At 36.4% G+C, this 103,673-nt stretch overlaps 9 protein-coding genes and 1 long non-coding RNA gene across 10 annotated transcripts; 6 read left to right on the forward strand and 4 right to left on the reverse strand.

Annotated features, from left to right (window-relative positions):
* Positions 1-4,830: 4,830 nt before the first annotated feature.
* Positions 4,831-8,759, reverse strand: LOC134798073 (protein artichoke-like). The gene is made up of 2 exons (XM_063770405.1): positions 8,486-8,759; positions 4,831-7,876 (listed from the first exon to the last, which is right to left on the reverse strand). The coding sequence occupies exons 1-2, from the start codon at positions 8,505-8,507 to the stop codon at positions 5,184-5,186; spliced, it is 2,715 nt and encodes a 904-aa protein (XP_063626475.1). The 5' UTR covers positions 8,508-8,759; the 3' UTR covers positions 4,831-5,183.
* Positions 8,760-10,246: 1,487 nt separating this feature from the next.
* Positions 10,247-13,204, reverse strand: LOC134797992 (toll-like receptor 3). The gene is made up of 2 exons (XM_063770327.1): positions 13,189-13,204; positions 10,247-13,057 (listed from the first exon to the last, which is right to left on the reverse strand). The coding sequence occupies exons 1-2, from the start codon at positions 13,202-13,204 to the stop codon at positions 10,347-10,349; spliced, it is 2,727 nt and encodes a 908-aa protein (XP_063626397.1). The 3' UTR covers positions 10,247-10,346.
* LOC134798127 (meckelin-like) lies at positions 12,961-75,512 on the reverse strand. Its single transcript, XM_063770469.1, has 13 exons — positions 75,405-75,512; positions 74,684-74,818; positions 73,806-73,931; positions 73,412-73,499; positions 72,789-72,901; positions 71,965-72,188; positions 65,949-66,026; positions 65,195-65,229; positions 62,388-62,455; positions 60,401-60,546; positions 57,170-57,281; positions 53,785-53,905; positions 12,961-13,057 (listed from the first exon to the last, which is right to left on the reverse strand). The coding sequence occupies exons 1-12, from the start codon at positions 75,435-75,437 to the stop codon at positions 53,831-53,833; spliced, it is 1,233 nt and encodes a 410-aa protein (XP_063626539.1). The 5' UTR covers positions 75,438-75,512; the 3' UTR covers positions 12,961-13,057; positions 53,785-53,830.
* On the forward strand, positions 21,908-24,285 carry LOC134797994 (toll-like receptor 3). Its single transcript, XM_063770329.1, has one exon. It carries the CDS (start codon positions 21,908-21,910, stop codon positions 24,206-24,208), a length of 2,301 nt encoding a protein of 766 aa, XP_063626399.1. The 3' UTR covers positions 24,209-24,285.
* On the forward strand, positions 29,057-32,124 carry LOC134797978 (protein artichoke-like). Its single transcript, XM_063770313.1, has one exon. The coding sequence runs from the start codon at positions 29,140-29,142 to the stop codon at positions 32,119-32,121; it is 2,982 nt and encodes a 993-aa protein (XP_063626383.1). The 5' UTR covers positions 29,057-29,139; the 3' UTR covers positions 32,122-32,124.
* LOC134797852 (uncharacterized) lies at positions 33,158-38,145 on the forward strand. Its single transcript, XR_010145117.1, has 3 exons — positions 33,158-33,282; positions 34,059-34,101; positions 37,927-38,145. It is a non-coding gene; the product is annotated as an uncharacterized LOC134797852 (long non-coding RNA).
* Positions 38,201-41,440, forward strand: LOC134797979 (protein artichoke-like). The gene has a single exon (XM_063770314.1). It carries the CDS (start codon positions 38,286-38,288, stop codon positions 41,274-41,276), a length of 2,991 nt encoding a protein of 996 aa, XP_063626384.1. The 5' UTR covers positions 38,201-38,285; the 3' UTR covers positions 41,277-41,440.
* Positions 44,263-47,959, forward strand: LOC134797980 (protein artichoke-like). Its single transcript, XM_063770315.1, has one exon. It carries the CDS (start codon positions 44,589-44,591, stop codon positions 47,424-47,426), a length of 2,838 nt encoding a protein of 945 aa, XP_063626385.1. The 5' UTR covers positions 44,263-44,588; the 3' UTR covers positions 47,427-47,959.
* A 306-nt stretch (positions 75,513-75,818) lies between the features above and the next one.
* On the reverse strand, positions 75,819-98,953 carry LOC134797996 (uncharacterized). The gene is made up of 10 exons (XM_063770331.1): positions 98,611-98,953; positions 98,252-98,422; positions 96,998-97,119; positions 96,092-96,208; positions 90,601-90,718; positions 85,227-85,294; positions 84,324-84,448; positions 83,713-83,845; positions 82,281-82,393; positions 75,819-75,972 (listed from the first exon to the last, which is right to left on the reverse strand). Exons 1-10 carry the CDS (start codon positions 98,774-98,776, stop codon positions 75,819-75,821), a joined length of 1,287 nt encoding a protein of 428 aa, XP_063626401.1. The 5' UTR covers positions 98,777-98,953.
* A 642-nt stretch (positions 98,954-99,595) lies between these two features.
* On the forward strand, positions 99,596-101,665 carry LOC134797997 (uncharacterized). The gene has a single exon (XM_063770332.1). It carries the CDS (start codon positions 99,800-99,802, stop codon positions 101,663-101,665), a length of 1,866 nt encoding a protein of 621 aa, XP_063626402.1. The 5' UTR covers positions 99,596-99,799.
* Positions 101,666-103,673: the final 2,008 nt, after the last annotated feature.

Here is a 103,673-nt window from a genome sequence, read left to right on the forward strand (position 1 = left end):
TGTTGCGCAGCAGTACGCGAATCACGGCGTCGTGAACGCTGCTCGCATTGTTAGGGCTTGAGAAAGGAGACCTAGGTCTCCTTAATTAATTAGTAATTTGTTTAATGTTAGTATGACTCACGACATTTTAAATTAGACCATAAGTTCTTTATATAGGTTAAGGACGCTTTTTTGAAGACATCGATTACCGAAGGCCCTCACTCTTCATATATCGCACTTTTGAAGACCAGACTTACTAGACCATGCTGCGAGACAGGCTTGAAAAACAATTTGACTATGGCTATTATTACTTGAGAATACGGTACATAATTGAATGATTTCCAATGACAGTTACGCATGGTTAGGCAGAGCTATAAACAACAAGCAAGCTTTCAAAACACTGACCTACGATAATAATGAAGACGGTTTGTATTTGCATTTAAAGCATACCATAGCATAGCAATAGAATTACCAGTACAACGCGATAATAACACAAGATCTTTATATATATTGAATATATTAAGAACGGGTCACTCACGTATTTTAAGTCGAAAAACGCTCGACATGTTCACTCCGTACCGAGTGTCATCAGGAGGTTGTGTTGACAGCGACTATGTGTTGAATATGTCTGTGTCTTACGGAAGTTTTGTTATTAAAGATCATTATACTCGTATCTGGTGACCAGAGGGCTGGCAGCTACTTCGGCCAGAGACTAAATCTGGCCATCCAACGAGGTAACGCTGCCAGTCTTCGGGCAAACACATGATAATTGATAACGACTTGGGGAGCATTTTTTATTTATAAGCTGAGCTGATACTGAGCTTATAAGATTATTTTAAGTTTTATAATACATGAAGTTTCGATTTATTGTTTAGTTTATTTAATTTCACTGTAAAGCCTGATCAGCAATATATGATCACGCGCCATGTTGCGGAATTTCACTGGAACTATTTTTTTCATACTAAACTGAACTGTCACCCTATACAATGAGAATAACAGCGCCCTCTTGACAATGATCATATATTACTGGTTAGGCTTTATATTTCATTCATTGTCCTTTTAGTTATGTCTCAAAGAAGACTAACACATCATTGTTTTTTATCTGTAAACAAATGCGAAAGATCAATTCTTGTTTTGTTGATGACATGTAGATATGCTCTATTGTTTACTATAAAAGTTTGAACACAATACTCACTGCAATACTCCTAGTACAAACAGCAACACTTAACTGTCCATCGGTGGACCTTATGCCTTTTGCAATAAGGTTTACGAACTGTCAGTTAACAGTGTGGGTGATGGTATAGTTTGAATAATCTCAGGTGAATTTTTCGAGTTCGGGTGCTAATCCGCTAAACAAAAGCCTTTGTTTCTTTTAAGAGCGGTCTACAGCCACGTGCCAAAGCAACCATGTCGTTTAAAAAGCAACTATCGTGATAGTATTAAGGTTCAAATTCATATGACAGCTTGTTCAGAGAACAATTAGGGTGGTCTTGTTTTTAGAGGTAGCAAAAACGTGTTATCTCCGAATGAGCTGATTCAAGAATTTGAACCATATAATTAGAATGGTAAATTTGCTTTTTAAATGGGTTTGTTCCCGTTACTTACGTCGGGCTATTAGCAGTAAGCATTGTAACCACTGCATAAAGGAAACAATATCTTTTGTTTAACAGATTAGGGTTCGAGCCCGAAAAATTCACCTGAGATTATTCAAACTATACTCACTAATTAATGTACCTATTTAAATATCGTTTTATATTATATCGAAGACTGATTCAGATATACAGGGTGGCAGTAAATAAGTGCCTTCCCGTTGCCAGGGAGGTTTTGGGATTATACTATCAACTTTTACTATGGGACCAAACCCGAAATCGCGAAAATAAAATTTGGCATTTCATACATTTTGGCTGGTCCATTTTCTATGGGAGCGTAAATTTTTTTTTCGCGATTTCAGGGTTGGTCCCATAGTAAAAGTTGCTCAGTATAATCCCGAAAACCTCCCTGGCAACGGGAATGCACTAATTTTTTGGCCACCGTGTATATGTTTTCAATTTTAAAACTAACAACAATTCTTATAAGGTGCAGTAGGGTCAGAAAACGGAGTTTTTGGGAAGACGTACGACGCGCTTTTTTTATATCACAATACGGCTGCCAAAAAATTAATTAGCAATCTTGATGCCTTTCTCTAGGGCAGCGGTTGGCAACCAGCGGCCCGCGGGCCGCATGCGGCCCGCGAACCTCTCACTTGCGGCCCGCGAGCCTCCCTGGCTATTTTGTATGTAATATTGACAAATGACAATCTGCCGTATTCGAACTTCAAGATATTCACAAGAGACGACACGTACTAGATCTAGAAGAGAAGAGACACGTAGAAGATTTCTATTAGATGTGAATTGGATCTCTAATAGCTAGTTTGTTAGTGCACGACACCTTGCACTTTGTGACTATGCGCTGAAACTTGGCACAGTTGATTCTTGGCTGGTCATGAGCAGATACAGACCGGGAGACCTCGAGAGCCACGTCTCATTAGGGGGGGAAGTTCGACGCCGCCGCGCTTCACTTGGAGCAACATTTCTCTAAAACTGTACCTATTAGGGCATGTGATATATCATTTTCGGATAAATTAAGGATGAGGAATTTATTTTTGGAACTAAAACAATTCACTTTCTAACAAAAAAAAAAAACATAAAGTAGAAAAGACAAAAAAACGTATCTTGGACTTTTTCATAATTACCAATTTTTTTTTAAAGTGTAGTAGGAATCTGAAAACAAAAAACATAGTTGTAAAGCTACACTTATTACGTTTAAGAAAATATATAGTTTATTATACAAAACTGTTGTTACATGGGAGATAAAAAATAATATTAAGCGTGGGTCAGAGTGATCTCAATACATAATATTATTAATGTGGGAAAGTTACTTATAATTTGTTCTACAATCGTTTATTTTTTTAGTTTTTCGTAAATAACTCGTAAACGGTAGCCCACAGCAAAAAATAATCTGTTACGTAAATAATCTGTTTCAGATTTCTTATAAAATAAGTGCTACTTTTTTCGTCAAGATCAATATTTAAAAAAAATATTGAAGGGAGAAAATAAATACTAAGGTCCCCTTTTTTAGTCATTCGTAAATAACTCGTAAACGATGGCCAATAGCACCAAATATTTTAATACATGAAAAATTAGCATAAAATTTCCTACAAAAAAGGTTATTCAAACTTTTTCGCTAGGATCAATATTTAAAAAGGGGACCTTAGAATTTATTTTCTCTCTTTAATATTGTTTTTAATATTGATCCTAGCGAAAAAGTTTGAATGACCTTTTTTATAGGAAATTTTATGTAAATTATTCATGTACTAAAAAATTTTTTGCTATTGGCCATCGTTTACGAGTTATTTACGAATGACTAAAAAAGGGGACCCAAGTATTTATTTTCTCCCTTCAATATTTTTTTAAATATTGATGGTAGCGAAAAAAAGTAGCACTTATTTTATAAAAAATCTGAAACAGATTATTTACGTAAAAGATATTTTTTTGCTGTGGGCTACCGTTTACGAGTTATTTACGAAAAACAAGAAAAATAAACGATTGTAGAACAAATTATAAGTAACTTTCCTACATTCATAATATTTTGTATTGAGATCACTCTGACCCACGCTTAATATTATTTTTTTATTTCCCATTTATCAACAGTTTTGTATAATAAAATATATATTTTCTTAAACTCAATAAGTGTAGCTTTACGACTGTATTTTTTGTTTTCAGATTCCTGTTACACTTTAAAAAAAAATGCTAATTATGAAAAAATCAAAAATACGTTTTTTAGTCTTTTCTACTTTATGCTTTTTTTTTGTTAGAAAGTGCATTATTTTTGTTCCAAAACTAGATTCCTCATCCTTAATTTATCCGAAAATGATATATCACATGCCCTAATAGGTATAGTTTTAGAGAAATGTTGCTCCAAGAGAAGCGCGGCGGCGTCGAATTTCCCCCCCTCCCCGCCATTAAATGAGACGTGGCTCTCGATGTCTACCGGTCTGTATCTGCTCAAGACCAGCTAACAATCAACTGTGCCAAGTTTCAGCACATAGTCTCAAAGTGCAAGGTCCCCATACAACGGTGTGCAGTAACAAACCAGCTATAAGTCATATCCTGTGGAAATCGTTCAACAGTATCTCCAGAATCGCGCAAATGTCAAATTTGACAGGTTAGATCTTAAACATATCGTTATCGTATCTTGGTGATGTCTAATATAGATGTCTAGTTCAAAATCCGAATCGGGCCCAATGTCTGATAAAGTCATAAATATTAACAAAGTGCGGCCCGCGTCCACTTCGTTAACTGCTATGCGGCCCTTGGCTGCTAAAAGGTTGCCGACCGCTGCTCTAGGGACTTCAACGATTCGAATCCTGAGGTTTTGAATTTCGCTCGATAGAAAAAAATCACGAACATAGCTACAGCTAAAAAATGCAGTTAAAAATTATAGTAAAATTTTGCTCAAAAACAAGAATAATGTGCAGTATTATGCTTTTGGGACAATCACATAAAAAAAAAATCTAAAACATGATATACGTGGTCCCGAGCACGCACATCCATCTCGCTCACTCTTACGCTCAGTAAGAGTGAAAGAAGAACACGAACCTACTGGGCCTAAACATAATCATTTTTGTAATGGAACTTGTTTGATATTATATTTTAACCAAAACCACCGCTACCATTGCGACTTCACAAAATCTATACTATCTGCAGGTATGTGTATTATGTCCGCATTTTGTATTTCTGTTTTCGGAAATACGAGTAATTATGAGTACCTAGTTCTGAAATATTATCTACATTTGCTTGCATGTCGGGCAATATGTACAACTAAAAACAAAGAAAAAATATATAGAATAATGTTTAATTGGTATTATATACAATTACTTATAATAATTAAAATTAATTAAAATCTAATTAACAACCTAAAAGCAATCTTTGGTGTTCATTTCGCTTTCAGCGATATCATGAACCTTAATTATAAACAGCGGAACGAAATAGCCTAAGATTTAGAGTCTAAAGTGCCATTAAAAACACTACGCGACGCAACCCCCTAACATCTAGCCGCACATACGTCAAACCTTGCCAAGCAAAATGAAATTTTATTTTGTCAACACAAAGTTCAAATTAAAATGGAACAGGAGACCTTTTTATAGGTCTCTGGGCGGCTAGAGGCTAAAATAATAAGGAACTTTGGTTTTCAGTGCTCCCGAACTGTACTGTGCTCCGCATGCTAGAGTCTGTCAAAATCATCAGACCTTTCCGTCTATACATGTAACTGGCGGCACCAACTACCAGGACTAAAGCCGTTAACACTGAACACCACATAAATAACACGTTGGCAGAACTTGAACTACTTGTGTACAACGGGGGCTCAAAACTACTCGCCGTAGTGACCACTGTTCCATTATTTTGTCCACACAAAATACCGTGCACATTATCTTCTTCAAACACTTTGTCTATAGACGTAACCTCCACCCGCCTACCTCCAATGCCTGAATTATAATTTCTAACTATCTCTTTACACATAATCGGGTTACCACCTAAACTTAGAGCATTCAGCTTTGTAACAGTCATGACCAATCGTTCGAATTCCAGTTGAGTGATGAAGTTGTAGTCAATGATCAATCGTTTTAGCTCCGTACACTCATGGAAGATATCCACATCTAAGACATGTATCAAGTTTCGAGATAGGTCTATCACTTCGGCTCTCCCGAGCCCCTTGAAGCTACCGTAGCGCAAGTTTTCGATCCAATTTGAAGACATATTTAGGAGTTTTAAAATTTTAAGACTTTGGAATGTGCCTGGTGTCAAAGATGTTATATTATTAAAGCTTAAATCAATGGATTGCAAACGGTCTAAGTTTCGGAAAAAAGAGCTGTTGATGAAGCTAATACTGTTGTTACTCAAATCGGCGTTTATTAAATCTGGAAAGTAGCTTAAATTCAAATTAACCAGCGAGTTTGAGGAAAGGCATAAAGTCATCAATTTAGTAAGAGAGTTCGTCTGTGGATTGTTAAATTGTTTTACTTTGTTATTTGAAATACGCAAAACACGCAAGTCTTTTAATGTTTGGAAAAGTGGAACGGAAAGGTCAGATATATCATTATCAGAGATGTCGAGAAATAGTATTTTTGATATGTTCAAAAATAAATTTGAAATGGATTTCAGACGGTTGTGGTTTAAATACAAAGCTTTAAGATTTAATAAAACGCTATTATTCATTTGTAACCTTATCAGTTTGTTATATGATAAATCTAAACTATACAAATTTTCCATATTCATGAAATTGTTTGATCCAATAAACTCGATTGCATTATATGACAGGTTCACCCTGGCAAGTAAAGGAGAGTCAATAAATGCTCCATCCTCAACTTTTCTAAAATTTAAACAGCTAAAGTCCAAAAATCGGAGATACTTTGAAGGACTTATCACCATGCTCTTGAGAGATCCCGTCAAAAGATTGCCCGTTACATTTAGATACTGCAAATTCAGAAGAGGCAAAGACAATTGATCTATGGTGACAATTAAATTCATTGACAAGTCCAGTTTCTTCAAATTTGTGTGATTACGAAAGGTACCCTTACTTATGGAGGTGAGATTGTTATTATTCACGTAGAGTTCAGTAAGGCTTAATAAAGTATCGTTTAAAAATTGTAGAGATGATAACTTATTGTATGAAACATCTAAAACTATTAGGGGCAGTGAAGGTGAGAAACTGGATTTCTCGATTGTATGTATAACATTTCTACTCAAGTTCAAATGAACGAGATTATTTGCTGTGGAAAATGCGTTTTCTCTTATGGCTGTTATACTCTGATTGGACAGATCGAGTCTTGTTACTTTTGATATACCATTGAAGGTTTGACCAGATATCTCCCCTTTCAAGTTATTTTTGTCCAAATTTAGTGTTGTTAAAACGTTATGTTTAAATGCATCGTCCTGTATTTGTTCAATACTGTTATTAGACAAATATAAACATTGTAGATGATTGTTATTAATAAACATCACATTTTCTATAGGCGATTTAATTTTGTTGTTGCTCAGGTCTATCGATATGAGTCTGAACGCTTGAATGAAGCAATTCGATTCAACCTCTTCAATATCGTTATGACTCATGTTTAAAAACGTAAGAGAATCTAATCGGTTTAGTTCGAATCCTATCAATTTGAACAAATGATTAAATGCCAAATCTAGCGTCTTGAGATTCTTCAAGTGAATTAATGTTACATTAATAGCTGTTAACTGATTATTCCGCAAGTTCAATGTAGTTAAGTCTTTTAAGGAGGTAAAACAATTATCGGCTAATGATGTTAGTCTATTGTTTTGCAAATACAAACTATTGAGGTTAGTTAACTTACTTACAGTTTCACCGCTAATCTCCGTTAGTAAGTTATTTGAAAGATCCAGCGTCGTTAATTTATTTGCACTTATTTCCGAAATCGCTAACGAAGATGGATTTAAATGTTCTATAGCATTTTGAGATAAGTTCAAAGAATCAAGTATGAACAAGTTCTTGAATGCGTCATTTTTGATGTTCTTAATGTTGTTGCTGGAGAGGTCCATGTCGATACACTTGGTATAGTACTTGAAAGCGAAGGCTTCGATGTTGGGCCAGTTGTTATCGATGGCCTGGATGCGCCTGACCCTGGAGTCGAAGTTGGTGGACCCGAAGAAGCCGGTGGTGAGGGTGTCAGTGACGGAGTCCTTGATGATAAAGTTGACGTAGGGGTCGTAGTCGCAGGAAGGGTTGTTGGCGCTGCCGGCGTGGCCCTCGCAGACCACTGTGTAGGTGCATTCGTTACGGTCTTTTATTGTACATATTGTGCTCGAAGCGCTCCATACTGAGAATAAGAAGACGACTATATCTGAAAAGAATAAGAGAGATATGTTTGTAGCTATAGGTATACCTGATATGTTAATCGTATACGTACCTATACGCGCATTGTCAAGTTTCATAAAGGTTATTGTGGGACTAGGTTACTTTGTTTAAGATTGTCCCACAATAATTAAATCTTTTGTGCGTTCAATATTATTATGTTCTTAGTTTACAGTAGTAGAATTTATCTTAATTTTAAAATTCACCGAAAATTGAGAATAAAATATGCAATGGATTTATTCTCATATAACCGGTGTCGACGAAGAAAATAAAATTCATGTAAAAATCCGGTATCATATCAGATTTAACGTCTGGGGGTTCTATGACCTACCAGTACAAATTACCTCCAATGAAATTTAAACCTTAATTAAATGGATCAGAGTTGCTTTTGTTTTGTTTTGTTTCGTTCGATTCAACAACTAAACAAATTCAACTCTATCTATACGCGTATATCATTGTTGATTCAAATGTAATTATCAATTTTCCTATAGGGCCGTTAGAGGTTCAAAATGCCAACGATGTTTAGAAGCTCAAAAAGTAAAAAAAATGAGTTTTCAGGTTTATTCTTAAAAAAAAAAAAAAAATTCTAGGTACTTACACAAATACCCAGCCGAATCCATCCTGCCAAATCCGAACGCACACTGAAATGTTACTGAAACCACATCTTCATTTATTTGTTTACGCACAATGATCACCCCGGCGGTAACTCCGACACTGACTGTGCTTTACGATAACAATTCACAAGTTTCGTGATGTCAGTGATGTCAACGAACAACGAGACATTCATTTGTTATTGTTAGACACAATGAATACCCAGATGGTGCGATTCTTTGAATAATAACATATGTTATCAGTTGGTCTCCTAAACAATATTATAGATTAGGATTGTGGAAGTAAATATAAAAAAACACAAAAGCGATAGAATTTCTGTAAATTTGTTGTTATTGCTGTTGTTGAAAATGAATATTAAATGAAATTAATAACGCTATTACAGTAAATTCTAACCTAACTTCTACCAGCCAATAAACTGCGAAACTTGTTGCAAAGAAACTGGCGGCCTAGCCAAGGTGACGATCGCTTGAGCTTCGCCATCGATTTGCTTTGTGTCTCTCTATCACTCTTCTATATTAATTAGTGTGATAGTGACAGTTGCATTTCATTTGCATTTGATTTTAATTATTGCATTTTCGGTGAAGGAAAACATCGTGAGAAAACCGGACTAATCCAAATAAGGCCTAGTTTCCCCTCTGGCTTGGAAGGTCAGATGGCAGTCGCGTTCGTAAAAGCTAGTGCATACGCCAATTCTCGGGATTAGTTGCCAAGCGGACCCCAGGCTCCCATGAGCCATGGCAAAAATGCCGGGACAACGCAAGGAAGATTATGAGTGACAGTATGCATATTAGCATGTTGTCTACGGGGCCTGTCCCGCAAACCGAAGGTTATTTAAAATACGGTAGTAAGGTTGACAATAAGACATGACATTTATACCTGTGACTCCTGTTAGGCTTAAAATCGATAGGAAAAAAACAGTGGAAAGGTAGCCTGAAAAAATACGAGGGAAGCCACCGCCCACACTTGAATTTACTAGATTACCGCCCACACTTGGTTTTGAACTGGTTTTGATACGACCTCGACGATCGTCTTGGTGATTGGCGCGCTTCTCACGCACGACTTCCACTTTATTTCGCATGCACCAGTCAGCGTGGGCGATCTTCAAGGTCGTATTAAAACCATAACAAATTGTTAAATCTTATTCGGACTCTGGGTCATCTATCTATTCTGCTTCCGCTGTTCTGAGAACGTTTGAAACGATTAAAACTAAACAAAGTACCTACCCCTAAGTGTTTTCATTCGATAACGTGACGTACGCGTTTGTGTTAAGTGTCATTTTTATGGGATTTTGAGTTTCCAAAACGTGCCGCTTGGCGCGCTGTTCAAAATGCCATAAAAAATAGACATAACGCAAACGCGAGCGCTCGTCACGCTATCGAATGAAAATACAATAGGGCCCCGTTTCTCAAAAGCTTGTAACTTGTAATACAAGCGGATGTCACTTTTTGACAGCTTATGTTAGAAGTTACGGTATCGATTGGTATCGTCAGCAGCATTACTATATTTGGTCACGTAGTTACCGCGCTTGTTTTACATTCATTTGACGTTAAGCGAAAAAGTAAAAGGAATAAATATGTTACAAATATTTATATTTAATATTAAATAAGATAATGCAAAACATGTGTTGTTCAAAATCTTGAGATCCAAATTCACAAACAGGGCTATGTAGCGGGCATTAACATTATACATATAATAATAATATCAATATTTTTAATGAATTACAGGTTCTTTGGCGAGTGTTCAAACATAGCTTGGATAGATTTTTCTGGTAATCTTGACAAATAAGCTTAAATCAATACAAATAACTTAAAATAAAATAATTTAATTCGTATCCAAGTTACACGATCTTATTCTAATAATAAATCACTTTGGTATTCAAATTCTGTGGAACAACTTCGCCTGCTGCCGGTGCCAGGTTGTCTTATTTCTAACGCTTCTTGGTTTCTTTTATAAAAATAACTGGCTACACCTACAATGAGAATCAAAATCGTCAACACCGTACACCAGGCCAGTAAAACGTGTGATATAGCGTTGGTACCATTAGGTTCTATTAATGTAGCAGTACTAGCACTAGTAGCCGCTGTACTTGTAGTTACGGTCCCGCTACCGCACCAAATCCCGTGGACATTATCCTCCTCATAGACTTTATGTACGGAAGTAACGTCCACACGCCTAGCCCCAATGCCTGAATTGTAATTCTTGACAATTTCTTTACACAACATTGGGTTCCCTCCTAAACTGAGGACGTTAAGCTTCGTAGCAGTTGTGACCAAACTCTCAAAGTCCAGCTGAGTGATATAGTTATAGTCAATGATCAATTGTTTCAACTCTGTGCATTCGTGGAATATGTGCACGTCTAGAACCTGGATAGCGTTTCGAGATACATCAATAACTTCTACTCTTCCGAGACCCTTGAAACTGCCGTACCGCAAGTTGCTAATGGAGTTCGACGATAAGTTGAGAAGCTTTAAAATTTTAAGGCTTTGGAATGTACCAGGGGTCAATGTGGTGATGTTATTGAAGCTTAAGTCGATGGACTGCAAATAGTCCAGGTTTTGAAAGAAGGAACTGTTGATAGAATTGATGCTATTGTGACTCAAATCGACGTTAATCAAATCTGGGTAGTAACTTAAGTTTATATTAGATAAAGAATTTGAAGAAAGGCTTAAAGTCATTAATTTTGTAAGAGAGTTCGTTCGTGGGTTATTGAACTGTGTTAATTTATTATTTGAAGCGTGGAAAACACGTAAATTCAGTAACGTCTGAAATATTGGCTCAGAAATATCAGTTATGTTATTAACAGAAATGTCAAGGTAAATTATGTTTGATATGTCAGAAAAGGAATTTGAAATGCCTTGTAAATGATTGTTGTTTAAATATAAAGATTTAAGATTTGGTAGTTTGCTATTATTCAGTTGCAGTATTCTCAGGTTGTTCCATGATAAGTCTAAACTGTACAAATTGTCCATATTCATAAAGTTTTCTGATCCCATAAACCCGATTGAATTATGGGAAAGGTTTACTCTAGCAAGTAGAGGTGAATCGACAAAAGCCCTGTCTTCAACACTGGTATAGTTGAAACTACTAAAGTCCAAAAATTTCAGAAATGTTGAAGGACTTATAACGTTACCCTTGAGAGATCCTTGCAAAAGGTTACCAGTTACATTCAGATACTGCAAATTAAGAAGAGGCAACGAAAAGTTTTCAATGGTCAGAATGAAATTAATTGACAAGTCCAGTTTCTTCAAATTCGTCTGGTTAACAAATGTACCCTGTTTTATGGCGCTGAGTTTGTTGTTATTTATATAAAGCTCAGTGAGGGCTTCTAAAGCTTTCTGTAAAAAATCTAGATTCGATAGATTGTTGTAGGAGACGTCTAAAACGCTTAAGTTCAACCCGCTTGCAAAACTGTTAACTTCGATTGTGTTTATAGCGTTTCTACTCAAGTTCAAGGAGATCAGACTATCTGTTGCGGAAAATGCGTTGTTTCTTATAGCTGTTATACTCTGATTATACAAATCAAGTCTCGTGACTTTTGATATCCCTTCAAACGTTTGTCTAGTTACATCGCCTTTTAAATCATTTTTCTCTAAATTAAGTGTAATTAAAGCGTTATTTCTAAATACATCATCTTGTATATGTTCAATACTGTTATTATACATATTTAAGTAATGTAGTCGATTATTGTTGCTGAACATTTTGCCATCTATAGTAGATTTGATTTTATTATTTCTTAAATCTATGGACTGAAGGCTAGTTGTCTGACTAAAACTATTAGATTCAATTTCTTCTATAGCGTTGTTACTCAAGTTTAAGAATAACAGAGATCCTAATCGATTTAGTTCAAACCCTGATAATTTAATCAAATTATTATGAGCCAAATCTAATGCCAATAGCGATTTTAAATTTATAAGGGTGGCATTAATAGCGGTCAGTTGATTATTTCGTAAATTAAGAATGGTTAGGCTTTTTAAAGCGAGAAAACAATCATCTGCCAAAGAATTGACCTTGTTGTTTTGTAAATACAAACTCTTTAAGTTCGTCATCCCACTCAGCAGTTCACTTGAAATTTTCGTTAGTAAGTTATTTGAGAGATCAAGGATCGTTATTTTATTTACACCTGAATCAGCAATTTTAAGTGAATCTGGATTTAAATTGTCAATTCCATTTTTAGATAAGTTCAGTGAATTTAGAACAGGCAAGGTTTTAAACGCGTTGTTCTTTATATTTTTGATGTTGTTATTGGCCAGGTTTAGGTCAACGCATTTGGTGTAGTATTTGAAGGCGAAGGATTCGATGTTGGCCCATTTGTTGTTGATGGCGTGGATGCTCCTGACTTTGGCGTCGAAGTTGGTGGCCCCGAAGAAGGCGGTGGTGAGAGTCTCGACGGAAGAGTCCTTGATGATGAAGTTGACGTGGGCATTGGAGTTGCAGGGGCTGCTTGCGGAACCCGGACGGCCCTCGCAGATCACCGAATAGGTGCAGTCTATGCGATCTTTGATTGCGCATGAGCTTGATGCGCCCCATATACAAGATACGAAGACGACTGCGGCAATATCTGCAAAGATAAAGTTACTTTTATTAATGGAAAATCTCTTACTGATAAAATTAAAAACCTCCCTGGCAAAGGGAATGCACTTATTTTTTGGCCATCCTGTATAATTTGAGAACGACCTCCCCCACGGATACCTTTGCGGGAGGGCATTATGCCCATCTGTAACTACTTATTTGTCTTTATTTTGAATCCGAATAGTTTTAATACCTACCTATTTAGCAAGATTTGGCAATATTTACGATTGGATAGGTAAAGAACGGGATGTAGGTACTAGTACCTACTACCGTTAGCATACAACTCACTAGTAGGTGGATTGAGGTTTATTACTCGCAGTTAATTTAGTTACTACTACCGAAGAGCTACTAAGACGATTCTTAAATTAGATAGACGTACAATAAATATTGAAATACACAGCAAAAAACTATGGAATTTAGAACGCTAGTTTAAATATTTTATCACATTGCTAAATTAAAAATAGCAACGGAAATATTAATTAATTATCTGATTAAATATTTCGACTAAAGTCCTATATGAGGAGTGTCTTTTCAAAAGAGCTTATTTCTCTAAGGGCCGATACAGAGGGTCTGCAACCCGACTGCAATTTGTATGGGAACTGCACGCTGACTGCACGCCAACTACAACGTCGGCGTGCAGTTCCCATGCATGTTGCAGTCTGTCTGTACCGGCCTTAATAGTCTCAAGGGTTACAAATATATTATAGGAGACTTTGTGATATTATTAATAATATAAAAAAAAATAGTTTTTTTACCCAATTCAGAATTGCTATTGTGTTACTTACGTAAAATCACTTTGGAATCCATGGCCAATCCAAAACACACTGAATACTGATTTGATTTAAATAAAACACATAATTGATTATTAAAATTATAACAATCCTTAGCGAAGCCAACTGTTGAACTGATCAACACACGATTAAATGCGTATAAATCAAAGTATCCTCCTACTGTGGGAGAATTCCAGATTTTTGGAACTGAGTGGGAGTAATATGTATAAACAGATTACATTATATGACTCATGCTATACATATTAAGCACGAACTTTGATATAATAAAATTATGGCATTTAAGCGATCATAAACTGTATTTCAATGAGTGAAGATTTATCAATGGTCACTATGTGTGTTCCTTTTTCAGTAGGTTAGTTTTTAACACATATTTACATTGAATGTATTTGGCCTTGGGGTTTTCCATGCGTCAGTACTTTAACATATATTTTTTTTGTACTAACCTACTAACGCATAATAATAAAATATAGGTAAGTACTACCGCACCCTGCGCACTGAGTATTGGCCCAAAATGCTCTTGGCCGGTTTTTGTAATAAGCAGTTTTATTTCCAATTTAATCATTATTTTTGGACATAGAAATCCTAAATTAGGTAATTTAACAAACAATTTTGTATCTTAGTTTGATTCATGTTTGTTACAATTTATACCTACTGAAATCTAGTTAAGTACAACGGATGTTGATATCTCTCCCGTAGGGATATTCAGAATGAACTGCATGACTAGCTCAAGTGACATCGCGACCGTGTCGCGGTTGTGATTTAAGGCATATTTCTAATTACTTGATTACTTTTTCATTTCTCATGCTCTGAAAGTGGGTCATTGTTGTTCTATAAAGTATGCAGAAAGTCGTACGTTTCTTCTCTAGGAAATTTTGCTACCCAGTATTTTTTTTCTTATAAGGAATTAAAATTTATTTTTAAATGGATTTGTTGTACAATTTCCAAGTATCGTTATTTATGAAATGGGGAGTCCCATTTCATAAATAACGATACTTTTACTAAATGTTTTACTGTCAAGAAAAACTATAAAAGTGTATACTTAATAGTCATGTTTATTAAATACATAATGTATTAGTTTACTTCCCGCGTATTCGAAATGAAAAGTAGAGTGTTTAACTTGAGTGAAAGGCATCATTTCAGGCTTGGACTATCGGCGCTCTGACTGCGTTCGAGCGCCAAACAACCTCGACTGAAATGAGTGCTTTTCATCCCTTGGTTAAAAATCTACTATTTAAGTGTAGGTATTCGAGCTCGAAATGTTAGAGTTCACTGGTCTCCCCCGAGGTCGGTATGCAGTTCGAATAAAACCCGTGGCATCAAAATAGCTGCTATATATAAGGCTTGTTATTAAAAGTACAGACATTGTCAGAAATATCTACGCACATTCTGCCTTCTTACAACACAATAAGATGCAGAATTGTTAAGATATATTTGGTATCTACAGAGGATTGAACATAGCCGGTGGTATAGCATTTCTTTTAGATAAGGCAGCCAGGCACATCGTATTTCGTATTAACTGCACAGAATATAGATTAAACAAGTGCAGATGTGTAGTACTTATAGTTACTAAAGTCGACATTAAAAGTAGCAGGATGCCTTCCCAAGATTCTAATCGTTCGCTTCGTAGCGAAAGATACGGTAAATCGGTAATCTCTCTCTATCACTCTTCCATATTAGTGCAACAGAGACATTTTCGTTTCGATCGCCGTACCCAGATCAGACTACACTCAAAAAGTCTACATACCATTTTCACACAGCTCATCAAAAAGCGATGTGTCTACGGCCCGATTCGAACTTATAAGATATGTCAGTGGAAAGCCAGGTTTAGATCACTTCAAGCATCTGGGGCAATCGCGAACATCGAAATGGGATAATTATGTAACTATATCTGCATCACTCAAATACAGCAAAAGCGATAGAGATGGACAGTTGGATATTTTATATCTAGATTTTCTCTGAACTTCGATTTTCGCGGTGGCTGTTATCTAACTCATAGTTTGAAATATACTCGGCTTTACCCCTCGGCTACCCTACCGGCGTTGATATTATTATATTTTTCTCAAAAGCACTAATCTAAATTGGACGAGTCTATCAATTTTACTCTTTGACACGGCCACCGTTCGGATTTCGCATCATCAGCAAAATGCCTAGTGTCCAATTAAAGTGCTAATATACATTCATTTAAGTAACAGTTTCGACTTTGACCGCCTGTGAAATGTGTTGCCGAGGTAAGGACTATTGCATTTTAAGTGCCGTAAAGTGCCTACTTTGCTCCTCACTGGATAATTTCGTCCTATTACTGCAAATACCTATTAAGTGCAAAAATCGTGTTTTGAGATAATGACAATTGAATGTTTGGATGTTTTTTTCTATGTAAAAATATGAACAAATTTACACTGTATTTATAAATTCCTAAGCATAATGGTATCTAGTTTACTGCCAAATCATGCAAAAGATTCAGGTTGTGTATAATTGACGATAAAAACAGGATTAAAATGAAATAGTCGCGCACTTAATAGGTTTTGCCTGTAGAAATACACTTTGGTATATATCCCTCAGGAATGCATTTACACCTATATATCTATTAGATTCGGCTTTACTTTACATAAAATGTATCTACCAGCCACAATATAATAGTAAATACCTATAGGTTTTCGTGTTTTTTCGATTTAACTGAAAATCGACCAAAGTATAAGTGGTTTTACCTGTAAAAAATATTGTAATTTCTTATTGTAAGCTCCATAGTTTTACTCAATATTACTGATTGCAGTGTTTCGACTAAAGAAAATAAGTTGTTAGCACGTAGTAATAATTTGTTGGTATTTGAAATGAATAAACTGAAATTTTATCAATGTATCTTGGTTATTTAATCATAAAATAATATGCTACAAAAAAAGTTAACAATCGTCTTCATCACTGCTGGATTCTGATGCTGCAACATCCGGAATTCGGTCAATAACATCATTTTCACAGTTAAGCGAGCGAAATCAACCATGATATTCTTCAGGAATGACGCCTTTATCGCAAAGACTGAGTAAATCCTTTTTCTTTGCTGCACGGATCGCCGAGGGTTTATCGTACATTTTTTCTAAACTCCGACTAAGAAATGCTTCAGGAGTCGGAGGTGGTTCCACAGAGTTGGGATTCGTTGCGTTGGTACCTTGTCCTGTACCAAGAGCCCTGGTATCAAAGTTCCAATAATCTGCAGATGTGTCTTAGTTAAAGTACATATATTTTGAGTCGCATTTGACGTATTTTTTTTTATTTTTACCCGTAGGCCTTTATGCCCATTCACCTAATCGTTCGAGGTCGTAAAACTCGTTGTATTTAAATTATTTAACATGATAGGGACTGTTGCGGCGGCATTCTTACTTGGAAGCCGATTCAATGCACAAGAGTACCCACTGAAAGTGCAAAGAAAAACAAGGACGTATTCTCTATGATGGATCGGAAAAACATTTTTAAGAATACTAGATCGAAAGGAGTGTGTTTTGCATCATGTTAAAGAATTTAAATACAATGAGTTTTACGGCCTCAAACGTTTAGGTGAAGCTATAATATTAAAAAATAAAAGCAAGGACTTCAATGGGAATAAAGGCCTCTGGCTAAAGATAAAAAAAAAATACGTCAAAGGAGACTCAAAAATATGTGTACTTTAACTAAGACACATCTGCAGATTATTGGAACTTTGATACCAGGGCTGCGGCATCATCTCGCAAGACGGGCGACTCCCTAATCTAGCTCTCGGTACAGGACAAGGTACCAACGCAACGAATCCCAACTCTGTGGAACCACCCCCGACTTCTGAAGCATTTCTTAGTCAGGGTTTAGAAAAAAATGTACGATAAACCCTCGGCGATCTCTGCAGCAAAGAAAAAGGATCTACTCTGTTTTTGCGATAAAGGCGTCATTCCTGAAGAATATCATGGTTAATTTCGCTCGCTTAACTGTGACAATAATGTTATTAACCGAGTTCCGGATGTTGCAGCATCAGAATCCAGCAGTGACGAAGACGATTGTTAACTTTTTTGTAGCATATTATTTTATGATTAAATAACCAAGATACATTGATAAAATTTCAGTTTATTCATTTCAAATACCAACAAATTATTACTACGTGCTAACAACTACCTATTTTCTTTAGTGAAAACATTGTAATCAGTAATATTCAGTAAAATTATGGAGCTTACAAGAAGAAACTCCAATATTTTTTACAGGTAAAACCACTTATACTTTAAGTTAGCTACTGCTAGTAGTTAGCGTAGTTAGTTAGCGAAGCTAGTATTAAGCGCACTTAGTAGGGTCTGCCTGTAGAACTACATGTTAACATTGGAATAAAGTTACATGCAAAACCTACTAAGTCACTGTACAGATTTTTGGCAGAAAGATATTGCAGTTTAATGAATACGTAGATCTTCAGACAAAACAATATAAAGATGTTTAGTACTTATATTTAGCTTGGCATAAAATAAATAATTTGCTGAATAATCTTTTACGCAAATACCAAATATGTATACATAGAAGCTACTTTTAGAATAGACAACGGTTATAATTTCATAAAATGATTATGCAAAAACACGTTAAAACCTGGTAACAGTTTTTACTTGGAGGAGAACACATGAATCATTGTGTTACCATACACATTTCAATTTTTGCCAGTACATAATGCTACCAAATCATCAATATGTTGCCTTACGCTCGAGCTATCTTTGGAACGAAAGGTAGTATCAAAAAATGGGTTTTACCAGTTTGTAAAGCTTGAAAAATTAATTGTAAAGGTCTAATAAAACCACTTTCGTCATAAAGGCACTTAATAGGTATTTGCAGTAATAGGACGATTTGTGCTCTAATAGTTTTTATACATCAAAACTAAAGCACAACCTCATTTATATGTTACAATATGATGGCAGTAATTGGTCTACTTTAAATCATAATATTTACGCATACATATTGTGTATCGGTAACAATGCAATAATTTCAAAATTAGAATTTTGTAGTAAATTCTGGAGCAAAGTAGGGTATGGGCCATTTTACAACGGTAGATAATTTTGTATCAAACCTTAGTAGGTAGGTACCATAATCTAAACATTGTTTACCATGCTAAAAATTGCTTGAAAACAATAATTCTCTACCAAACAACTGTCTTAATCTAATTTATTTATACCTTTAATTAAACGAGCAATTCTTGTATAGGTATTTATTTATTTAAGTATATATTTCGGGGATTTCGGAAACTGCTCTAACGATTTCGAGGCCATGTTGGCATGATTGGCAATCTTGAGAAACTATTATTTATAAACTGGGTATTTATGTTTATTATTATAATTAGATACCTCATATTTTGGTAACTACAACACGCATTTTCCCTAAATATGTCCCCCCTGTTCCCTAAAGGTTAGCACGCAAGGTTGTAACATACCTACATTCCCCAAACCCGGCCTCTATTCGAAAATAAATGATAAGTAGAAGATACTTTAATTAAATACTTCGTGTAATTTAATGCAATTATTAAACATTTATTGAACAAATTATGGTTACAAAGTGAGGTCTAAATCGGACACGTCATATACCGGCCCCTTAATGTCCGCCTTCAAGCCGGAACATCGCTAGGAAGATGAAAATGATGGTGTATCTGTTTGAATTTTGGTATCGGTTATTTATTCTCTTTATTTATTTTTCATCTCAAGTTAGGTTATTTATAATATGAATATAAAAGTAAAATATAAAAACACTTACAAAACGATAAAAAATACATATAAACACATTATAAAAAACCTAACCTAGGGTGCCGCCAGCAGCGGGGCAAGGCCCAAGCTAATATCGGTTATTAATTATTATAAATTGAACAATATATTTATTAGGTGCAATTTATAATAAATATAACAATTAATAATAAACATCCTAGATGTCGCTTTTTGTGGGGGCCCATCTTGTGAGGGCGAGTCACCGTCTGCCGGAAATAAAATTGCATACCGTTTTATTAGGCAGGCGTCCGGTTTTTTACCCCATAGCTCAGTACTTAGTCCATCGCTTTCACCCAATAACCTAGTTCATTTTAGATTCCATCAACTCTCAATAGCCCTTACACCCTGGCGGGTGCTGCCTCTGCGTGCGTCCCATGACACGGGTAAGGGCAGCATCCGCTCGGTGTACCCCTTACATTTCATTAAAGTGTCAAAAGGGCCTCTACGTGTTGGCTATGGCTCCGCGCACGCCTCCCAAAGGTCCGAAACAACATTGTTCCGTGATGGGAAAGACAAACAAGATAGATTTGTCTAAAGAGTAGTAGGTTTTAATATAGTTAGCTGCGCTCCCCTAATATAAAGTTAAATAGGTAGGTACGTTTGTACGTTTGTTCCCTGCTTTTTTTTACGTTAGATTGTTAATCGAAGTAATTTTTTTTTCAGGTTAAGTTCAACATTTTTGTCAACATGGATCCTAATAAACTAGGTAAGCAAAGCCTTTTATTATTTGGTACAGTCAGCAGCAAAAGCAGCGGATCCGCCTGTGTGTCAAAAGTATCTACACAACTTTATGCGAAAACAAATAAATATGTTTCTATATATATTTGTTATGTCGCATTGTCGCATTGTCGCATAAATAGTGTTTCTGTTTTTATGTTTATAAAATACATATTATGTATGTTAGTCTGTAAGGTATTTGCAATATGGGCCTTGTTGCCTGACTTAAATTTTAAATAGAATACCTACATAATAAATATAAATAAATTTATATGTAATTAAAGCATTTAGATAGTGACAGAAATTTTTGAACGGGAACTGTTTTAATTAGCCTCATGCATGAAGTTTATATTTGAACGAAATATTTTTTTTCGGATGATTGTTGTTGTTATATGTATCATGTTACAAATGCATTTCCGTTATTAAATTATCAATCAATTAATTAACGCCATTCGTCGAAACGTCACGTGACGTCACTCGTTTCAACAAATTGTTAAGACTAACGAAGAGTGAAAGAGATGGCATTATGACGTGACTGGCCACTAAGTAGCAAACATCAGTTGCGTTTACACCGAGTGACGTCATCAGTTCTGTCGAATTCGCGGCGAAAATTATGAGTTTCTAACGCTCAAAATTTTTCAAGATTTTAAATATTTTGTAATAATATTATGGGAGTGTTTGTAAAAGTATTTTTATTTTTTCCGGTGTTCAAACGATATAAATAATTATTTAAAAATTAAAAAAAAGAGTTGCATGAGGCGAGGCTAATTGGAAATATGTTTCTAATTGGTAAAGTAGGTATTCCAGGGTGGCAGATAATTTAGGCTCGTAGGTTCATCCGCTACCAGAGGGGAGACACTCCGGACTTCGGGCAAACTCGGCTCCGTTCGGCTCAGCAATGCTCCGAGCAATTATTAGGGTTGGCACCACATGACGTCCTTTTGCGTGCACGACCACAGATAATGACTTGAATTTTGACAACCCTAAATAGCCGAAAGGTATAGTGCCATACATTAGAAAGGGATAACATGATTCGTCCCTGAATCGCTTGGTTTTGTATCGAAAGGACACTTTATACAAAATCGAACTTGGGTTTTGTAGAAAGTGTCCTTTCTATACGGTACTATTATTTATTCTGTGCCTCTACTATACCTACAATAATTGATGCCGATTGCACCTGCAGATTTAACTCTCTGAATAGCCCCGTAGCGTCTTATACTTAATTTGAAAGGGAAAGTTGTATTGATTTTTAAATTATCATGAGTAACCTACAAAAAAAAAAATATTTTTTGGGGTACACTCTTGCTAGAGTGATCGTGGTCGTGGCCGTCACGTTAACTTTTTGCCAGTTTCACAATCTTTCCGAACTGCTGCGTTACTGGTACATTCACGGATAGAACCTTGATTCATTCATGTATAGGTAGATATGGTGCTCTCGACTTTGCCTTATACCAGGCGTTCGATAGAGTAGCATTCGCTCCGCATAACATATCCAAAGAAAGTAAGGGTACGAGATTATTCTGAGTTAGTGTGTGATGTAGGTACTTGAGTATTAATACCTACCTAATTAGGAGCCCCGGGACCCCAATGATTAATTTCTTTTGTTTTCTTACAGTTTACACTGCGGCTGTCTTCCTGGCTGCGGTGACCCTGGGAAGCTGCCACTGTCCAGCCACCATCACGCGAGACCTCGGCAACTGCTCCTTCCAGTACACCTGCTACCACGACGTCACCAGGGCCCACGTGCCCAGCGAGTGCCAATTCTCCAACAACTATCCTGTCGACGTCAAAGTCATCCTGCACAACCCAACCTTCAACGAAAACCACACCAATATCGACAAGGCTTTCATACGCTCCATCACCTCCTTCAAAGCATTCGGACGCTGGCCTTACGACAATCTCACCTTAGTAGAACAAATGTACGCTTTAAAGGAGTTACACCTCGTGGGTAACAATATTGAACGCATCACGCGCTACCCTTTTTACTACCTAAAAAATTTGGAGAAAGTAGATTTGTCACACAACCAATTGTCACATATCAACACTTTATTTCAAATTGAATTGCAACCGAGCAAACTTCTAACACTATCACTGGCTCATAATAATATTGCAGGCATACCTGGAGATGCTTTCGATAAAGTGACTTCAATAGAAGAATTGGATCTTTCTTATAATTCTATTCGAGATTTAGATAGTAATAGTTTCGGTAGTCTTTTCCGACTAAAACAACTAAAACTTGCATTCAATCAAATCGATAGTATTCCTGACGGCACTTTTGACAACGTCACTTCCCTGGAAGAATTAGACCTCTCAAATAATTATATCAGTAAATTAAACAATAACACCTTCAGTAGTATGCCTAGACTTACAGTCTTAAAGCTGACCAATAATAAAATTATTGATTTAGACGGCGCGATCAATAGTTTAAAACTTTTAAAACATTTGTATCTCAGAGGAAATCAGATTCAGAACATAGATATGCAATCGCTTCAAGTCATTTACCATTTAGAAACGTTCGATGCTTCTGGTAATAATATCGAGAACATGGCCTCCGACGTGCTCGCCCGCCACTGGCCCCATTTCGACATCCATTCAAAGTGCAAAATTATACTTTCCGATAACTCTTTAGTGTCTCTGCCGAATGCAACTTCCGAGACTTTCATTGGGCGTGCTAGAAAAGTCGAAGAACAAAATTTTAATGATATTCAAACCGAACTGAATCTTTCCAATAACTCAATAACAAACATCGAATTTTTTGCTTTTCGATACATTTTGCATCTTACATCTTTGGATCTCTCACGCAATAGGCTAACCGATTTTGTCGTTAATGCAGATGACTTAAAACATGTCAAATTGCTTAATATCAGTAATAACTTTATAAGAAATCTTAACTATGAATCCTTTTTATTAATGGACCATTTAGAAAATTTAGACCTGTCTTTCAATCAACTGGAAAATGTCCCCGATCCTAATTTTATAAGCATTAATAGCATGCCGAGATACGTCAATATGTCAGTCAATAATTTAGTAAATGTAAATAATTTGAGAATTAAATTTCATACCAAGGGAGGGGTTTTGGATCTCTCGAACAATTCTCTTTCAGTCGTAAATATTCCACACGGACAGACACTTCGCTTGTTGATGTTAGTCCTACGGTCCAACAATATAGAAGATCCTTCTTTGGTGGAGCTAAGGCAACAGGATGAATTGAAAGTTCTGGATATGAGCAAAAACTATATTAAGGATTTGGACGAGGCGTCCCTCCACTTGCCTTCTAGTCTCGAGTATTTAGATTTGACGTATAATGAGATAATGAACATGACTCCTTCGGTTTTTAAAGACCTCAGCTACTTGAGGACCCTCCGTTTATCCCACAATTTTTTAAATCGTATTGAGTATGGAGTATTCCAGAGCCTTGGAAATCTCAAAGATTTGGATTTATCCTACAATGATATAAACATTCTGGATTCTAAAGTGTTTACTGACTTGAAATCGCTTCAAGTACTGTCGGTGCGTTACAATGGGATGTATTACCTCGATTATAAAAGCTGGGTTGGGCACAAGTATTCTGTGAGAGTGAATATGGATGGGAACAGTTTCGATTGCCAATGGCTGGCTGCGGCCATCAGCGATTACAATAATGGGATTTCTATGATAGAACCAGCGGCGACGGAGCCGGTTGAATACGGGAATAACTTGAAAGGTATATCCTGCGTTCAGGACGCACCGGGTAACTATATGGAGGGGTTGGATGCTGACAGGACTCTGCTGGTCCTGACTTCTAAGATACTGAAAGCCATTGAGAAACAGAATACAATACTAGAGGCACAACTGGTTTATCATCCTGGTTTACAGCAAATAGGTTCGGTTGGTAACGAAGTAAAATAGGATAAGTTTAGTTTTAGGTTAATTTTGTACACTTCATTTTGTAACAGTGTATTTTTAATAAATACATATAAATATAATTTGTTTTTTTTTTCGGTTCACAATATTTCTTATGTTCATTTTTTGTCTGCACCTTTTCTTAAGTAGATAGAGTCTGTGCGGAAAGAGAAGAGTCGTAGAATGTATTAGATCCCATACATTTCACGACTCTTCTCTTTCCGAACAGACTATATTTTTAAATTTTATAAATATGTTATGATTTTTATAATCTCACAGTATTTTAAGCGGTTTTGTGCTCAAAGTATAATCCTAAATGCCTAAGAATCATACTGTACCTAATGTAGGTTCGTAATCAGTAGATTAAAAAAGATTGAGAGGTACAGTGGCTACAAATGTATATACCTAGTTGCTCTATATTTTTAAAAGTCCAAAGTCCGAATGTCTATAATCCTATCATTCAGCGAATGTGATCCCTACATTTGAATGTAGGTACATACATACTTATCTAAAATTATTAATCTTATTATATAGGCCAAGCAATACGAAGGTATAGAGGGAAATGCTAGGAAGACAATTTTTGACTCCGTAACTTTGTTTGGACTAGCTAGGAGGTGAACATATCAAGTGAAGGAGGTGAACGTTCGTTGCCTGACCAATAGGTAAGTATTATATCGGGCTGATCTTTGCTGATGATTACTTAAACGATGCAATAAACATTAAATTTTTTTTTAGCGAGTCGAATCTTGTACGATTAAATAAATAAGTAAATAAATTGAAATTGAATACCGTGTCTACTTATTTAATTATCTATAATAACATAACACCGTTGGGTACCGAGAAACTTAGTAGGTATAAGTTGAACTTAAGTAGGAGTCTCGCTGCCGCTTTTATTTAGCACCTTACGGCCAAGACGAACGTACACTAATGTCAGATGATGTCATTCAAATATTGTCTATTTCGCTCGTGCCTGTCCGTACATGTATTGGCGCGGGTGAGACGCATGATAACTAGGTAAATAATATAATATGATTCAAATCGGTCAGTGTACCTACATTCGAATTGACACACACATATGTATGTAAAGTTTCAGCTTAATCGAATAATGGACAGTGTGTTTAACCCCTTTCATAACAAACTTAAAAAATCGTGACTTCAAGACACCTGTGTTGTCTTCAAGACACCATTTTGTATTTTTTGAGTATCGTATGATACTCAAAAAATACAAAATGCGGTTGTTAAATTATGTATCTTGTACGATACATTGCCAAAACAGGGTTAATTTAGCTTGCAAGATTTGACATGAACATCCATACATACAAACATGGCAAGTTAAATAAAAGCTTGTAAAAATGAAAGCGAAGTTAAGGAAACTTTATTTATCATTAATTAACGAAAAGAGTATTAATTTAATGAATTAATGATGTGTAGTTTTAGTACACTTAGTACAAACTTAGCACCACGAGAGCGGTGGTGGCAGAGTGGATATGACGCCCGACTTTCAATCCGGAGGTCGCGGGTTCAAATCCTGGCTCGTACCAATGAGTTTTTCGGAACTTATGTACGAAATATCATTTGATAATACCACTAGCTTTTCGGTGAAGGAAAACATCGTGAGGAAACCTGCATACATCTGCGAAGAAATTCAAAGGTGTATGTGAAGTCCCCAATCCGCATTGGGCTAGCGTGGGGACTATAGCCCAAGCCCTCTCGCGCATGAGAGGAGGCCTGTGCCCAGCAGTGGGACGTATATAGACTGAAGTATTATTATTAGTCCAAACTAGGTAGTGTTGTTTATCATAAACGCAATAATGAAACCGTAACCTAACCAGATAGGCTGCCTACATAACAGGCATCCTGTCAGCAAAACTGATAAATGCGAAGCTTGAACTTATTTTACAAAGGGTTCTGTACAATAATAATATTTATAAGGCTATTTATTACGAATAATCATTATTATCACCTCATCATTGAAAAAAGCTATCATTCGCCCAAAGGCGTAAAGTTACATCTTAATAAATGTCAATAAGTTATTAAACACTTATGACTTGTTTTTCTATAAATCGTTGTGAATAGTAATTTAATAATTTAACTTTGTAAAATGGTTTAACATATCTCTTCGTGTGCCCCTAATTGAAACATCATAGTTGCGATAATTTCGTCCTTATATTGCAACCTTCATAGAAACAGAGCGCTCGTGTCAGAATACGGACAGAAGTAATAATAACACGGGTGAGTTAAAAAAATCAAATACTTAAATAATAAATATTAAGAGGGGCCTTAAGAGCCCATCAACGTGCACACTAGCGCCACTGCTAAATAAAAGCGATTATTTAAATTTAACCCAGGTAAAAAAAATGGGGCCGCTACGTACTGTATTGTGTATTTAAGTACTTACCTTTTGAATACCTATATCAATCGGCCGTTTTTATTTTGAGTTCATACGTAGAACGACGAATCCAGCAAAGGTACTTAAATACATAATACAGTACGTAGCGGCCCCATTTTTTTTTACCTGGGTTAAATTTAAATAATCGCTTTTATTTAGCAGTGGCACTAGTGTACACGTTGATGGGCTCTTAAAGATGGGAAATCAAAAGTATACAAAAGGCGCACCACGCGAATCTTGCGCGGAATTTTAAATTTTAAGCCAATAACTCTAAAAAACCGGGCAAGTGCGAGTCGGACTCGCGCACGAAGGGTTCCGTACCATAATGCAAAAAAAAACAAAAAAAAACCGTCACCCATCCAAGTACTGACCACTCCCGACGTTGCTTAACTTTGGTCAAAAATCACGTTTGTTGTATGGGAGCCCCATTTAAATCTTTATTTTATTCTGTTTTTAGTATTTGTTGTTATAGCGGCAACAGAAATACATCATCTGTGAAAATTTCAACTGCCTGCCTGTTGACAGACAGACGGACGGACGGACGGACGGACGGACGGACGGACGGACAGCGAAGTCTTAGTAATAGGGTCCCGTTTTACCCTTTGGGTACGGAACCCTAAAAAAACTACTGTTTAAAATTTTGCTTGTCAGATCCCTCAGCTATAACACTAGGTATTTTACACTAAAATTATACTGATAGCAGGTAGCGATATGCAGCTGAAAATAAATTAAAATTAGACAAGTTTTCGTTTTTTTCTTTGTCGAGCAAACTTTAACCTTTTAAGGTTTTTTGTATAGGTACCTAGTTCAGTTTCCATGTAATATTTATTGCATTTGCTGTTGATTAAACTATATACAATTTCAATAAAAACATAAAAAATATGCGTTAGCCCCCTCTTAAATATAAGAATAAATATTGAAGAGAGAATCACAGTCAAACAATACTTGATCGATTTCAGTATTACCTATATTACATTCAGTAAAACAACATAAGCTTAATAATACAACTTATAAAGTTATAAATAATCAATAATATAAGTTATATTATATAACCATAAGCTCAATAAGGCCTGTGTCATTAGTTAAATATATTTAATAGATTTATGTATACACAAAATAATTTGTATTTTCTATGTATAAACATAGAAAATGTTCATCCTCGTTTTATACAGGTTTTATATCATTACGCAGTTAAAATAAAGTTATAGTAATATTAAAAAAACAAATTAATGCAGATTAAATACAATTAATTAATCAATCTTAATTGTTAAAACTAATCACAGCTTCATAACTGCGCTTAGTTACGTAAATTTTTTTTGCAATTCACTCTTATAATTTATAGTGGTGAGACTACTTGAAAACTCGAATCAAAATATTTAATCAAACAATTTGATCTCTCTTTTCCAGATCAAGCCGCTGATAGTATGAGAAACGATGTACTTGATTCTGTGTAAGTATAAGACCATAAAAAATCTAGCTGTTTTAGCTCTTGCGAATATGACGCTGGAATTTCATAACCAAATGACTGGGCATTTTACGAGCCGCATAGCGCATTGCAATTGGCGATTTTTTTAAATGTAATAGATATATCATGTTTCTAGTACTATATACAAACCAAAATCCAAAAAAATATTATTTAATGCTAAGCCATATATATCATTATAAATAACTAATAATATATGCTATGCTCCTATTACAAATGTTTTTCTGTAGGATTTTTATGAATAATCTTTATTATTTTACTACCTACCCTATAATTTCTAGGTCACTTAATGAGTACCTACACAAAGTCCTATTCAGATCATAGTACTGCGCCATATGTTAGTTTTTCATCTATATATTTTCTCAGATTTCGCTTTTTACTACTATAAAAATGGTGTCATTATGCTTTAAAAACTAAGTTTTTTTTTGTTTTTACCTATGTGAAATATTTTTAAGATTATATCATATATTATGTGTAAATATGTCATTATAATAATATAAATATTATTGAACAACCTTACACAAATCCATCTAGTAGCCCTACATTAAAAAACGACAAATACTACGATAAAAAAGTCACGCTTTTACGATGTAATGTTTTATAAATCATAAAGCAAACTGACATTATTCCGAAATACCCCTTAATATTAATCTGTGGTCCATGAAAACCAATTTTTATACGTATGTCAATAAAAAACTTAGATTTTTGATAAAAAGTAATAATTTACATACTTAGGTATATTATGTTTCAGATAAGTTGGTGATAGCGTCTTTGCTAGCAGAGTGCTGCTCGCAATCATTGTACCCTGACGATGATAGCTGCACCCAAGTTTATGATGACACGACTAATACTAACGAGTGCATACACACGGTATATTGTACCAATCGAGTTTGGATTACGTTAGGCCGTCACGACAAATGCAGGAATGTTATATATTGCAGTCCATATGATAGATATTTCGACCCCATCAGCGTATATTTTCGATGCAGTGATAACGCTGAAACTGTTCCCATAACCTACCAATATGAGTATGTAGTTATATATTCGTTAGATTTAAGTACTAATATGTATGCATCGGTTCCTACTATAAAATCGTTGCCCAATTTGGCAATATTGAAAATAACGAGATCTTTACTGTCCAAGGCAAAACTATCAAACAAAAATGATCTGCCAAAGCTTACAGCTATAGACTATTCAGAAAACGTAATAAGCAGTTTCGAAGTGGTTCCTGGTGAAAATGAATTCAAATCGCTGAAGAAACTAAACTTATCACATAACAGTTTAGATAATATCCCAGACGGCACCTTCGATTTATTCCCGAACATAGAATCATTGGATTTGTCTGATAATTTATTTGGTACACTAGATATCATGTTCTTTGAAGGTATAAAAAAACTTTTATATTTAAATCTTGCAAATAACAGAATAGCTAGTATAGACTCTTCGTTTCAAAAATTTCGATATTTAGTAACATTGGACCTCAGCTATAATATCATAGAGAACTTAAACGCGAAGGATTTCGCTAAATTAGTGAACTTACAGGAAATCAAACTTGATTCTAATGGTCTTCATACCATAGAAAAAAACTTTTTTAAAAATATGCCATCATTGACTACAATTAGTATACAAGATAATACTATAGATAGTATTGATCAAGAAATATTTATCAATGCAACAAAATTAAGGAATGTTTACCTTTCTCGAAATAGAATTAAAGTACTCCCTAAAAATTTGTTCAAGAATAAAACTATATTCGATTTTATGATAGAAGGCAATCCATTAGAAGGGCCTCTAGAAAGAGGTTCTTTTGAAGGACTTGGCATGGTTAAAGAATTGGATTTAAGTAGCCATCATCTAACCTCTATAGAAAATTACGCCTTTGCCGGGCTTCAAACTTTGGAGACCTTGTTACTGAATAACAATGACTTAGAGTTATTAAGGAATTATTCATTTAAAGGTTTACAAAACTTGAATTTTTTAGATTTGTCTTATAATAAAATCAACGAACTGGATATTGTTACTGAGGACCTCATTAGTTTGCAAGTATTTACATTACATCATAATAAAATAGCACACATCTCAAGTAACAATTTTATTTCATTAGGATCTTTGCAGTTACTTGATTTATCTCATAATAACATATCGTACTTGGCATCTAATTATTTTCGGTCGTTACAAAGTTTATTTAATTTTAAAATCTCAGATAATCCTCTTTGCGGCGCGATAGTCGAGAAAACGTTCGACGGGTTGAGCTCTTTACCAAATCTTGATATTTCTGGAACTTTAATAACTACAATAAATAATGGTTCTTTTATGGGTATGACTATATTAAGAGACTTAAATATGTCGCATAGTAACATAACTGAACTGCAATACAATTCACTGTCCTATGTCGGCACGATTCAAACAATTGATCTTTCACATAATCAACTGTCTGTTTTCGATATTAATACAACTGACTTAAGAAATCTTGACACATTATTGTTGAATAATAATATGTTACAGGTAATTTCTCAAACAGTATTTACAGAACTGAGCTTGCTAAGGACAGTTGATTTATCGTATAATAACATTCGTACCATTCACGGAGAAACTTTTCAAAAGGATATACTGAATTTAGATTTGTCTTATAATCCAGAATTGGAATTTGATGTATCTTTATTGAAAAAATCTGTAAATTTAGCAAAACTCTTTATTTCGGGAACAAAAACCGTGTCAATGTCGCTTACATTTGAAAATGTAAAGGGTATTCTTATAAGTACATTAGAAATGACTCATTTGAACATCCAGAACATAAGTAGCTTAAAGTTATTTAATCTACAACGTTTAGAAACGTTAATATTAAGCAACAATGCTGTTTCCAAGCTCAATATTGGTGCTTTATCTAATTTAACGTGCCTAAAACAGTTGGACCTAAGTTATAACAACTTAAATTACATTCAGCCCGGAGTTTTCAAAGACAACACCTATTTGAAAGTATTAAACATATCCCACAATAAGTTGTTGGAAATTAGCCACGGGATATTTCAGGGTCTTTTGTACGTGGAAGTTATAGATTTATCGTTTAACAAGATTAAAGATTTACATCGATCTAGATTCTACGATGTTGAGCATTTAGACACTCTTATAGTAGATAACAATGAAATAGAGTTTATATCCGATGACGAATTTTTGGGGAGTAGTTTAACCAAACTCAGCATAGGCGGTAATCCACTACCGTGCAAGATTTTGTACAAAATCAAAAGAAAAAGTTTTCATATCAGTATTACTGCTATAAATATTGACGAAACTAAGGACAACTTAAAAGGGGTTACATGTAATAAAGACGGTTATCATTTTGATTCAAATGTGACTCCGGAAACTGTTGAGCATAACAAATTGCTATTCGATATAAGGAATATATTATTTAATATTTCGAGAGTGCACATTTTCAAAGAATCTATGAAAGAACCCAAGTACATATATAACAATTCATCATATTTAGAAGGTATAACAAATCAAGAACAAAAATTGAATCAACACAGTTTGGAAATCATAAATTCTATTAAAAACTTATCTTCTATTAGTAATCTGACTTCAATTATTAATAGTAATACGAACATACTGTTAGGAAAAATATTTCAAGTGTTGACTGCAAAGGAATCCATTACAACAAGCAAACCTATAATTGTAATCAAAGAAAATGCTACTTCGGGTAGTCTACTTTCCTACATAAACAAAATCAAGCAAGACTTGGAAGACACTTTAGCAATTGAAAGACAAAATGTTTTACAGTTGGATGACAAAATGAATAAGCTTAATTCAAAAATAGATCTTTCAATGACAACGAAGACTCCCACGCATGAGAAATTGCTTAAAACCAAAGACGAAGAAAAACAAAAGTCTGTTTTTACTGAGGTTTGTGTGGGTTTGATTTTGGTAATTTTGATTTGTTTTATTTTGTGTAAGATATACAAATCTGAACTCTACCTACCCAGAGGGCGGTCACGCACTAGTACGAGTAGCAGACGAAATATCGCAGAGTCTATGGAAAGTGCGCAATTATAAACATTACAGCTTTTGTATTTAGTTAAGATATGTTATCTTACATATCGCATATATCACTTATAGTTATAACCTTTAATGATAGTTATATCTTTAAAGTAAGTTTTCTATAATGGCCGTTGGCGTTGATGTCTTATAGAGTATGTGCAGATATACATAGTGACTATATTTTATGCTACATATAAATATCACCATAAAATTATGAGTTTCATTTTTTTCAGAGATTGTCGTACTGAAAAGATATACCTAGTGTTATACGAGCATTTAAATGGTTTAAGTATATCTAATTTTGAATTTAATTTAAATAAAAATGGGCAAAAATTTAAATTGTTATTTAAAACATGCTTTAACACATCAAATGTTCCTATATTATACCCATTTTACTCTTCATGTTTCTATAATTCATTTGTATTTGGATATTTATATTACATTAGATTTGTTAAAACACTGTCACTTAAAGTCGCTTAAACTAATTGTCTGACTTGTTTAGATGTAAATAACAATAAAAATCAAATATGTAATGGACATTTTATTATGTTCTTTACTTAATAAATTACGATTCGTTTATTTGCTGTCATTATTTGTAGTAAGTGTACCTACATATTAAATAAGTTTTTTAAATGTCGTTTTATTATTTTTCACCTTTTTGAGAACAACTCGCGTCACTCAATGTGAGCTCCGTTTTCGAAACTCATGGCACTCATGGTGTGCAAGCAAGACATCGCTATATACGCGCATAGCGCTGTCATACTCAAACATCAGAGCGATGCGCGAAGCCGCATCCAATGTCAAGACCGCCTTCGAGTATATGCGATATGCTGTCAAAGCATCCTGTCAGCAAAACTGATAAAAGTCTAGCTTGATCCTATATATTTGACTTAGGGTTTTGCAAACAAAAAATATTAACTATCGATTTCAACCAAATCAATTCGGAGCAAATTAAGCAGCTAGAAGCAAAATTAGAGCATTTGCCAACATGCTCTAGTTTTTAGGTTTAGTTATATTTGTTCCCTAATGATATTATGTCACTTAATAACTGTTTTTGTTAAATGGTTTTTCTTATCTGCTCATGTGCCCCTAATTCGAATACAATAATTGCGATAGTTCTGTGCTTACATTGCAACATATCACTTGTGTCAGTATATCGAACAATAATACGGGTAAGTAAAAATAATTACATTTTATGTATTAATTAGTCCTCAAATTCCTAACAATAACTACCGTTAAATCTTTCATTTATAGTTAAAATCACTTTAGTACAGGGGTCACCAAACCAAGGTGTCCGGATCCGGACTGCCGACCTATATTATTTTTTTACTTAAGTATTTAACAAACTCTAGGAGAAACCTAGAAACGGACCACGATGGTCATATCATATTATTTAAAAAACCGGAGCCCTGAAGAAACTACGAGTAATTGATGACCTCTGCTCGACTGTGATCTAAATTAATTAAAATAATGCCTTTCTACATATTTCATCAGCGAACATTATAACATTTATAACGTAGCTCAAAAAATTATTTATTATGTCACGTGACGTTCTTCGTTTATTTTCATTGTGAAGTCAACTAAAGTTATAATTTTGCCATGTCTGTCTGCCAGAAAACTGCAAATTGTCATGAATATATTATATCAATCACGGCGCAATTATATCAACTAGAAAAATATATATTTATAAGGTACCTATATATGTATACATAAATAACCTTGCGTACAGCATGCTGCAAAAATGCATTCCGACTTTATGAATGAATTCCATTTCTAAAGTGGGTATGCACTATTGCAGCTCGCTGTATCTATACGTGAAGTGGGAATGAGTTTATTTATTTATTTCGAACATCAAATTGAAAAGAAAGACTCAAATATCGTTCAGAATTTAGGCTTAAATCTCGGATTAATTAGAAAATTTAATAGGTACATGTTATTTTTTTCAGCTGCAGTACGAGTAACAGATAATATGAACAAAGATGAACTTGATCCTGTGTAAGTATCGTTATTATATTGCATCATTATTATTAATAATTACAGGTCAATTTCATTCCAACGTACTCTTCATATCTTAACTCGAACAATCAATAATTGTCGTTCGCGCGTTCAATTCGCTCGGACTTATCCGTACATGCAAAGAGAATTTGAAATAGAGAGTTACTGTCATGGTAAATTATGTAGCTACTACAGTACATTTTCTGCCATGTTTCGACAGACGATTAAAACTGTTAGAATTGACTTTGATCATTATTCTTTCACTGATATGTGTTAACTTGTTAAATATTAATATTAACGCCATCTACTCGAGAGTAGGCTGAAGGTTATGGCGCCATCGCTATATAAGATTGCACCATACCTTTGGCCTATTATAGTCAAGTAGATGGCGTTAATATAAATATTTAATAAGTCAAAACATATCAGTGAAAGAATAAGGATCAAAGTCAAATGGCGTTCTAACAGTTTTATCATCTGTCGAAAGTTACAGCAGTAAATTTACAGTGGCTACATAATTTACTTTGACAATCCGTCTCTATGCACTCTATTCTCTTTGGTACATTTATTAGCCCGAGTGAGACGCACGGGTGAATGACAGCTATTACCTGACATTCAGGTATCGTTTTGATGTCATGTGTACAGTCAGCAGCAGAAGTTGCTAAGCGGGCCAAGTGTTCAAAAAGATCTAGACGCGACTTTATTGTTAAGAGAATAAGAGCGTGTCTAGGTATTTTGAACACCTCGCCCGCTTAGCAACTTTTGCTGCTGACTGTACGTTAGAATTGACTTATTTGGTAGAGATTGTTTTGTAAATAATACTTTTAGAGGGCCGTAATTTCAGGCTTTAGGTTAGGTTTCGTTCATGTCGTCTCGAATATGGGTGAATATGGTATCGATGCACTCAGTGTAATGCCCTGAACACAATTATATGAGATGACAAGCGCGAAAGTGGTGGGGGTAATAGCTATGACGTCATAAAGTCGGCAGTAAAAACTTTTATTTTTATTTTCTTTTAAACATACCATGTGGGGTATCAAATGAAAGGGCTTTGTGAGTAGATCACAAATATAAAACATACTGTAACATTTTCAATACTTGGTCTAACAAATTATTAGAAAACGTTCAAAAATTTCACAATCCTCTGTTGACTTTCAAGTGCTCTAAATTGAAAATAGCTGAATGGATTGGTCCAAAATACATACCAAGTTACTGTGAATATCCTCTACATAATGTCAATACTACCACAGCAATATGGGTACCTAATGAAAGCTAGTGAAAAGACCACTACAAAAATATATGTCAACAGTCTAGTTTTTTTTGTTTGTTTTAATAATAGTTGTACATAGTTTAATGTAACAGAAAATTATGCTTTTTTTCAACTTGATGTACTTTTCTTATTTTTTGATATATCTGGTTAATTATTTTTTTAAATTATATAGAGGATATTCACAGTCACTTGGTATGTATTTTGGACTAATCCATTCAGCCATTTTCAATTTATAGCAGTTCGAATTCAACTGTGGATTGTGAAATGATTTAACGTTTTCTAATAATTTGTTAGACCATGTATTGAAAATGTTACAGTATGTTATACATTTGTGATTTACTCACAAAGCCATTTCATTTGGTACCCCACATGGTATGTTTAAACGAAAACAAAAAAAACGTTTATACTGCCGACTTTATGACGTCACAGCAACTACCCCCACCACTTTCGCGCTTGTCATCTCATATACATATTTGGGTTCAGGGCATTACACTGAATGCATCGATACTATATTCATCCATATCCGAGACGAGATGAACGAAAATCGATTTCTAGAAGACTTTTCTTTCGTTGGCCGGGCCACTATTTGACCAAGTCCAAAAATTCTACAATTAGTATAAACAATTTAATGATAAAAGGTCATTTTAACATATCCCAATATACCTACACCTAATTTCTTTAGGTACAGTCAAGTGGTATGTATTTTGGAATAATCCATTCAGCCATTTTCAATTTATAGCAGTTCGAATTCAACTGTGGATTGTGAAATGATTTAACGTTTTCTAATAATTTGTTAGACCATGTATTGAAAATGTTACAGTATGTTATACATTTGTGATTTACTCACAAAGCCCTTTCATTTGGTACCCCACATGGTATGTTTAAACGAAAACAAAAAAAACGTTTATACTGCCGACTTTATGACGTCACAGCAACTACCCCCACCACTTTCGCGCTTGTCATCTCATATACATATTTGGGTTCAGGGCATTACACTGAATGCATCGATACTATATTCATCCATATCCGAGACGAGATGAACGAAAATCGATTTCTAGAAGACTTTTCTTTCGTTGGCCGGGCCACTATTTGACCAAGTCCAAAAATTCTACAATTAGTATAAACAATTTAATGATAAAAGGTCATTTTAACATATCCCAATATACCTACACCTAATTTCTTTAGGTACAGTCAAGTGGTATGTATTTTGGAATAATCCATTCAGCCATTTTCAATTTTTAGCAGTTCGAATTCAACTGTGGATTGTGAAATTATTTAATGTTTTCTAATAATTTGTTAGACCATGTATTGAAAATGTTACAGTATGTTATACATTTGTGATTTACTCACAAAGCCCTTTCATTTGGTACCCCACATGGTATGTTTAAACGAAAACAAAAAAAACGTTTATACTGCCGACTTTATGACGTCACAGCAACTACCCCCACCACTTTCGCGCTTGTCATCTCATATACATATTTGGGTTCAGGGCATTACACTGAATGCATCGATACTATATTCATCCATATCCGAGACGAGATGAACGAAAATCGATTTCTAGAAGACTTTTCTTTCGTTGGCCGGGCCACTATTTGACCAAGTCCAAAAATTCTACAATTAGTATAAACAATTTAATGATAAAAGGTCATTTTAACATATCCCAATATACCTACACCTAATTTCTTTAGGTACAGTCAAGTGGTATGTATTTTGGAATAATCCATTCAGCCATTTTCAATTTATAGCAGTTCGAATTCAACTGTGGATTGTGAAATTATTTAACGTTTTCTAATAATTTGTTAGACCATGTATTGAAAATGTTACAGTATGTTATACATTTGTGATTTACTCACAAAGCCCTTTCATTTGGTACCCCACATGGTATGTTTAAACGAAAACAAAAAAAACGTTTATACTGCCGACTTTATGACGTCACAGCAACTACCCCCACCACTTTCGCGCTTGTCATCTCATATACATATTTGGGTTCAGGGCATTACACTGAATGCATCGATACTATATTCATCCATATCCGAGACGAGATGAACGAAAATCGATTTCTAGAAGACTTTTCTTTCGTTGGCCGGGCCACTATTTGACCAAGTCCAAAAATTCTACAATTAGTATAAACAATTTAATGATAAAAGGTAATTTTAACATATCCCAATATACCTACACCTAATTTCTTTAGGTACAGTCAAGTGTAAAAATATGGGTGCACACATCATACTCAAAAATATGTCCCATAGCTCTTATGCCAGCGAATTTAGAACTATGGGACATATTCTTGAGTAAGTTATACGCACGCATAGGTATCACGGAATTTGAATGTTTGTCAGTTTTGAACCTTAATGCCATTACATAGAATCGAAAGGTGAAAATCCTTCAATTCTTCAAAAAGTGACTGTACATTGATTATACTCGCTAAACATTATTAGGATTTTTCTTACTCGTGTTAATTTCCCATATTTTACTCCCAGTGATCCATGATAATCAAAAATAATCTTATACTGAAAAATCAAGTCTCTTAACTAACTAAGCCATTTGATGTGTTTCAGATAAACTGGTGATAGTATGTGTGATAGTCGAGTGCTGCTCACAATCACTGTTCCCTTTGGATGATGGATGCACCCAACCGTATGATGATACAAGCAATCCCTACGACTGCACTCATACGATGTATTGTCGTAGTTACGTATCCTCAATAAGCGATTCTTCCACGGATCGATGTCACAATTTTGTTTATAACGGAAATGGTAATCAAGTTGACCCTATCAGTGTTGTATTAAAATACGATTATAATGAAGATATTAATCTTCCTAGATTTAGTCGTGATTATGATAGGGAAAAAATATATTCATTAGATTTGGGTGACAATAATGAGGAGGATTCTGCATTTGTTCCTACTTTCGAGCGTATGCCCAATTTGGCTATTTTAAAAATGTCAAGATGTTCACTGGTCAACGCGAAGCTTTCGAATGAAAATGATCTTCCTGCGCTCAAATATGTAGACTTTTCAGTAAACAACATAAACAGTATCCAAGTAGTTCCCGGTGAACATGAATACAAAACGCTGGAGAAATTGAATATATCACATAATTATTTAGTTATTATACAAGAAGCCGTTTTTGATTCATTACCGAATATAGAATCGCTAGATTTGTCTCATAATTATATCTATACACTAGACATAATGTCTTTTGAAGGTTTGAGAAAACTTTTGTATTTGAATCTTTCATACAACCGACTAACCAAAATTGATTCGTCTCTTTTGAGATTTTATAACTTGATAACATTAGATCTAGGCCATAATAATATACAAGTAATAAAATCCAGTGATTTTGGAAAGCTAGTCAATTTAAAGACTATTAAACTTGATTCTAATGAAATAAATACCATTGAAAAGAATGTGTTTGACAATATGGCATCATTGACAACAATCGACCTACGAAACAATTACTTAGAAAGTATTGATAGAGACACGTTTATAAATGTCACAAAATTAACGACCGTCTACCTTTCTAGAAACAAATTAAAAATCTTACCTAAAAATATGTTCCAAGGTAAAGTTATATTTAATTTTACTATAGAGGGAAATGAACTAGAAGGGTCAGTTGAAAGAGGTTCGTTTGAAGGATTGGCAATGGTAACGGAACTAGATTTAAGTGGCCAACATTTAACCTCGGTAGAAAACTATGCATTTGCTGGTCTTCAAAATTTAAAAACGTTGTTATTGAACAACAATGAAATGGAATCACTAAGTAACTATTCCTTTAAAGGTTTACACTATTTGAATTGCTTGGATTTGTCATATAATAAAATACAAAAACTGGATATTGTGACCGAAGACCTCACAGGACTGCAAATATTAACACTGCATCACAACAAAATAACATATATTTCGAGTAATCATTTCATAGCATTGGGATCGTTGCAGTTGCTTGATTTATCTCATAATAACATATCACATTTAGGATCTAACTCTTTTCGTTATTTGCAAAGTTTGTTAAATTTCAAAATTTCTGACAATCCCCTCCACGGTTCGATAGAAGAGAAAACTTTTGACGGCTTAAGCTCTTTACCAAGTCTTGATATTTCTGGGACTTTAATCACTACTGTTAATAATGGCTCATTTATGGGTATGTCTCTTTTGTGGGAACTAAATGTTTCACATAGTAACATAAGTGAACTACAATATAATTCTTTGTCTTACGCGAGCAATATTCGAACAATTGATCTTTCATATAATCTTCTGAGTGTATTCGACGTTAATACAACTGACTTAAGATATTTGAAAACTTTAGTGTTAAATAATAATATGTTACAAGCCATTTCACAAACATTATTTAATGGACTTAGCATTCTAAGTACGGTTATTTTGTCGCACAATCACATTCGCACGATACACAAAGAAGCGTTTTACGCTTTACAAGATATTCGTAATTTGGATTTATCATATAACCCGGAATTAGAATTTGATGTACCGTTAGTAGAAAAAGCTCAAAATCTAGCAAATCTTTTTCTTTCGGGAACAAAAGCTGAAGTGACTTTTGATAAAGTAAATGATATGCCTCTAACAAAGTTAGAAATGGCTCATTCAAGTATACAGAACATAAGCCAGTTAAAACTACATAAACTGCAACGTTTAGAAACATTAGTGTTAAGTAATAATGTCGTTTCAAAGCTTGAAGTGGGTGCCTTATCTAATCTGACAGCACTTAGACAGCTAGACCTCAGTTATAACAACTTATATTACATCCAACCAGGAGCCTTCAAAGACAATACCTATTTGAAACTATTAAACATTTCTCACAATATGATAATGGAAATTAATTACGGAATTTTCCGAGGTCTTCTTTACGTGGAAGTTATAGATTTGTCATATAATAAAATAAAAAGTTTACACCGGTCAAGATTTTACGATATTGAGCATTTAAATACTCTCATAGTAGATAACAATGAAATTGATTTCATTTCCGACGATGAGTTCGTAGGGACTGGTTTGTCTAAACTCAGCATAGGGGGTAATCCGCTGCCTTGTGAGATATTAGTTAGTATAGAGAAAAAGAGCTACGAGATGAGTATAACGTCTATTAGTAATGATTTGACCAAAGAAAATGTGAACGGAGTTACTTGTAACAAAAATGGCTATAATAACAATTTCAAACCTGCGTCAGCGCCAGTTGAACATGACAAATTGCTCCTCGACATAAGAAATATATTATACAATGTGTCTCAAAAGCAGACATTTAAAGAACAAGACGGAATTATAAACCATGAATCATCCCTCACCAATTTAACTAAGCAACAACTAACTTTGATTCAAAATTTGTCTTCAGTTAGTAATTTAACTCTGGATTTAGTTAATCTGAATAATAATACTAATTTACTTTTACAAAAACTGAACCAAGACAGCATAAATTTGACTTCGGCCTTAGTTAATGCAAACAGCAATACAAACTTACTATTAGGGAGACTATTGCGTGTGTTAACATCAAAAGACTCTATATCCAAAACGACCATCGAACCAATACGTGTGGATAAAGAAAATACCACATCAGATCATTTAATCCCTTATATCAACAAAATTAAACAAAACTTAGAAGAGACTATAGCTGTAGAGAATCAAAACGTAATTCTTGACCTTAACAGTAAAATAGAGAAGCTAAATTCTCGAATGGATTCAATTTCAGTTGCAAAACCTACTCACGAAAAGTTACTCGGAACAAATGAAGACAGGCAAAAAACTTCAATGTTTACAGAGGTTTGTGTTGGATTGATTTTGGCAATTCTAGTCGGTTTTATTTTATTTAAAGTTTATAAATCTAGGGTGTATGTACCCAGTGCCCGGTCACTCACGAGTAGTACTCGGAACATTGCTGAATCTATGGAAAGTGCGCACTTGTAAATAATCAAATATAATGTTAATTTAACCCTGTATGTCACCGGCCAGCTGGCTACTAATGCACTGTTAACTAACAATTCGAAGCCTCGTTAAAAAAATAAGACTCAGTATTAACTTACAAAAATTTACCTACATTTAAATTATTCTGCATTCATTTGTATTCTAAGCTTTAACTTTAACAAAGTTTGTTTGGTTGAAATATATATACGAATCGTTGTAACAACACCATGATCTTATGTAACGGTTTAGAGTTCAAGAAATAAATGTATACAATCTAAATGTTTTGTTTTTTACTCTTTAGTAAAATAAGTTTCCTACTTATAGGATAGTAAGCTTTTCTAGAGTAACTACCTACCTCAAACTGAAGTAGATTCGAAACTCAATCGATCTTAATTATGAACATTATTATTTTTCTGAATGTCTGAAATATTCAGTCAGCAGCAGAAGTAAAGCTCGAAGGTGTACAAATTGACTAGAACACAACTTTGTTGGCGAGAGTAAAAGAACTTGTGCTCGACAATTTAGACACCAGACACCACACCAGGGGCTGTAGCCAAAAAGGTTTCTTTTATCGACACACGCCAATAGAAAAGCATAAATGTGTCGGGAAACCTACGTTATGCTACGCTACGCTATGAAAAGTTACGTGGCAATCTCCATACATTATTTACGTTTCGACTGGCGTATTTCAGTTTTAATTGGCGTTTAAACAAAGGATTGTTTTTTGGTTAATCCCCGGCCTAGGGTTTTTGCCAAGGTGTCAATCATTAATCGAAAACGTTGATCGCAAAGTAAACATTTAGGTATGGGAATGGCAGGTGCAAACGATGTCAAATGTGGTTATTTTTTTAGCTTTTTTGCGTTTCGATTGACGATTGTCACCTTGCCTACATAATCGACTTTTTCCTTATTTAAGAGCTGCTGACTGAACTTGTTAGTGTTAATTGTTTTACAGTTATATGCATCTATATGTATAATTGAGTATATGCCTTTATCCATGCTCATGTGTATGTTGCGGTTCCGCGTCGATTTCCTATGACTATGACTGAATGATAACGCCGAGATTAATGTGTATGTAAAAAAGGAAACCACCAGTGCCAAACCAACTGCCTACGGTTCCGCATATATTGTTACAATGATAATTTAAAAAAATATATACATAAACGCGGAAACGGATTCAAATATATTTTAATTAACATAATACCAATAGTGTCCTTTATGTTCTTCACCAGAAAACGTAAGAAAGGGTTTTTCAAAAATGGGTAAGTTCTATGTGTTTATATATTATCCAAAGTAGGGCAAAATGTGGATTCCCACCCAGTTTCATAATTTTAAGAAATGTATACGGTCCTGAACTGGTAGCTTTATGTATGTATGTATGTATGGGATATTCATACCTTACCTCTTCCATACCTCTTTGTCGCCCGTCATCTCATCATTCACATGCGTTCATTTCATATCATCTCTCACACAGTCCATCCACCTTTTCCTCGGTTTTCACCTTTCAGTTTGTAAATATTGTTTACCTAACAGTTAAACGTGAAATTAGGGTCTTAAATTTATTTATTATGAGTAAGCGTTATACTGATAGTCCGACCAGAAATTGTAGAAAATTATTGACGGCGCCACTTCCTACGCAACTGTCACATTTTTGACGTAAAATACTTAAAAACATGGCAACAATTTAGTATGGAAATTTTTAGTTCCATTTTATTTAATTTCTACTGTTTTATGTCGCACTATACCTACTAGTCGAGGGTGGAAGCTCTAAACGACGGCGTTGCATGAACAAAAGATTTCCTTTGGCAGGATTGGTCCTTAAGACCCAAGAATGGATTTAAGAAGTGGAGCCACCGAGATTTTTGATGTAAATTTTTAGGGAGGGGGGGGGGGGCTCTCAACTTTATCTTGATATCTATATCATTTTAGTTACTAGGCCAAGTTTGGTATCGTTTTCGTATAAATCGGGATGCCGCATTTATTTATGATATCATTCCGGCACCATTCCGAAGTAAAAACACATAAAATATGAAACAAATACTTTTTTTTATTCCTCTTCACGCTTAAACTGCTGAACCAATTAAGTTGAAATTTGGTATAGAGATGGTTTGAGTCCCAGGGAAGAACGTAGGATACTTTTAATGTCAAAAATAATACCTAAAGGTTGTAAAAAGGGAGGTGAAAATTTGTATGGGGATTCAATAACCGCTGAACCTATTTAGATAAAATTTGGTATAGAGATAGTTTGAGTCCCAGGGAAGAACATAGGATAGATTTTATTCCAAAAAAAACCCTTAAAAATGAAAGGTAAGGTGTGGGATTGTATAGGAAATTAATAAACGCTGAACCGATTTGGATGAAATCTATGTCTACATCTTTGATTTAGAAATGATACTAAACTTGACTTAGAACCTAAACTTAAAGAATTATTAACCTCAGAAGTCGCAGACGCTCAACTACACCTACTATGGGCGTACTTAACATAATCAATTGACTTAAATGCTATGTTCTACTTCTTATAAGATGCAGATGTAAGTACACCCAGCTGTAAAAGTACATACCCACTTTATGAATGCATTTCAATCACAAAGTGGGCATGCACTTTTGCAGCTCACTGTACCTATGATAAATGCATTAGATAGTACCTAAAATGTACCCAAATCGTTAACTAAGTTGTCCTCAGGAAAGATGCCCATTTTTCGGAATGTTTTGGACCCATTACTCTATTTTGTTACCACGTTTTAATTTGTCATAACTAGATACGATTTCACGTTTTGTTGTTTGACTTGTGAGTTGCTGGTATAAATTACAAATAATTTAGAAGGCTATGATAAATTTACGTCCCACGCAAATAATATTGATAAGAGTGTTTTTAACATTGTAATTAATGATACGATTGGCTCATACTAAGTTTGAAAAAAAAAACAGAAAATAGCTAACATTATAATTATAACTTCTTAAAATTATTATTATTTCATTTCAGATTACGCAATAGCGAAAAGGATCATATTATTTCTGATAACACTTATATCAGCAAGTGAACTAGTGAACGGAGGTTGCGAGCTAAATGATTTAGAGCGACGAATTTGTGAAGCTGAATTATCCTGCTCTTACGACTTCGAGCCAGGATTAAGTCTAGTCACGGACTGGTCCTGCATTCAGCACGACTACAATGATTATAACTACGGTTTTAATGAAGATTACGTTATTTACTTAAAAGCAGACAACATCGACGAAACACATTCATTCAATCCATTCAACTTGATTTACCAGCTAAGCGATCATATACATACCCTATCGATTACAAACGGAAAAATGAATTCGATTCCAGGAGGATTTTTTTATTTAAACAAGGCAACAACGATAGATCTTTCTCAAAACACGATAGAATTGATAAATTTAGATGCATTCTCGAAACTGATCAGTTTAAACGTGCTTAATGTATCCTGCAACCAAATAGCGGATTTAGAAGATTATGAGAGAACGACTGCCGCTGGCTTCAGTCAAGTACATACAATAGATTTGAGTCATAATGCTATTAAAGGTATACCTGATAACTATTTCAGTCGATTTCCAAATCTACTTCACTTAAATCTATCCCACAATTATATCAAAAGCTTCGGTGTACTTACATTTGAAGGCTTAATACAGCTCCAAACACTGCATATCTCAGATAACGAACTAACTAAAATAGGTGTCGTTTTTGCAAGACTAAAAAATATAAAAGAATTGTTTTTAGATTACAACTATTTAACAAAAATAGAGAAAAGCAATTTTAACACGATGTCCACATTGGAAAAACTTAATTTAAGTTGGAATAGTTTAATTGGTTTTGATGATGAAACGTTTGATCCCATGGTTGCATTAAGAAAATTGGATTTAAGCAGTAATCAAATTAATACTATCACAAAAAGTTTATTTCAGCATAATTGTAACCTACAATCACTAGATATATCATTGAATGTTATTTCTAAAATAGAACCAGGAGCATTTGAGGGAAAACATATACAAGAATTTAATATCGATGATAATCCGATTTCAGGGTATTTGCCCAAAAACACATTTCAAGGAATTTTCATGAAAAAACTTGACTTGAGTGGAGCTAACGTTACTGAGCTAGGTCCTGAGCTGTTTGAGGGGCAATTTGAATGTTTAAATTTCAGTAAAAATTCCATATCCAAAATACATAAAATGACTTTTATCAAACTCGAACTGTTAACAGATCTTGATCTCTCGTACAACCAATTGCAAAATATAGAATTTGACACGTCCAATTTGAAAAACCTTTCCTACTTCTATATCAACAATAATAAAATTAAAAAAATATCCAAAGATATGTTTGTTAACCTAAAAAAATTACTAATTGTAGATTTATCTTATAATATAATTCAGGAAGTTGAAATGCAGTCTTTTGAACACTTAAATAAATTAAAAATATTAAAGTTGAACAATAACCCTCTTTTGACAGTAATGCCTTCACATTTTTTTAAGGGACTGGTTTCATCTACTGTTCTCGATTTGTCTTATACTCATGTTAACATGGTGAAGGACGGCGCACTTAATGGTATGAAGTTATTGAAAACATTTAACTCGTCATACGGTAATCTCACGGATTTGGAAACAAATGCATTTAGTGGGACTGGATCAATACAAGTTCTTGATTTATCATACAACCAATTAGAAACCTATTCCTTAAACAACACCAATATAAAATTAGTGGAAGAAATATATTTACAGTATAATAAATTACAATATATAACGGAAAGAACTTTTCTGGATTTGAGTGACTTACGATTGCTGAGCCTTAAAGGTAATAACTTGATCGGAATTAAAAATGATGCTTTTAGAAATCTGCGAAATCTTCTAAAGATAGATTTATCTGCCAACCCAGAAGTGGTGTTTAATTCGTCAATATTCTCTGGCTTGCAATCACTATCGGTGGTTTTACTTAGTAATATTACAACTATATTTAACTTAGGGGATATTGTAAATACTTCGATCGCAGGTTTTGATTTGTCATCTTGCAATATAAGCGACATTAATTATGTCTTAGTGAACCCGATTATAACCCTTGAAAGGTTGAAATTTACGTCAAATAAAATTGTATCAATTAACAAATTATCATTCCAAAAGCTGCGGCAACTTTCATGGATCGATCTTAGTTATAATCAAATCTCCATTATACAACCAGGGTCCTTCAGTGATAATGAGGACCTTAGCGTTTTAGACTTGAGCAATAACTTGCTGTCGTCGCTGATGTTTGGCGTTTTTGATGGATTGGTCAATTTAAACACTCTAGACTTGTCAAGCAACTTATTGCATAGTTTTAGTGCGAGCATATTTCACAATACACCTCGCATTCGATTGGTGTATCTAGACAATAATCTTATAGAATATTTGGATTTTGATCAGTTTGCTAATGAAAATATCAAAGAAATTTACGTAGGAGGTAACTGTATACCTTGTGATAGCTTAACTAAATTGAAAAAGATTTCTCACACTTTTGTTGTTAAAGCTAGGAATGGAATATATGACACAGAAAATGTTGATGGTATAACTTGTAACGGTATTAATAACGCAATGAATAAAACGCATGTTAATGATACAGAACTAACACCTATTTCGTCTGATTCTCTGAATGAATTTCAATCAGCAGTAGAAAAAAATCTAAACCAAAGTGAATCATACTCAATAGAAAAGTTTCTAGAAATTTTAAATAAAACTGAAACTACAAATAATGCATTTCTCGAAAAGCTAATGAACAGCAACCACCAGGTCACTGGCGATATACACCGGATTTTAGAAAATATACAAGAATATTTAAAACTTCAAAATAGTGTATCGGTTGATTCTCATCCTCCACTAACTGATGATTTAGATGTCAATAACAATACCGTTAAAGAAGTCCATTTCAAGAAACAAATTATGTTTAAAAAAGATGAACACGAAGCTCAGTCCAACGTAGACTTAAATTCGAAAGAACTAAAATATCCATTATATTTTATCGCCACTTGCCTTGCTGTGCTTCTTTGCATGGTAATCCTATCATTTGTGTTTTTAATCTTTAGGTTACGAAGTATGGGTAACTTAGTGTATAGCAATAATTTGTCGTGCAGTAGACAGCCGATTTCAAATATGATGGAAATGGAATAGATTTACATCATATCAGTAGTTTACATAATACTCATGGAGAAAACGAACGCAAAAAAAGGTTTAATTACTGTATTTTAGCACCTAAAGTAATTTCAAAATTACTTCAATGTCACTAATTCCGTGGAAGATGGGTCGGGTGCTGGTGTGGGACGCCACCTGTGTGGACACCCTAGCCCCGTCTCATCTCCACCGCACTACTGCAAAAGCCGGCGCGGCAGCAGAGGCGGCCGAAAAATTAAAAAATACCAAATATAGGGGTCTCGGCCCCGAATACGATTTCGTACCTTTTGGTGTCGAGACCCTTGGCCCGTGGGGTCCGAACGCGCGTCTATCCTTTTTAAGGATCTATCAAAAAGGATAGGTGACGCCACTGGTGACCGTAGATCTGGCAGCTTCCTAGCACAAATAATAAGTATTGCGATACAGCGAGGAAATGCTGCCAGCATCTACGGCACCATTCCGCAGGGGGATATTTTGTAATTATTTATTTTAAGTTTAGTTTTATTTATTTTTAGATTTAGTTTTTAAGTTTTGTAGGTTAGTTATGTTTTTTTTCTAGTTATGTATATCAAGTTTGTATGCACTATTAAATATATTTCAAAATTAGTAATTAACATTTATTTTTTGCTCCAAATTTGTTAGTAAGTCTATAAGTTTTCTTCTTTATTAGTTTTACACAAGTTTTACAGGTCAAAATCACTGTTATAAAAGATATTGGCAAATATTTACATTTCATTTATCTGATTTATCATACAAACATAAAATGTACCTACATATAATTATGTGTCCTTATAGTAATCAATGATTACAAAATATATCTCATTTGTGATTTTAAACTTTGACTGACATGAAAAAAAACATTGTAAATATGTAACATAGTTTTGTAGTTGTAACTTACAATAGACTAAAAATAAATTGTACGTAAATGCACAGATAGCTTGAGCTAATGATACATATACAGTTAAGGGTACCTATACCTATACGTTTACACGCCTTTAATATTACATGCAATGTTTGGTGTAACATTAAAGTCGTGTAAACGTATCGAGTCGTATCGATATTTTTACCCCAGATATTGTACAGACATAATTGCTCAATTCTCTTCCATGTACCTATGTATGTGTGGGTGTCAAATAATAGGTCGGACCTAAACTTACTACATCCTTTATGAGGTAAGCTTTTATAAGTTCCCAATCACTGTCACTTAGAAATGATGCAATAAAAAGACGTTTTTATTTTTCATAATATGGCTTTGTAATCAGCGTCATAATCTTATAAAAAAAAGTTTACAGTAATCTTAATAATTTATAGTTGTTGGGACTTTTGTAACTTTTAGAGTTGCGCTCTTACTAGTATGACTGGACGAATGTCCTCGTACATCCCTTTTCCCTTTCTTTTTCCCTTTCCTTTTCCCTTTTTATACTTATTTCTTTCAAAACTGTAATCAAAAGTGCTTAGGTAATCGGTATCATCACTAGCATCACTATAATCACTATCATCAGACTCATCAGAGCTAGATTGTATCGACTCCCTCGAGTAGAAAAGGGAAGAGACCGACCATCCGAAATACTCCCGTATCGCATTTTCCATTTTCTTTTTTAGTCTCCGCCGATCTCCATAATTCAAGTCGAGCACCTTATTGAGTATAACCTTTAATACCCTCTTAGTCTCGTCGACTATTGAAGATTCATTCAATCTGCCATACTTTTTTAACTCGATAGTATAGTCGTAGAGTACTAAACTCGATTCAGGAGTGAAAATCGAATCCATGGCATGTATAAACTTGACGCGATGACTTAATTTGACGTGTAAATCTTTTTTATATTGTTCGATTTCATATTTTATATCATCTTCATGCTTTCTTGACAATTTCCTAAGTCCTTTAGCTAATTTCGTAGTGTAGGTATGTCCCATATCTACTAGACATCGGGACAATATTTTAACATATTTCGCTAGCCTTCTTTCTTCAGTGGTAGGAAAATCCAGTAAAGCATCGAAAAATAATCTTAGAAAGGACCCAAATATGCCAGTAGTCCGAAATATTGTATAATCCGATATATTGTGAATTACAATTTTGCGAGAACTTGATATATCTAAACTAGCTGATACACTGACGTAAAAACAAACAATAAACGAAAGACAAACGTGTATAGGCAAGAACCGCATAGTTAGTCTGATGTATAGATAAAGTCATGTAAATGGCGAGTCTATTTCACGGTTTGAAAATAATTAATAAGAATGACTATGAAGTTACGGTATTTAAACTTCATGGACATGGCTAGCACGAGTCCTCCGTGAGTGAATTAAATATAGTCGAATGATGATATTCTGTGACTGATTTTGTATGAAAGTATCCTCCTTATAATTAAGATTCAGGTATATTTTATTTAGCCCAGTAAAGATACGGTTTTACAAAATATTAATTATAATATTCATATCGATATTTTTATATAGGTAATATAATTATGCAAGAATCCTACAAAGTAAATACATGCTTCCTTTTTATGCAAAAAATAGCGGCGATTTTTTCTATTCAATTCAATTAATAATAATAATATTACATTTACAAAGTATAATTTGTGATCTTTATATAGGTTTTATCTTCTTATGCAGTTTGTATCAGCATGTATATTTAAGAAAGTAAATCAATTGTCTAATTTAAGATGTTCTATTATATGCGTAATACGACGATTCATAGACAAAAAGATAAAGACGTTAGAATAGTTTTGGATACAAGAATTTATAAAACGTTGTTAATTTATTTTAAAAATTATTTTATTCATTTTAAAACTCTATTTTGATTTTAATCTCCTAAGCCCTGATGTCTTTTGAGCGGAATAATACAAATCGAATTTTGAAATTTAAAGTAAAAAAGGTCCCCAATTCAAATGTTGAATCTCATTTTATAAAAACAATACTACCTTTGGACCTTTCCAAGTTTTATACTCCTTAATAGCTCTCCTTAATTTCCTTTCAAGCGCTTGTCGGTCCCGGGAACGCAACTGACGAACCTTCTTCATTATTATGTCATTCAATAGCTTCTTAGTATCTTCTGAGATATATACATTTTCTTTTTTTCCATACTCTTTGAGCTTTTTAATGTAATTTTGAAAGATGATTTTTTGACCCGGTTCAAATAGCGCATCCATGGCATTTAAGAACTTGATACGAAGTGGCATTTCATCTTGCAAGTCTTCTTTGTACTCCTTTATTATATCTTTAATATCAAAATCACGCATTCGTGACAGCTTCCTTAGTTTTGTGGATAGTTTTTTTGGATAATCATATTTGATTTCGTCTAAACATTTTGATAAAAGGATAATATACTTCGATAATTTTAACTTAGGATAGTCTTTCAATGTTTCGAAAAACTGACTCAGAAATGTTTGAAATATCTTGTCAGATCTTAACGTTGGAACATCTGTCTTTTCGTTAGTAGTTTCGTACGATGAACTGTCAGTTTGAACATACTTAAAATAAAACAACAGCGCAACACATACACGCGTAGCTAGCAAACCCATGGTTTTCGTTTCATATCGTATTTATAAGTTAATATTAATAGTAATTTCACGGTTTGAAAGTAATAATTGCAAATATTTTTACTACAGCTTTAGATGCTATAAAGTCTAGGGGTCTGTAGACACAGCCCGCTATTTTTGTTTTCCTTTCTTGGACCAAGTTTCAAAGCTGTAGTCAGAGGTACTTTTATCTTTTATTTTTCGTTCATCACTAGAGCTTGAAGAAGAGTGAAGGCATGACGAGTCACATGATTCTTCTGATTCGGTTGAGCTGAGTTCTACTGAGTCTGAGGATAATGATTGTGACGAATATTCTTTAATTGCTTTTTTCATTAACGATTTGAGAGTTTTACGATCGCGCTTGCTTAAGTAATGAATTCTACTGTCTATCATTCTTAATAATTCATCTGTTTCATATTTGATGACTACCTTGCGTAATGTTCCAAATTCTCTTAAGGCATAAATATAATCGTCGAACCTAACATTATCTGCAGTCCAAAAAATCGAGTTCATGGCATTTAAAAATTTAGTTCGACGAGGCCGTTCGTTCTCTAATTCTGATTTGTACTCTTCCATTATCTCTTTTATTTCTTCTTCATGCTTACGAGAAAGTTTTATTATTTTTTTGGCAAGTTTCTTTGTGTAAGAGTATTTCATCTTCTTTACACTTTTATATAACTGCTGTAAATATTTTTTTCGTCTTTTGTGATCTTCATCGCTTAGGTCTGGGTCTCTAAAATTGATCAAAGTAAAAAGATAATTCGCTAGGAATACATCGAATACACCGCTTGTTCTCAATACTTTTGCAGACTCATTATTATTTGTCGTATTTAAAAATGCCTTCAATATGTCGTCAGTTCTAATGGCTGTTTCCGATTTTCTATCTTTATTTGTTGCATTTAAAAACGGATTAAATGTATCGTCAGTTCTCATGACTGTTTCTGATTCTCCATCTTTATTTGTCGTATTTAAAAATGCCTTGAATGTGTCGTCAGTTCTCATGACTGTTTCTGATTCTCCACCTTCATTTGTCACATTTGAAAATGCCTTGAATGTGTCGTCAGTTCTCATGACTGTTTCTGATTCTCCACCTTCATTTGTCACATTTGAAAATGCCTTGAATGTGTCGTCAGTTCTCATGTGTATTTCTGATTCCCCATCTTTATTTGTCGCATTTGAAAAAGCCTTGAATGGGACGCCAGTTCTCATGTGTGTTTCTGATTCTCCATCTTTATTTGTCGCATTTGAAAATGCCTTGAATGTGACGCCAGTTCTCATGGATGTTTCTGATTCTCCATCTTTATTTGTCGCATTTGAAAATGCCTTGAATGTGACGCCAGTTCTCATGTATGTTTCTGATTCTCCATCTTTATTTGTCGCATTTGAAAATGCCTTGAATGTGACGCCAGTTCTCATAGATGTTTCTGATTCTCCATCTTTATTTGTTGCATTTGAAAATGCCTTGAATGTGACGCCAGTTCTCATGGATGTTTCTGATTCTCCACCTTTATCAGTTGCATTTACACTAGTAATACTTATACTTGATATTGTATTAGTGTGGAAACAGGTATAAGCAGTAAATGTAACGTAAATAACCACTGACCGCATGCTTACTGCTTCATGAACATTTTTCATAACAACGTAAAACTCATTTCACGGTTTTAAAATATCGTTTTTTATTACTATAATTATAAAGTTACTAAATTAAAATTCAAACCTGTATTTTTATAGTTTTTATGGGTAGTTTTTGTTATATATCAATATCTTAAGACACCTTCCTTATACTGTGACCATATGGGGGCTCGTTCTTTGTACAGAAGCTAGGCTCTGTTTGGGGGGTCATTTTGGGGAGTTTTCAGGAGGCTAGGGAGGTTATTTATTTTTAGTTTTTATGTTTAGTACCCATTTAAGTTTTCTGTAGTTGTAGCTTGTTTAGGTTTATAATTAGTCTTAGTTTTAAGTTAGATTTGTATTTTCTGGAAATAAGTTTTATTTAAGCCAAAGGAATTACTGAACAAAATTGATTGTGCAAAATTAAATTTACTTTACATATATATCTTTAATTTTATTTCCTATAATACTCTTCGTACGCTAACATCAGTTTCATTATCACGTCATTTCTGACAGTACTTCTTTGTTTATCCAGCACATAGAATATATTTCTGATCAGCAATTTGGTCTGGCGGTTCATGAGATGCTTCCCTTCCCGGCCCTTCGAGTAACCGTGGAGATAGTAAATATACTCGTGCAGTTTAATCTCATATTTCCAGGTAAACAACGAGTTCATAGCTCGAAAAAAAACCATTCTTCTTGGTTTTTCTTCAAGAGTATCATTAATTAAACCAGTTACTTTTTCTTTAATCTTTGACGCTTTTTTTCGAGACAATATTTTTGACTTCCTTGCCAATCGTTTCACAAAGTATCTCAGGAAGGATTCACAAGAACGTCGACGGCTCGTTGATCCCTTTAAGTTGTGTCCTAGCATACTGAACAACCCACCCATCTTACGAAATGGCAATTTATTTAATATTGTCTCAAACATATCTAGGGTAAAATTGAAAAAGGCACCTTCAGCTGGATGGGGTACTCTTGGTTTCTTTGGCGCGCGAAGTATATCAAATACCTCTTTTTCTGTAGTAAAGTGGAACCATTCCCTGCTATCAAAGTGTCTGGTAACTTGAATAGATTCTTCCGTAGTATTTTGTACTCGTAAATCACATTTCGATTTATTGCGGCAATCTTTATTTTCGTAACTCGATGTCAACTCGTCGAATGCGATTATTTCAATGCAATTGAGCAGAACAGCAGCAAATACGATAATCATTTTAGATTCAAATCACCGTTTAACGTACTTTCTTGGACGAGGTACGTAGGGCGATTGCTTCGCTACAGTATGTCTCCAATACCGATGTGTTGTTTAAGATTCTTGTCACCGAACCACGCTCGCAGCTGCTTCGCTATCTGAAAGGTAATTTACTTGAATGAAATTAAGCGTTATAGACAGTTAAAATACCTACATATTTTAAGTGTCAGTCTTCACTGCACACTGGTGCTATAATGGCTTGTAAAGTGTTAAATTATTATGATATGACGTATGTAATTAATTATGAATCATCATTAAATAATTTAGAACCCTGGTTGATACTATCGAGGATCTCGTTAACTTAAGTAAGAAACACCTATCATTTGATATTCACCAGTTATACTTGAGTGAAGGAAATAATCGTGACATCGTGAGGTAACCATGAGGCTGATTCTAATTCAACAATTAGTTATGGTTTTGAACTGGTTTTGATACAACCTTGGCGATCATCTTGGTGATTAGCGCGCATCTTACGCACTACTTTCACTACATATCGCATGCACCAAGATTGGTGACGCAGATGCGTGAGCAATCTTCATCACTACACCTTATAAAACAAAGTCCCCATCGCATCTGTTTGTTTGTGTGCTTGTATTTCGCGATAAACTCGAAAACTACTGAACGGATTTACATGCGGTTTTCACCTATCGATAGAGTGATTCTTGAGGAAGGTTTGTTTATAATTTGTTAACCCGTGCGATTCCGGGGCGGTACGCTAGTATCAAAATAAGATCAAAATCATAACAAGTGGATAAATCTGAATCGGGCTTCTCGGTTCTACCAGCGAAGGGCGTCCTGAGACCCAGAAGCAATTGTTTTGTTTTTGAAACCCTTAGTTACACCACAGAATAAATAATAGTACTAGGTACAGAAGACTCACTCTCTAACAAAACAAAACGCGTCTGTTATGATCAGCACAGATATGGCCGCTAGGTGGCGACAGCGCCACGCGCGGCTTATGGCTTTCCCCAAAATTGGGGCGGAACGGATGTACTTTTAGCTACCTGTAGCAAAGCGACGAAATCGCGGAGTGAGCCACGCCTGGTTACGCAATAAAAGTTCAAAATAGATTTTGGAATATGTACAAAAAATTGTACGTAGGGACTTAGGAGGTTAAAACTTGCGCTCGAATGCGGTTGAATTCATGGCCCCATTGTGTGATGGCACCCGGTGTAATTAGGATTGTTCATTTTTTTTTTAATGTTCTATTTCGAAAACCATTTCGAGATATGAGGTTTTCAAACAGTTTCCGACATTTGCTGCGATATAATAATTGAGGATTGAAGATATTTCAACAAACATCCTTATGACCTTAGTTTGACCTTTCTCGTTGGCTGAATGTAAAGTCATCGCATAATAAAAGTTATCGGACCATAGTAAATCAATCCGTCACTCACGTAATTGTCAAAGTTATCATTGTCATAATGAAATTTTTCAGTTAAACCGCTGCGCTGGTTTGTTATGATTTGATTTATAATTGATACCTAAACAGTAGTTTTCGTTGCTTAATATATCAAAGACCTTGTTCCTACGTGTGGGAATGATTCACAAAAATAATTGTTCGAATCCGCGAAGACCTACGACGTGAAACATGGTGCCGTAAATTGAACTTGGAATACCTACCTACTTACACACAGTATTGCTGTGAGGATCACGTCGATGTAAGTATAAAATTAATATTATTTTACTACAATTATTTAAAAGCTCACTTTGTAGGTAGGGTCGCGGGAACCTATGTGTTTTCTGTGGTAATGTAGCCAGAGTATATAAAGGCAAACCGTTAAACAGAGATGGTGCCTACTAGAAAGAAACACTATACAAGAATACATAGTCATACTCAAAATTCAGCCTGAAACTGCTTTAAAAAGATATAATTTCTAATTTCCAGGTACATGTTGCAGTTCAAGCTGCTGATATCATGGTGGACAAGACTTAAGTTAATAGTTGTGAATAATAAAACATGTTTTTGTTTACCTACTTTTTTATTAATTTAGGAAATATATGTATATATGTTTCCCAAAAAAAAGTAACTATATATATATGTATGTTCATCATGTTCTGCACGAGCAGCTGACAATGGCTTCTTGTTGACGAACCAGAAGAGAAGTGTATGGTTTGTTATTTACTCTGTTCCCAGGCATTATTTACTGTCGTAAAGTATTATGACGATTAATATGACGTTCGTTTCGATACAAAATGCTCAACTTTGTTCAGGGCCCAAGTGCCTTAACAAAATCAATCTCCTTCGTACATTACGTATCCCACAGCCGTATCTAAATAGGAATCACATGATGACCTGAAATTATAGGATATAATTAGCAAAATTGGCATGTACCTAATATAGTACAATATCCAAACAATGGTGACAAGCCGGTAGAACCCACTGGGTGCTACCTTAGCAATGGACGCTTATAACGATTTTATGAATCCAATCATCTTACGAATCGAATCAGTTAAAAAATATATGATGTAACTTACATTTGTATTTTTGCTCCCCTGATTTCAGCCAAGTTATGGTTGGAGTTGGATGCTATGTGGATACATACTCCAATAAAACTAAGTTATATTATATAACTTAGGCAGATTTCTGGAATCAGCTTTCACAAATTTATAGCGTAGGTATTTTGAAATTATTGATTTAGGGATTCAAAATAAACGAGTTTTCCAGACGATATTATTTATAGAAACGCGTGACACTGACATTGTAGACAGGTGACATTACAATCAATTGACAATTACAACTATTTTTTTAATATTTGTTATTGCTTGTGCTTTATCAAATCAGCCACTACATGTAATTTACGAGAAGTCGTATCTCATATTTTCAATAAATTATAAATATTCAACCGAGCCGTGAATTAATAAATCATTCAAATTCGTATCTTAAATTAACCTATATTTTCAGAAAATAAAATAAAAATGGGGGTCTAAAAAAAATGAACAATCCTAATTGCAGGGCTCGTACCACCATATGGCCCCCTGACTAGCCAAGATAACAATCGATGATAGAAAACGGCAATCTATAGTTTTATTATTTATTATTATAGTTTTTTTATGTAATTCGACATTAAGAGACCATATACATCTCTAAGTAATTGTAATACGTTAGTTTGAATTGGTAGTTGCGGTTAGTTGTATTTTATAAAATTGTTGATGTTTTGTTATTATTTTTGCTTGTAATTATGTAAATTCAATGTTGATGTGTAAAAGTTTGAAGTTGAAGTTTGAAGTCTAAACTTAAATAATGTATGGAAATAGTCACGTGACTTTTCGTAGCATTGTCATCTTGATTAGGCTCCTAGAAGGAAAGTCTAGCAAGGGGCGCATACAATACAGCTGGTGTAGATTATGATTCAATTCACCTGCCACACTGCCAGAGTGACCAAGGCGGCCAGCAGCCAGTCTTTAGTGACCAACAGAATGCATCCAAACAACATGGCGTCCAGGGTTGCCAACGTCCATTCTTCACCCCACCTGTCAAAGGACAATTAATATTAATTAAACATAATAAGCAGAGGAAAAAAGAGGAAAAAAATAGTTTTGATATACTCGACGAGGGAAATTTAGATAAAGACGCAGAAAATCAATACAATACCATCATAACCAATATAAAAACGGCCAGCAGTAAAATAAAACAAACTAGAAAAAATAATAACAAACTCACTAAAGACACAATAAAGTTAATTGAGGACCGGGAAGATACTGGACAATAATAGAAAAGTCCAACGAGTTCAATGTCCCTCTATACCTTGCTTTTGTTGATTATAGCAAAGCATTCGACAGCGTCAAACACTCCGCTATATTTTCCGCCATGCAGAATCAGGGTATAGACACGGCATATGTTGAACTCGTTGGAACTATTTACAACAATAGCACAGCCAGCATTAAATTGCACGCACCGGGTCCCGTATTCAGCATAGGGAAAGGCGTCAAATAGGACGACTTAGACGACGGTGTCTTAAGCGCAAACTCCTTGACATGTGCATCCTGCCCATCCTAGCTTACGGTGCACAAACTTGGTCATTAACTGAGGCTCTAAAATCTAAACTCAAGGTTTGCCAGCGTGCGATGGAGCGTAGTATACTAGGTGTTCGCAGAACTGATCGAATCAGAAACACGGAACTACGCTCCAAAACTAGAGTTGTAGATGTAGGCGTCAAGACCGCTAAGCTTAAGTGGGACTGGGCTGGACATGTCTGCCGCATGCACCCAGAAAGGTGGGCCAAAATGGTTACTGAGTGGGACCCACGGAACGCAATAGACGGTGCAGGTCGGGGTTTAGGCAGACCGAAAAGGAGATGGCGGGACGACTTGGACGCATTCTACCCCAAATGGTGGGAAAATGCCCATGACAGGGTCGAGTGGAGAAAACGAGGGGAGGCCTTTGCCCAACAGTGGGACACCAAAGTAGGCTAAAAAAAAATAAGCAGAGGGTTTAAAGCGCTTGAAACCCGACTTCGGTTATATTCATAAATTCGTAACTAGTGATCCGCACCGGCTTCGCACGGGTTAACAAATTATACTTAAAATACGTGAGTGACCCGTTCTTAATATATAAATATTAAATTTAATATGTCTGTGTCTCACGGAAGATTTGTTATTTTACACCTTCTTAATTATTAATTATTTTACACCCATCGTACACCACTGTCCTAATAAGTGCTCGTTCTCCAATATATCTATTATCTACCTCGTTCAACATACCTACCTACGATAGAACACCATTTAACGAGAAAGAACACAGATTAAATACCCTTCTATATTGGCGGTAAAGAGGGGGAGGGGATATAATAGCCCCGGGGCTCGTTCAGGCCGTTCCGCCGTTATAAAACCTACAATGGCCATCCTGATATTGACCTTGCCGATATATTGCAGGTGCTCGAAGGTCATGATAAAAGCTAGAGTCCATCTAAACTAACTTTGCAGCGATTTTAATATAACAAAGTAACGGTGTCATTATAAACAGATTTTCATAGAAATTTAAAATTAATGATGGCATATCCATACTTTCTAAATGCCATTATTTGTGTAGCAAAATAACATTGATGTATTTTGTTACGAGTGCCGTTTCTAATTTCGAAGCTTGAGCAGCGAGAGACCCAAACTACGTCATTATCTAATCTAAATATACTCGTAATTAAGTTAATCCTTTTTTATTCAACATCCTCGAACCTTATCCAGTTTTATTTTCGTAATCATAGAAAAAAGGACAAATTGAAAGGGAGATACTTGAACTCGTGACTCTGGGATATCAGCCCGTCACTCTACCAATTAAGCTACCGAGACTTCCCCGTTAACATCAAATATTTATTTACTGCTTTGAAAAAAAAAAGACTATTTTTGACGGGAAAAATAGAAGCCGCAAACATATAAATGTTACCTACCAACTGAGGGCGAAACTCGAAGGCATGCTGTCAGGATCATACAGAAGTGCGCTGGTGTTTCCAGCCTCTCGAGCTACCAGCTCCACGTCCAGTAGTCGCTCCATTACTGTTCGCTCGCTGGCAACCCAGCTGAGACCATCTAGAGCCTGATCACATCAATAATGTTACCTACCAACTGAGGGCGAAACACGAAGGCATGCTGTCAGGGTCATACAGCAGTGCGCTGGTGTTTCCAGCCTCTCGAGCTACCAGCTCAGCTCCACGTCCAGTAGTCGCTCCATTATTGTTCGCTCGCTGGCAACCCAGCTGAGACCATCTAGAGCCTTGTCACATCAATAATGTTACCTACCACCTGAGGGCGAAACACGAAGGCATGTTGTCAGGGTCATACAGCAGTGCGCTGGTATTGCCAGCCTCTCGAGCTACCAACTCAACGTCCAGTACTCGCTCCAATACTGTTCGGTCGCTGGCAACCCAGCTGAGACCATCAAGAGCCTGGTCACATCAATAATGTTACCTACCAACTGAGGGCGAAACACGAAGGCATGCTGTGAGGATCATACAGAAGTGCGCTGGTGTTGCCAGCCTCTCGAGCTACCAGTTCCACGTCCAGTAGTCGCTCCATTACTGTTCGCTCGCTGGCAACCCAGCTGAGACCATCTAGAGCCTGATCACATCAATAATGTTACCTACCAACTGAGGGCGATACACGAAGGCATGCTGTCAGGGTCATACAGCAGTGCGCTGGTGTTGCCAGCCTCTCGAGCTACCAGCTCCATGTCCAGTAGTCGCTCCATTACTGTTCGCTCGCTGGCAACCCAGCTGAGACCATCTAGAGCCTGATCACATCAATAATGTTACCTACCAACTGAGGGCGAAACACGAAGGCATGCTGTCAGGATCATACAGAAGTGCGCTGGTGTTGCCAGCCTCTCGAGCTACCAGTTCCACGTCCAATAGTCGCTCCATTACTGTTCGCTCGCTGGCAACCCAGCTGAGACCATCTAGAGCCTGATCACATCAATAATGTTACCTACCAACTGAGGGCGATACACGAAGGCATGCTGTCAGGGTCATACAGCAGTGCGCTGGTGTTGCCAGCCTCTCGAGCTACCAGCTCCATGTCCAGTAGTCGCTCCATTACTGTTCGCTCGCTGGCAACCCAGCTGAGACCATCTAGAGCCTGATCACATCAATAATGTTACCTACCAACTGAGGGCGAAACACGAAGGCATGCTGTCAGGATCATACAGAAGTGCGCTGGTGTTGCCAGCCTCTCGAGCTACCAGTTCCACGTCCAATAGTCGCTCCATTACTGTTCGCTCGCTGGCAACCCAGCTGAGACCATCTAGAGCCTGATCACATCAATAATGTTACCTACCAACTGAGGGCGATACACGAAGGCATGCTGTCAGGGTCATACAGCAGTGCGCTGGTGTTGCCAGCCTCTCGAGCTACCAGCTCCATGTCCAGTAGTCGCTCCATTACTGTTCGCTCGCTGGCAACCCAGCTGAGACCATCTAGAGCCTGATCACATCAATAATGTTACCTACCAACTGAGGGCGAAACACGAAGGCATGCTGTCAGGGTCATACAGCAGTGCGCTGGTGTTTCCAGCCTCTCAAGCTACCAACTCAACGTCCAGTAGTCGCTCCAATACTGTTCGCTCGCTGGCAACCCAGCTTAGATCATCTAGAGCCTGGTCACATCAATAATGTTACCTACCAACTGAGGGCGAAACACGAAGGCATGCTGTGAGGATCATACAGAAGTGCGCTGGTGTTGCCAGCCTCTCGAGCTACCAGTTCCACGTCCAGTAGTCGCTCCATTACTGTTCGCTCGCTGGCAACCCAGCTGAGACCATCTAGAGCCTGATGATAGAAAAAGAAATGAATGGTTAATAAAGTCAGACCGGGAAAAGTCTGCAGTGATTTTGATAGCCCACGCAGTGCAAGTGTCATTTTAAACGTCAAATTTTCTATGATATTATGACGTATAAATAACACTTGCACTGCGTGGGCTATCAAAATCGCTGGAGGCTTTTCTTGGTCTAACTCTATTATAAAATACTACATTACATAATGCCCCTTTCGCAAGTGCCGCGGTTTACATCTGTTCGACATTTGTTATATATTTATGATTAGAAATTGGACATTTAAGTAAAGGCAGCAAGTATATACAAAAACTATGGTCGTCTGTAAAGTCGGTTCACGGACGATAATTTTGCGTGATAACGTCATAAGAAAACATTACCATTACATTAATCATAATCATATTTTTTTTTATTCAAAATAGATTCTTACAGAACACTTTTTGAAAGTCAAAAATTGTAGAGAATAAATACAATTATGTACATATAATAAACAAGCCTATTAAAATTAAACTTATATGCCACTCTTGACTGTAGATAAGGTATCCAACCATACGTGTTTATCAGTTAAATAATCGTCTACCCTATAATAGCCTTTCTTTATTAAAGTATCTTTTGTTACAGCTTTGAACTTGTTTTCTGACATATTCACAATATGGTCGGGTATCTTATTGTATATGTAACGTTACCATGGAGATCTGTCCACAACGTGACACTTTTTCGTGCATGCTACCGGTGTTCATCGACTTAATAAGACGTTATCACGTCAAAACAGCTAAGAGAGTGGCTATTACATAATCTACCTACCTACAAAACCATTGCAGACGCTTGAAGTCGCTATAATTGCCAAAATTAATTCGAAATAAAGCGTCCTTTATGATACCATTCTTGGTATAATTGAAACATTACTTAAAATTGCATATTATCCTTCATGCCCTTGACTCCAAGTAAGACCCTAATCAAAAATAAAGCTATGAAGTTAAACTTTATTAAACGAAGTCCCCTTAAATCATCTGCATGAACAAAAAAATTAGATTCATTTTAATAAAATAGTCCTCAAACCAAATAACTCAGATAAAACTCTAAGAAAAGGGATTTTACCTAGGTATAATGCTTTAATTAAAACGAGCAATTTCAAGGAAAGTTCAGCAGGTTTTTGTAAAGCTATGCTACGAGCATTTGTTCATGTCAAGTTTCATGTCATTACAGCATGTTGGCGTTTTCAATAAAAACGTACCTACTTTTGATTGTATAAAAGCTGCTTTTTGTCGCCGGGTTTGTGTGACACTATTTACTAACAAAAATACTAAAATATTGACATTTTACCCGCTCAAAAAACGCAGCTAAAAACCTCGAGAGAAGCGCTTGCCTCGTCTCATGCTCGTCCATAGCACCTGAGAGCAGAAAAAATACAACATTTTACAATAATAAGTAATAGGTATAATTATATTTCCTAGCCTCTTCAAGTCGTCAGTCAACGTGCGCCTTTCGGCTCGATTCGGGAAATGAATTAGAGACTCACTAGATATGAAATAGTAAAGATATGTGACGTTCCACTGCAAAAGGTACCTTATGGCGGCTAGCGCCGTGATTAGTGATGTGCCGTTACCGGTAAAATACCCAAGGTGGTAAAATACCCAGTAATGTTACCGGTAATATTACCCAGAATCAGTAATTTACGGTAATATTCAAATTAAGTAAATGTCAACATAAGTTGTTTTACATTAAATCATTACTTGTCAACAAATGCATCATACGAAGTGCAAAAAATCAACATAGGTTTACTTTTCTAGTAAATTCCCAAAACTACTGGTAATTTTCCCAATGTTACTCGGTATTTTACCAATATTACTAGGAAGTATTCCCCTTGTCTGGGCAAGTGGGCATAGTCAAAACCAGTTCCAGTCAAAACCACTCAATGAATAATACTAGAATTTTAGTAAAACTAAAACGAAAATGTAAAAATCACATTGATTTAATAATAATCATCACATTTTTATGAGTAGGTAAGGGGCTGTCCATAAATTACGTCATCGATTTTTGACGATTTTTGACCCCCCCCCCCCCTATAATCATCCAAAAATCATGCTTCAAATGACCCCATTTCCTCCTACTTCATGCTACCGTCATCCGATGTCCAGACCCCCCCCCCCTAATTTGAAATGACGTAATTTATGAATAGCCCCTAAGGTGTAGTTCAATGACATTGTTTTTATACGTTATTTATTCATTATTTTTTTATAGCTTAATTGATATACTTAATTATATTCTTATTTTGAGCGTGTATATTTGTTTCTTTTTTAATTTTTATTTTATTTATTTTATTTATTTTATTTATTTTATTTATTTTATTTATTTTATTTATTTTATTTATTTTATTTATTTTATTTATTTTATTTATTTTATTTATTTTATTTATTTTATTTATTTTATTTATTTTATTTATTTTATTTATTTTATTTATTTTATTTATTTTATTTATTTTATTTATTTTATTTATTTTATTTATTTTATTTATTTTATTTATTTTATTTATTTTATTTATTTTATTTATTTTATTTATTTTATTTATTTTATTTATTTTATTTATTTTATTTATTTTATTTATTTTATTTATTTTATTTATTTTATTTATTTTATTTATTTTATTTATTTTATTTATTTTATTTATTTTATTTATTTTATTTATTTTATTTATTTTATTTATTTTATTTATTTTATTTATTTTATTTATTTTATTTATTTTATTTATTTTATTTATTTTATTTATTTTATTTATTTTATTTATTTTATTTATTTTATTTATTTTATTTATTTTATTTATTTTATTTATTTTATTTATTTTATTTATTTTATTTATTTTATTTATTTTATTTATTTTATTTATTTTATTTATTTTATTTATTTTATTTATTTTATTTATTTTATTTATTTTATTTATTTTATTTATTTTATTTATTTTATTTATTTTATTTATTTTATTTATTTTATTTATTTTATTTATTTTATTTATTTTATTTATTTTATTTATTTTATTTATTTTATTTATTTTATTTATTTTATTTATTTTATTTATTTTATTTATTTTATTTATTTTATTTATTTTATTTATTTTATTTATTTTATTTATTTTATTTATTTTATTTATTTTATTTATTTTATTTATTTTATTTATTTTATTTATTTTATTTATTTTATTTATTTTATTTATTTGCTTTATTTATTTAGTGACATAATTAAGCCATACAGCGGGGAAATGCTGCCAGCATCTACGGCACCATTCCGCAGGATAGTTTGTAATTATTTATGTTTAGATTAGTTTTATTTATTTTTAGATTTAGTTTTTAAGTTTTTAGGTTAGTTATTTTATTATGTTTTACTTATGGTATTATTTTGTTTCTAGGTATTAAGTTTGTATGCACTAATATTAGTAATATTAAATAAAAGTATATCTTCACAACATTAAGCCATTTCTACATGTTTTAAATTAAATTAATTCATTTATAACGTAAGCGTTCAAGTACGAGTATATTACCCGCTTTTGGGAATATTACCGGGAAGAATGGTATTTACTGGTAATATTCCCAAATGGTAAAATACCGGTAATGGTATTTTACTCTCGGCACATCACTAGCCGTGATTCGGGAAATGAATTAGAGATTCACTAGATATGAAATAGTGAAGATATGTGACGTTCCACGACAAAAGGTACCTTATGTCGGCTAGCGCCGTGATTCGGGAAATGAATTAGATATCAAATAGTGAAGATATGTGACGTTCCACGGAAATAGCGACGCAATAATATTGGATCGGCGTTAATAATAGCGTAAGCGCCAACCGCCATAAGGTACCTTTACCCGTGGGACGACACATAACTTTGCTATATCGTATCTAGTTAATCTCTAATTCATTTCCCGAATCGCGCCTGTCTGTGGAGAGGTTAAATTTCAGCGGAAGGTAAATATGGTATTTTAATTATAAATTATGTAAAAAATAGGAAAAACGTTCGTGTCATTTGCCTCAATATACGCCGCATTGTTGGGCACAAGCCTCCTCTCATACGACAAGAAGGTCACTATCATTTTCAAATAAACAAACAAACCGTAAATAAATGTATTTTCTTTCTTTCTTACCTAGTCCAGCGGTCGCCAGCTGCTTGTAAACGTTCCTAAACAATAATTACAACATATCACTATAACACCTTACAAAACAAAGTCCCCCGCCGCATCTGTCTGTTTGTGTGTTTGTTCGCGATATACTAAAAAAATACTGAACGGATTTTCATGCGGTTTTCACCTATCAATAGAGTGATTCTTGATGTAGGTGTAGGTGTAATTTGTTAACCCGTGCGAGACCGGGGCGGGTCGCTAGTATTTTACATATATTATATATTATAGTACCTATAATAATATACCGTACGAAATTCAGAAATTATGCGAATCCTGTGTTGTGTGTGTGTATGAATGAAATCAAATGCACATTGTGATATTGGTGATACTGCAAGAAGTTAGGGGAGATGCGGATAAGACGGGGACGCTAAGGTTAAGGTAGTAAAAAACCGGATACTTAAAACGGGGTCAGTGTTATTTATTAATCAAATATTAATTACTTATTATAGTTTTATTTGGCACAGCTTTGGACTTGGTAACTAATCATATGAAAATTTGAAAATTACAATTATCAAAAATTTAAATTGGTAAACACGTTTCGACCTGCACTGAACAAACGCACACGCTCTCACTCCCTACTGACATCGGGCTGATGGCCATTTGGGAAGGGCGTCCCGTTGTCCATAACGATTCGTTAGTGTGATGTCTAGTTTCGCCTATGTGTGGGGAGCTCCATCTTACCTCGTGTCCCCGTCTTATCCGTATCTCTCCTACCAACCTGAGTTGTGGCGCGCACACCACTCGACACGCCTCCAGCGGGCCCGACATGGTTTTGGCATCCGGGGACCCATTATTCCTGCCAACAATATTTACATTTTTAGTACCTACATGTATACCACATATACCGCACCGTAAAACACATAAAAAACCGTTGAACAACAATTTAGGGGCTCTGTGAGCTTTAGGCCCTACCCTTTAACATGGTTCTAACCCTTTTGATAAAAAAAACCTAAGGACGAATTGATAAAATAATGTAATAGTAGGTACCAACAATCGCAATTTCCTTGTTTTCCATATATCGAAACGGCTTCTAACGTTACGTGGTGACGTCACGATGTATTGCCATTTTGTTATCAGAAGCGTTTCGTCAGTAAAGTGTTACTACTTTGACCATCATTTGTGACTTTTGTATTGCTTTAAGACAATGAGTCCCATACAGACATTTTATCCTCAAAACAAACCTGATCGATTGATAACATTCATAAAAAATTGTCAAATACCCTATCATTCAATACTGATCACAAAATTTTACGGGAATCTGTTAAGAAATGTGATGTGTCGATCTGTGTATATACGAAACAGCCGGACATACGAAAGCATTTTCGTCCAACCTAAAATGGAGACTTCGCTCTCGGTGCGCACTCACTCGGTCAATTAACTGAAGGTCTCTGGCAAAAGCTTAATAAGTAGGACTAACTATTACGTAACTGTCGGCGCAAAAACAAATAAAATACAAATGACGCACATTAGTCGGTAACATAGGTACACAGATCTAAAATGGCCCTTGAAGAGAATTAAAGTACCTATGCAAAAGGGAATAACAGTTTTGAATGATTCACGGTTAGTTTCACTAGACTGAACGACGATGATGAGTGAACGAGTGAGTGTGTGACGAGTGTGAATGCGTCCGGTGGTAACGTTGAAAGCGAACGCAGCCGACGTGTACGAATGAGGGTAGACCGAGCTAGTAGAAGAGCCGGCCGCAAATTTTCTAACCGACTTGATACCACGATGAAATGCACAATGGTTTCCCATAAAAGTGATGCTAAGTCCGAATTCGATAGTCTGCCACGGCGGAACTTGCCGAAAGTACGAAAAAGAAGGCCACTTCCGGTGCGAAAAAAGGGGGCTGATTTAACCCATAACCCACATAATCTCGTCTGCCAAGGTGTTTCGGCAGGAAAAGCCTTGGCAGACTTATATATTCCTGACATGAGGGTTCATACCCACCGACTGGAATTGGTTTCATGGTGGTATCAGATGGGTTAAATTAGGGGTCCCGGTGGCCACCTTTGAGAGCGTCTGCCAAGCACTTCCGGCATAAAAAATTCTGGCAGATTTCGCTTTTCTGTGTCTACATGTAAATTTCTAACTGCTGCCATAACTATTATTTCGGTATCAGATGGGTTAAATCAGCCCCCTTTTTTCGCACCGGAAGTGGCCGTCTTTTTCGTACTTTCGGCAAGTTCCGCCGTGGCAGACTATCGAATTCGGACTTAGCATTACTTTTATGGGAAACCATTGTGCATTTCATCGTGGTATCAAGTCGGTTAGAAAATTTGCGGCCGGCTCTTCTACTAAGCCCGGTCTACACAACTTTGACACTCACCCCTCACCCGCTATCATCAGCTACCCGTGAACAAGATGCAAGTAACTGCGTCAAAATATTGGGAGCTCGAAAACAATACAAAAGGTAATCACGGTTCATATCCCGGTCGATATAAGTCTATGCAAAAGGGAAGCCATCACGTATTATAATTATGCGTCATGAGTGTAAAAGAAGCAGAATACAAATGAAAAAAAGTGACCATGGACTTTTGAGCTTTTCAGCGGCCGCCAAAACGTGTTGGCAGACTGGAAAATTCGAAAAGCTCCATTCAGCGGATACGGTGGATGATTAAGATCCTATTTGCATCTACCTATTTGCTACTTGTATTTCTGTTTTCTTTTGTATTGTTTTCTTTTATTGAGGTATGCAAAGAGTATTTGTATTGTATTGTATTGTATCCTCCATTTAGGTAGGTAGCACTTTTGATATTTGACAGGTAGGTAATCTTACGTATATTGTAGATATGTGGTAACAACATACAAGCACATAAAAGCGGAGCAAATCTTGAGTTTACGACGGCCATAACGTAACACTTCGCCATCAGTGGACAAAAAGAGATAAAAATATAATTGCCTACAAAGTGGGAGTGGGATGGTTTATAACTGTTGCAGTGAAGTGTGAGATCCATTGATAAGTTGGGGCTTTACTATTTCTATTATTGGATTTATTCGCTATTTTTGTCTTAGAAGGAATTCGACAGATATATATTACAAACCAAAAGAACGAATTTTATATCATACTCTTACTGTTAATAAAGCACTGATGCCCTAGCAGCATATAAGAGAGCGTGTGACTTGCAATCCGGAGGTCGCGGGTTCAAACCCCGGCTCGTACCAATGAGTTTTTCGGAACTTATGTAGGTACGAAATATCATTTGATATTTACCAGTCGCTTTTCGGCGAAGGAAAATATCGTGAGGAAACCGGATTAATCTAAGTTTTTCAGTGTGACCTATACATTAATGTCGCAAAGTACAACATCCTGTATGAAATTCGACCTCATTTCGTATGCCTCCAGAGTTTTGTCGCATTTACACTAAAAGGTATTTTTAATATCAAATAGAATACTAACCGCTACGAGTATTAAGAAGGAAGTATAGCTACCGACAATAGTAACTTTTTACATAAAATCTCCATTTCGGGAGAAAACGTTTTCCACTATAGTGGAGCGTTAACACAGGCTTTAGGCTATTTCGCGTTCATGTCGTCTTGGATATGGGTGAATATGGTATCGATTGCATTCAGTGTAATGCCCTGAACACAAATATATATGAGATGAGATGACAAGCGCGAAAGTGGTGGAGGTAGTTGCTGTGACGTCATAAAGTCGGCAGTACAAACTGTATTTTTATTTTCGTTTAAACATACCATGTGGGGTATACCAAATGAAAGGACTTTTCTAATAATTTGTTAGACCAAGTATTGAAAATGTTACAGTATGTTATATATTTGTGATGTACTCACAAAGTCCTTTAATTTGGTACCACACATGGTATGTTTAAACGAAAATAAAAATAAAGTTTGTACTGCCGACTTTATGACGTCACAGCAACTACCCCCACCACTTTCGCGCTTGTCATCTCATATATTTGTGTTCAGGGCATTACACTGAATGCATCGATACCCATATACCATATTCACCCATATCCGAGGCGACATGAGCGAAAATCGGTTTCTAAAAGAGTTTTCTTTCGTTAGACGCTTTATTACTAACTAAATTTATACATATCACTTTGATTTTGATGTCAATCGCTTCAGCATAATATATTCTAGGTGTAAAGGTTTCGCTTTTAATGAAAAACAATAAAACACAAAAAATGTATTACAAATTTTGAAAATAGGAAAACTTATAAAACTAGTTTTTCATTGTGTCAATAGCGTACAATAAAATCATGTAGAATGGAAAATATTTATAAGTGGAATAACGTTTCCTCTCTTTGTATGAACGATCACGTGCTATACTTCCATATTAATAGCTATCTTTATGTACCAGCGCTATGAATAGAATCTTTGTGTACTCAATGGACGGGCAGCTTTACCGACGACAGTCAAAGGGTAGTTTATGAGCTGTGACCGTTGTTACCGAGTACTATTGACACGGTGACCCGAGATACTTCGATCGTGTAGATATTACCTATACTCTCACAATTCTAGTGAGAGCGAGTCGAGCTCTTGGTAAAACCTGTGTACAAGCTGCAGAGATAACTGACCCCCTCTGCATAGAATAAACAAAAAAAAAATATTTCGGATATAAATCCATAGTTGTTAGTTTACATTTACATTTGTTAACTTGTGTAGTTAACAGCGCCATCTATTTGATCTTTTACATACTTTATCGAACCTAGAATCCCTAGATGGTTTATTGATCTACGTAAAGGTACCTGCTTAGTTCCCTATACAGTGCAGAGGTGGCGCTGTTATTAGTTATTATTATTTTAGGCTAGCGAATTTGTAATGTACTCATGTCACTTTCCGAATATACACCGTAAGAAGCACACGCTGGTTTGTCTCCATCTCCCCCAAGATCCTCCGACCTCCGCCCACGTGCCATCAACATTCAACTTATAAAACAGTGTTAGTGAAATTACAAACTCATCTTAACCTACAACTACCTACTACCTACTTACAACCTACTTAGAAACTTGTTTGCAGTGGGGGTAAATTATCTCTGTAGTTTAATGTAAGTAAGTACAATCGCCTGCGCTCGCGGTGTTCCACCCTTACGGCTCGGCCACGACATCGAGCGACTTGCGACGTCGGGAGCGATAACCATAGATTGGAGCGTGACACAGCGATCGGACCTTTCGCTCCAACCTATGGTTATCGCTCCCGCCGTCGCAAGTCGCTCGATGTCGTGGCCGAGCCGTTAGGAAGATACTCGTTTGACCGCGAACACCGCGTGCGCAGGCGATTGTACCTACTTAGCGTGACTACAGTCAGACTAGAGTCGAACCAAGGTAACTCTGCGTCGAATTGACAGTGACAGTGTGGAGGTGCCACTACAAACGTCAAATAATAATTATTATATTCACGTTTATAGTGGCTCCACATTTTGTCACTAGGAAATCAGCATTAGGTACAAACAATGCCGAAATGCCGCGCATAGCATACGCTAACTCGCTTTGAATGTCGCGCCTTTTTCTAGTGACGGAAATGGCTATAGCAGACACAATTGTCATTTCAGTGGAATGGATGAAAAAAACTATGTTTCCGAGCTTGTTGTCTACAGACACTCTTCTACTCGCATTTATGATGAGTGGGCAGTTATGTCTCGCACAGTCGTCCTACTACGTGACATGTTCATGGTTCGTCCACTTGATCCTAGTAATAAATGGCTTCTCAAGTATACATAGTTATTTGTCGACATCTCGTCGACTTCAGAGGTAAGTTTAGGTAAGGTATGTAATTATGCTTATACTTACTGATACAACTTTGTTAGTAGAAATCTAAAAATGATTTTATTCTGATTTTGTAGTAAGTACTTATAAGGGTTTAGAAGTGCGTAGTACCTGTCTTTATTTCTGCACTGCACATATAAATATTTTTTTCATCACACTTGCTCGGAAAAGATGTATTTACACGTAGGGCTTGCGGGCGGGAAATTGAATTTTTCGCCCTAGGGCGGAAAAAATCTTTTCCGAGCAAGTGTGATGAAAAACACTTATTTACACGTAGGGCTTGCGGGCGGAAAATTGAAATTTTCGCCCTAGGGCGGAAAAGTGTTTTATACAGAAGTTTGTTTTTATTAATTCTCCTTTTTTTCCTTACAAGTGTGATGAAAAACATTGTGTGTGCCACGGGCGGTAAAGAAATTCCGAACTCGTGAACATTTTAAGCCCTCGCTTCGCGTCGGGCTTAAAATTGACACTCGTTCGTAATTTCTTATTTCCCGCCCTTAATACACAATGTACTATTACAGTTCATATGGTCCTACTTTTCCGAATTAGTGCGGGAAAGAGCACTTTGCACGTATGTCAAAAGTTTAAAGGGCCATATGTACTGTAAAACGTTGTACGATACACGTGCGAATAGGTAATTCGCGACTCGTGTCGATTTAAAACACTCCCTTCGGTCGTGTTTTAATTTATCGCCACTCGTTTGAAATTTCCTCTTTTCCGCACTTGTATCGTAAATAACTATTATACACCGTGTACCTATATTTGTATAATTACCTATTTTTACTAAATATTTTTTTATATAAACCAATATACATAGGTACTTACTAGCTCTTTACTAAATGAGTATGAGTTTCCACATGGTATACTTACTTTCTCCTTGAAACTATCTATGAAATTACTAAATTTTTCCCACAAGAAACAGTTCAAAATTGAAGCATCGTAAAATTTTCCAGAAGTTTTCTAAACCTTTTTAAACACTTTCTACATCTTGCACATCTATAAACTTACCTGCCGTGGACATAATGCGCATAAAACTCCTCTTGAAACACCAGCAGCGACAGCCCCACACCGTCACACACGCGCGCTATACCCAGCGTTGGGGACCCCACTATCCGGTCCCACGCCCACTGGGCAAGCAGTACGGGGGCATAGGCCACCCACCACGCGAGTGTACCGACTGCCCAGGTGTAACTTGGGCTGTTGGGCAGGGAGAGTTGCCAGGGAGAAAGGAGCTGGAAGAAAAGAAGCAGTTGAGACAAAGACGCCATGCTCAGCTATGGAGGTGTACCCACTGGGAAAGCAGTACGAGGGCGTAGGTCGCCCACCACACGAGTGTACCACAGCCCAAGCGAGCAAGTTACACTTGGGCTGTTGGGCAAGGAGAGTTGCCAGGGGGAAAGGAGCTGTAAAGAAAATGGACAAATGAACAAAGGCGCTATTCCCAGCTACTCTTCTTCTTCGGGTTTCTCTTTACTTTTCCTTGGGTAGCAAGAGATGCTATCACGAATATACGCCGAACCCCGATATGTGGGGCCGCACCATTAAATAAAATATGTGTATGCCAGTTTTGTTCAGTAAAGTTGTGTTGTATCCGCCGACCTCCCACATAAAGCAATCGCATTCGGTGACCGGAATGATTTAAATGTGCCATTTGTTGGTTACATCTCCATATGTGTCGATGCATACCAAAATTGCTTAAATCCTCGCAAAATGTTATCCAAATTTGAAATATGACAGTACGGAATAAATGCCAAATTAGGGTGGCAAATTTTGAGGACTTAGATAATTTTGATATACGTCGACGGTATTTACAGATAATTAAACTTACATACATGCAAAATAACAAGAGCCAGTGCTACAGTAAACCCGGGGTTGGCTCGTCTCTTCGTCTGCATTGAGGACCATTCTCGAGCTACCATCATGGTCTTCCACAAATTGTTGTCAGCTAAGAGTGTATCTATTGACCGAAACAAAAAGAGATTAATTGCTTACGTTATATCCTGTACAAACGGCAGACTCCTAACAGGCGGCCTAGCCAAGGTGACGATCGCTTGCGCTTCGCCATCGAATCGCTTTGTGTCTCTTTATCACTCTTCCTTATTAGTGTGACAGTGACAGTTGCGTTTCGTTCGCTACGTGGAGTTAGCGATTTGCATGTTGTCTACGGGGCCTGTACATCGGTGGACTGTACTCGGTGGGCGAAGGTACTACCCGAAAACTGACGTCCAGGGTCGTAATAAATTCTCATACGCACGTATAGACTGAAAGGGATAATACTATGGCCCTGCCTATATAAGTAATAATAAGTGAATATGGCCCGTAGTCATTGCATTGCCTTTTTTGCCAGCTGACAGATCACATGCCTAACCGTTTAAAAAATTTAAGTCCAACTATTATTATTAAAATATCTTGAATTAGAGAGTTATAACTTAAAATTGATTTAAATTTTACTCACCTTTGATTGGTGGGTTATATTCTGACCAATCCAAAAAGAAAATGTCACAGCGGCATTGCCGCCAGTTTACCCAAGCCGCTTTGATTGCCTAAAAATATACATATTTATTTAAGAGTTACACGAACCTCTAACTAACCGTCGCTATATACGACAAAAAACGACATGCTGTAATATGTATGGGTATCGGAGCGGCCAAGGTGTTCACGATATCTCAACATGCACTCTAACGCCATGACAATAGAGGCGTGTTCAGATATTTGTGAGCACCTTAACCGCTCCGATATATCTGATGGCGACTGTACAAACAGCAACATTCTTAACTGTCCATTGGTGGACCTTATTACAAAAGGCATAAGGTCCACCAATGGACAATTAAGAGTGTGGGCGATGGTACCTTTAAGGATATAGATGAAACGACGAACGCCCTGATGATATGTTCTTCAGCGATCGCAGGCGGCAGCGTCAGTCCATGGGAGCCTGCCTCCACCGCTAAAGCGTGCAGCGTCGCCAGCCACGCCGCCTGGTCACCAATTTTACCATAGTTAGTAACTCAGTACTCTCAGTAGCAAAGATATATGTCAAAAGTGTGAACTGGTCAAAAGAACTTTTAACCGACAAAAACAGGCAAAACTGCTTTTGATTGAGCATGTTGGTCAAAAGTAGTTTTACCTAAAAATCATACCTATTTCTGGCAGCAGTTTCGTTTTTAGGGCGTAGCAAAAAAAAAACCTTAACCTACCTATATCTGGGAACAGTTTCGTTTTTTGGGCGTAGCAAAAAAAAATAACCCTATTAACCTACCTATTTCTGCGAGTACTTTTGACTGATAGTAACAGTCACAATTACTATTAACCAATGATTTTCAGGTAAAACTACTTTTGACCAACATGCTCAGTCAAAAGCAGTTTTGCCTGTTTTTGTCGGTTAAAAGTTCTTTTGACCAGTTCACACTTTTGACTGCGACATATATATATATATATATATATATATATAACTCCGTATAAGATGAATGAAGTTTAAGAAAAAAAACGTACCTCCGAAAATCAAGAATTTATGCTCGAAAAGATGGCGCCATACCTTTGTACTCGAGTAAGTAGATGGCGACACCATTTGATATTTAACAATTTCAACACATATCAGTGAAAGAACAAGGATCAAGGTCAAATAGCGTTCTAAAAGTTTTAATCCAGTGTCGAACACGAGTAGCAACATAGCATACATATCTATGTCTACTATAGTTAGTACATATACTTACAAAAGGAGGAGACTTACAAAATACATTGCGTCGGCTATAGCCCCTGCCAGCAACGGCAGCAGGGAAAATTGGAGTCCACCTCTGCGCAGAACGCCCCGCCACTGCACTAAGGCATAGCAGGACAGTAGAGCGCCGAGCATTCCTCCCCATATCTAGCAGAAATTATGAAATTTATTTTATGAGACACAATGAGTTAACAATGAGGGCAATGAGTTACTGATATTTATTTATTTAAACTTTATTGCACAAAATATATACAACAATGTACAAATGGCGGACTTAATGCCAAATGGCATTCTCTATCAGTCAACCATAGGGCCAAACAGAGATATGCTTGAGAGAAATAGAAAATGGAAATGCTTGTTTTTAAAACCCTTACCATATTCTGCGAGGTGAACATAATATGTATAGTATTTCAGATTAAGTATTTAACATATAAATAACTTTTCATATGGCTCCACTGGCTCCTACGAATCGCAAATTGCGATTGTTCAGTTGTCCATATTGTCTCTGGGCCAACCAAATTTGTACGCGATTTTGTTGTTGGTGTATATAATGTACCTAATATACCTAGTTTGAGATATTTGAATCAAAATATATGGACAATTTAGCATACCTTTTGTGCTTCGATCTTCATGTGTTAAGACACCTGCTATTTACGTACAAACAGCAACACTCCTAACTGTACATCGGTGAACCTTATTACAAAGGAATAGTTAACAGTGTAAGCGATGGTACCTCAAGTCCTTTAAGCACACCAGCGCTAGGCATTTCATGCTCGACCCTCAGGGTAGTTGTGACCGAGCGGCTATACGTCTGCTTCGTGGCGTACTGTGCTTCGATCGTCATGTGTTACATATAACACATGCTATTCACGTACCTCAAGTCCTTTAAGCACACCGGCACTAGACATCTCATGCTTGACCCTCAGGGTAGTTGTGACAGAGCGGCTATACGTCTGCTTCGTGGCGTACTGTGCTTCGATGGTCATGTGTTACATGTGACACATGCTATTCACGTACCTCAAGTCCTTTAAGCACTCTGGCGCTAGGCATCTCATGCTCGACCCTCAGGGTGGTTGTGACAGAGCGGCTATACGTCTGCTTCGTGGCGTACTGTGCTTCGATGGTCATGTGTTACATGTGACACATGCTATTCACGTACCTCAAGTCCTTTAAGCACACCGGCGCTAGGCATTTCATGCTCGACCCTCAGGGTGGTTGTGACAGAGCGGCTATACGTCTGCTTCGTGGCGTACTGTGCTTCGATCGTCATGTGTGTGCTGAGTGACTTGCTTCTCTGCATGCTTAAAGTAAAATTGTGTCGTTAGATAATTAATAGTATTAGGTCGGTCTATGTAAAAAACCGAACAATATCTATATATACATATAATAAAGCTGAAGAGGGTCGAAAGTCTGTACATGGAAGATATTCGAAAAAAAGTTGGTTGGGGATACTTAGAATCGATAACAGAACACGTTCCAACAATTTTTAGAATTTTTGTCTGTTTGTCTGTTTATCTGTTTATCTGTTTGTCTGTTTATTTGAACGCGCATCACGTGAAAACGGCTGAACGGATTTTGATGCAAACTTTACTAATCTGTCGAGAACATCCCCGGCCAGGTTATAGGCTATAAAAATTCAACCCCTAAAAGGGGGGGGGTAGCCACAACACTCGATTGACTTAAGTTTGCCCCTGAATCTTATGGCGCTACTTAGAAAGGAGAGGCAAACTTTTTTCAAATATGTGCTACCACCAGGGGGGTGTCACTACGCAGTTTAGGTACATTTGGCCGGCGCACCTCCCGGGCAGGGCAGGCGTATGGCAGTGCAGGCCACTCGGCTCGCACGATAGTCGTGTCACGTGGCACTCGCGCAAAGAAGATTCACGGTTCGTGCGCGGACATAAGTTTCAATTTTGTTGCAGGCGGCGAGTATAGGTATAATTTTATACCTAAATCTGACTTTTGTGAAGGAGTGAATTTTCTGTACGGTAGTACTATTAGTTATTCTGTGCTACCACTATAGAGTACCCTGGTAAACTAACAGATGGCGCTGAATTTAATACGTGTTGACATGAATAAGCCACCGAGGAAGAATTTTGCCAAATTAACTCTAAGTTTAGAAGAGGGGGTAAGGATATCAACAAAAATTGAATAATATAATAATTTGAACAAAATTAAACGACAGTAAATTAATTGCCCCTCATTGCACAGTGCCATCTTTTGGGGAACTGAGTAAACATTAAGTAATCAAGAATACTAAAAATGAGTTTACATAGTTACGTAGTGGTAAAATAAACCTATGCGAAGCTAGGCTGATAAAAAACTGTCCCATCCCTTCTCTGTATGAAATCCTGGATTCGCGCCTGGTTGTGACTAAAAGTAAAAATGTACAACTGTCTATCAAATTGTGTTTTTATATCGAATAATTTTCGCGCTCGCTTCGCTCGCGTTTTCAATAACTTTCTAAGATATGATAAAGATGACATTCGGATGGCGACTGCAGCAGCATTACTCTGTTGCAACGTTACTGCTGCAGCACTGTCAATTTTCGTGATAAAATGAGTCGCTTAACTTCAAACTCGGGTAAATCCATCTGTCAGATTATGCGATTTTGGTATTAAGAAAAGGTAATAGGGTAGATATTTGCTGAGAGGGTCGAATGGATTTACCCGAGTTCGAAGTTAAGCGACACAAATGATGTGACTGATTTCCATACTACAAATAAAAATGTACAACTGTCTATCAAATTGCGTTTTTTATATCAAAAAATTTTCGCACTCGCTTCGCTCGCGTTTTCAATAACTTTCTAAGATATGACAAAGGTGACTTCGGGTGGCGACTGCAGCAGCATTACTCTATTGCTACGTTACTGCTGCAGCACTGTCAATTTTCGTGATAAAATTATGTGACTGATGTCCATACCTACTAAAAGTAAAAATGTACAACTGTCTATCAAATTGCGTTTTTATATCGAAAATTTTCGCGCTCGCTTCGCTCGCGTTTTCAATAACATTCTGAGATATGATAAAGGTGACATTCGGGTAGCGACTGCAGCAACATTAGGTACTCTGTTGCAACGTTACTGCTGCGGCACTGTCAATTTTCGTGATAAAATTATGTGACTGATTTCCTTACTAAAAGTAAAAATGTACAACTGTCTATCAAATTGCGTTTTTTATATCGAAAAATTTTCACGCTTGCTTCGCTCGCGTTTTCAATAACTTTCTAAGATATGACAAAGCTGACTGCGGGTGGCGACTGCAGCACCATTACTCTGTTGCTACGTTACTGCTGCAGCACTGTCAATTTTCGTGATAAAATTATGTGACTGATTTCCATACCTACTATAAGTAAAAATGTACAACTGTCTATCAAATTGCGTTTTTGTATCGAAAATTTTCGCGCTCGCTTCGCTCGCGTTTTCAATAACATTCTAAGATATGATAAAGGTGACATTCGAGTAGCGACTGCAGCAGCATTAGGTACTCCGTTGCAACGTTACTGCTGCGGCACTGTCAATTTTCGTGATAAAATTATGTGATTGATTTCCATACTACAAGTAAAAATATACAACTGTCTATCAAACTGCGTTTTTTATATCGAAAAATTTTCGCGCTCGCTTCGCTCGCGTTTTCGATAACTTTCTAAGATATGACAAAAGTGACTTCGGGTGGCGACTGCAGCAGCATTAGGAATTCTGTTGCAACGTTAATGCTGCGGCACTGTCAATTTTCGTGATAAAATTATGTTACTGATTTCCATACTAAAAGTAAAATGTACCTACAACTGTCTATCAAATTGCGTTTTTATATCGAACATTTTCGCGCTCGCTTCGTTCGCGTTTTCAATGACATTCTAAGATATAACAAAGGTGACTTCGGGTGGCGACTGCAGCAGCATTAGGTACTCTGTTGCAACTTACTGCTGCGGCACTGTCAATTTTCGTGATAAAATTATGTGACTGAATTCCATTCTCAGCTATAATGCGGCAATGAACGTCACTCAATTTACCAAAAAAATTCAATGAAATCTTGACGACCCTAGGCAGAGGGGGCACCATGGTCTAGAAATGCTTAGGGCATCAAAATATCTTAATCCGGCACTGGTCGTTTGCGGAGTCAAACGATTTGGGTTGCGAAAGTCTCGCAACGCATTGAGGTTACAAGGGGCACGTGGTATTCCTCAGGAGTCTGAAGAAGACCACAGTGAGTGGCGCTCTAGCCAGGCGGGCCGCTTCGCTTTCGCTCGGGCGCGTATACCTTACTGTATCGTCCGATATACACCTACTACTCTGTCGTTTAAATCACGTGTAAAACTTTAATAAGGGCGAAAAAAACTATTGATTTTGGAGTGTAGTTTTATTGAGTGGTACCTAACTGTAAAATATTTTATCTGGACTACTACAGTCCTCTAGCATATCCATCTGTCAACTTTACTTCAAGTTCCGCCTCCAGGAGAGAGGGAGAGAAATTATGATTAGAAATTAGCCACTTACTGACACAGACCGAATTACACGCGGGCGAAGCCGCGGGCACAGCTAGTACATCATATGTGATCATTTCAACTGTTAACTCTCGCAAATTAGAATATATTTTGTCATCTATAACTTAGATTGACAAAGGCTATAACTCCCGTATTCATAAAAAAATTCAATATCTTAATTATTCAAATTTATGGTTTTACTTTCTTACAACACACATAAGTCAAAAGATCAGATTAAGACAAACGAATAATAGCGGATTGAAGCTTGTAGAGCGTTTATGAATAACTACGCCAAAACTAGAGACCTAGAAACTGAGATGTTGTAGTTTAATACATATAGGTAAAGGTGGGTAGTTTTTAGAACAAAGGAAATCTCTTTGAGGTACCAGTATACCAGTATATATTTTCTTATCATTTAGAACTTTACTATCAAGTAATAATAATAAGTATTAATATTGACGACCGGTCTGGCCTAGTGGGTAGTGACCCTGCCTGTAAAGCCGATGGTCCTGGGTTCGAATCCCGGAAAGGGCATTTATTAGTGTGATTAACACATATATTTTTTCCTGAGTCATAGGTGTTTTCTATCTATCTATCTATATATATATATATATATATATATATATATATATATATAAACGTAGCGAGTTAGGCACGAGGTTGGCTAACGAGTACGTCCGATCTCTAGCGCGGTCCGATCAAGAAGAACTACCAGCGGCGGAGCCTCTCTGCTCCCGCCTCAAAGTCAAGTTGGCAAACCTGCTCGACCAGTCTACCAACATACCGACAAAAATGCCAACTCGTGCCTACGCTCACTCGAGAGAAACCTCTCGACGTTCCAAAGCCTTCTACCTGTCATCTCAGTTCAACAACACGCCAATAGATGGCGTTACTCTCTACGCAACTTTATTTCAACAATGCGCCAATAGACGGAGTTACTACACAACTTTATTTATTTTGTTACAACCAAATAATACGTAGCTCAACATTGCTAATCGATTTTATACAGGCGTCTAAAATAATTAACTATAACGCTGCAATACGTCTTTCTGGTGTCAGGGTCCGACATATATATATATGTCGAATAGTGATGGACTCAAAGGCGGTGGGCGCGTGGGGGTAGTACCTAGATGTATTACTTCACAGCTAAACCAGTACGCCACCATTGCTACCAGTGCATGAAATAAACATACTGACTCGTTAACCATACCAGTGCCTACCACATTCCAGAACCAAATGATAAAAAGAACCAATTGCTATTAAGATGTTGACTGGTAAAATCGAAAATAAAAAGATCACATGAAACCGTTCAAATCTTTACCCAAGTCAAACTAGGCCGGCCCAAACCCCAACCCCCCACCTGAGAAGACTTAGCCCAACATGGGACCGGCAACAAACCCAAGAGGGACATATCCTTTCAAAACAACACATAACACATCCCTTCTTTACTTCACAAAAGTAAGCTTCCAATGAAACATAAGAAACCAAAATAACACCCGAAATAAAACACCCAGCCAAACGGTTAAAGAACGCGGGATTCCACAAGCCATCAGAACAATCCTTCAGGTACAAACCCTCAGGAACGCAGCGAGTTAGGCACAAGGTTGGCCAACGAGCACGTCCGATCTCCAGCGCGGTCCGATCAAGAAGAACTACCAGCGGCGGAGCCTCTCCGCTCCCGCCTCAGTCAAGTTGGCAAACCTGCTCGACCAGTCTACCAACATACCGACAAAAACGCCAACTCGTGCCTACGCTCACTCGAGAGAAACCTCTCGACGTTCCAAAGCCTTCTACCTGTCATCTCAGTTCAACAACACGCCAATAGATGGCGTTACTCTCTACGCAACTTTATTTCAACAATGCGCCAATAGACGGAGTTACTCTCTACACAACTTTATTTATTTTGTTACAACCAAATAATACGTAGCTCAACATTGCTAATCGATTTTATACAGGCGTCTAAAATAATGAACTATAACGCTGCAATACGTCTTTCTGGTGTCAGGGTCCGACATATATCGTTGAGTAAGTACCCACAACACAAGCCTTATTGAGCTTACCGTGGGACTTAGTCAATTTGTGTTATAATGTCCTATAATATAATATTAATACTGCACTGATACCTACAGCCAATACTTCTGAAGTTCATTAAGTGTGATTTAATTATGTTCGGTCGTACATCAATCTTGAACGAGAATATATTATTATTACTCTTTAGACTGTATGTGGGTGAAGATAGATGAGGGATGAAATTACATTTATGCATGATGTTGCAAAAGCACCGGCCTTTTGTTTGTATACCTACCTAAATATTAGCTATGGATTCTTTCGTTAAAATAAGCAATGTCATATCTATCTAATAAAATTCCGCCGTAGGATAATTATAATCATAACTCAATGCTACGAAAAATCTATAAAAATAATGTTTTTCGTAATTGCTAAGGTAGCAGGTACCTTCTAAGATTTTTAAAAAGAGTAGGTAATTATGTCAAAAAAATTTTTTTTGCCTACTGTTTACATAACTGACATTTAAAGTAGCATTTGATAATAAGTACTACTCGTAAAATAAGGTCATCTAATGTAGGTAAACATAGCTCAACAGTTCTACATGGATTATTCTTATATTCATATTTCTGTGGGGTAATTTAATAAGTGCATTTAACCTTTTTTGGGACATTTTCAGCTGAGAGGGACAGATAAATGTAGATATAAATATGTTGTCCCTCTTATCAGAAATGTGTCCGGCAAAAAGATTATACGTAAAAACCCCTGGGCACTGAAAGCCTTGGTAATTTTTCCTTTTTCACAAATTTAAAGTATTTTCATAGTAAGTAATTTAATTTGTTCTTAGAGAATATACGTAATAAATCTTTCTATCTATCTAATACCTTTAAACGAGCAATTCTTGTTTATTATTTTATATGTATATATATTTCGGGGATCTCGGAAACGGCTCTAACGATTTCGATGAAGTTTGCTATATGGGGGTTTTCGGGGGCGATAAACTGATCTAGCTAGGTCTTATCTTTGGAAAAACGCGCATTTTGGAGTTTTTATGTTTTCCGAGCAAAGCTCGGTCTCCCAGATATTAGCCCCTTATATCAAGAAATCTGTATGAATTGCTTACCGTAAATGTATAAGAAGAGTCCTCAGGTAGATCGTGTTGGTAGAATTAGTCGCGGAAAGAGAGTTGTGTACGACAAGATACCGGCGAAACTTGCTCGACGGCCATGACGCTCGCTGAAAACGAAAATTAATCACTTAGGGGTCATCCATTAATTACGTTACACGAATTTCAAGGTTTTTTGACCCCTCCCCCCCTCCTCGTCACACTTGGTCACATTTGGCAAACCCCTCCCCCCCCTGGTGTGACGTCACATTTTTTCAACGAAATCGGCAAATCGAATTAAGTATTATTAATTTTTTGTCAAAATATTAGTAAATTTATAACCCAAAACTGATTATGAAAAAAAATTAAACTAATAAAAACGATTATCGTTCCAAAAACTCGTTTTTGAACTGTACAGTAAATAAAATGATTAAAATAATATTTTGGTTACTGATGAAGTTAAAGTGACGTCACAAAGTTTGTGACTCCCCTCTCCCCCTTGTCACAACATGTCACATTTTCTTGACCCCCTCCCCCCCTAAACGTGTGATGTAATTAATGGATGACCCCTTACGTACAAATTACAATTATTATATATCGCTTATAAACTTTGACAAAATACTTTCTGTACAGAATTACCATGTTAGGCTTAATTTTGATAATGTATACGGAACATTGATTACTTACTTATATTATGAGACACATACACGTGCATTGGAAATTAGTGGAAGAATAGCTTATTTGACTGTATTTAAAATAAAATATTTAAAACCATGCATGAAATAAAGCACCAGATGATTAATAGAAAAATATACATAGCAGTTATTTTTGGTTAAACACAAGTTCTATTTAATAGATCGGATAGAAATATAAAAAGTACCTAGGTGAGTTGACCGTGACGCCATTGTGTAATGTTTCATATAATTTCCATATTCGCAAATCGTTTTGACAGTTCTAAAAAAGAAACTGATTTGACTTGTAAGAGAATGCCCCATTGGTACTCATGTAGGTACCTACTATTTACTCATAAATTTTGTATTGGGACTTGAGCGCTCACTTCGCTTACGCATTTAAGACTCACACGAACAAAGCCGCTGCCGTAGAATCAAAGTAACGCTCTCATAACAAAACTTCCGTGAGACACAGACATATATTAAGAACCAGTCACTCACGTATGACGCAAGCTCCTGATGATCCTCGGTACGGAGTGAAACATGTCGAGCGTTTTTCGACTTGAGATACCCGTTCTTAATATATTTAATAACGCTCTCATTTTAAAACGAACGAAAAATGTTTTCGTGAGACTCCTAACGAGGAGTCTGTGGATGGTAGTCTATAGTATATACAGGATAATAAATACACACAATATAATGAAAACTTTGTACCTACAGTCAAGTGAACCGTTTTAATTACGAAGTGTATTAGGTGCACGCCCACATAAATAAAATACCTGAACGAGACTCCCGCTTGGTTTTCGCAGCGCTACTGGTAATGGGGTGAAATCCCCTCCACTTTGTAAGTGTAGCGCTAGAGTGTCCCCGTTCGACAGGGGTAGATCCGTCATATTGTAAGCACAGTCTCGTCTGTAAAAAAATTGTAATTAATAAATATTTAGGGACAATCTTACATAGTTCAAACTGAGCAAAGCTTATAACTATGGGTACCTACTAGGCGAATAGTTTTGAAATGAAGAAAGATAAGAAAACATTGAAAATATCAGTTTTCTCAAAGTTTCAATATTTATTTATCTAACATAATCTATCAATTAATCAAATTATTTATTGTTGGTCATGAGTTACATACGATGTTATTCTAATTTACAACGGTCTTCATGTCCTGCCTCAGAGAGGCGTACAATATGGAAACTTAAATATAATGAAATTAAACATTACATTTATTCGTATGACAACTATGTATATATTATTATGTACTCGTATATGTACTTAAATTAAAAATAAACTTTTACTTATTTGCATTATTTAGTATGAGGCGTTTCAGAGGCTAAGTAAAAATACAGGATGGACACCATGACTAGAAAAAAGTTTACAAATTAAAACTTACGAAAAATCCTTGCCTATGGTTATTTCTATTGCCGAAAAACAAGGTGAAATTACATCCCTTCCATACTGCAGTATTTCCAGGCCTCCGGTAGATGTGTGTATAGTGAGAGCTAGTTTCAATGACTCCTAAAACAGATAACATTTTATCACGAATTTTGTTTGTCAGAAAACCATACCCCTGCGAAAGATGTTTCATAAGCAGGTTGAGATATATTATTATTTACACTTATATATAGTAGAGCTACTAACTTGTAATCATTTAGACTTGGGCTTGAAAATAGTTAACTTGAGTAGGAGCTTAACAATCTCAATAGTTCATTTATTCTACATTTTTCTTAAAGAGAAAATAGCTGTTAGCATTTTTAATACAAATATATTCTAAGTAAAAAGTAAATATTAGGTATGTATATAACTAAAAATAACTTTCTAGAATTTCTCCAGGCAGCGGTACTTATCTAATAATCAATCATCTAATAAAAAATCAAACCAGGGTTTATTAAAGTGTCCGTAGCCTATTTAAGGGTCCGTAGCATGTTTATCAAGGGTCCGCAGTAGGTCATTTACCTACTCTAAACATACTTATTAGGAAATCTTGTAGTAAACTTTACGAGGCCGAAGTGCCAATATATTATTAAAGGTTTTTTTTCCTAAAATATATTTTTGACGGGGGTCCGTGGAATTGTTGTAGTTTTATTGTGAAAATGGTCCGCCTTAAGGCTCGGCCACGACGTTACGCGACTGGCGATGGCGGCAGCGACAACCATAGGTGGGAATGAAAGGTCCGATCGCTGTGTCGCGCTCCAACCTACGGTTATCGCTGCCGCCGTCACAAGTCGCGCAATGTCGTGGCCGAGCCGTTAAGGTGACTGTACACTAGTATTATATAATCTGTGACTGTACGTACTTTGCCCCGCGGCAGCTCTATCCCGGGCTCCTTGTCATTAGCTGACTCAATTAGTAAAGGAGGCAGACCTGTAACAAACAGTGTTTAGCAAAGAGAATTTGAAATAGAGAGTAACTAAATTATGCACTGAGAGAAAAGGATAACAAAAACACACTTAGAATTACAAAAATAAACTTAATCCGGGGACAAGGAGAGTCAACTAATAGATTTAGATTTACATTTAGATATTTATTCTCATAATATTAAATTACATTATAAATTATACTAGACTAATCTACACGAATTAATATAAATAATAAATTTATTAATATTTATTTGTTTATTAATATTTTAATAGGAACAAATTGACTTTTGCAATTTCTATTAGTTCTTGCAATTTCTATTATCTGTTTGTTGAAATTAGATTTAGGATTACTGAGCTGTTTGTAGAAATAAATATACTTTACAGAAATAGTGATACGTCTATAATTATTACTAAACTTCAGTTTTTCCCCCAGTACAGAACTGTTTTTTAATTCCTGGTTTAGTTTACTAATGATTTTTCTCTCAGTGTGTAGTTACTCCAGGAGCTCGGCATCACACCGCGTTTATCGACCGTAGTACAGTCGCGCATACTGCAGTACTTTGGCCATGTCTCTAGGCGAGATAACGACTCCATAGAGCGACTGGTCGTACAAGGAAGAGTGGAGGGAACCAGATCGCGCGGCAGATCACCTATGCGCTGGACTGACCAAATAAAATCCGCAGTGGGAAACCGCGTATCTGACTGTGCACGACAGTCTGCCAACAGGGAGAGATGGCGGGAGATCGTGCGAAGAGCTGTGTCCGCCTCTACTACTGATGCGGACGCCTCAACGTGACCACGACCGCTCTGTCAAGAGCGATACTTGTACACTTGCCTTATAGTTCAGTGAAATTAGCTAAAATAACGGCATAATTAATAGAAGACTTTTTTTTATTGGGATATGTACATTGTCGACCGAGGTTATTTTTCATCAACCCTCCCCTCCCCTCCCCCCTCTGCGTCACCCCCCCACACCGCCGCAAAGGGTCCAAAACCTAGTTTTTCTCAATTTTTAAGAAAACCGTTCAAGATACAGAAAAAGGGTGTAGGAACGAAGTGATCCTTATTAAATTTTCTATTTATCTCTTATACACACTATACTGCTATCACTTATAGTTTTTGCGCAATACGTCACGGAAGATGCTATTTTTAGCATTTTCAGTGTTTTGTTTCTTCTAATGACTTTTCTCAAATAACACTTACGATATCTTTCACGCTTTTAGGGTTCCGTACCTCAAAAGGAAAAACCAGAACCCCTATAAGATCACTCGTGCGTCTGTCTGTCTGTCCGACCATTTCTCCCCCCCCCCCCCCCCTTATCTCTGAAACTACTGGGCCTAAAATTTTGAAAAAATACACAAAATAGTACTTTACCTATAGATAATAGGAAAACCTATTAGAAATGTGCAGTCAAGCGTGAGTCGGACTTATGTACGGAACCCTTGGAACGCGAGTTCGACAGCCAGAAGGTGTCGCAAAAAGCACGGTTGGCTGTTCATAGAGGGGTGTTGGTGCCTACACTTATGTATGATAGAGAAAGTTGGGTATGGCAGAAGAGGCATCAGAGCCAAGTGAATGCAGTGGAAATGAGAAGTGTGTGTGGTGTGAGATTGCAAGATAGAATTAGGAACAGTGTGATAAGGGAAAAGTGTGGACTGAATGTTGATGTAGTGGCTAAAATTGGGAAAGATATTTTGAGATGATTTGGACATGTGGAAAGAATGAGTGAAAGAAGGCTAACAAAGAGAGTGTATAAGGGAGAAGTGGAAGTGGGAGTTGGAAGGGGTCGACCTCGGCGGATTTTCTCTGATCAGATCGGGGAAATCCTGAAGAAAGGCCAGGTCAAGAGCACCCTAAACCGGCGAGGGTGTATGAGGAATGTAATGAAAATGAAGGAAGCGAAAGAGGTATGTAAGGATCGTAGCAAGTGGAAAACCGTGGTCTCTGCCTACTCCTCCGGGAAACAGACGTGATATGTATGTATGTGTTATTTATTATTAAACTACTTCATTTGACGATCCTATGCCATTTTTAAAATACATCGCCTTCAAATATTTTCAATGTCAGCTAATATCGTTATTAACCACTTGTCTGTATATGAAACTGATCCTGACCGAAATTTATAGGTACAGCACAACCGAGGGTGAACTCACGATTTTTGATCACCACACACATCTTCTTCCTCGCGTTAGTTGTCGCTTTTCGGTGAAGGAAAACATCGTGAGGAAACCGGACTAATCCCAGTAAGACCTAGTTTCCCCTCTGGGTTGGAAGGTCAGATGGCAGTCGCTTTCATAAAAACTAGTGTCTACGTCAAATCATGAGCTGTGGCAAAATGCCGGGAACAACGCGAAGAAGATGATGAACTTTTCATGTGTGTTATGGTCAAAAATCGTGGGTTCACCCTCGTTTGTGTTGTATAAAATTCGGTCAGCGGGCGCAGCACGGTTCCATTTTTATCGCCTGTCACTATGCGCGCCCCTTTCGCACAAGTTACATACTTGTTAGAGCGTGACAGGCATGGTGAGACAACATTAGAGGTACAATAATAGAGAGGAAACGGGGGAGGGGCCAAATGACCGAACGAGATACACTTATAGAACTTTCAGTAGGAGTAGCAAAGCAAGAAAGCGGTAGGTACTATTGCTTGTCCTTGTCACAGTCTCACTTTTTGTCTGATCCTCACCATAAATTTAGTATGGGTTATGGTGGGCAACAAATAAAAATTTTCATTTCATTTCAATAACCCGACCGAAATACGTAGATTATTGTTTTTGGTATATTGTCAGGAATGTTAAAACGTGTTTTTAATATTGTCGCATTGCGTATATTTTGTCCCTCACGGAGGCACGCGCACACCACTTCTATAGGCTACCTTCTATGTGAGGCAAGCTATAAAAACGCGACCGTGCGATCTGTTTCACAGTCAAGTGGTTAATAGTAACGATGTTCGGTGAGCTTAAAAATGGTTGAAGACGATGTATGTTCAAAATGGCATAGCATCGTCAAATGAAAGAGTTTAATAATAAATAATACACCATTTTAAAGAACATATTAACTTTTTATTTAAATTAAACAAAATTTGGCGATATCGTAAGTATATTTTGAGAAAAGTTATCTTACAAAAGAAAAAAAAAGTAAATTCTAAAAAAATTGCATACATGGTGACAGATTTCACAAAAACTATAAGTGATAGCACTATAGTGTGTATAAGAGATAAATAGCAAATTTAGTAAGGATCACTTCGTTCCTACTCACTTTTTCTATATCGTGAACGGTTTTCTTAAAAATTTAGAAAAACCGCGTTTCGGGCCCTTTGCGGGGGTGTGGGGGGGTGACGCAGAGGGGGGAGGGTTGGGGAGAGTTGATGAAAAATTACTTCGGTCCATAACGTACATATCCCAATTGAAAAAAGGCTTCTATTAATTATGCCAAGTTTTCCATATATTTTTTTCCAGGAGCAACGTACTATTAAGGCCGGTTTACATATTGATTAGTGTTTAGAATGAGTTCATACATTTGCTACTAAACTTAAGTAAAATCTCGGTCGATCGATGTTCGAATTGACATTGATATGTCACAGATTTCAATTGTTTGGTTTAGTTAAATGTAATGCCCGTGTTACAACAACGCTATATGCTACATTTAATTACTTTTTAATATTATTTTTTCTAAAAAAAAAAGCAAAAAAAATTTTTTTTTTTTTAAATTAACTATGCCATTTAGTTTTCTTAAACGTACTTAACCATACCCCGAAGTTAACGGAATTCAATAAAAACACGGTGTATACCAATTGACATTTTTGACATAAACTGTAAGCACCTAACATTTTTTTAAGCATGAATATTTAATTTTATTATTATTAGTGACATATAATTTGATAATTTGCTATTGACGTTAGTAAAAATTATATAATGTTTACAACTATTTATTAATTTAAAATGAAATAAGATATTGTTAATGGTACCTACATACATACAAACTCAATCCTTAGATTTAAGAATATTGCCGTGCCCTACCAGGGCCCATGTGAAACATCTTTGTATTACCTATGTAACACCTGTGTACTTACCATGGATGCAATAAATATATGATATGATATGATATGATGATACGACAGAGAAGAAGAAATTATGTAGCTACTACTGCCATCTTTCGACAGACGATTAAAACTGTTAGAACGCCATTTGACTTTGATCATTATTTTGTCACTGATGTGTGTTAACTTGTTAAATATTAATATTTACGCCATCTACTCGAGAGTAGGCTGAAGGTTATGGCGCCATCGCTCGAAAAGATGGCACCATTCCTTTGGCATATAGTCGAGTAGATGGCCTTAATATAAATATTTAATAAGTTAACACATATCAGTGAAAGAATAAGGATCAAAGTCAAACGGCGTTCTAACCGTTTTATGTTCTGTCGAAAGATGGCAGTAAATTTACAGTGGCTACATAATTTACTTTGACAATCCGTCTCTATACACTCTATTCTTTGGTGTTTAGGATTAGAATTAGAATGCTCCTCATTCTTTCCAGTTCTAATTAATTTAGATCGAGGACTAGGTCAATGGGTCAATTCAAGGGCGGCAATGTAAGTTAAAATATTATGTAATATTGTATTGATTAAAATTTTTAAAGGTTTAAAACGAAAGCCTGCTAAGGCGCAGCCATACAAATGAAAAACCCAAAATTTGCTACTGAAAATTGAACCTATACTTATTATAAGAAATAGAGTTGAAGTAGTTAGTTCAAAAATGTAACAAAACTTTCAATATGATATTAATTAAATTTCATCGAACTTAATATGAGTCGCTTAACTTCGAACTCGGGTAAATCCATCTGTCAGATTATGCGATTTTGGTATTAAGAAAAGGTAATAGGGTAGATATTTGCTGAGAGGGTCGAATGGATTTACCCGAGTTTGAAGCTAAGCGACACATATGATCTATTAGCTAGGATCGAGAGCCGTAGGAGGATAAACAAAGGAATACGAGTATTAAGACGCATAAAGTTACTTGATATTGGAGCCACAAATTTGACCCCTGAAGGGCTCAGACGGCCGGCTCTTTATCATTTGTCACCATGCCTGTCACGTTCTAATAACTACCTGTAAGTGCGAAAGTGTCATGACATGACAGATGATAAAAACGCGACCATGATACCTACGGCCTACGGCTGCTGAAGTAGAAACGAGAGAAGGGGAAAAAATAAGCACGAGAAATAAATGCAATGAACACTACTGAAAGGACACTACTGATTGATTGGATAAATGATTTTAATTGATTAGTAATTCATGTTTTGAACGTACCTTTATGAGCCACTAAACCTCGCTGTAACCACAGCCGACACGGGCCAGCGGCGTCACTCGGGTAGAAGTTGTTCACACACTCGCTGGCTAGCTTTCGGCATGCTATGTAGTCATGTATCTGTGTAAAACGAGAAATATAATTGGAACAAATGTTCTTGCCACCCTACATCTACCTCCTAATCTAATCTATTTGACGGAGCTGAGAAAACACAACACAACAATAAGTATATACATCACACACACAAATAATGTTTACAGGGAAGATTACATTTTCAGCTCGTTATTTATTTACACACTCTCATTCGCTTCACAGGGACACTTTGCATAAAGGATCCCAAAAGGGGTTGAAGTGTATCCATAAGGGCCCCCAAACACATAAGATATAAGATGATTCGATTCATTCCTCTCACCTATTCTTAAAATGAGAGTACATTTCAATAAGTACGTAGTTTCATTTCATTTTGAAACAGTGTTGGCATAAAGGTGTTGTCATTAAAATAATTAATACTCAATAAATTGACCGTAACTCTGTCGCAGCTGATTTATAAGCTAAATGAGTTTCTAGCCACATTGGTACCCTTTACTTGTCTTTATAAAATAATTACTCTCACTAAGAGACTCCACACACTTAGCGTTACATTGTGCCTGCACACAGGGCCGTCTTAAGCTATGCTGGGGCCCTTGGGCACATAAGAATTTGGGGCCCTTTTGGAAAGTAAAGAAAGCGAACTAAACTAACAGTTTTCTACTATGATCTTCTATTTATTATGGGTAATCAAATATACAGTCTGTCCTTCGGGGCCCCCTGAGGATGGGGGCCCTGGGCACGGGCCCCGTGTGCCCTTATGGTAAAGATGGTACTGCCTGCACACTTTGAAGCGGGCAACGACACCGCAATAGCAACGAAGTAATCCTTATACTCAAAATTATAAGGCTTACTTCGTTGCTAGTCGAATTAGTTTATACTCAATAACGTAGAAAATGATGCAACCAATACAAAAAAATAATCCGTGTGGATTGTACATATATGTACCTATATGAGGCTCTGCCGGCACCAATTACACAATAACACGCTGCCGCGCCAGCGTTGTGCGAACGGGGGGCTGATAATGTTTTAATTTCGACCGCTCGATTTCGTGTATTTCATTCAATAATGTCTCCACTACTAGGCATTTAAATTCTACTAATTGAATTGAAAACGAGTGGTTAATACCACTCTATTTCCCAATTTCTATCGCTCGTATTTCAAAAAAAAAACCGGGCAAGTGCGAAGCGCGCACGAAGGGTTCCGTACCATAATGAAAAAAAAAACGGAAAAAAAATGCAAAAAAAAAAACGGTCACCCATCCAAGTACGGACCACGCCCGACGTTGCTTAACTTTGGTCAAAAATCACGTTTGTTGTATGGGAGCTGGGAGCCCCATTTAAATCTTTATTTTATTCTGTTTTTAGTATTTGTTGTTATAGCGGCAACAGAAATACATCATCTGTGAAAATTTCAACTGTCTAGCTATCACGGTTCGTGAGATACAGCCTGGTGACAGACAGACGGACGGACGGACAGCGAAGTCTTAGTAATAGGGTCCCGTTTTACCTTTTGGGTACGGAACCCTAATTAGCATTCCACCGATTTTATAGTGACGAAACCAAGCAATCTAAATTCAAAAATCTTCCCCCGATTAATTTAAAGTCGCACGCCGCATTCCCGGGAGCATGCCCTAACCGTAACGCTCCATATACGCTAGTGTGGAGGGTCTCTAAAACATTATAATAACGTAACTCCCTCCTCCAAATCTTGTTACATCCAAAGTTACCGTCCCATACCCGCCACCTGCGCCTTTTGTGATGAATCACCTGACATACGAAAATAACTACCTACTCAGTTCACAAAACATGTTGTGTCGACTCAACTGTGACTATTCCTAGTATAACTTGACCCGTAAGAACGTTTTCACATCGATATCGGATAGGAGTAAAATGTATAACATAATGTATTTTTCACTAGCAGCATGTTTTCTTACTTGAGTGTCAGTGTCCACGCTTCGCATCCGTAGGTTAGGATTGGGCGAATCACGGTCTTGTAGATTCTGATTTTGGCGCGTCTACTTAGAACCGAGAGGAAGATCCTCCGTAAGATACTGGGCCCAAAAAAAGACCGGACGGAAGCTGGTCACTCCTTAGGAACCGTGAGATCGAAGACCTAGTTGCTGAACCTAACATCATGGGAGAGACCAAAGCTCACAGACTCCGTTGGTTGGGCCACGTCGAGAGAATGGATGAAGATCGGAACGTGAAAAATACCTGGGCCATCCAGCAGGAAGACGTCCTATCGGACGGCCCAGATATCGCTGGTGCGACATGGTGGAGGCGGACCTGCGCGAACTTCGAGTCAACAATTGGCGAGAGGTCGCACAGGACCGAGAAAAGTGGCGCTGTCTTTGTGTCGGAGGCCAAGTCTCATTTTGGGTCGCTGAGCCAACGGAGGAGTAGTAGTAATGTATTTTTCTGTATTTATTTATTAATTTAAGAAATCTGCATGGCAAAAAAAATATTCACCCAACAAAGGCGGACTTCATGCCAAAGGGCACTCTTTAACATCGTCTCTCTCATAGACCATCCGATATCGGATCGAACAATGTGAAAATGCTCTATAATAACTAGCCATAATAAGGTATTTTATTTCCTAAATTGTCACTTATCTTTTGTTTACCGACTTATCACATATTTTTAAAATTAATACAAGGTCAGTTGGGGTAAGAGACACATAGTTTATTTTGCTCGGGGCAAAACAAAAAGTATGAGGATTCTCATACCCCAAAAATCTATTATGAAATAAAGAAAAAATAAATAAATAATTCAGCCTATATACGTCCCACTGCTGGGCACAGGCCTCCTCTCATGCGCGAGAGGGCTTAGACTATAGTCCCCACGCTAGCCCAATGCGGATTGGAGACTTCACATACACCTTAGAATTTCTTCACCTTTGAAATAATGAAACTGTACCAATATTGTGAGTGCCTACATGCATATTTATACAGTAAAATACCCAATTATAAATACTTACCTATATCTGCCTATATATTACCTAAAATCCTCTCATTCTAAGCATTGCGCGCTGTAGGTTTTATTAGTAACAATAGTATCAGGGACGCGTGGAACTAAATACAGCATTTAGCCAGCATTCTTGGCACTAAGACCCTCTTTAGATATAGATTTTTAGGTATTTTTTTTTAGGTTTAGTTTTAGTTTTGTAGGTAGTTTTAATTTTAGGTTACTTTTTATTGTAAGTTTGGTGTAGTCAATGTACTTATATTAATATATATTTTATTATATATAATATAATATTTTTAATGTGTTTTAGGAATCTAGTCATCTAAACAATGTTTGTATTGTGTAATTTAATATGTAACAGTAACAGTTGTTTTTAATAAATTCAATCTACAAATACAGTTTGAATCCAAAAATACAACGGTACCTACACTCTGTACGAGTGGGAATAATTTTGCTGTCAGTGACATGTCTGGTAACACATAACACATCGCTTATTTATACGAGTGGGAATTATTCTCTTGTCAGTGACATGACATCGGTAGAGTCAAGCGTAAGTCGGTCATAAGGAAACAATAATTAAAATACCTATTTAGAGCTAGACCAAGATAAGTCTGCAACGATTTTGATAGCACACGCAGTGCAAGTGTTATTTATACGTCATAATTCATAGAAGTTTGACGTTTAAAATAACACTTGCACTGCGTGTGCTATCAAAATCATTGCAAACTTGTCATGGTCTAACTCTATAAGAAGCGCGAGGCTAGTTAGCGTTTTGCCGGTTGATATCGCAGTCCCTCTCGATCGCACCAATATATCAGTGCGAGCGAGATGAACTGCGATCAAGTTCGCTAGCGTAAACGTCAAGTGTCAATTTTAAATGTGACTAATGTGACTGTATAAGAATGATTCTAAACTAATGTGTATTTTATTAGACATCAAAGGTCTTTATTCCAAATTTAGAACACTTTCTTTCTTTGACCTACTTACTCGTATTACATTAAAATCTATTATTTCATTTTATCCTTCAAGGATTCGCCTTTTAAGGATTCAATTTCCAATAACCTCCGAAAACACTCGGTTCAGGGCAAACACTCGAAAAACAATGTGAAAAGTACAGCGTCCTTCGATATGGTGAATAAATAAGTAGGTATTCATAACTATATTTTGAGGTATTGCCACATACTTATTAGGCGTGGGCGAAGTGAGCCATCTCCTACGGCCTCGCGTCCCAAGGGGGGCCTCGCGCGAAGCCCCTTCGGGCACAGTGAAAGAAAAGGGCCTCGTAGATGCGACTTCGCCCACGGCTAGATTAGTTCACGCTACGCCACTGAGGAAAACGTAGGCAAATCTAAGGGACACGTACCGTTATGGGTCAAACAGATCACTGTGCTATGTCTTTCCTGTAGACATACACAAGAGTTAACGGCTATAAAGGTTAATTTTCTTATTTAACCCTTATCCACGTGAAAAGGTCCTCCTTTTATTTAGAGAACTATGATAAAATCATTACTTACATGCCCACAAGCTGTTAACTATTGCCCACAGGAGAGAAAAATGTGCTGTTCGCGATAACACACTAGTTTTCTCTCCTGTGGGCAATAGTTAACAGCTTGTGGGCATGTAAGCAATGATTTTATCATAGTTCTCTAAATAAAAGGAGGACTTTTTCACGTGGATAAGGGTTAAATAAGAAAATTAACCTTTATAGCCCTTAACTCTTGTGTATGTCTACAGGAAAGACATAACACAGTGATCTGTTTGACCCTTATGCGTTAAAGGGAGCAAGCTGTAAAGCACTGTCTCATTTCACTGCACAAGTAGCTGCGTCCTTTATAGCCGTAACACACTACCGCGGTACGGTGCGGTAGTGTGTTACGGCTTTTAGATTGGCCTTATGTTGCAATAATATGTACCTACCTACTCGATATTAGATACAGTCAATAATATGATGAAACTGTAGGCCTAGCACAGGAGGGGCGCGACATACCTCGCCCGCGAGATAGACTACCCGTCTTTTTCTAACCAAATTAACTAAAGAGGGACGGGTAATCTATCTCGCGGGAGAGATACTGTCTCGCCAATCATGTGCTAGCCCGGCTGGTATATACAACGTGTCCCAAAATTCAACGATAAGCTGGCACCAGAAGATGGACCTGCTCATGACTATACTCAAGGACACATAATAAAAAAAATTGAAAAACAAAAATTAAAATTGTAGACATAGGGAATTGGAAGGAATTGTAGGGGTGTCGATTTAATTTTTTTCTTGTAATTCTATAATAAATTGAGATATATTTTTTTTATTATTTTTCCTCGAGTAGTCATGAGCAGGTCCATCTTCTGGTGCCAGCTTATCGTTGAATTTTGGGACACGTGGTATAACCGATAGGTAGCTTATATAATGCCATGAAGAGAGAATGCAAACGAGTGGAATACTCACAATGCACAGATACTCGTGTTTGATAATGTCCAGTAAAGCTAAGGGGTGCAGCACACCTTCGTACTTCGGGCGCGCGCTGACGAAACTCTTCGGAACGCAGACATCCCTTACAGCCATCTAGCAAAAAGCGACAACGTTAGCAATAGTCAAATATATTATCATTATAGAGGACGAAATAAACAATCTCTCTCTGTGGTATAAGGAAACAAAATCGACAATTTCTCCGAAAACCATTAATTTTCGCTGAATATCGGGGAGTGGGAGGAGTCAAATCGGTATTCTTCTTTATTTAGGACGCTAGTGTGGCTACCACCAGTTTGACACTGACATAAACGCTATCGAGAACGAAGTGGCGGATTTGCAGTCTTTGCCGCGCTTGGCCCCAGGCCCTGTAGCCGCCCCTTTCTCAGCACCCATCATATTGACTACATTTTGAGTTATTTCTTGTTATCATCAGCGAATTTTTTGTCACAATTTGCCGCCCTAAATATCTTGCCGCCCTAGGCCCGGGCCTACTGGGCCTTAGGGCAAATCCGCCACTGGAGAACGTAACTTACTTTCTGTGCATCTGTGAGATGTATAGAAAGTAAATTACGTAGACGTTAGCGTATACTTATGTCAGTTTGACACTGTCAGTGACTCATGGTACGGGTTAAAGTTAGTTTACAAACTCAGTGACCGACAAACGAACTATTTATACACTCACGCTGCGTCTTACGTAAGCGAACAACTCGCGAACGCGACGCGGCGCGGCGCGGCGCGGCGGGCCCAAGGCGTTCGCGTTCGCAACGAGATCGCCCACGTAGGATACTTCTATGGGTATGAAAGGATTGATTCACCCCGCGCCTCATCGCTTCGCTTCGCGTTCGCGTGTAGTTCGCCTACGTCGTACGATGCGTCACTGACCTCATTCTTTGCGCACACACACGCCGCGCACCGCACGCACGCGTTGTTAACGGCCTTGAAGCCCCGCGCGCACTTCACGCAAACCACCTCCTTCATTGGAGACCCGTCGAAATTCTGAGTCACTGCACGAAAATGGTAAGTACGTCAGATCATTCATCAACAACATGGTCTATGAAACAGCTCCAAAGATCATCCTGAAGCGCGAAAGAATAGGTACAAAATGGGCATAATCCTCGACGCTTCGAAGTAATTTCGAGAAGCCTGCGGAGACAAGGGGAGAATCCTGCCCTTTTGGACGCGATATAATGTTATAGACTAACCCCCTTATTCATAAAACTTTACGGGCCTTATTAATTAAGTTAAATTATGTTTTATCCCTTTCTTACAATTAATACATAAATCAACATGACAGATAAAGACAAACGATTATTAGCTAATTGAGGCTTGTACCGCGTTTATGAATAAGGGGGTAAGTAATTAAGAACCTAAGAACCCAAAGCCATAGATTTCAAATGAATATTTACGTTCTATAACAAATTGGTGAAATATATCGCAACATAGCTTCGTTGCCATTAATATATTTGGTGACATGTCTGCCATTACATATCGACACATAAACAAGTTCAGGGGCCCATTTCTCAAAAGCTTGTAACTTGTAATACAACTGGAAGTCCCTTTCTAACAAAAGCTGTCAAAAAGTGACATCCTCTTGTATTACAAGTTACAAGCTTTTGAGAAACGGGCCCTAGTAATAAAGAATCAGTGTAACCCGACACATAATCCACTGGACATCGTCGAAACACCGTCCGACCAGCACTAGTTTGGCACCTTCTTGGCACGCAAGTTGCACCGTCTGTAGAAACTAGTATCGTGCCACCACAAGACCATAGGCTTTACAGGCACACGATCGTAGCGTAGCGCTTCCTTTTCCTATACACGGTGGCATTAAAAATAAGGACATTCCCGTTGCCAGGGAGGTTTTGGGATTATAACTGAGCAACTTTTACTATGGGACCAATCCCGAAATCGCGATAAAAAATTACCCTCCCATAGAAGATGGACCAGCCAAAATGTATGAAACAGCCAAATTTTTTTTTGCAATTTCGGGGTTGGTTCCATAGTAAAAGTTGCTCACTATAATCCCAAAACCTGCCTGGCAACGGGAATGCACTTATTTTTTAGCCACCCTGTAACATAAACTGACATAGTATAAACTGACATACTCTCAGATATTTTTTTTAAATGGGTTCTAACCCGACACATAATCCGCAGGGCATCTCCTGCACACCGTCCGCCCGGCATTTGTTTGGCACCGTCTTGGCACGCAGGCTGCACCGTCGGTAGACACCAAAGCTGTGGCACCACAAGGTTTGCAACGCCCAGGGTTCAGCGGAATGCTGGACTCTTCACATGAACATGAAAAACCTGGAAATTATAGGTCGCTTAACCCTTCGTATGTATTAAGCACTCAGCAGTGCGAACGAATTAAACCTATTGTAAGTACCTATTGAACCACGTTCAGTATAATTACTAACTTGTACCAATGACGCTGGCGTGTGCCCCTAATTTGGATATTAATAACCATAAAAAGTTTATTTGCGTTGAGTACTTACCATCACTAGAAGTCACCATCGAAGCGTTAACAGGGCACGACTGACATGTCATCGTTCCCGTCTCATAATATTCACCCACCTTACAAGACCCTGGTAATTCTAACACCATTACACGCCCTAAACGAATTATAAACACAATATATACCAACCAAGGAGCTCGCGTCATAATTTAAACGAATTAATTAACACTTGACAACGGAATTAACATTCAGTTTTATGGAAGGGTTAACGGCGCAGAAATTGTTAATATTGACATAACTCTGCTAAAATGACGTTGTTAAGTTATAATTTCCGTTAACAGTACTGGCAGTTGAATAGGAATTAAAAACAAATTGTAACCGGATTATTGTTTTGTTTTGATTGGTGCGTTGCTTAGCAACGGCGTTGCAGTGTGGAGTGGAAAGAGCGCCGTCGTGGGTGCGGTGTGCTTGCTCTACCGTGACATGATATCGACAAGCGACAATCGTAAAGAAATCTATTTTTACAGTACATATGTGGGCTATTTACTGCCCTAGTGCGGTAATTAGCACAATACGTGCCTATGTCGAAAATTTAAGGGGCCATACATATGTACTGTAAAACGTTGTACAATACACGTTCTAAAAGGTAATTCGCAACGAGTGGCGATAAACAGAATTTAAACCCTACTTTTCCTACTTGTATCGGAATGTACAATTATAGTACTTATATAAGTAATTATGGTGCTACTTTACCGCACTAGTGCGGTAAGTAACCAAGATCACTTTACGTACCTATGTCAAAAATTTAAAGCGCTATAAAATATTATTATTAATAAGTACGACTTTTATTTGCCTGTACTTATCACAGACTCTTTGAAATGAAATTATAAGCTACATAAATCACATAATACTTAATTAAATAAATTCGGCACTGACTGTATCCAACGTCGCACATAACATAAAAATGTCTTCGCTACGCTTTAATGTTCGCTGGCCATTGCTTAAAAAATCACCGCTATCAAAACTGCATAAAGGCTTGCGTCCATTAGCTCGCTAATTTGTCTACGTGACACGAAAATGCATCGCCACAGAGAACAAAGCTTGATTGATGGTCCATGCTGATGGAGCCATTATCTTAGGCGTATGGTTTTATTGCTTAAAAGGCCATTTCCTAGCTCTCCGTTAAACTAGTTACGAGTATCAAACCTCATGTAGGTACTTTTCTAAAAATGAATAAACTACCCTTAGTAATCTTACTACTGTGTTCTTGTTATTTGCTTATAGAAGCTAATTTGACAATCCCATTGGAAGAAAAAACAAAAGATGAAATGATACAATGTGCCGTAGAAGTGGCTAATGCTAATTTTAATGTCAGAAAACATACTGTTTTATTGTCAAATGAAGTTGAAGATCAAGTGTCCAACAAATTCTTGAAATCATTTAAAGGTACAGTTATTATAGAGACGAAGAGAGACGATGCACCACCGAGACATGTAGTCGTCGTAATAGAGTCTTACATCTCTTTCATAAGGATTCTCAATGTCATGAAGCCGGATCTAAAAGGTAAGACCGTTCTGACAAGTGGAGCTAAGTTTTTAATCATCTTACTCAATCCAGTGAAACTTGAAAGGATCACCGACATAATGTGGAGTTTTAACGCTGTTAATGTCCTCATCATTACAAGAGATGATGATAAAATCGGTCTATACACGTACTATCCGTATCGCAATCACACGCACTGCCACGAAACGCAACCTGTTCTCATTCGGCATTGGAATAATAACTCATCTCTGAAATTCAAAGCTTTCCCTAACAAGATGAAGAACATGCACAAATGTCCCCTTTACGTATCCACGAATAAACTGTATCATCCCACTACAGAGAAACTGGTTCCTTTGCAAATGATTAAAAAGACGATCGTGAAACTGCTGAGGGACCAAATGAATTTCACGCCAATGATTTTAATGAGCGACTATGTCAGCATAGACTCTGATCGCGCCAAGAACTGGTCGGATTCCCTGAATGACGTCATCTCTGGGCTCGCGAATATTTCAACCTGCAGTATTCCTCTGGGAGTGGATCGCTTAGGGCTTCTAGACTATTCGCTGCCGTATTTTCGTGTACGCCTCGCTTGGTTAGCCCCGCCTATAGGCCCAGGGCCGGTGTGGTGGCGTTTATTCACACCTTTGAACAGCTATCTATGGCTGGTATTACTTTGCATCCTGTTTTTTGTAACTTCTCTGCCGTTCACGCTGAAGTTTCGAAGAGTAAAAAAGTTCTGCTACAAACATTTTAAGAACGTTCACAAAATACAAGGCGCTGCTTTTAGAACCTGGGGAGTAATGCTGGGACAACCTATCCGTGTGGCTCCTAGACGTTTCAGAGATTTCTATATCATCAGCTTATGGATATGGTTTACTTTCGTAGTCAGAAGTGCTTACCAGAGCGTTTTGATTGGCGCCTTGAAAACTGATCCTATAGTGGGTAACTTCGCCAATTTAAAGGAGACTGTTGATTACGGATACAAATTCGGAGGGCGACGTGGAATACTGACACATTTTGAATACGATCCCTTCATAAGCGAGCATTTTGAGGTCATACCAGAAGCTAATTTCGAGCAAGTGTTCACCGATATCGTTGAAGGTCGGAAGGAGTTTGTACTGGCTACTTCTGTAGAATACGCATGGGCAAATTGCTTAGCAAAGGGTAAGAAAGAGCACGAATGCGGTCACGTTCTTCCAGACTCGATATTAACGGTACCGCTCGTCATTTGGATGAAGACGAGTTCTCCATTCGTTCTTCCACTCTCCATCTGGCTTCCAAGATTCATTGAGAGTGGTTTGCTGGATCGCGAAGCATCGAAAAAGCCCTACAGTTCCTTGACTAAACTGTCTCCCGACCCTACACCCTTGACGGACCACCAGATTCTGAGTTGCATACTCTGCCTTCTGATTGGCTATGCTGTATCCGTGGCAGTGTTTGTCATGGAGATGTTGAGGCCCAAAACCGCGGTCATTAAGCGACATATTGTAGTTAAGCGCACATTAATAACGGACAAAATTGTTGGTAATCGAAATCATAGGTTTGTTCACTAAGTTTTTTAGTAGCTTCGACTGTGGTGATATACTCGTACTTTTCTTCGGTATTTGACACGGTAGTTATGGCTTCTAAGATGCTATACATTATTGCTATGGTTTTTGCAATTTTAGACGTTACGTTACGAAGATAGCCCGTATTAATTTTATTGAATTCCGTTAACTTCAGGGTATGGTTAAGTACGTTTAAGAGAACTAAATGGCATAGTTAATTTTGTAAAAAAAATATATTCTGGTTTTATTTTGTAAAAAAAAAATAAGTTCAAAAAGTAATTAAATGTACATATAGCGTTGTTGTAATCAATCAATATTTAAACCGGCCCTAAGGCAAGTGTCCACGCTTGTAGAGTCCTTATAGGAAACAAATAAATTATTGATTATCTCCGAAATGGAGTTAATTAGAATATCGGTGTCTTTGAGAAAGTTACTTGATTGAAGCTCAGGCATGCACCCTTGAAATTAACGGAAATAAAAAAAAACACGGTGTATTTGTTTATTTTAGCACATAGGTAGTATTTTTGGGTATTTGTCACAACTTTAATTATAATATATATAGTTAGGATAGTGAAATAAAACATACATGTAGTTAAAAATGTGTTTTATCTAATTCTGACATCAAATTATTTTAAATTACAACTACATTAAAACACAATTAATTGACTTACATAAATGGAAGCCGCTATAAAACGATCTACTAAGAGATACAAGGACACAACTAAATTGTACCTATGCCGTAAAATAATAATCATATATGTAAGTAATGTTTATAAAACAACAATCTATTTCGAACTCTGCCCCCGTAATATTTTAAGCATGTATCTACTAACATTAAGGAACATTTATACAAAAATAGACATTGATATAAGACAACGATGTAAAAATATAAAATTATCAAGTTATGTCTAATCTACACTACAATATATATTTTTCTACTTTAGTACATAGTTGGCACAATTTTGATATAAATAATTTAGTTAATTCAATTTTACCTAATTAACAACTACTTAAATATGTGTCTACATAAACTGTGGAATCAATAACAATTTGACATTTTTGTGTCGTGTGACGTTGTTCAGATCAAATATAATATAATTTATAATAATTATAATAGTACGACTTGTCGCGTGCGAGTATTATAATACGAGCGAGAAAACTTGTCTCTCTCGCATGCCTTGTCTCGCTGTCACTTAGTGCTAACTCCCTGACGTGTTTTCCAATACAAGTCGAAGACATTTTGTCCTCTAATCTCATTTAAAATAGTGTAAAATTAGTACGTGTGTATAAAAGGTCTCTTTTCGTTATTAAACAGAATATAATTATATCCCTGATATTTAATTCTGACGTAGATAATTACGTACATGAATCGAATTCACGCAGCGCTCGCATGTCAGTTTATAAGATTACGGGTAGTAATTAGGTTTGGTTGACGTTGACAAGTATTTACTTCGCTGGCCCAATATTACAGGGTTCTATGTTTCACATTGAAATGAAATTTGAACATTGCCATAGTGACATTAAGTCGAATTTCAACTATATTGAAAATGTAACATAGAACCCTGTAGTATTGGGCCAGCAACTTACTTACTACCTACTACCGACTTGCGCAATAAAGCAATTGTCTGGTACCCAGAATTTTCACGAGCCCTAGCGACTCGGAAACGTTCACAGAATTATACTTAGATATTTCGCCATAAAATTATAAAAGAGGCTATTTCCAAGAAATGTTTAATAAATTTCATAATTGGACGACATCCCTAACTTAACCGAGACATTGATTAACGAGTGCGCTTTTAGCGCAAGACGCAGTTTTCGCTTATATATAAAGACAGTTAAAATGTGGTAAGTAGACCATAATATTATACAAATATAGTTTAATATTGAAAGCACTGTGCGTCATCCTAGGCAAAACTGCACAATGGTCTGGAAGTTAAATTAAACGAACAATTTTGCTGCAGTTAAGATTCAAAACTTTCTAATTTAAATTTTCTAAGATTTCTAAGTTTATTTT

This window comes from Cydia splendana, chromosome 16, assembly GCF_910591565.1.
Source record: "Cydia splendana chromosome 16, ilCydSple1.2, whole genome shotgun sequence".
NCBI lineage: Eukaryota > Metazoa > Arthropoda > Insecta > Lepidoptera > Tortricidae > Cydia > Cydia splendana.

Coding starts and splice junctions, on each gene's coding strand:
- LOC134797980 (XM_063770315.1), top strand. CDS start 44,589: ATGAATTCGATTCCAGGAGGATTTTTTTATTTAAACAAGGCAACAACG.
- LOC134797979 (XM_063770314.1), top strand. CDS start 38,286: ATGCCCAATTTGGCTATTTTAAAAATGTCAAGATGTTCACTGGTCAAC.
- LOC134798127 (XM_063770469.1), bottom strand. CDS start 75,437: ATGCCTAGCGCTGGTGTGCTTAAAGGACTTGAG. Junction 73,932..74,683: donor TAGCCGACGCAATGTATTTT/GTAAGTCTCCTC, acceptor ATTGGTGACCAG/GCGGCGTGGCTGGCGACGCT. Junction 57,282..60,400: donor TCGTGTTTCGCCCTCAGTTG/GTAGGTAACATT, acceptor GTCCTTTGACAG/GTGGGGTGAAGAATGGACGT.
- LOC134797997 (XM_063770332.1), top strand. CDS start 99,800: ATGAATAAACTACCCTTAGTAATCTTACTACTGTGTTCTTGTTATTTG.
- LOC134797978 (XM_063770313.1), top strand. CDS start 29,140: ATGTATGCATCGGTTCCTACTATAAAATCGTTGCCCAATTTGGCAATA.
- LOC134797994 (XM_063770329.1), top strand. CDS start 21,908: ATGATTAATTTCTTTTGTTTTCTTACAGTTTACACTGCGGCTGTCTTC.
- LOC134797996 (XM_063770331.1), bottom strand. CDS start 98,776: ATGACGCGAGCTCCTTGGTTGGTATATATTGTGTTTATAATTCGTTTA. Junction 83,846..84,323: donor ACCATAGGCAAGGATTTTTC/GTAAGTTTTAAT, acceptor ATTTTTTTACAG/ACGAGACTGTGCTTACAATA. Junction 82,394..83,712: donor CAAGCGGGAGTCTCGTTCAG/GTATTTTATTTA, acceptor TTTCGTTTTCAG/CGAGCGTCATGGCCGTCGAG.
- LOC134798073 (XM_063770405.1), bottom strand. CDS start 8,507: ATGGATTCGGCTGGGTATTTGT. Junction 7,877..8,485: donor GGATTCGGCTGGGTATTTGT/GTAAGTACCTAG, acceptor TATTCTTTTCAG/ATATAGTCGTCTTCTTATTC.